The sequence below is a fragment of the Gorilla gorilla genome, chromosome 18, assembly GCF_029281585.2.
Source record: "Gorilla gorilla gorilla isolate KB3781 chromosome 18, NHGRI_mGorGor1-v2.1_pri, whole genome shotgun sequence".
NCBI lineage: Eukaryota > Metazoa > Chordata > Mammalia > Primates > Hominidae > Gorilla > Gorilla gorilla.
In genome coordinates this window covers 117,319,712-117,463,890 of record NC_073242.2, presented here as the reverse complement: position 1 = coordinate 117,463,890, position 144,179 = coordinate 117,319,712, and the positions used below count along the sequence as shown (strand labels likewise).

The 144,179-nt window shown below is 47.5% G+C and overlaps 1 long non-coding RNA gene across 2 annotated transcripts; it reads right to left on the bottom strand.

Moving 5' to 3' along the window:
• Positions 1-70,227: 70,227 nt before the first annotated feature.
• Positions 70,228-125,188, bottom strand: LOC129527404 (uncharacterized). Of its 2 annotated transcripts, XR_010131615.1 has the most exons (4): positions 124,971-125,188; positions 124,101-124,270; positions 101,757-101,876; positions 98,598-100,401 (listed from the first exon to the last, which is right to left on the bottom strand). It is a non-coding gene; the product is annotated as an uncharacterized lncRNA (long non-coding RNA). The 2 variants fall into 2 exon arrangements; XR_010131614.1 differs by lacking the exons at positions 98,598-100,401; positions 101,757-101,876 and adding an exon at positions 70,228-71,234.
• Between the last annotated feature and the right edge of the window lie 18,991 nt (positions 125,189-144,179).

Here is a 144,179-nt window from a genome sequence, read left to right as displayed (position 1 = left end):
GCTTCCTCTCTCTGTGCCTCCATCTGCTTCTTGGAACAAAGGGAGTAAGGATCACAGTACCCTCACTGTGCATGGGAGGCTCTGTGGGATTTTGATTTTCACAAAATAGCTTAGTTTCCAACACATGGAAAGTACGTAGTAGAAGCTAGAGATGATGGGGAGGAGGAGAATGGTATTTCCTTAATGTACACTGAGCTCTTTGCACCCATACGTGCCATACAAGTGTGAAACACACACGGGTTCAATTAATTCTCCCAGAAACATTGTTGTTCCTATCTTTTGATCGGAATAGATGAGGTCTAGGGAAGTTAGGAGACTGGAGAGGGGTTGGACCCAGGCCTGTTGGGATCGACTAAGGCCTCTCATGGCCAGTGTTGGGATAGAGATGGACAGGATGTGACCCCTGACTCTAGGGGCCCATGATCCCCCAACAGGCAGGAGGGTACAGATGATCATAAGACAACGTTCTAGTGCTGGCATCCGGGATAGCAGGCATCATCATTTGAACTCACAGACACCCTGTCCTATGGTGGGAGCAGAGACTCTCACATTCATGCAATTAAAGATGTTTTAATTGGCCTATTGGTTGGTTCCAGGCATGAGAGTCATCATAGTGCCTGTGAACTGGGTCCAGAAATGAGTCACCATCTCACCTGTTGGCTGGGCCCTGGTAGGAGAGTCACATCTCCAACTTCTGACTGCGTTCAGGCGTGAGATTCAGGACCTCACCAGTGGGATGTGTCCACGTGTGAGGGTGACCAACTCCACATGTCTGTGCCCTAACTTAAGTTTATCTACTAATGACTACTTAATTTGCCAATGAGAAGACCAGGTTTCAGTTATCATTTGCAGTCTCAGGTAAAGCTTTGCTTGTTTTTAACTCAATTTCTTCTTTTAATTGACACAATAATTGTACTCATTTATGCTTAAGTGAGGTTATTGTCCTCAATAGCTCTTAACACAATTTACATCGTAAGTCTTTAGTCATTAGCCTTACGATGCTCTTTGATTATAATGAATGTCCCTAATAACATCAAGTGGTTTTGCATCATGTATTTAACATCTATGTATCAATCTATCTATCTATCTATCTATCTATCTATCTATCTATCTATCTATCTATCATCTATCTCTATCATCTATATCATCTATGTATCCATCTCTATCATTTGTCTATCTCTATTATCTATTTCTATCTCTGTCTCTCCATCCATCCATCCATCCATTCATCCATTCATTCATCCATCCCCAGCCTCCTGCAAAAGATTAGCAGACACTTGTTAAATAAACAAACAAATAGATAGAAAACCCCAATCCACAAAGGCACCCTCAATATTTGATTGGTCTTTGACAATGGAGACTTTCAGATACACCCAGTGATTACAGAATCAATTGGTGAAATTGGTTTCATTTATTTACTGGGGAAACAAGCCATGCTTGTTATATCAATGAATCATCAGGGCTGGCTCTGTAAGACTATTTTAAAATCCAAACCTGCTTCTGAAGATAAAGGTTTGCTGTCCCTAAAGATGCTCAAAGACAGGAGTCACATATAAATGTCTTTAAAGAGGCAAAAAGCAGGCAGTGTTCAAAGACCATTTCTAGAAGCATGTTGGGCTAGATTCCCTCTAAAGGGCAAATGTTTTAGCAATAACAATAATGCTTTTTTTAAAACCTAGTATTTATTGGGATGTATTGCTCATATTTGGGCCACCATGACTCACACATATCACCTGCAGCCTTCACAACAATCCGGCCAATTCAGCATTATTATTTCCATTCTATGGATAAGAAAGTGGGTTGAGAGGGTTCAGAGTTTGCCTCGAATCTGACAGCCACTAAGTCCTAGAGTCAAGATGAGAACCCAGGTATGCAGCCTCTGAAACCTGGGCAATGTTTAATCTACTCTTGCATCTGTGGTCCTATTTGATGTTTGTTCTGATGGGCGAGTCAGACTTGGTTGGTGGAAAAGGGCTGGAGAGAGCATTGCAGTTGGAGGAGTCCTACATGTAGATAAAAGGAAACATGAGGCCCCTGGGGCATCTGCAAGAACTCAGGGTGGCTGGAGGATTGGGGCAGGAGAGGCAAAGGGTGTGAAGGGGGTGAAGATGCCAAGACAAGGAGCTGGGGAGTCAAGCAGGGACTAGAGGTGCTCCACCCTGGCTGCAGGTTACAATGTCCTTTGGGAGTCACACGAGATCCATGACTCCACACTACATGGAGTAGGACCCCCCACCCCAGGTAAAATTCTGTGTTTTTTCAAAGCCCTCCAAAGGGAGTTCTCATGAGCCGCTGGGATTGAAAGCTGCTGGGGTGGAGCGTGAAGGGCCGTGTTGGCCATGATTATAAGGAGTCCTGATTTAGTCTATTTCAATATACACTCTCTTGTACAATGTCATACCCAGGGGAGACATTTCCTTTGTCTTGTACCTGGAGGTGCAGGGCAAGTGGGTGGCACACACAGTAGAGGCTGGGTGGAGGACCAGGGGGCTGACTGACAGTTGACAATGTCTTCCTGGTCAACCGGAGAAACAGCATAAACAAACTGTAAAATTTTTCTTCTCCTTTGCCTAGGGGTCCTTGGCTGATATGGAGTTGTCAGCCTCTCAGAAAGCAGCTATCTGCTCTAGAAAGGCCATGGGAATGCAGAGGCACCCACTGCTCCAGGGGCCACGCTGCAACAGCATCAACAGCGTAGTAGCCCGACTCTCAGAGCCACCTGGTCAATCCGCAGTTCCCCAGGGAGACTTGGCTCTGACCTGAAGCCTGAGCGGGGTCTGGTTAGAGCTGCAGTCATGTTCTTCCTGGATTTCCCAGGGGGGTAATGAGCAACAGGCTGGGGAACATCCCACGTTTGCAAGGCAGGTGGTTTTGAGACTCTCTTCTTGTTAGTCTTCCCTGACCCCAAAGAGGTACATCCCACTGAAAACGCTGTCCCCAGAGGTTAATTCCCTTAGCAAAAGAAACCCTTTTCTCTGGGAAGAGGCTTTTTACAACAAGTTAAGGTGGTTGAATATCCCTTTAAAACAAAGTTCACTGTAACTTTGCTATTGGACTTTTGGGGAAGCAAACCACTCCCAAAATGTAAATCTGGTCACAAAATATTGAAGATAATGAAATTAAAGAAGCCCTCGAGTATCATTTCTGTACTTCCCATAGTAACCCCTGACATTCTAAACATTAACATTCAGTGCACATCTGATTGCAGTGAAACTAGAGCATTCGCTGACTCTTGGTAGCCTGGTAAATTTCACAGAACATGAGCGTAAAGCGTTACAAAAAATGTTGGTTCTCTTCCGGCGACTGATTCTGTTCCTAAGATTTTATACAGAGGACAGGTGGTATTAAAAGTTAAAAATCAAATGTACAAAGATAGATGTTCACTGCCATGTAATCTAATTACAAATATCTGGAAGTATCTAAATGTTCTAGAATGGGGGAGGGCTAACCTCTTCTTAAAGGCAAAGATTACAGGTGTGAGTCACCGTGCCCAGCCAAAGGCAAAGATAGTAAACACTTCTGGCTTTGCAGACCACACACAGGCAGTGTCTGTCACAGCTCCCCAGCTCTGCCATTGTAACACAAACACAGCCACAGACAGTAAGGAAGCAAGGAGAGTGCCTATGTTCCAATAAAACTTTATTTACAAAAACAGGCAGCAGGCAAGATTTGGCCCATAGACCCCTGTTCTATAATAAAGAATATGATTCACAAATTTTCAAAAAGCGAAATATGATTCAACATTTAGCAGCCAATTTAAGATCCTATAGAAACTTGAAAAAAATGTAAAGGATGCAATGTTAAAATTTAAAAGCCAGTAAAAGATGTACAATTGCAATTATGAGAAGTGTGTATACAAATAGAAAATGGCGGAATGGGAACGTACAAATGAGAATGAAATAAAGATGGCAGGATGATGGGTGTGCCGATACTTTGAAGTTTGCCATGAAAGCCGTTTATACTTCAGACTTTTGCACAATGCTTCAGGCAATAAACCAACATTTGAGGTGAACAGGACCCCATGGTGCTGGCCTGAGGCCAGATTGCCTTGCTGTAGCGTCCTCATCCACTGCACCCCAAGACCATATGTTCCTTCACTCAGTTGTTCATTACTTTATTTAAAACTGTTTTATTAACAAATGGTTGAACGTTTGTTCCATGCCAGATGCAGTGGGAAGTGATGGAGAGACGTTATATATTTCTTTTTTTGTTGTTGTTTTGAGATGGAGTCTCACTCTGTCACCTAGGCTGGAGTGTAGTGGCGCGATCTTGGCTCACCGCAACCTCCGCCCCCCAGGTTCAAGCTATTCTGCTGCCTCAGCTTCCTGAGTAGCTGGGATTACAGGTGTCTGCCACCACGCCCAGTTAATTTTTGTATTTTTAGTAAAGACGGGGTTTCACCATCTTGGCCAGGCTGGTCTTGAACTCCTGACCTCGTGATCCACCCACCTGGCCTCCCAAAGTGCTGGGATTACAGAGACGTTATATATTTCAAAACATCATGTTGTATACCATAAATACATATGCTTTTTTTTTCTTTTTTCTTTTTTTTTGAGTCTCACTCTGTTTCCCAGGCTGGAGTGCAGTGGAGTGATCTCAGCTCACTGCAATCTCCACCTCCCAGGGTCAAGTGGTTCTCCGGCCTCAGACTCCTGAGTAGTTGGGATTACAGGCATCCACCACCACACCCCGCTAACTTTTGTATTTTTAGTAGAGATGGGGTTTCGCCATGTTGGCCAGGCTGGTCTTGAACCCCTGACCTCAGGTGATCTGCCCGCCTTGGCCTCCCAAAGTGCTGGGATTACAGGCGTGAGCCACCACACCCAGCCTACGTATGCTTTTTTCCAATTAAAAATGAGCCAGGCATGAAAATAAATAAATAAACAAACTCTGCTAACACTTTCTGATTGTGATACATACTGGGAACAAGATGGACTGGAGCAAATGGGGCAGAGAGAGGAGGACCTTAATCAGGGTCGTCAGGGAAGATCTGGGGAGGCAGAGACAAAGCCAGTGTGGCTGGATCCTGGGGGAGGGTGGTGAGGCCGGCGGTGGAGTCGAGGGAGGCAGGGCCCTGGCATCAGCACCGCTGCATGCAAATATCCCACAAGAGATCCAATGTGAGCCAGTAAAAAGAATCAGGTGAAATTAATTTTAGTAATGCATTTTATGCAACCCAATGTATCAGTATATCATACCAATATGTAATCAATGTAAATATTATTCGTATGATACCTTCCATTCTTTTCTTTCTCTGCCTTTGAAATCTGGTTTCTAGCATGTATTTTATGCTCCGGTATCTTTGTTTCAAGTGGTCAGAAGCTGTGTGCGGCCTGAGGTGCTGTCCTGGACAGTGCGGCCGCCAGATCTTTGGGGCTTTGGTGTCCGGGAAGTCCCCGTGAGACAAGGAGGCTCTTTTCCTGGGAGAGGATGGCCGTTCGTTGGTCAAATATGTACTAACCTCTGCGAAGTGCACACTTGGAGTAAAGACAGTTGAGACAGGCCCTTCCCTGGCAGATCTGACAGTTCAGGGTCTGAGAAGGGCATTGAGGGTGAAGTTACTGGGTATCTGGAGGAGGGAGAACTGGGAATACTAAGTGGGGTGAGCACAAAGAAAAAGACCTGGGAGGGGCGGAGGGAGGGCGGGCACTCACATTTCCTTGTTTATTTCATCCAGACTAGGGTGTTTTCTTCCTCTTTTCTACAGAGGAAACTGAGTCACAGCAGGTCGGCTAAGTTGCTCAGTGCTGGGCAGCTAATAAGTGGCAGAGCTCCGGGAAGCTCTGGGGACTCCCAGAGGGTTGTGGAGAATCCTGGAAGTTTTGAGAAGATTTGCCCATGGGCAGCTCTCCGGGAGGCCCCCTGGGCCCTCTGGCATTCCCAGTAATGCCTCATTTGGCAACCCCACATTCCTGGGGGCAAGATTCCAAGAGAATGGGATGGAACAGTAAGGTTGCAGTGGCTCAGCTGCTCCTGGCTGTAAATAATAAAATGCCTGAGCGAGAGTGGTGTAAGCAATGATGGCCTTGAGTGGCTCCACAGAAGTCTGCAGGCAGGAGGATTCTGCAGGCAGGGGGATTCTGCAGGCAGGGGGATTCTGCAGGCAGGGGATTCTGCAGGCGGGCGGATTCTGCAGGCAGGGGGATTACAGGTGTGGCTCAGCAGCATCATCAGGAGGCAGCACCTCCTGCCTTCCAGTTCCCTGGCCTCTGTGTGGGCTGACTTTATGAAATGGGGGCTCCAACGCCAGGCCCCGCCTTCTCACACGGTAAGACCCAAAGACAGGGTTGCAGGGGGGACTCTTGTCCCAGGAATCTCTTCACTGGGGAGAAAGCACTTTCCCAGAAGAAGCTCTCTCCCAGAGACCCCCTGTGGAGCTCCCCTTGAGTTCAGAACCGGATCCATGGGGCCATTCTTAGCTGCACGGCATGATGGGAAAGTGAGTGCCTCTAGCAAATGTCGGTACCTGTTATGGGATGTGGACTGCGTCAATAAGGAAGGAAGCTGATAACTAGCAGAAGAGCTGTGCCTCACAGTACAGCATCCACAGTTTCACATCCACAGTTTCAACCAACCTCAGATTGAAAATATTCCAGAATCAAACCCAATACAAGTAACAGTGCAACAATAAAAATAATACAAACAAAAATACAGTATAACAACTATGCACCTACCATTTACATTGTATTAGGTATTACAAGTAACCTACAGATGATTTGAAGTATATGGGAAGCTGTACATTGGTTATATGCAAACACTGTGCTGTACTACACAGGGACTTGAGCATCTGCAGATTCTGGTATCTGAGGGGGACCTGGGATCAATTCTGTATTCCTAGGATAAGGAATTGACTCCTCCCATATTCATCACAAACTTACTTCCTTGGGAGTCATCTTTTAACAGTCATCTGTGTGATATACAAGTTTTCCCAGCTAGACTGAGAGGTTGCCTTGTTCATCTCCATATCTTCAGGTTGAGCATAGTGCTGGGCAGATAGTAGGTTTTGAACAAATGGATAAATGGATGAGTGATTCAGAGTATCCAAGGATTAAACTGCAGACTCAGCTCCTCCTGGCTTCAGCCCAACTCCCCAGCTGCCACGTGGGTCTGCCTGGACTCTCTGGCAGCTAGGAGCAGGGGTGGAGGATTTTGCTTAGGCATGAGTTATTTCCAGGAGCCTGCCAGGAGCCAGGTCCCACTTAGGTGCTGGGGATGGTGAGTGGGACACATGAGGATCCCTGTTAGATAGTCAATGAATCATGCAAATGAAGGAGACACTTGTAGTGTTGGGGGGCAAGTCACCCAGAGAACTTGCCTGGCAGTCAGGGGCACTTCCTCGGGGAGGTGACAGTGAGTTGGCACCGGAGGAAGAGGAAGCTGATGGGTGAGGAGGGGAGGGCAAAGGCCAGCAGAGCTTTCCAGGTGGAGGGACAGCACGTGTTGTCAACATTCTAGGGCAGGAAGGGGAACTAGAGAAAGTGCCCTGTGTCTGTGGCCCCTGGAGGTAGGGGCACCTGGTAGGCCTGGATGAGGCTCAGGTGGGCTGCAGATCTGGAGGGAAGGTGATGGTGGGAAGCCCACCTGTGTACACTTGGGACAAGGCAACCCTAAATTAGGGTGGGGAAGAGTTATGATCAACAACAGCCCCCACCTATTGGGAGGGGGTTCCCTAGAGCAGGTGAACCCCACAGCCGCCCCCCCACTGCCTCCCCACCATCTCACCACCCCTCTATTCTCCAGCCCTTTCTTTCTGCAGGGCTCTTGTCTTAGACCTGGCCTCTTCCCCAGCTGTGCCTGAGGGCAAGTGTCGGCCGGGCACCATCTAACCTTCCAGGAGGGCACTTCAGTGGCTGCACCAGTCTTGCCTGGGTCTTGGGACAGCCTGAGATTTATGTCCAAGATCTGTGAGCTTAAAACTCCTCATGTTTGCCCTGCGGATGTTTCACGTGCAATTTGGGAATTTGGGAACGCTCAAAATAGCATTTGCTCATAAAATCGCCTGAAATGCACTCCAAATGTGTCTGTAAAAAGTAACCAAATAGCTATTTATTGTTATTAGTTCACGTTCTTCGAGCTTCCACATGGGGCTGGGCGTTGATTTAATTGGGTGCCAGACGAGTTTGGGGGTGACCTCAGATGCCGACACGGACACATTGGGCTCTGCTGTGCAGAGAGAAGCTGGCAATCAGCAGATTCTCCCCGCTGGCTCTGACATCTGACCAGGACACATGTGGAAAGCCCTGTTGGCCTTTTCAAGACATTCTCCTTAAGGTAAATTCCTAAAAACCCCGGCAAGAGTCCAAGCCTGCTCATACAGATGCCAAAATCTAGAAAAAAGGAGCAGGCTGGAAGATGATAAAATTATAATTAGGCAACCCCCTTCCAAAAGAGCCTGTAGCAATCCATTACTTCTATTCTTATGTCTTATGTCGGTAAAGTACACCTCACATACAAGTCACCATTTTAACCATGCAGTGGCATTTACATTCACAATGCAGGGCAACCATCACCGCCAACTCCAGAACATTTTTACCACCTGCAGAGGAAACCCTGCACCCGTTCATAGTCCCTCCCCATGGGCCCTCACCCCAGCCCCTGTCAACCGCACGTCCACCTGCTGTCTCTATGGGTTTGCCTTTTCTGGACATTTCATGGAAGTGGAATCGTGTGCTATGCGGCCTTTTGTGTCCAACGAGCACATGAGAAGATGCTCACTGTCACAAGTTGTTGGGGAAAACGCAAATCAAAACCACAAGGAGATGCCATCTCACACCAACCAGGATGGCTGTCATCCGGGAATGGAAAATCACCAGCGCTGGTGAGGATGTGGGGGAGCTGGAGCCCAGGTTCACAGCTGGTGAGGGCCAAATGGTGCCATCACTGTGGACAGCCACCACTTCCTAACAATCACTTATGACTTAGCCGCTGGCTGGGCTCGCTCAGGGTGAAGGAACAGGAGCCAGTGGAGGTTTTGTGCCTGTTGGAGCCTCAGACCTCCCGCATAGTAGCCGTGTGACCTTCAGGAATTCACTCGACCTCTGTGAGTCTTTGTTCTTCATCTTTTACCTCCCAAGATTCTGTGAGGCCAAAATAAATCACATGTATGGCTGGCGAGGGCCTCCCCATGTGTCCCCTGCTGCCTGTCTGGCCTGGTTCCTTCCTGAGTCTCTCCCTCATGCACCACCCCCCAACCAGCCACACGGCTGGGGCTCAGTGCCTCACACAGGCAGTTCCTGCCTCAGGGCCTTTGCACTTGCTGGAGCCACCTGGAATGTGCCCTCCCTCACCTCCTTCACACTTCCATTCAAACACCGCCTTTCAGTGACACCTGCCCTGAGTGCCCTACTGAAAGTTACAACCCCTTCCCTACCCCTGGGCACTCCTGCCACTTAACTCCTGACACATACAGCATAATAATTGACTTTTACTTTTCAGCTTTATGAAGTCACTTTCTTACCAACAGAACGTGAGCACCACAAGGGCTGAGTCGTGTTGGTCTGTTCAGCATCAGCTCCTGAGCATGAGGCCGGTGCAGGGGAGCTGTTCAAAAGATGCTGTTGGATCAATGGACAGGCTGTTGGCTCCACATGATGTAGGCATCTTGAATGACACTGTGCAAGCAGGTTTCCTTGCACACACGGAGGTCAGGGTCTTCCTCGCGACATCCTTGTCTCCCTCCCTGCACGTGGCCCAGCACACCCGCGTTGTGAGGGGTGCACAAGAAGGGAGGCCGGCTGGTGGGGGATGAGTTCGGCTCTTGTTGGCAAGCAGCACAGACACCCTGGTTCTGGCTCAGGTGACAATTTGGGAATTTATAAGGATACAGGGATGGAGCTGAATCTTGGAGAGGGATGGGACAAGGCCCCAGGAAGGTGCAGGAATTCTGTCTCTTTTCCTCCCACTGTCCCTCCCTTCTTCTTTTTCCTCTCTCTTCTCTTCTTTCTCTCTTGGTCTCTCTTCTCAGTCTCCTCATGCTGTTCTTCATGGTTCCTCTCCCCTCCACCCATGTCGTCTGTGTCTGGGAAACATTTTCCCAGCAGCGTGCCTACCTAGAAACCTAACACAGCTTGCATTCTCTCTCTTGGTCCCAAGTCCAAGTTCCCTGGGTGGGGGATGCTGATCTCCGTTTGGGTCAGGCTGCTCCCTGGAGCCCATCAGCTGTGTGTGAGGGTGTCAGGCACACTGTAGAAGAAGGCTTTAGGGTGGGAGTTGAGGGACAGAAGGGTGAGCCTGGCAGTTAGGAAACTCCATCGTGAGCTGGGAAGCCTTTGCAAAAGCTGCTCACCACACGAAGGTAAAGGGGACACAGGCTACACATCCCCATTTCCTCATTAGTCCACTTGTCCATCAAATACCTCTTGGGCTCCTACTTCATGCCTAGAACAGTGAGTAGCTACTCACTGTTCTAGGGTCTTGGTCTACATCGGTGGATGAAATATATGGATACTCCTTCTTTTATTAAACTTATAACCAAGTAGAGGAAAGTCTGCATAAAGAAGTAAACACACAACTGAACAGTCCTTAGAGCTTGGAGAAGCTCAGCAAGGTGAGATGGACGTGAGGGCAGCAGGGCAGCTATGGCTTGGCCCGGGCAGGTGGGGAAGGCCTCTCTGAGGACCTGAGTGAAAGGGATGAGCCTGGCCACACTCCAGGAAGGTGACCTAGTCTGTGCAAAGGCCCTGTGGCAGGCGCACGTGTGTGACTGAAGACAGGAACTTGGCTGGCGGGCCTGGGAGGAAGGAGACACCTGAGTCCAGCAAGCCATGCACAGGCAGGAGAGCCCGTCCACTTCCAGGCCTTTCTGCAGGTGTCAGGCCATCCCCACGCTCTTTGTTGTTGCCATGAAAACATCTCAAGAGAACAATGGGGCTCCTTCGGGGACACGAGACTGGGACGGAACCTGCAATCGGGAGCTGAGTTGCTTAGATTGGAGTCTCAGGAAAGCTACTCACTGCCTCTGAGACTCTGACCTGCTGCTCGGCCTCTCGGGCCTCGGTTTCCCCATCTGTAGGGTGGCACTAAGAGCTACCCCCCATGGCCGTGAGTGTCCCATGAAGTCTCACCCAGGACCTCGCAGGTGCCCAGAGGTCACGTCCCGCTTCAGGGCAGCGTGTGTGCATCTCTGGGTGCCACTCAGGAAGGTAAACAGCTGCAGGAAACATAAGGCTGCAGTTGTGCACCCGCTGACGGCAACGATTACAGAGCTCGTTTTTCAGGGATCTGTGATGACAGTTGCGGCCCAGCGTCGGGGGAGCCTCGGCCCGCTTCCTACCTGCTGCTCCAGCCTGCTTGCCGACCTTGCGGGAGCTCAGGGTGAAGAATGAGGGCCGTGCCTGGCGGCGCTCTGTGTGCCTGTCGGACAGATGGAGGCTGGCTCAGAACGAGTGACTTTCAGGCGGCTGCAAGGGGGACAGGGTGTCTCGCTTGTCAACCCCCTTCGCTGTGTCCCAAGCAGGAGGCAGGAATTCTTGACAGGAAAAGCTGAAAGATAGGTCCCCACTGGACCATACAGATAATCTGCTGGGGGCCTCTAAACCCCAGGAAAGGCCAGGGCCTGCCAGAGGCCTCACCCTGAGGGTCCCAGGGGCCCTGTCAATCACAGCGGACGCAGGAGCGGTGGGGACGGGTCAGGCCGGCGTTTAAGAAAGCCCGGTATTGTTTTTAAAGGTTAACCCGTTTGCATCTTGGGTTTCATCGGGAAGTCTGTGTGGTCACACCGGCCAGTTTAGCATTTGTTGGGAGCTGGGTGAGACGGGCCATGAGGAACAGCCCCCTGGGGGCCCTTAGGTAGTTCTGTGGTCATGACTTATGGGGAACGCAGGCGGGGAAAGGGCACATTTTTATCCCATATTTGGTGATGTGGTGGGCTTCAAGTTCTTCTTTCTCTCTCATTTGTCAGGATCTTAATGAGAAACCCCAAAAGGATTTAGAGATTTCCCTTTCCCAAGGACAGGAAATAAATGGGAACGTTCTATGAAATCAGGGGAAAACCCATTGCAAGTTAAGACAGTAGAGTCTTTGTTGTCTACGTTTGTGTGAGTGTGAGAGACAGAGTGTGTTAGAGTGTGAGAGTGTGTGAGTGTGAGAGAGTGAGTGTGTGAGAGTGTGAGAGAGTGAGTGTGTGAGAGTGTGAGAGTGTGTGAGAGTGAGAGTGTGTGTGGAATGAGAGAGTGTGAGAGACAGACGGAGACAGGGAGAGACCAGAGACAGACAGAGAAACTGGGAGAAAACAGAGACAGAAAAACAGAGAGACAGAGAGAGAGACAGAGACAGGGACAGGGAGGGATGGACACAGAGAGAGAAAGACAGAGAGAGAGAGACAGAGACACATAGAGAGACAGAGAGACAGAGAAACAGAGAGAAAGAGACAAAAAGAGACCAGAGAGACAGAGTGAGAGACCAGAGAGAGAGAGGGACAGAGACAGATCAGAGAGAAACAGAGACAGAAAGAGACCAGTGAGACAGAGAGAGGGACCAGAGAGGGGCAGAGAGATACTAGAGAGAGACAGAGACAGATCAGAGAGAGTGAGAGACAGAGACCAGAGAGATACCAGAGAGACAGAGAGACAGGCCAGAAAGAGAGAGACAGAGATACGAGAGTCACAGAGAGAGAGACCACAGAGAGAAACAGAGACAAGAGAGAGAGATAGCAAACAGAGAGGCAGAGAAACAGAGAGAGAGATAGAGACCAGAGAGAGCCAGAGCCACAGCCAGAGCGAGCGAGCGCCCCCGTCTTTGGGATGTGCTCTCTGGCATTGAGGCCAGGACTGTTTTGCGAAGGTTCATCTTTTGTGTATTCTGGACCCCACTCGTGACAATGATTCATTCTTTGACATTCTCAGCTTCGAATTGACAGTTTGTCCCTCTCTTGTCAGGCATTTGGACACCAGCGGAAGCAAACTTTCGCAAGCAGGTGTAAATGTATATTAAACCGTAACTACATTGAGAAATAAACAGAGGCTCGTGTGCCATAAATACTATAATCTGTTTCTTCCATGTGACGTATCTGGGGTAAAAAGAAGAATAAGAAAAAGAAGAAATGCTGAGATGCTGAAGATAAGATGGAAATAAGTCTGACCTGAGCGAATTACTTTACTGTCCTTTGGAGTTTCTTGAAAATAAAATGTATTCATTTGAAGTGTAATGGGCTTTTCCTTAACCAAACCTTCTGGCCATTGATTTGTGTAAAGAAAAGCCCTGCACAGGCTCAAGTGAGAAATAAAAGTTGTTTCAGAGTCGTAAGTCTTCTGAGTCAAATCATGTTGTTGTGACTTTTTCCCTATCCATGTAACATTCCACATTGTCGTCAAGCGATTCCGCAGGGAATGCAGCGCTCAGCTTCCCAGACACCTGCCCTGGGTGACAGAGGTACCAGCTCCCAGGTTAGACTAGCATCTGGCAGCTCTGAGCTCCAGCCCTGGCCTGTCACTACCATGGGTCAAGGGACCTTGGCTGAGTTACTTAATGTCGCTAAGCCTCGAGGTTCCGAGCTGTGAAGTGGGCATGCAGCTCCTCTTCCGTTCCACACAAGATTGACATGCACTGAATATTGACACTGTGGCTACCTCTATACATACCGTACGACTCCCCCATTTAATGTGTACAATTCAGTGGTTTCTACTATAATCTCAGGTAGGCAGCCATCACCACAGTCAGCTTTAGAACATTTTCCTTTTTTTTTAAATTTTATTTTAGAGATGAGGGCTCACTATGTCACCCAGGCCAGTATCCAACTCCTAGGCTCAAGCAATCCTTCTGCCTCGGCCTTGCAGAGTGCCAGGATTACAGGCATGAGCCTCTGTGCCCAGCTCGCCTGAGAACATTTTCATCACCCTAAGCAGAAACCCTGTACCCATCAGTAGTTGGCTCCATTCCTCTTTCCTCCAGCCCCTGTCAACCATGAGTCTACCTTCTGTCTCTACGGATTTGTCTTTTCTGAACATTTCATAGAAATGGAAGCATATGAACTAATCTTTTCTATATATGACCGTAGAATATTGGCTCCTTTGTGACTGGCCTCTGTTGCTCAGCATCACGTCCTCCGGGCTCATCCCTGTTGCAGCATATGCCAGTGTTTCCCTCCTTTTTATGGCCAAATAATAATCCATTATATGGACAGATCACATCATGTGTATCCATTTATCTTGAGGGACATTTGGGTTGTTTTCACCTTTTAGCTATTATGAATAATGCTACTGTGGACATTTGTGTTTAAGTGTTTGTGTGGACATATGTTTTCATTTCTCTTGGGGATATCCCTTGCAGTGGAATTGCTGGGTCATAGGGTAACTAGGTTGAAGTGTTTAAGGAACCGTTAGACTGTTATTCACAGCAGCTGCACCATCTGGCATCCCCATGAGATTCCTTCTTAACCTTGACCAAAGAAGCCCTCATGAGGTGGGGAGAGAGTCATCGTTCTCTGACGTGGTCTTAATAGCGCCTATAGACCTGGCCTCTAGGGATGAAGAAAACATCAAACATGACCACGATCCCTCTGTTTGGCTATTTCATTTTTTCCTAAGAGGGAATGTTATTTCACTTCGGAGTCATTCAGTTTCAGATGATAGAAAACAAGCCCTGAATTGGTTTCTGAAGTAAAATAAATTATTACCTTATCTAACTGGACAGTTTGGAGGTGCTGACTTTAGGCAAGGCTTGATCCAGGGGTTCTAAGAAGCCACAAAACATCATTGCTGAGTCTCCTCACTCTGCCTTCCAGGGCATGGGCTTCTTCCTCAGCCTCTGCTGGGTGTCCCATAGTTCCAGACTCTTGTCTTAGGGTTCCAGCAATTCTACTCCTCAAATCCTCATGGTATACAATTGGGGTGGGGTGGGAGTGGGAATGGGTGGTAGGGAGAAAGAGAAACAGAAAGGGAGAGATAGGGATGGGGTAAGGTAGAAAGGAGAGTGGGGTGGAGATTATTTCTGTGTATCTCTTCAAGTCCTGCCACTGTCTAAGCACCAAAGCTAGGAAGATGCTGATCCGATTAAGTCAAAAGGGCCCCATATTAAATAGAGCCACTCTGCTGATCTCATTTTAACCTGATCACCTCTGCAAAGACTGTTGTCAAATTAGGTCACATTCTGAGGATCCAGAGTCAGGATACCATCATAACTTTTTGAGGGGACATAATTTACCCCAAAAGAGAGAGGAGGAATCTTCTATGGGTCTGAATATTGTTGGCACCTTTACTTTTCAACATGCATAGGACTCTGCCGCCTCCTGCTCCTAAGCCTGGCTGCTGACCAAGCAGCACCTGCAGGGCTCAGGGTTCCAATAATGTGGGGACCCCCCCTTTCTACGTCCAGTTCTCCAGAGAACAGGCTTACTTGGGGCCGCTGGGCCCTGGAAGTCCTTCTATTTCATTTATTTTATGTAAGAGACTCATCTGTGTCTCATACACTTCTCTTTGCACTTAACCATAATCCTGTTGTTAGAAACTATCCAGAAAAGAGACAATCTGCCTGGCAGCACAGGAGGTCGGAACTGGAAAAGGCCTTAGAGGAAATCAATTTCCAGCCCAGTGTTCTTCAGGCTGGGCTTTGTGCTATTGCAGAATTCCTGGGAGTTTGGTGGCCTCTGTTGGGTCTTATTTTGGGCTCCTCAGAAGCATACCCAGAGACAAGGAGTCATGGGCAAGCTGTTTATTTGGGAGGTGACCCAAGGAAACCCCCAAGGGAGTGGGGAGGCAGGACAGGGAAGGGGAACAGCAGCAGAGCTTTAGTTCATAGGCAGCCACTGCCCTGGGCACCTGGGGTTCAGTACCACTGTGGACCTCTGGGGGTCAGTGTAGAGCTGGCCTCAGTTATCTCAGTGAATGAGTGAGGGAGCTGGGATATTTATACACCAAATCCCCTGTCCACTATTGGCAGTGGGTTGATTCTGTTAGAGCCACAGGGATTCACAGTAAATGGTCTTTCGTGAGGCACATCAGGGGATGAAGAGGGGGCACCAACAATTGTAAGGGGGCACCAAGGTATCAGATTCAGATGTTGATTTAAAGGCTGAGCATCTGCATGAGGATTTTAAAAAACAATCTACAGGTGTGTTAAACATAACAGCAGTGTCAATGGAGCAGAAGGGCAATGAATGGAAAGTAATTCTTACCTGGAGTCCAGTTCCCAGTCCCTCCCCAGAGCACTGAGTGAGTGTCTCAGGGGTCCTTCTGATGTTTTCTTTCTGTATCTGAGCAGATGCAAAGAAAAGACCCACTTTCCTTACTCAGTGGTAGCCTGCTATTGATGCCTCCAATGCTTTGCCCTTTTCCTCAGCAATTCACTTGGAATTCATTCCTGTCCATATGCATGGTGATGCCTCATCCTTTTTATTTACCATGGCAGCATAGGACATAGTACTCCAGTGTGTGGACATGGTACCCCAGTGTGGCGACATGGTATTCCAGTATGTGGACATACCATGACTTATTTAATCTGTCTTCTAATACTGGGCATTTTGGTTGTTTCCAATCTTTTGTTACTACAAACAAGGGTGTAACAAAATGTTTATCTCTTTGTACAGAGGCATGAATTGATCCATTGGATAAATCCCTAGAAGTGGAATTTATTTGGTAGAATCTTCTGTTTTTAAGTTTTTGGCAAATACTGTCCAAACACTTTTGAAAGAAGTTGACCGATTTGACATTCTTGTGGCAAGAGCCCATGGGGTGCGTGGCTCAGATGTCGCTCATGTCAGGAGAAACCCTGCTGTGGGGTGAGGGTGGCTGGTGCCTCCAGCTTCCAGTGCCCTCTGGCTCTGCCTCTGCTCTCCAGCCAAGGCCCCATGTCTCCAGGGCAGCTAATGGCCAAGCATGGCAGAAGCACAGGGCCCCTCCATTTCTGCCTAGCAGGGGCGTCCTCTAGGGGGCACCTTCAGTCTGGGGCTCTCGGTCAGCATGGCTGAGACATCCTCTGAGATGCACTGCAGGCTGAGGCTCTTGCTACTGCATGCTCCTTCCTTCCCCTCTCCTCTCACGGGTGTCGGACCAGCATCGCAATCTGAAGGCTTGCCCGTGCCCTCTAGCTCCCCCTCCATTTTCTGCAGTGCACTAGTACCACCTCCCTAATACATAGCTCACATTCCTGACTCCATCGTGGCATTCCTTCCTGAAGACCCATGCTGACACCCACTGACAATGTGTGAGAATGGGCTTCTGATGGTACTCGGTGAGCAGGGGTCTATGGCTAAGTGGTTTCTGAGCTCCCAAGCTTATCCAAATCTCTCACTTTATAACAGGAAATCTAAGGCCCAGAGAGGGCAAGCCACTTGCCTGAGGCCACACACTCAGGGGTAGCAGAACCAGGCCACACCGAAGTGCTCCCTCAATCTCAGACGCCAGCTGACATTGATTGTCCCCACTCCCGGCCAAAACCAAGCCCGGAGCAGATATGTGTGGCCTGGACTACCTCTCCTGCTCTCCAGATCTTCTCAGGGACAGGGTTCAAAGTTCCCTAAAATGTGTTGGGGGAAATTGCATCCCAGTTTTTGGAAAGCCTGGCCAATTTCTTCCCATGCAGCCATTTCTGCGTCAATACGGGCTATGCACAGATGCCAGTGCCAGCTCCCACTCCTCCGTGGTCAGCCGGCCAGGGACCAGAACTCAGAGAGAAGCACTTTCCAGAGGAGCAGAGTGGGTGAGGGAGACGAGGAGGGAGACAGTGGGCCACAGATTCTCATCACGTTTTCCCCTCCCGTGCTTTCAGGGGCTTAAACAGCAATAAAAGAATGTGTGATTGTCAGCATAAATCAAGAAAATCAGAATTCTGCTGAGCAAGCGAGAACATTGGACTTGAAAGAGCCATTTGCTAAACGTGAAAGGAGCCCTTGAAAGTGTTCCTGGAGGCCTCTTTCCAGCCCAGCTAGTTTGGGACTGAGCTAGATCACCTGGAATCAGGGTCTACACATGGGCTCGTGCTGAGGGCGTGGCCTCACGGCTCAGGGCAGCCACATTTGGGCTTGGCTGTGCCCCAGCTGGTACGGCTCTGCAGGCAGCTGGGCGCTTGGGTCCTGGCACCAAGATGAGTGAGGGAGGGAGGGACGAGGAGATGGCGTGGAGATAGGGTCCTCGCCAAACATACTTGTGTAAGCCCCCAGAGGGCAGAGCCAGAGCTCATCTTTTATTCATCTCTAAGTTTCTCTCAGCCCTTAGCATAAGGGAACTCCTGCTCACTGGAGTTTACTTTGCTGACTGAATGAATAAAAGAAATAGAAAGGCAGGGAGGGAAGAAAGGGGGAAGGGGGAGGGAGGGGAGGAGAGAAGGGAAGGAGGGAGGAAGAAGCAAACCCCTGTATTAGTCCATTTTCACACTGCTATAAAGATACTACCCAAGACTGGGTAATTTATAAAGGAAAGAGGTTTAATTGACTCACAGTTCCCATGGCTGGGGAGGCCTCAGGAAACTGACAATCGTGGCAGAAGGCAAAGAAGAAGCAAGGACTTTCTTCACAAGGTGGCAGGAAAGAGAAAAGCCCAGGGGAAATTGCCAAGCACTTTTAAACTATCGGATCTCATGAGAACTCACTCACTATCAGAGATTTTAAACCATCGGATCTGAGGAGAACTCACTCACTATCACCAGAACAGCCTGGGGGAAACCGCCCCTGTGATCCAATCATGTCCCACCAGGTCCTTCCCTCCACACGTGGGGATTATGGGGATTACAATTTGAGATGAAATTTGGGTGAGGACACGACCAAACCATATCACCCCCAAGTGCTTTTTCCTGTTCACCGTGAGTCATTTCAATTAGGCGCTGGCCTAACCTTTCGGCTCAGCAGCTGGGACCCGGCCACCTGCCCCAGCACCCCCTGGGTGGGCACAGCCATGGCCTGCAGCAGACAGTCCTGAGGTCAGCGCCCAGCTGTGGACCCACAGATGCCCTCAATGGAGAGCAGAGACCATACCTCGGTTTCCACACTGGCCCCAGGCTTTGCAGAGGAGCGGCATGTTGTCCAGTAGCTTCGTGGCGATCATCAACATCCAGGCCATCTTCGACTGGACTAGTGCCATTCACGGTTCTGACCTGTACCATGTCCACATGCTGCGGTACCCCTGAGCTGAAACCTGTGCAACAGCCTGAGGAAGAACCTTGGTCTAGCTTTCCCAGGTCTGCACAGGCTCTGCTTCTCTTTCTGGGCTGCAGTGTGAGAAGGTGGGTGTATGATGCTGGCCACAGCCGCATCCTATGTCTTCATACAGTCAGCCGCAAAATGCACCAACAGGCAGAGAAATGCCACCAGGTGTGCATGATCAGTGAGGTGGCCGTGTGGCTCCAAGACTGAATCATCTCTCCATGTTGCTCCTTCCTGCCTGCTTCAGCTGACAGCATTGCCCCTGAGCAATCCAGTCTTTAAATCCCGCCGGGACTTAGAAAGCTTCTATTTCAAAACACAGGACCATAAGTTATCTATTTAAACAATGTCGCTGTTGAGCTGCGCTGTCTGTGATCTATTGGAATTATAGCTTTCAGTGTAGTCCAGCGAATGAATGTCCCTCGCTAACCAGGGCACTGAAATGGAGAAGGCAGCAGCTTAGTGAGTCCTGAGAAGGGGATCGAAGGCTTGCCAGAGGGATGTGCAGAGGGTAGGACAGGGGTCCGGGGACCTTGACGATGGAACAATAAATACAAGTGTCTCTGCTCAGACTGGCTTGTCTCAGATGTCACACAGGTGAGACCTTAACCCACCGCAGGTGGTTGGGAGGATCTAAGATGAAAGTATCCCCCCACCCATCTCTGAGCTTTCGATGGGAGTGGGTCTGGGAAATCAGGTGAGTCTAGGTCCCCAAACCAGGCCCCCCCACAATTGGAGCCTCCTCCCTGGTGCTGGGAAGTTAGGTGGTGCACACGTGTGTGTGTATCTGTGAAGATATGCGGTGTTTGTGTGGATGGGGTGCATGTGTATTGTTGCTGCTGCCTTTTAAAAATTCAGATGAAATTCGCATAGCAGAAAATTAGCCATTTTAGAAGCGAACAACTCAGCGGTGCTGAATGCATCACATGTGCGGCCATCCCCTCTACGCAGTTCCAAACTGCGCCTGCGCGGCCATCACCTCTACGCAGTTCCAAACTGCGCCTGTGCCCCGTGTGTTCGGGGAGTGGAGGACACGTGGGTGTGCATGTCTGTGGACATGCGGGTGCGTCTGGGGCACGCCTGTGCCAGCCCGAGGGGCTGGGAGCACTTGCAGGACTTTGGGGTTTGCCGAACAGCCACACGGGCCCTTAAGGTAAAGCTGTCAGCCCCGCTCTTATTCCTACCTCCCCCTGGATGTTTATTTGTTCTTGTCAGGGGACAGTGAGTGACATTTTGTTTGCTGGACCCATTTGGCTGTGAGTGACAGCCGTGGGGGGCCTGCTGCTCCCCTGCCCACTGTGGGAGAAGGCCTGGTCCCCCCAGGTGCAGTGGGAGGCTGACCTCACCCCCTGCGGTGCCATGGCTTTCCTCCTCCCCGCGGGCAGCTGGCCTGGCCTCCTGGGGACTTGGGTGGGGACAGGCTGGCTGGGCTGGCGCTGCTCTCCTTGGGATGTTGGTCCCCTCAGCTCCTCTCAGCCTGGGTCCTGGAACCTGTGAGGAAGGAGCTGCGTGGCCCCTGCTCATGCCACTCTTGGGAGAGGTGGGCACACTGCAGGTTTCAGCCAGTGCTACCTGGAGGAGACAGCCCCCCTGGGGTCAGGACTGGGGGCTGGATGCAGCTCAGCTAAAAAGACATTTGATATCATGTAACCGAGTTGTCACTTCAATGGGAATTAAGTTCTAATGTCAGCACGTAAGCCCCCAATTAAGAACTGCATAGAAAAAATAATCCTCGAAAGAATAGTTAAATCATCTGTAAATCACGCTGCTTCCGCTGTTGAACCAGCAAAAGCAGCGGCTTCCACAGAGCCTCACAGTGCACAGTAAGGATCCATCTGCAGACCCACCGGGAACTCACATTTGCCTTCAGGGCTGCAGGCTGCGCTTTCTGGGTGGCCGCGGGACATGGGAAAGGACGGATCTCCAGTTTCATCTCCAGGCGTTAAGTCCACTGGGTGAAGCAGAGGGCAAAGCCCCCAGGCTTTTAGAATCATTTTCCCCTCTACCTCTCCGCCTTACCTTCTCTCTGCCTCACCCCCTCTCTTCCTTTCCCTCTCCGTGTCTCTCTCTGTCTCTCTGTCTTAGCCTTCTTTGTCTTCCTCTTTCTTTCCCGTCTCTCTTCTCAATACCTAGAAGCGAATTCACATGCACACAGGTCATGATGCCAGCATAAAATAATTTCTTGTTTGGAATTTACCCCCGCTTCAGTAGAGAGCCCAATAGTCAGCTACAGCCCATTGTGGCCACAGCCGAATGCTGGCCTGGGTTGGCCATATCTTCCTGCATTTCAAGAGAAGCCAGAAGTTTGAAATGGTTGGCGACACCTCCCATTTTTAGAAAAATGTGGCTCAAATTAAAAATAAAACATAAAACTAAACAAAGGAGAGCAGCAGAAGCTGCTCCGAGGTCTGGAGCGTGACCTCCGTGTGATGGGTTCTCCCTGGGAGGGCTTCTGGGAAGCCCCGCCTTCCAGGGAGGGGCCGCGGGTGCCCCGAAGCTGGGCCAGCCCTGGTCCCTTCCTCACCCCCTCTGCCCACCTCACCCCTCACACAAAGGTCAGAGGGTGTCGGCCGCCCTGTCTCCACATGCCATTACCATTGCCAGCTGTGGGCAGCGGCCACTACGAGTGGCTGGACCTGGGGGGCAGTGGCCTGGGAAAAGTGCCCTCAAGGGCGCAGTCCACTTTCCACCATCCAAAGGGGATCACCCTGAGTTTGGATTGAGAAGTCTTGGCATGGGGATTTTAAAATCGCCCCTTAGATTGGCTGCGTTATTATTTTTGGCAATCCATGTCATTTGAAAGAATGGCCATTTCTTCTAGCTAACAAAAATGGCAACTGGGCGAGCAGGACCTGCCCGGGTGGAGGAGAGGTTGAGACCACACCCACATTGCGGTAAACCTGTGTCCAAGCCGCCAGTTTGAAGGATATCCATTCCTGCAATTGAGGATTGGGGTGCACGTAGCAGCACTACCCGTAGGAACCCCAGCTGAAAGCAACTGAAACGCACACCACAGTGGAATGGGTGATTAAATGTGTCTATTCACAGCAGGGGACAAAACTGCACAGACTCCTGCCCTCAGGAGCTTATGTTCTGGAGGGAGGACTCAGACAATAAAATCAGTAAGTAAAGTGCACAGACATGAACACATGGGGAGAAAATAGGTGTAGGGGGGATGGGTGTGGGGTCTGCATTGTAAATAGAGAAGTCACTGAAGGCTGCAGAGAGGGCGGCATTGTAAAAGTAAAAGCCTATGGAAGGGAAGATGGGAGCCATAGAGATATCAGGGGAAGAGCATGCCAGGAGAGGGAGCAGAAAGAGCAAGAGTCTTGAGGCAGGTTGCTTATGGAGGAATAGGAGATGAGCCTGGCTGTGATGTGGTGAGTGGGAGCAGTGGAAATGAGGGAGTTCAAAGGGAAAGGGGGAGAGGGGAGAGCAGAGAGCCCTGGGAGCCTGTAAAGACTTTAGCGTTGACTCTGAGGGACAAGGGGCTATGGCGGGGTTCTCAGCAGAGGGAGGGCCTCTTCTACTCAGGATTTACAAGGGCCACTGTGATTACTGGGCTAAGGGTAGTGTGCAGGCGGACAAGGCAGGGGAACAGGAAGACAGGAAGGAGGCCAACACAATGCTCCAGGGAGATCCAGGCCGGAGGTGCTAGCAGCCTGGGCTGGGTGGCTGTGGACTTGCAGGTGGAAGAAGTGGACCCACCTGGGCAAGGCTGCAGCGTTGGGTGCACAGAACCAGGCAGTGGATGAGTGGGTGGGATGGATGCCAGTGGAGATGCCTGCTAGGAGGTTAGGCCAGAGACCTGGGCTCTGGACCTGGAAATGATCAGCTCAGACACTAGGTGAATGTCTGGGAGCTGTGGGGTAGGCCTGAAATAGTACAAGGAGGAAGAAGAGGACCAGGGACCAAGCCCCAGGAAACCTTCATATTTAAGGATTGGAAACGTGATCCCATGGGGGGAGTTACAGAGGTAGGAAGAAGCCAGGAGCTGAGTGACGGAACAAGGCCATTCTCACTCTGAGACCTTCAGTGGCTCACATCTTCTTCTCTTTTCCCTAGTCTGGAAGCTCCATGAGGACAGGGGTGAGTCCATCAAGTTCTCTGTTAGGTCCCCAGAACTGAGCATAGTACCTGCCCCGAAGGGGTGTAGCAGACCTTGTCGGATGAATATACGCCAATGTGGCTGATCAAAGTAACAAGGCAATGACTGTCCATCAAGGTCTGGGGCTGGTGAGGAAGTAGCACGTGCATTCAGTAGGCTGCAAGTCTCAGCTCCTGCACACCGGGAGGCTCAGCGGCCTGTCACGCACGTTGGTGGGAAGGAAGGACAGCTAGTCCAGGCTCTGCCGGTGGTGCCGATGTCCCCCCATCTCATGCAGACACGGGCTCAGCCAGCCCACTGCCAGAGCCTCCCCTGCGGGAGCCACATCTGCTCTGCCTGTGTTCTTTCCCTGTTTTTTGCAAACTGTTTTTATTTTGCCATCCAAGAGACACAATTGGGACTTCTGTGTCAATGCAGATACGCGCCCTCCCCTCAGATCCTGGTTCAACATTGGACTCATAAGCCAGGCTAAGTTAAAAAAAGCAAAATGTGTCTGGCTTGATAGCTGGCTCTAAGTGCAATGGAAAAAGCCAAAAATAAACACTGTAAGTTGATGACATCCGTACCATCCGTGGGCACGGGGCCCAGGCTGGGGCCAAAGCGAGGGAACAGTGTACAGCCCAGCGTCACGCACAGCCCATCGGGGCTTCCTAAGGCAGTCTCAGGGCCCGGGTGACCATGAGGGTGCAGTGCTCTGTTATGGCCAACACCCTCCCTCGGGCACCAGGTACTGTGATGCCAGTTACTCAAGCCTCCTGCCTTTGTCTGCTTGCCAGAGAACCACTGCCCGGGGCAGCCTGAATCCTCAGATTTTGTTTTTCCTCCCTGGTATTTTTCTTGCCATCTGAGAGGTGCCAGTGCCCCTGTGGGGTGAGTTTTGAAAATGGCTTTGTCTGGACAACAGAAAGTCACAGACATGCTGATGGCATACGGTTACCTTGGTGACTAGAGAAGAGTTTGCTCTCCTAATTCCACAGATGAGGAAAGGGTACTGGGAAGTCCTGCCTTTTCCCTGCATGGCTGTTGCCGGCTTCCCCTCCCTGGGCACTCTCCCCCACAGTCTGGGTGTCCTGCGACTGCCTTTGGTTACCATTTTGATGAATATTTTCTTGGAATCAACTTTGAATTGACATGACACCCTCTTCTTTGTCTTTTTACTCAACTTTATTCTAAACAGTACAATTATTTGCGTTGATTATGGGATCTTTTTCTTAAAACACAGTATTATAAATACAAGACAATTGAAAATGTGAGAACATTTCTTGCATACCCCATGGGAAGCCACCCCTGTGTCTGTGTGATCCTTGTCTGGGGGCTGCTGCCCACGCGCCTCTGTCCCCCAAGCTTGGAGCCCTCTGTGCCCTCCCAGCCCCTGCAGGGGGTTGGGTGGGAAGGCGGTGCTTGGGTTTTGAGGAGGAGTTATCGATCGCATCCACCTCCTCAGGGAAATAGCCTGGGGTGCAGACTTTTACTTGGAACATGAATTTCTTGAAATGTTTTAGACATTGTGTTGACATAAAATGCACACATGGAAAAGGCACAAACTACAGCCTGGCCCCGTAACCCCACGCCCAGTCTCATTCCTCTCCATGTGTGTTACACACGTGACTTGTACGTTTTTCTCACTGCTGCCTCCTCAGGGCCAGAACAGTGCCCGGCGTGCTGCAGGTTTTCAATACACGTTGGTTGAATACGTGTGTCAATGAGTGGAGACTCAGTGGGGTCTCTGTCTCCAGCCTTGTTCCTTTCTAATCTCCAGGCCACTCAGGAGCCAACGTAACCCTTTATCATGCAATGTGATCGTATCATCTCCCTGCTGAAGATGCTCGAGTGAATTCACGATAGCAAAGACGTGGAATTAACCGGAATGCCCACCAGTAGATTGGATAAAGAAAATGTGGTACATGTATACCATGGAATACTACACAGCCAGAAAAAAGAATGAGATCATGTCCTTTGCAGCAACATGGATGGAGCTGGAAGGCCATTATCCTAAGCAAATACTGTGTATCCTGTGTTTACAGGAACAGAAAACCAAATACTACATGTTCTCACAAGTGGGAGATAAACATTGAGTACGCATGGACACAGAGAGGGGACAACTGACACCAGGGCCTCCTGGAGGGTGGAGGGAGGGAGGAGGGTCAGGATCAAAAACCTGGGACAGGGTGTGATGGCTCACACCTGTCATCCCAGCACTCTGGGAGGGCGATGGGGGTGGATCACCTGAGGTCAGGAGTTCGAGACCAGCCTGGCCAACATGGCGAAACCCCATCTCTATTAAAAATACAAAAAATTAGTTGGGTATACTGGGGCGCCTTTAATCCCGGCTACTTGGGAGGCTGAGGCAGGAGAATTGCTTGAACCTGGGATGGAGAGATTGCAGTGAGCCGAGATCACACCATTGCACTCCAGACTGGACTACAGAGTGAGACTGTCTCAAAAAACAAAACAAAACAAAACAACCTATCTGGCACTATGCTTATCACCTGGGTGACTAAATAAAATAATCTGTACAACCAACCCCCCATGACACACAACTTAACTATGTAACACACCTGAACCTGTACCCCTGAACCTAAAAGTTAAGAAAGAAAAAAAAAGGCAATGTGAGGCAAATGTAAATGAAAATATCATTCTATAAGCCTGACAAAGACACTAGGCATCTGTATAAAGCTAACTGCCCAACGACTATTAAAGAATTGCTGAATTGGTTTAAAATATATATACATATGCCTGAGCGACTCTCCTTGGTCACTGTGATAAAGAGCACCCCTGTAGGGTGCAACCCAGGGCTCCAACTCCCTCCCCTGTAGGCTGCACCTGCGTGCTCCGCTCCGTCTGCTCTGGGTGCTCCCGCCCAGTCCTGGACATGCAGAGTCCTCCCCCAACACCTGCATGTGCTGTTCCCTCTGTCTGGAATGCTCTTCCTCTGCTGGTCACCTGGCCAGCTCCGTCAGGGCTCAGTTTACCTCTCCTGTCCGTGGGAAGCCTTTGCTGAGCCCCATCTACCCTGCCATCTGCCTCTTGCCCAGAGCACTGTGCAACTGCTCCCTTGTACCAGCCAGGACCAGCGAGGTTGGGCTGCAGTCACAAATAAACCCTGAAACCTTAGGGACTTCATGCAACCCACATCTGCTTCTCACTCACATGGCATGTTCCAGAAAGCCCAGGTCCCTGTTCCACACCATTGTTAGGGACTCAGGCTGAAGGAGGCACCACTCCTGGGCACAGCAGGGAGCAAAGAGTAGAGAGAACTCCTTCCTGCCTCAACTGTCCAGGATCCGAAGTGGCCCGTGTCACTGTTGCTCACAGTCTGTTGTCCAGAACTAATCACCCAGCTGCCTGCAAGAGAGGCAGGGAAGCATGAACTCCTTGTGTATCCTCAATAAAGTGGATATAAAGTGGAACGGTCTCAGCTGTACCCCACCACGGACTGTCCCATGTGACATTGTAGTTGCCTATTTACTTCTCTGCCCACCGCACACCCTAGACTGAAGTTCCTTACGTTCACAAATTTCAGGCTTCTCCTCCATTTGACTCTTAGCAGCTAGCACAGTGCCCTTCTTGAAGGCCCATGAAGTTTCAGGGAGAGCCTATCACACGACCCGCCTGGCTGTAGAGCACCTCCAGGCTTCCACAGAGCCGACTCCCCTGGTGCGGCACGGCTGTGACGGATCTTTCTTCATCCGTCTCCTCCCTCTGCCAAGTCATCAGAAAATGCTGAGCACCTATGGAAAATCCTGAACATACTCCGCCTGTTCTGCCTGGTTTTCATTTTATGTTGTGCTGGGTTTTTTTTGGTACAATAAACAAGGTGAAAGCAAGGAAGTAAACAATGTGGGGTTCAAGGGGGTTTCAACAAATGAGCGCCACCTCGCTGTGTTCTGTTTTGAGCACGTGCATCCCTGGTTTACACTGAGAGCTGGAAAATGGCGCTTGGATGGCAGCCAGGTTTCCAGGGTGAATAAACACCTCCAAAGGGACAAATGTTTTTCGCAGACTGTGAGTGAAATGGAGACTCAAATATTTAAAAATAAATATATAAAAAAGAAGAAAGAAAAGAAAAGGCAAGGAGACCCTGCTGACCTTAGTTCCCAAATGAGCTAAAAACAAGTTTTTATAGTAATATTTTCTGCTTCCAAAGAAACAAAACTTCTTATTTTCACTACTCCCAGAACGAGTGTTTCTAAAATGTCATTTTCAAGATTGAACAAAGGGCTTCACTCTTTAAGCCTCAAGTTAGCCATCTGTAAAAGAGAAATACTGATAATTCCTCACTCCCTGGGTAATTATGAGAATGAAATGACTTGTTATACAAAGGATATAGATCAGGGCCAGCATGTGGTGAGTTTCATATAACTGTTAGTCATCGCTGTCTTCATCATCACCATCATCATAATCACTGTAATCACCACCATCACCATCATGATCATCATCACCATCACCACCGTCATCACCATCACCACTGTCATTATCATCACCTTCATCTCCACCATGATCACCACCATCACCGCCACCACCATCATCATCATCACGACCATTGTCATCATCACCACCACCATCATCATTACCACCATTGTCATCATCACCATCACCATCATCATCATCACCATTGCCACCACCATTATCATCACCATCACCACCATCACCACCACCATCATTACCACCATTGTCATCATCACCATCACCATCATCACCACCACCATCATTACCACCATTGTCATCATCACCATCACCATCATCACCATTGCCACCACCATTATCATCACCATCCTTATCATCACCATCATCACCACCACCATCATTACCATCACCACCATCACCACCATCCTTATCATCATCATTACCACCATCATTATCACCACCACCATCATCACCATCACCACCATCATCACCATCATCACCATCACCCTTATCATCATCATCATCACCATCACCACCACCATCATCATCACCATCATCCTTATCATCATCACCATCATCACCATATTCAGAAACCTGGGAATCTGGTGTGATTAGAAATCAGGTGAGCGGCCCAGCAAAGGGAAACTGGAAACCCAAAGTTGACTACAGGCTGAGTACGGAATTTCCTCTAGGCCTTAGTTTCCCCAGCTGTAGAAATGGAGACAGCAAAACCTCGTGTCACTAGCTTAAGGGTGTTTGAGATATGGCCATGCAGTTACTATTTCCACGGCTGCAGACAGGAAGGTGTTAGAGCCATTATTGTTCATAGTAATGTTTATTTTGGAAAAGAGGGTCAAAGTGGGATTAGTTAATATATTTATAATCTGTATTTGTTCTCAGTCTATTTATGGGCCCAGAAATGAAGGTGGTCTAGTTTTCTAAAATGCGAAACATTGATGATAAACAGAACCTCCAAACTGGGCAGTTTTCCATTACCCCTGGTCTTGGGTGAGTCTTTCCACCTAGTTGGAATACCCCACCTCCCCGCTTCTTCTGACAGTTCCCACTCACCCTCCATGCTCAACACGGCCGCTTTTCACTTACCAAATAGTCCAAGAATCTAAAACACGATCATCCCATCATTGTCCCTTTACACCCCGCAGTCAGGGTGGGGGGATTAATTTTCACAAGGGATGGTTGGGTAAAGCAGGGCTGAAGTATTAAAAAAGAGCCCATACCTTTCTGCCTAGCAATTTAATCTTAAAATTTACATTTTAAAAACTAAGCATTTGTCCTGGAGAAATAATCACGGATTTGCATCAGGCACTGGCTCACAGGATGATCACCCCAGCACTGTTTTCACAGCAGAATGATGGGAGACCATCAACATGTTCAGCTGAGGAGATGGCACGCTTGCATGCTGGAATACTAGGCAGCTATCGGAAATGTTTTTATGGGAAAAGAAAACACTTAGTAAAATAGAAAGATGCTATGATGTTTCAAGTGGAAAAAAGACAGGATTCAAAATAGCGACGGTGGCCTTACATCCTGTTGTCCCAGCAGGAGTATCCGACTCTTCCCCTCTCAGTCTTCACACTCCCACTTAGGACCATGAAGTCCATGGTCACCTTCAAATTAGAATGCAGAGCAAGATCCCGTCTTCATGGAAAAGATTGTCTGTACTTCTTCATAGAAAAATGAGCAGAAGAATGTGCTCCAGACGTTGGTGGTGGTTGCCGCTGGGAGCGGAGTTAGGAGCAGAGCACCCAGATGGCCCATTTGGCTCCAAATAGCACTGCTTCCTGCCCGGTTTTTCCTGGTGTAATTAATCAATTAATCACAGTGTCTTCTCTCACTTCCAAAGCGTCCCAATTTGGCGAATAAATTACATGGTCACCATAATTTTGAGAGATTCTTATGGTGCTTTTGCTCATCTCTATTTTGTGAGCGTTTGCCATCAAGAGAATAAAACCAGAAAAGTGTGGAATGCATCAGCCAAAGCACCACCTTCCTCAGAAAGAGTTCCCCGATCCTCCTGCATGAGACAGTCAAGGCTGAGTCCCCAGTGTCACTTCTTACCTGACACATGGCAGGTGAATGTTAAATGATGGTATTCACCAGAAAGTTGCAAAGCCCACCTCTAGGGCCAGGTGTGGTGGCTTATGCCTGTAATCCTAGCAATTTGGGAGGCCTAGGCGAGTGGGTCACTTGAGCCCAGGAGTTTGAGATCAGTCTGGGCAACATAGCAGACTGCCTCTCTGTCTCTACTAAAAACAAAAAATTAGCCGGCTGTGGTGGCATGCTCCTGTAGTCCCAGCTACTCGAGAGGCTGAGCTGGGAGAATCACCTGAGGCTGGGAGTTTGAGGCTACAGTGAGGTGAGATGGTACCACTGCACTCCAGCCTGGGCAACTGGAGTGAGACCCTGTATCGGAAAAGAAAAGAAAAGAAAAGAAAAGCCCAAAGCCCACCCCTAGCCACATGGATGATGCTGTCCTGCTAGCAATGGGAAGAAATTAAAACACTCCTCACGCAGACATAGAAAACATGCCTCCTCCAAGGAAGCCATTCCACCTGATGATGGGCAAGGCCGCCCACTCCCTCTGTAGGCGATATTTTCCTGGCTCTGTTTAGCTGGTGTTTGCACCCAGTGAGGACCCTCCATGTGGGAGAGGAAGAAATTGACCCAGGAACCAAGCCTGAGGCAGAAGCACCGAGTGTCCACCTTTGTACTGTGCAGAGCTGAAATGCACGCCTGTCTGTTTTTCCAGGGATTTTTTTCCACCCACCTTTGAACTACCTTGAAACAATAAAGTGTTCTCTTTTGACAGGCTGGCCTAATGGGAAGGTTGACCTGATTTCCACTCTCCTACCGAAAAGTGACAATGCAGCCGCTGGGCCAAGGAGGGACGTTGTGTGACCAGTTCAGAGGCAGGAGTTCACGCGGATGCAGTGAGGAGGGACGTTGTGTGATGAGTTCAGAGGCAGGAGTTCACGCGGCTGCAGTGACCCTCTGCAAAAGGAAGCAACTGGACATTTCCTCTACACATTGTCTCTTTTGAAAAGTTCCAAGTGAGGACTATTTGTACTTGATTGTTTTTCTTTCCTTGCAAGCCAGCAAAAACTTACTCAGTTTAAGAGAAATGGAGAAAAAGCCTGGGTTATTAAATTTTAGCGGACAGTCACGTTCAAGCCAAGAAAAGTGCCTGCTGACTTCCCCAGGCAGGGCTACCTCTGCCCAGCGCCCATAACCACCCCAGATCAAGAGCCTGAGCACAGTTTTGGGACACAGATTTCAGGTCAAGTTGGCTCTCATGCCTACAACCCTTAGAATACTCCCTGTTACTTAGACAGGGGATCTCTGTCTGGTTTTACCTGGAAATCAGTTGGAATACTCATAAAAATACTGAGCCTGGGCCTCGCAAACCAACCTGAACCTCCAGGTGTATGTGTATGTGTGTGCGTATGTGTGTGGTGTGTTGTGTGTGTATGTGGTGTTTATGTGTGTGTGGTTTGTGTGTGGTGTGTGTATGTGTGTGGTGTGTATGGTGTATGTGTGTGGTGTGTATGGTGTATGTGTGTGATATGTGTGGTGTGTGTGTGTATGTGTGTTTATGTGTGTGTGATTTGTGTGTAGTGTGTGATGTGTGTATGTGATGTGTGTGTGTGATGTGTGTGTATCTGTGTTTATGTGTGTGTGATGTGTGTGGTGTGTGTGTGTGTGATGTGTGTATGTGTGTGTGTGATGTGTGTATGTGTGTTTATGTGTGTGATTTGTGTGTAGTGTGTGATGTGTGTATGTGATGTGTGTGGTGTGTGTGATGTGTGTGGTATGTGTCCATGTGTGTTTATGTGTGTGTGTGATTTGTGCATATGTGATGTATGAACGTGATATGTGTTGTGTGTGGTGTGTGTATGTGTGTGGTATGTGATGTGTGGGTGGTGTGTGTTTATGTGTGTGTGATGTGTGTATGGTGTATGTGTGATATGTGTGCTGTGTGTGTGTATGTGGTGCTTATGTGTGTGTGGTTTGTGTGTGGTGTGTGTATGTGTGTGGTATGTGATGTGTGGGTGGTGTGTGTTTATGTGTGTGTGATGTGTGTATGGTGTATGTGTGTGATATGTGTGGTGTGTGTGATGTGTGTATGTGTGTTTATATGTGTGTGTGATTTGTGTGTAGTGTGTGATGTGTGTATGTGATGTGTGTGGTGTGTGTGATGTGTGTGGTATGTGTCCATGTGTGTTTGTGTGTGTGTGATTTGTGCGTATGTGATGTATGAACGTGATATGTGTTGTGTGTGGTATGTGTGTGTGTGCATGTGTGCTTTGATTCTTCAAAAAATTCATCAAGTGACTCTAATATGCTTTTGTTGTTATTTTTTTAAGGTCACCAAGTGACTCTAACATGCAGCCAGGCTAGTATCACAGCTGCGGGCCTCAGTCCATTTGCAGGTGGCTTCTTGCTGCCAGCACCAGTGGCCCCATCCCATGGTTGTCTCTGGCTGAGGGAGCACGCTCAACCCACGCAGGGGCAGAAAGAGTTGCTGTAGGGTGGATGGCCCAGGAATAGCCTCCGCCAGCTTGGGTTGAAGGATCAATGCCCCAGCTCCCTCACCGCTCATGCAGACCACCTGAGGGGTGCTCCCCACTGTCTCCAGGAAGCCTCTGATGGGTCCGAGTCCAGGTGTCCCTGGGAAGCCTGACTGTCAGCACTCCCCACCGTGGCTTCCTTCCCTTCCCTGTCACACGTCCTCACGCTCCTACTAAGCTTCTTGGGATCCACCCAAATAAACTCCTGGCACTCAGTGCTCGTCTTGGGTTTGCGGACAGTCCCTAGAAAAAAACTCGACAGTTTCCAGTGAGCCTGCAGCACTGCACAATCTGGCCGCAGGGTGTCCCCTCCTGGGTCCCCTCCCCTTGGCCACCTGAGCTTCCTGTGTCTGCCTTGAGTGTCCAGTTTCATCTGTGCCTCTGGATGCAGTGCTCATCCCGACCGTTCCTGTCCTTCCCCTCCCCTTAACTGTCTAAATCCTACACATCCTCAGACCCCAAGTAATACCCCTCTGTAGGGCAGCCTTCCTCAGTCCCCCGCCCATCCCTTTGGTTTCTCAGCATTGGAGCATCTGCCCAGACCTTCTTCCCTTGATGCCACCATTTCTGTCTGTCTCCACAGACACCATCTGTGTCCAATCCAGCTCACCGTTCTCCTGTTCTAACATACTTCACCTGCTCCCAGCCTGGCACTGGGGTGCTCAACCCTGGCAGCCCATGGGCATCCCCGGCAGCCCTTGAAAAAACATTGACCCCCCTCAGTCCTGCCTCCAGATTCTGCTTTCTGGGGGTGCAGCCTGGATTTCTGGATTTCTAGATTTCTAGTGCACAGCCCAGGCTGAGAAGCCAGTGCTAGAGTCTCACCTCACTGATCTCCAACCACTCAAGCTCCTCTCTGATCTGTGGGCATGGCCAGTAGAGCCCACCTTGGGCCTCCGCACACACTGCTGCCTCTCCCCAGAATGCTGGTCTTGTCTCTTCCATGGGGATGGCGTTCCTTCATTTTTCCCTTCAGTTTTAAGTCCATCGTGAATTTTTGAGAAGAGCCTTCTCTGATCACCCCAGCAGTGCTCTGTTTCATCAAGCACCGGCCACAATCTCACAGTCTTGTCTGTTTGTTGATTTTCTGTCTTTCCCACCTGAAAGGTGAGTTCCAGGAGGGCAGGGATGGATGTCACTCACCATTGTGGACTCATTTCCTGAATGAATGAATGAATGAATGGTAAATTATGGTTTATAGTGCTCCTGCTCTTAAAGTCACCCTGCCAGTTGCTTTGCAGGAGGCCAGGCTGGTGGTCTCCACTCTTCTGTTTTTGTGATTCCGATATTCAATTCCAAGTCTCATCTAAAACCATCTTTTCTCTCCTGAATGGAATCCACGCCACCAGGCTCAAACCTGCTTCCTTCAGCAAGCCTCCCCAGGACCGTCCTCACACGTTCCCTGATGGCACATTCAGGCACACACATTTATTGCGCACCAGCTGAATGCCAGCCACAGCGCTTAGGTGGGGATTCAGCTGTGAACAGCATCATCGGGGAGCAAGCCAGACCTGTGGTGCAGAACCACAGAGGCAAGGAGCCACAGCACCAGAGATTGGCAGGGACCATCCCTCCCATCACCCGTCTCCTGATCTAGATGGAGTTGGGCTGCTGAGTGGTACCTGAAGCATCCTAGTGCTCCTGTTCTCAAATCATTTTCTTCTCTGTGTGTTTTATTTGCTTTGTTTTGTTTTTTGTTTTTGTCTTTTTTTTTTTTTTTTTTGAGACAGTCTCACTCTGTCACCCAGGTTAGAGTGCAGTGGCGCGATCTCAGCTCACTGCAACCTCTGCCTCCCAGGTTCAAGCAATTCTCCTGCCTCAGCCTTCCGAGTAGCTGGGATTACAGGGGCCTGCCACTGTGCCTGGCTAAGTTTTGTATTTTCAGAGAGACAGGGTTTCGCCATCTGGCCAGGTTAGTCTCGAACTCCTGACTTTGTGATCCGCCCGCCTCAGCCTCCCAAAGTGCTGGGATTACAGGCCTGAGCCACGGTGTCTGGCCATTTTCTTGTTTAAGATGAACTTTTGCTGCCTCTGTCTGCCTGGTGTTTGCACCCAATGCAAGCTCTCCATGTGGGAGAGGAAGAAATTAACTGAGGAACCAAGCCGGAGACAGAAGCACCAAGTCTGCACCTTTGTACCCTGAAGGGTTGTGATAAACTCCTGCCTGTTTTCCAAGGATTTTTTTCTACTCACCTTTGAACTACCTTAAAAAAATAAAGTGCCCTCTTTTGACAGGCTGGCCTAATAGGAAGGTTGTCTTCCTTCTTTTTGGAACTCCTACAGAATTTCTCCCAGGCCACAAAGCTACATTGTGGGACTTTCCTTACTTAAAACGTGACTGCTGTTTCCATAGTCAACAATTCCATCCAGCACAAAGGCAAGAGAAACTGATGAGTCATGGCCATCTTTAAAGGGAAACAAAAAAACAGGTGGAAAGTAAGTATTTAGAAAGGAAAGGAATAGTTCTCATTCTCATAAAAATGAGGGAGGAAAATGCCATATTGTATATTTCTTCTTATGTTCATAATCCTTTTAACCAAGGGTGCTGACAAGGAGCATTTGTATAGAAATCTTAGATGCTCTGAAGTCAATGCTTACTGCCTGTCAGAGAGACGCTTCGTCTGACCTAATACATCACACACTCTCACACTCATACACTTTTACAAATACTCACATATTCACACACATGCACATACGCTCACATATTCGCACACACACATTCTCACACCCCCACAAAGCTCACACTCTTATGCACTCACCAAGCCTATGTCATCCCCCCTGTTTTTTCAGTCTCTAAAAAGCTGCATATACCAAAATGAGCAAAATATGTGAGCTATGAAATCCACCTTGTTGAAAGGCTGGGTTTTATTGGTCAGCTGGTAAATGAAAGCACATGGTGGAGAAGTGCTACATTCAGGAACACGCTGCGACTGTATTACTCCCGGCTTTATTGGTTCATCTCTAATCGGAACCAGCTGGTCATAAAGAATAGAGTTCATGGGAATCCACCCTCTGTTGAAAGCCAGGCCAGGGTGGATGCTGGAAGCTGATGAGCACAATGAAAACAGCTGTAATTGACTTGTGAGGTCAGGCTCTGGGTAAAACTGGGGGACAGAGGTGACGCTACAGCTGGTGCATAAAATGCTGGGCTCCTGGTTACCCATAATTGTGTAAAGAGGAGCTGAAGAGAAAAGCGTCCAAGTCTTAGGAAGCTCCTCCCAGAAGAGTCTGCTGCTGCCGGCCTGCACCCGGCAGCTTCAGAACCACAGAATCACTCTGGGCCGCTTGTTGACATGAGTTACAGTAATTATAAGGGTGACACCCGTGGTCCTGATGATGATGGTGATGATTACAGTGATGATGAAGATGATAATGATGGTGATGGAGATGATGATGGTGGTGGTGGTGATTAGCATAATGGCAGCAGTCAGAAACTCCAAACAGGCTCCATGAAGCACCAGGAAAATGTCTGTAGCAAAGCCTTGCAACTTTTTTCTTCTTCTTCTTCTGTTTTTGTTTGTTTGTTTGTTTGTTTGTTTGTTTGTTTTGAGGCAGGGCCTTGCTCTCTCTTCCAGGCTAGAGTGCAGAGGTGCCATCATAGCTTACTGCTGCCTTGAGCTCTTTGGCTCAAGCAATCCTCCTGCCTCAGGCTCTGGTGTATATCACCATGTCTAGCTAATTAAAAAAATTTTTTTTGAGCAGATAGGGTCTCACTATGTTGCCCAGGCTGGTCTCAAACTCCTGGGCTCAAGTGATTCTCTCGCCTCAGCCTCCCAACATTTATGTTGGGATTACAGGCGTGAGCCACTGAGCCTGGCCAAAGCCTTGCAGCTTTAATGCTGCAGGAGTTGTAACCTTGACAACAAAATTGAACAATTTTCATTTTTCCTTTGTGATTTATCTATTTTAAACACTTTTGCCCCCCTAAACAAGGAAACTGGCCTCTGAATTCTAGAAATGGAACATATACATTTGCCACCCCCATGCCTCTTCCTGTCTCTAATCAGTCCAGTGGGTCCACCCTTTGGAAAATTGTGATGTGTTAGGAGGGCCTACAGGACATTTTTAGTGCCTGACAACATCCTACCTCTTCCTCTCCCTATGGGGTTGTGTGATATGCACCTTGTTCAATACTTAACATTTCAGTTAATTTTTTAAATTTATTTTTTATTTTTTGAGATGGAGTCTTGCTCTGTCACCAGGCTGGAATGCAGTGGCGTGATCTTGGCTCACTGCAACCTCTGCCTCCTGGGTTCAAGCGATTCTCCTGCCTCAACCTCCCAAGTAGCTGGGACTACAGGTGCGTGCCACCATGCCCAGGTAATTTTTGTATTTTTAATAGAGACGGGGTTTCACCATGTTGGCCAGGATGGTCTCGATCTCTTGACCTCATGATCTGCCCGCCTCGGCCTCCCAAAGTGCTGGGATTATAGGTGTGAGCTTTTACAGATAGATTTTTGAAATAATTTTGCAAATATTTTGAGCTCTGGGGGTGGGTTAGAGTTGGGACCTCCATCTACACTCTGGCTATGCTTCTTTTCTCCAGGCCCAGGTCAGGCAAGTCTCAAGCACACAGTCTGAAGGCAGCTTCACATTTCTTCTGAACACAGGCTGTCATCCCAGTGCTGGAAGTCAGTGAGATCAAGCTCATCTGCGATTCCTGGAGATGCTGAAGCCAAAACAATGCAGGCTTCTCTCTTCCAACTTCATCCCTTCACTTCCACTGGCCCCACAGTGAAAGTAACAAGCTAATGCGCGTGGATCAAGTTCCTTCCTCCCCTGGAAACATTAGCTGCCTGAGGGCAGGGGGTTTCACTGTCTCATTCTGTGACACATCACTAGCCTGACTCAACCCATGTTGGTGTTAGCAGTCTGTATCCTGCTCACTAAATCTATTTGGGGAAATTACTGTCCACAACCATCCAATGGCCTTGCTTCTCCTTGGCAGTGATGATGATGTTGGTGATGGTGGTAATGATCGTGATGATGGTGATGATGATAGTGATGGTGATGGTGTTGATGGTAATGGTGATGATGGTTATGATGATGATGGTGATGACGGTAATGATGATGGTGATGATGTTGATGGTGGTGATGATGGTGATGGTGGTGATGATGGTGATGTGATAGTGATGGTGACAGTGATGATGGTGATGGTGGTGATGGTGGTGATGATGATGGTGATGATCGTGATGGTGGTGATGATGGCGATGTGATAGTGATGGTGACAGTGATGATGGTGATGGTGGTGATGATGGTGATGATGGTGATGGTGGTGATGATGGTGATGGTGGTGATGATGGTGATGGTGATGGTGGTGATGATGGTGATGTGATAGTGATGGTGACAGTGATGATGGTGAAGGTGATGATGATGGTGATAATGGTGATGGTGGTGATGATGGTGATGGTGATAGTGATGGTGACAGTGATGATGTTGATGGTGGTGATCATGGTGGTGATGATGGTGATGGTGATAGTGATGGTGACAGTGATGGTGGTGATGATGGTGATGGTGATAGTGATGGTGGTGATGATGGTGATGGTGATAGTGATGGTGACAGTGATGGTGGTGATGGTGATGATGGTGATGATGGTGATGATGGTGATGATGATGGTGATGGTGATAGTGATGGTGACAGTGATGATGGTTATGGTGGTGATGATGGTGGTGATGATGATGATGGCAGTAATGATGATGATAATGGTGATAAGTTTTTTCTTTTTTATTACCATGACCATTACTAGAACTAATGAAGTAAGTTAATCTGTAGTCACAAGGGTTTCCGAATATTTCCAGCAGCAAGCCCACTTCTTTTCTCTATGTCCTCACCCTAAATTGTGGAAGATGTTATAAAGAAGCTCATTGTCTGTCTCTGATCAGTTTGGGTCCAGGAAGGAAATGCCCTGAGGCAGACGGAAAGAGAAGTCTGTGTGTCCTGGAACAGAGGCTTAGCTGAGGGGAGCAGTGAGAGAGGCCAGCACTTGGAAGCTAAGGAGCACCCCCTGACCAGCCACCTGGGGTCGGCTCCTCCTTCCCCACACATGGCACACACACCTGCCAGCTGGCCTTTGCTTTGCCAGCCTTTGTCCTGAAATGCCCTTTGTCCTTTCTGCCAAATCATCCTGCAGGTTGAAACTAGGTCCAAGTGCATCGAGCTGTCACCATGTGCCTAGAACAGTGTCCCATTTCATCCTCTCAATAACTCTATGACATAGGGAAGGTAGGCACATGACCTCCATTTCACAGATGAGGAAAGTGAGGTTTCCAGAAGGGAATTCATTTGTCCAAAGTCACCCTGCTAATATTCAGTAGACCCCACAGTCCCCTCTCCCCATGGGCTTTTTGAGGCACCTTTAGGTTTCTTGGAACCGAGTTCAAAAACCACTGACCTTGTCTCTCTCTTATGGGCTTTTCCAGCCTGTGATGTGGTTATTTTTACAACTTTGGTCCTGTCTTTTGGTCCTGAGATGGTAAGAAGTGGATGAAATTCAACACACCCTGTACCCAATAGGGCTCACCAGTGGCTCTGAAGGCAAAATGTTTTCTTTTGTAAATCTAGAATTTAGAAAATAAATTCTTCTTCCCCACAGGCAGATGCTGACCCACCCACTAAGGCTGAGGCCGAAGGCAGATGCTGACCCACCCACTAAGGCTGAGGCTGAAGAAAATTCTCCGATGACAAGGCTCTGCAGGTGCCATATGGAGCGAGTGCTTTTCAGGCAGCTGGCGGAGCCCAGAGCAAGCTTCCCCCAGAGCATCCGAAGGGGCCACTTGGCTGTGGTCGCCATCGCGAGAACAACAGGAAACTGAGCAGGGGCTGCTGTCGTCCTGGGCAGGACAGCTCTCCATTTCCCTTCAGGCCTGGCATTATTTTGCTGATGGAAGAAAAGTGGAATGGGGCGTGATCACACTGCCGGCTCAGCAGCTGGAAAGCTCATGTGTTTGCTTACATGTGCACAAGGTGAGGTCCCTCTGTGCCGCTGATCCCCGTCCCCTCTCACCACAGGGTGTTTTCTGATCACTAAATGTATGTTGGTTAGAAGACTTGGCAGTTCTCTGGCCCCAGAGGTAGAGCTAGAAGTTGACGCAGAGTCCCAAGTGGCAACTCTGTTGTCTATGCTGTCTGTTGGTGAGGATGGGCCGGGCATCCCAGGAGGAAGATGACTTTCCAAGGTCCCTTTCTGAGGCGGGATGGTGCAGGGGAGACACTGGCAAGGAGAATGAGGGTTGGGGGAGCTCCGGGGCTCCTCTGCTCCTGAGTGTCAGTGGAGGGTGGACACTGACCAGACCAAAGAGTCTTTGAAACAGGGTCATGGGCAACCATAACTGCGTTCCAAGAGGCCCAAAAGACGGAAGGCCCAGGAGACCCCCAAGAATGAGTGTGTGATGAGCAGCCAGGCCCTAATCACCCAAGTCCTGGCTTTGAGAGGGGAGGGGTGGGGCACATAGTATTTATCAGCATTGTCATTAGATTAGAGCACTAGTTATCCAATCTCCATAAGGTTAACAATCTCTGGGGAGCTTTCTATAAAATGCTACTTCCCCCTCCCAACTCCAAGGTTCCACGCCAGTCCATCTGGAAAGGGGTTTGGGAATCTGCATTTTAACAACATCCTGTGTGTTTCTGGTGTGGCGGTGAGTGGGTCACACTCTGAGAGACAAGGTCTTAGAGCAGCGGTTCTCAAACTCCAGCACCCTGAGGCCCCCTGCAGAGCACGTTCACCCCCAGATGGCTAGACCCTTGTTAGTGTCTCTGATTCAGCAGGTCTAGGGTGGGGCTCCAGAACCTGCATCTCCAACAGGGTGTCAGGGGAGGCTTTGCTGCTCTTCCCAGCACCTCCTTTAAGAACGACTCTTCTTTCTTGGAAAAAAAATATCAGTTTGGTCATGTCAACGTCTCAAAGTCGGGGGAACCAGGCCTTCGCCATTTTCTATCCCCCAGCCCAGCAGACTCATCTCTGGCTGATTATGTTTGCCTTGAGAGTTTTTAAAAAGTTCTGTTGATGTTTTCATCTGGGTGAGGTGCCAGCTACATTTCTAAAAGCCACCCTCCCCCAGGGGATGCTAAGGTGCAGCTGGAGCAGAGAATCCCTGTCCCACTGTGCCTGACACAGTGCAGGCAGCCAAGTTTAGTTTTTATATCAGTATTTTTTGAGTGCCCACTGCAGGCTTTCATTGATATTTATTGAATGCCTACTGTCTTCCCAGTACCTGCAAGAGGCAGTGGAGGTGGGAGAAAAAGGGACCTGCCCAGTCCTCAAGCAGTTCACAGCCCACTGGGATGACAGGTGGGAGAAAAAGGGACCTGCCCAGTCCTCAAGCAGTTCACAGCCCACTGGGATGACAGGTGTGCAAGGCACCCAGGTAGGAGCTCCAGGTGAAAAATGGCAGGTGCCCTAGGACCACAAAGCAGAGAGAAATGATTCAGCTGAAGGTGAGGCAGGGTGTGAAAGGTTCCAGGAGAAGGGAAAATCTGAGCCTGTTTCAAAGGACGGCTCAGGAAAAGGCAGGCTGGGATGGCTCAATTTCAGGCTGCTGGGATGGCCACACAGCGACAGCATCCTGAAACATCACAGAGCATTCCACGAACTCTGGGCAGGCTGGGGTCACTGGAGCATGAAGCATGAGGCAGGAGTGATGGAGGATGAGGAAGGAGATGGGAGCTCATCAGGAGCATGCATGTTTAGATGTAAACTGCCTTCGGAGCATCAGTTATGATTTATTTGCCCTGATGGAGAGATGGAGGTTCAGTGACGCATAGCAAGCCACCAGCCTTGGTGCAGCCGCATGGGGACCCGACCGTCGCCTCTCCCAGGCAGGGAAGCACAGCCCATTGAGGCTGTTTCTATAAAAAGCACGACTCTAACTCCTTGCTAGGAGCTTTTGGCGCTAGGATTCCTCTCGGAATCCCAGTGTCCTTCTCCTAGGAATGAATGGGAAGAGTTGGGGAGCAGGCTGCTTGCCAGGAGAGCTGGTCTCTGGTCCTGTTCTCTGATCTCTGGTCCTGTTCCAGCTGTTCATTCACTGGGTCATCTTAGATGAGTCTCTTCTCATTGCTGCCTATAAAGTGAAATTGGGCAGAAAATCTGAAGACCACTGTAGATTGTTCCATTTTAGCAAGGTATCTCCTGGTGCATCAATGCATGAATGGAAGCAGTGCTGGGAAAGGGAAGCTGCAGACGCCCAGGCTTCCTGTATGTGCCAGGCCTCCCTTTACATGCTCTTGCCAGCTTGGCAAAATTCCCTTCCTGCCGTGTCCTTGGACAAGCCCTAAACACCAGGTAGCAAAGTGCAGGCAACGTCCCTCAGCGTGAGCCCCGTCCTCAGCTCCACAGCTTCCAGCCAGGATAGATCCCCAGGTCACAGGCCCTTGAACAGAAATCAGTCTATTCAACAACATTTTGGGAATGAAGACCAGGCCCTGGATCCTCAGGGAGGAGCGAGAAGCCCGTGGGGTCTGCGGCCTCTTTCCCATGAGCTGCCTCCATTCACAAACTAATGTGCCAAGAGACAACTTGCTAAAGCGGAACGGCCTAGAGTTCCACTAGGGATCCCACAGTGGTCTTCAGATTTTCTGCCTAGTTTTGCTGGAACTCCAGATTCAGAGGCAGGAAGGCCTGGACATGGAATCCTGGACTCCCAGCTGCACTCTGGTGAGAAGATGCTGGGGCTTCATCCCTGACCTTCCCCTCCCTCGTGTGCAGATCCTATGCCCACGCAGCTACCCCATGCCTCACACCCATTGATGGCTTCACACTGTTCTTAGGACGAAAGCCAGGTATTGATTCAGCACTCCATACATAGTGGTGGCTGCCATTGGGATTCTTTGGAGAGTGGCCCCAGGCATCTCCCTCAACCTCACTGGCCCTCAGTCTTCTGTGCTAGGAGGCAAGGAAGGCCTGGTTCCTGCATATTCCTCCAGGTAACTGGGAAAACACATGGGAAACTGATGGGAAAGGCTTGGGACACCATGATGACCCAGACCTTGTGGATAGGGCAGGCCTCTGGGGCTTCCTTTATATGTCGAGCCTCCCATCACGTGCTCTTACCAGCTTGGCAAAATTCCCTTCCCGGCACATCCTCAGACAAGCCCGGAACATCACGAAGCAAAGCTCAGGCAACATCCCTCAGAAGGAGCCCCATTCTCAGCTCCACAGCGTCCAGCCAGGAGAGCTCCAGGGCTCCTAGAGAGAAGCAGGATGAAGTTCCAGTAGGATGCGTAGGCCCTTCAGGGTTAAATTCTGTCTTCCTTGGAAGACTCGGAAAGGCAGATGATGTAGCCAGTGGAATAAATACGGCCAAGTTGCCCGGTTCTTTTGGTTGGGTACCAGTGCCGAGAAAAAGCAAAGATTCTTTTGTCCCCTGGAGGTCCATTACTTTCTCTATGGGTGTTACCTCCTCCATTCCTCCCTTAGCCTACAGTTTCAGTGGGGTTATCCCCCATGTCCTGCATCCAGCCCTGGCCAATCGGAGCCTTTCACCACTCAGATCACAGTCGCCAGTTCCCATATCAGCAACTGGTCCATGTGGGCCGAGAAGACTCAGTTCCAGGGTTTCGGTTGGAGCAAATGGGAAGCAGGGGCTGCCTCTTTCACTGAGGTTATTGGGAGAATGAGACTCAGGCCTGGGGCTGCCACCTGGCCCACCCTGATCATGGAACCCCAACAGAGGAAAGCAAAACTGAGGGCTGAAGTGGCCCAAATGGAACCCTGCTGACTTGTCTGAGTCCCCAGATCCAGCCCTACCTGAATCCAACAACAGGAGTTTTCAGTTCCACAAACCAATCCATTCATTGCTTTTCTTAGGTACGTTTCTGTCACTTTCAATCAATAGAGTTTGAGAAATACATGCAAATGATGATGAGAAGAGAAGAGATGCAGAAGGATGGATTCCCATCTGAGTGGGCAGCCTGACTCCAGGGCTGGCATGCAGCTGTGTGTCCATCCACTGGCAGGTGCACTCTGCCTCCTCCCACTCTGCTGCGTGTTGCAGGGTGGCTCAGGGCTGCTCTCCAGTCCCCCCATTTCTGCTGGCTTCCAGCTGGTTCAGCCAATAAGGGACCCTGGGGACAAGCAGAGGTAGGAGGAAGGGAGGAGCCAGGGTGTTCTCTCTCCTCCTCCTCCTCGGCCACAGGCACTGTCTCCCCTGCAACACCAGTGCCCCAGCAACCGGGGCCCTGATAAGCACATCCGCAGGGTGACCCTGCACTGCCTCCTCCCTCTGCCCCAGCTCTGGCTGGTGTGACGGGGGAGGCCTTCGCTCCCGCTCACCTGCGGGTTTCTCCCTGTCCCCCCGTCCGTCTCTTAGCAAAGCCATCAAATATGTAGCCAATCCCCTGCATTAAATTCTCTCTGTTTTCAGTATTCAGAATGTTTTCTCGTTTTCCTGTTTGGACTCATACCAATACAAACAGCAAGTAGGTTTCCACTTATGTCATAGGAATAGGAAGCACAGAAACAGCGAGGGAACAAAAATAAATTCAGAGCTACGGGAGCCAATGTGAGGCTAGACCAGGCAGGACCTTACTCACCACAGGGGTGAGTGCGAGGCTAGACCAGGCAGGGCCTAACTCACCACAGGGGTGAGTGTGAGGCTAGACCAGGCAGGGCCTTACTCACCACAGGGGTGAGTGCGAGGCTAGACCAGGCAGGGTCTTACTCACCACAGGGGTGAGTGTGAGGCTAGACCAGGCAGGGCCTTACTCACCGCAAGGGTGAGTGCGAGGCTAGACCAGGCAGGGTCTTACTCACCACAGGGGTGAGTGTGAGGCTAGACCAGGCAGGGCCTAACTCACCACAGGGGTGAGTGTGAGGCTAGACCAGGCAGGGTCTTATGTGCCACAGGGGTCAGTATGAGGCTAGACCAGGCAGGGTCTTACTCACCATAGGGGTGAGTGTGAGGCTAGACCAGGCAGGCTCTTATGTGCCACAGGGGTGAGTGTGAGGCTAGACCAGGCAGGCTCTTATGTGCCACAGGGGTGAGTGTGAGGCTAGACCAGGCAGGGTCTTACTCACCACAGGGGAGAGTGTGAGGCTAGACCAGGCAGGGCCTTCCTCACCGCAGGGGTGAGTGTGAGGCTAGACCAGGCAGGGCCTTACTCACCACAAGGGTGAGTGTGAGGCTAGACCAGGCAGGGCCTTACTCACCACAAGGGTGAGTGTGAGGCTAGACCAGGCAGGGTCTCACAGACCACAGGGGTGAGTGTGAGGCTAGACCAGGCAGGGCCTTACTCACCACAAGGGTAAGTGTGAGGCTAGACCGGGCAGGGCCTTACTCACCACGAGGGTGAGTGTGAGGCTAGACCAGGCAGGGTCTTATGTTTCACAGGGGTGAGTGTGAGGCTAGACCAGGCAGGGTCTCACGCGCCACAGGAGGAGTTTGGGTACCAACTTGACGCAGTGGGGGCCCCTGGTCAGAGGGCTGGGTAGCACCACCAGACAGTCCTCGGGAAGGGTCACGTGTGACAGGATCTGGGACACATCCTGAAGTGAGGACCTGACTTCTACAGGCCAGCATGTGCTGTGGGCTTGGAGAAATGTGATCCAAAACTTCCGGGGGTTCTTTCTCACTAACTTGCGGATTTCAAAGGCCAATCTTGGAGGAACTCTTCGGGGGCTCTTTCAGCTCCTCTAGTGAAACGGAACACTATATTAGGATTTGGGTGACTCCAGGAGCCAGCGAGGCGGAGGGGCCGGGGACTTCGGCGGAGGCAGCAACAAAGAGCCCAGTGACCCAGCAAAGCCTGAAGCAGCCCAGACATGAAAGGCATATGCTGGAAAAATTAGCTCAGTGTTTGCTTTGGGAACCAGTCTGATGGCTCTTAATCCAGTGGGCGTTATATATTCCAACTCACGGGATGTCCCAGATCTCTCGGCGGGACGACAAGCGCCATTTGTGAGGTTTCATCCATGCCCTGGAGGGCACCAGCCACCTGGCCACTCACTCCCAGCAGCAGAGCGGAGCGAGAGCAGCCATGGGCCTGCTGTCCATGGACGGTCCGGCTTCTCCTCGAGGCCTGTGCCACGGCTGGTTTTGTGTTGACCTTTCCCTCTTACCCACTTTAGAAAGACGAAAGGACTATAGAAGTCACCAGCTGGGCGCGGTGGCTCAAGCCTGTAATCCCAGCACTTTGGGAGGCCGAGGCAGGTGGATCACGAGGTCAGGAGTTCAAGACCAGCCTGGCCAAGATGGTGAAACCTCATCTCTACTAAAAATACAAAAAAAATTAGCCGGGAGTGGTGGCATGTGCCTGTAATCCCAGCTACTCCGGAGGCTGAGGCAGAGAATTGCTTAAACCTGGAGGGGCAAAGGTTTCAGTGAGCCAAGATTGCGCCACTGCACTCCAGCCTGGGCCACAGAGCGAGACTCCATCTAAAAAAGAAAAAAAGTCGCCAAGCCCCGGAGTGGAAAATGCATGGAGGGTCTGTTTCTTACAAATGCATCTACTAGGTTGAGTAGGTGAGAGGAAGGATGACTTTGGCTCTGGAAGGAGAGCCTGGGTCAGGGAGAGCAGGCATAGCTTCAATGAATAAGACACAGAGGCAGGAACCGCTCTTCTCCATGAAATATATCAGTGGAATCAGAGCACACACAGACACACATGCACACACATGAGCACATGCAAAGTACACACAAACACACGAGCACACATGCATACACAGGCACACATGCACACCTGGGTACACATGCACACACACACAAAGCACACATGAACACCCACACACGAACACACAAGAGCACATGCAACACACACGAACACACATGAGCACACACGTGCACACACAGGTACACACACGAGCACACACGAACACACACAGGCACGTGCACATTTCACTTATCAGAATTTGATTATTGTATGTGCTTAAAAAAAAATTATGTTCTAAATTCCTTTGCCTTCCCTCCTGTTTTAAGAAAACAGCCCCAGGAAAAGGGACCCTATGGCTAACATTCAGAAACAAAAAAGGTTTTTTGTTTTTGTTTTTTTTTTGAGAGGGAGTCTCACTCTGTCGCCCAGGCTGGAGTGCAGTGATGCGTTCTCACCTCACTGCAATCTCCACCTCCCAGGTTCAAGCGATTCTCCTGCCTCAGCCTCCTGAGTAGCTGGGATTACAGGTGTGTGCCACCACATCCGGCTGATTTTTGTATTTTTAGTAGAGATGGTTTCACCATGTTGTCCAGGCTGGTCTCAAACTCCTGACCTCAGATGATCCACCTGCCTCAGCCTCCCAAAGGGCTGGGATTACAGATGTGAGCCATCACGCCCGGCCAAAAAAGGTGACTTTTTAGATGTCTGAGCTTTTTAGAGCTGGAGTCCTGCCATTCGAGGGTGAGTTACATGATTTTCAAGAGTACCACTGACCACATGGTTCTTGTTGGATTTGGAAGTGACCCTGTTGTATGTGGTGATCCACCTATGTACTGTCCGGGAAGTCCTTACCCCTGGGGTCCAGTCTCAGGGCAATGCAGTCATCAAAGAAGCCAAATCCAGCAACCAGAGGACATCTTAAAAAAAAAAAAATGCCAAGTTGCTCACTCACATCTCTCAACCAATGCGAAGGGCATGCCTGGGCCACAGAGAGCACTGCGTTTTCACACTTTCCTATTTCTGCGCTATTCATCCCCCCACCCTGCCCCATCTCTGCCTTTCCTAACACACAAACAAGGCCCACCTCTCTTCACCTTGTGTGACATATAAAAGCCCAAAATGTCGGTGTGGGAAGTCAGGGTCCTTCTTTGGTGGTGAATGGAATCTTCTTTATTGGGTGGTGGGGGGATGACTGTCACACATGAGAAATTCTCATCTTACGCGTTGTGTCTGTCACTGTTCCCAAAAAGAGGGTGTGGGTGTATGAAAGTCACCTGCCGGATTTTCCTCTTCTAACCCTCAGTGTGGTGAGGACACACCTCTACTCAGCCACCATGCATGCCTGAGTCTCAGACCAACTCTTCCATCAAACATTCTGCCTCCGGCTTTAGTCTCATCACACTGGCCAGCAGGGTGTCTCTCTCTGGGGTTCTTTCTTGCTAACCCCTGGACAGTTCCTGCCTTCTCTCAATGGTCCCCACACCTCACCCCTGCCTTCTTTCATGGGTCCTCACACCTCCCCCCTGCCTTCTCTCAGCGGTCCTCACACCTCCCCCCTGCCTTCTCTCAGGGGTCCTCACACCTCACCCCTGCCTTCTCTCAGGGGTCCTCACATCTCACCCCTGCCTTCTCTCAGGGGTCCTGACACCTCACCCCTGCCTTCTCTCAGGAGTCCTCACACCTCACCCCTGTCTTCTCTCAGAGTCCTCACACCTCACCCCTGCCTTCCTTCAAGCGTCCTCACACCTCCAGAATTTTCCTCCCATCCCTTCTAAGCATGTGCACAGAGCCAAACTCTTCTGTCCTGTAGGGCTCCACCCCAAAGGCCTCCTGGGTGCCACCCCTCACCCTGCTTCTGGCCCTGTGGGCCTTTCTCTAGATGTTGGGATCAGCTCTTATCCCCCCAACTACAACATCAAGACTTCCTTGAGGGCTTCCTTGTTGGCCCTTGGCCAAGAGTCCAGCATAGACAGGTTGGGGTAACTTTGAGGTTCTGGGAACAGAGCACCTGCCCCAGACTAAAGGCTCAATCCATCTCTGCTCAGCAAAGCCAGGCATGATGTGCTTGCCAAGGCCCTCGGCAAGAGAGGCAGTGGAGCCTTCAGGACTCTTGGAGGGGCTTGGTGAGGTCCATCCTGAGAGACCTGGGAGGGGCCCGCAGCTCAGCTTCAAGTGGGGAGAGTGGAGAGGAGACTTGGGGGCCACACAGGTGCCCAGGGAGGAGAATGGAGGCAGGGAGGGAGGCCTGGAGGCCCGGACGCGGCCGTTAGACGGCTTCAGAGTGTGGCTCCCTGACCCTTGCAGCTCACGATACGATCGCCCAATGGAGCAAAGAAGAACACCCCAGGGAAAGAAAGAGGATGGAGAGGGGGCCCTCTTTGGTCTCCTGCTTACAGAAACATTGATTTTCTAGTGCAGCTACTTCCTGCTAATTTATTCTAAGGACACAAGATGGGCTCAGCCATCCCCTGGAAGCTACTCCCATTCCCCTCAAACGGCTGCCACCCAAAGTGGACCGCAGGCTTCACAGCTGGGGCTCTAGGGCCAGGCAGGCCCAAAGAAGCACCTCAGATTTCTGTCCTTGCTGGAGTTTGACCTTGGGCAAGACACACAGCTGTCCTGAAGCTAATGAGTCTTGTTTCTAAACTGGGGTAATAATGGCACCCACCTGGCGGTTGGTGGTAAAGGCTGAATAGGATGTGTGCTCCCAGTGCTTGGGCCAGAGCCTGCCACTTAGCATTTGCTCAATAAATAAGAGAAAGACTGGTGGGAGGAGGAGAGTTAGAGCACCACCCTCCCTGAAACAGAGGTGCAGAACGGCCAGGAGTGACAGGCACCACTTGCGCAGCTCAGGACACACACCGAGAGCCACCTCTGATGGTTAATATTAAGTGTCAACCAGATTGGATTGAAGGATGCAAAGTATTGTCCCTGGGCGTGTCTGTAAAGGTGTTGTCAAAGGAGATTAACATTTGAGTCAGTGGACTGGGTGAAGCAGACCCACCCTCAGTGTGGGTGGGGACTATCTAATCCATTGACAGTGCAGCTAGAATAAAGCAGACTTGCTGAGTCTTGTGGCCTCCATCTTTCTCTCGTGCTGGATGCTTACTGCCCTCGAACATCAGACTCCAAGTTATCCAGCTTTTGGACTCTTGTGCTTACACCAGTGATTTGCCAGGGGCTCTCGGGCCTTTGGTCACAGACCGAAGGCTGCACGGTTGGCTTCCCTACTTTGGAGGTTTTGGGACTAAGAGTGATACACCACTGGCTTCTCAGCTCCTCAGTTTGTAGACAGGCTTTCGTGGGCCTTTACCCTGTGATCATAAGAGTCAATTCTCCTTAATAAACTCCCTTTCATATATACATGTATTCTATTAGTTGTACCCCTCTAGAAAACTCTGACTAATACACCACCCTCAGTGCTCCTGTTCTTGACTAATCGGCCAGAGGCCAATCACAGAGGTCGGGGCTCATGGGAAGAACAAGGGAGGGGCCCCACCCTGGAGGAGGCCCAGGTCCGTTGAGATGAGATCTGCATATAAATGCCATGGAATGCATCCCTGTCCCTGCACGTGGATCCAAAATGGGCCCTCTGCGGATGTGGACTGGTAGCACTATTGCACTTGGCATTCTGAGATCTTGCTTGGATTGTTCTTCATAAGAAATACCACTGCTATTGTAATTAAATAGAACAAAAATTAAGTCATGGATAAAAAGAAGGCCCCCAGGTTGGACAAAATCATTCCTTTGCCTACATTCCTGAGACCCTTGTGCCCAGTCCAGCTGGGAGGACCAGAGCAGCAGGGATGGGGTTTGCGTGCATGCTCAGCCCCACCATCAGCTCTGACCTTTTCCTGAGGCAGCTCCAAGGGAAATATATCAGGATGCTGTGGCTTGGAAGGGTTACTTATTTATGGAGGGATAACTCTAAGAGGTTTAAGTTAACTTCCCCTCTTTTAAAATTTCATTTTGGTAAATGTCTCTATGTTTCTCACCCGTCTCTGCCTCGTCTCTCTCGGAAATCACCAAAGCTGCAGGTGCCTGGTGGTCATCCCACACGGGGTCTTCCTTCCTCTGTACCCTCCCTTCCTACCTGGTTGTCTCAATCGGAACCCCCAGGTGCAGTCTTAGTCTTATTTTCTATTTTATTTATTTATTTATTTTGAGACAGAGTCTCACTCTATCACCCAGACTGGAGTGCAGTAGCACGATCTCAGCTCACTGCAGCCTCCACCTCCCAGGTTCAAGAGATTCTCCTGCCTCAGCCTCCCGAGCAGGTGGGATTACAGGCACCCACAACCATGCCCGGCTAATTTTTTATTTTTAGTAGAGACAGGGTATCACCATGTTGGCCAGGCTGGTCTCGAACTCTTGACCTCAAGTGACCCGCCTGCCTCAGTCTCCCAAAGTGCTGGGATTACAGGCATGAGCCACTGTGCCCGGTCAGTCTTATTTTCTAATCAAAGTTATTTGAGCTGTTGCAATGGCCCCTTCCTATATGGATACCGCAGTATAAAACATGATCATTTTCTTAAATGTGGGAACTGTCTCCTTGGTCTGAGGAAATGCAGGTTCAAATCCCAGCTCAGCCACTGCTTAAGTGGATAACCTTGGTCAGGTTATTTAGCTTGCCTACGTAGGGTTTCTCAGTGTTTCACACTGTGCTAATAGTGCATATAGGGGAAAGCATATGGTTACCAGGAGTTCCCAGACAAAAGCAGACTATCATAAACCTAAATTCATTCCCAAGTCATAGGGTTTATCTTGGAAATGCACACCATTTTTTGTGCTGATAATCTATTGCTGTCGTAGACACGTTATTTGCCTACTCAATGTCCATTTTTCTCCCTCATTTACAGAATCTCTTAATTATTGGGTGCTTTGATGGTTAATCACTGAACAACAAAGAATCACTTAATAATTGGATGCCTATCTAAAAACACTTCCCAAACTCCTTTGCATATAGACATGACCAACATGCTGAAGTCAATATGTAGGGGTTTCCAGGAAGGCTCTTTAAGAAGAACCAATTTGCCTGGAAGATACCTCTCACCCCTTCCTCCTTCCTCCTGCCCGGATATGATGACAAGCACTTCAGCAGCCATTTTGTGCTAATGAGGCAATCTCTAAGTGAAGCGACATGTTTTGGATGGTGGAGCAGAAAGGAAAATAAGCTCGGGTATTGATGACACCAAGGGGTCACCATTCCTTCACATAAAGAAGGAACTCCCAATTCATGTGAGCCACTTGTATTTTAGGTCTCTATTATCAGCAGCTAAGTATAATTCTGAGATCAGTTATGATGATTGTTTCAGTGTAAAAATATTTGCAACAACTCACCATGGAGCAAACTAATGCTCTGGAAATAAGTGTCCTCACTCTTCTAGGTGTTCTGTCCCCCAGTTCACTGTGTCCCTCCCCGGCATGCATGCCCCAGGGAAAGAAGCCTGGTATGGTGGGGGCCACGGCCTGCACTTCCACTCAGAACCACCCCTGCTCTGCCCCCTGCCCTTCTGATGGAGCGAGCACCCCTGGAGCACCACCTACAATTCCAGACCCAAATGTGCTCTTTCCTTGCCTGGCTGAGAGTGGCTCCCTGGCCAACATGATGGGGGCCAGCTAGGAGAGGGGATGGAGCCCCGGCAGTGAGCTGTGTCCCCAACGTCAACTTGACTGCTGATGGGCTGGGTGATGTTGAGTGTGATCTTTGACCTCTTTGGTATCCTTGACTTCCTTCATACATTGAGGGGGTTGAAGCAGATGTCCCCTCCTGAGACACAACTCACAAGGACCTTGGAGTGATGTGGTGATGAACTGGAGCTTTATGGTCACAGAGAGGTGAGTTCAAATCTTGACGGTGTTATTCACCTGCTATTTGAACCTCTGGTTTCTGTAACATTTCTCTCTAGCACTGTGTTCATGACATGGGGATAATGAGACACCCACCTCACACAGTGCGGGTATAAGAGTTTGCTGGGGCGGCCACAACAAAGGGCCATAAACCAGGTGGCTTAGAACCACAGAAATTTATTCTCCCATGTTCTGGAGGCCACGAGTCTGAGACGGAGGTGTCGGCAGGGCTGGTTCCTTCTGGGGCTCGAGGGACACTTTGCTGCAGGCCTCGCTCCAGTTCCTGGTAGCCTCAGGGGTTCCGTGGTTCCTAGAGCACCGTCTCCTCCCAGTCTTCACATCGCCTCCCCTCTGTGCGTGTTCATCTCTGCATCCAGATTCCCCCTTCTATAAGGACCCGGTCATACCTAGGAGGCCCACCGCGTTGTGACACCGTCTCAAGCTGATCATCTGCATAAGGCCCTATTTCCACATAGGGCCACATGCACAGGTATCGGGGGGTTAGGACTTCAATGATTTTTTGGGGGGACAGAATTCAATCCATAAGAGGAGTTGGCTTATTCATGTCAAGTCCTGCCCTGCAGCCTCCGAAGGTGCTAATCCCCCAGTCATATTCTCTGTTGCCATTATTCTCTACCCTGTTGTCAACGGAGTAGGTTTTCGTTGACAAGAGCAAAGAGGGCTGCACCCACGCCACTCATTCCGCTGTGGAGGTTTGGAGCTGACAGTTGCAAACCTCGCTGACTTGGTGAAATCATTCCCTGACCTAAATGGTTGACTGGGAGCTGGAGCTGACCTCCTCCTTCACACTTGTTGGACGGTCAGACCTAGCCAAGGGGTCAAAAGTTCCAAATCTCTCCAAATTCCTCAGGCCTTGAGATTGTATTTCACCACAGAATGAAATTTATTCGAAGGTTTCTTCATTTTGCACAGACCTTGCCAGAACATGCCATGCAGAAAGAGTGGCTGGAAATTCTAGTCAGGCTCCAGCTTTGCCTGTTTTGAAATTGGTTCCTCTTCTTCTGATTCCCCTCTTCCTATCTGTAGGGAAGAAATTCAAAATATTCACCATTTTCCACCTGTTTTCACCACTTTGAGGTTTCTGAACATGGCGGCTCTTTGGAAACGACTAGAGAAATAGGCAGTTGCCATTCTGTTTGTGAGCAGAGAGGGGCCTGCTTGTGGCATTTTTGGATTCAACACTCACTGGGCTTCTCCCAATGTCCTTGATAAATAAATCATCTTTAAATGAGACAGTCTTTGAATAGCTGAGCAGTGACCTAAAAAATTAAGGCTATTAGGAAATGGGAAACACGTCAGCCTCTGAGTCACTGGTTCTTTTTATTTTTCATGTATGTGTTGAATCTGTGTGAAATTCCTTCTCCCCCACCCCCAATTATAAATAGAAACCAATGTGTTTTTCAGTTGGGCTTTTTTTTTTATGAGGTTTTTCCCACAGACAAAAGGGATTTTCACTTTCAGGAAGAAGGGTTGCCAAAGAACAGAGGTCTGTAAGATGGAAGTGGATTGGGGCCACGTGTCTCCTCTCCAGATTCAGCCTTGGCGTGCTGTCCTCTGCCGGATACCCGGGCTTTTTTTTTTTTTTCTTGAGCCTCTTGCAGCTTAGAGAAAAACACCCCAAAGTAGGAGTCAGAAGATGTAAGTCTAGCCCCCATCACCGTGGCTCACTGGTGATCCAGCGTGGAACCCGCCTTTGCTCATCGGATGCAAGTCTAGCCCCCATCACCGTGGCTCACTGGTGATCCAGCGTGGAACCCGCCTTTGCTCATCGAATATCAGTTGGCTCATCTGGTGCTGTTCCGCTCAGTTGGCAGCTAAATTGGCCTTGGCGCTCAGAGTCTGAACACTGCAAGATATGCAGAGAGGAAAAAATCTCCACAGCTCTCGGAAGCCTGGATGGGACGGCCACTGATGAGGGAAGAAGAACAGAGGAGGTGGCGTGGCACTGGAGGACAAGGGAGCCTCTTCCCCAGGCCACGGGGAAACGGACACAGAGACACTACAGGCAGCTGGTGCATCAGGATCTGCCTGAGAGACTAAGAACCTGGCCTCACAGATCCACAATCTCTTTTCAGCAATTCCAATATCCCAAAGGTGAAAATCTAATAAAAAATAATAAAAGCTCAACTGGCAGCAAAACCTGCCACCCTGAACATGCGTGAGACTGTCTTCAATCTCAGTTTCTCCCTCTTAGCTTGAATGCTGAAACACTCCCTGCAGAACTGTTCGTGAAAGGCTGCCCCTAACCCTGTGGGGAGTTATATTATATGGGGTCTGTGCACCATGTTACCTTCCACAACCCTTGACAGTTCTGAATTATGCATGCATCTGGCCCCAGGGGTTTCAAATAAGGGTTTGGGGACCTGAAATAATCTCATTTGGAATTGTCACCAGTAATCAAGTGTCCCCATGCAATGTATCAGAGTTGCAAAGTGCTAGCCTGTAGGATGACCTGGAGATAGATTTTATTGAGTGACCACTGTGTTTTCAATTTTTTGGTGTCCTTGGTTGGGAGCAAGGTCATACCTAACCCCTGCTGCCTCCTTCCTTTGGGCATCTGCCTGCTCTTGAAGGCATTTGAGGTGACAACCCTGCCGTGTGAAACAATGTCCCTGCAGGGAGAGAACTGATGACTGAGATGGCCTCCCCAAATCGCCAGCCTTGCACTCATTCATTGTGCAAGCAACGGCAGAGTGATGTTTGCTTACAATATTTGTGATCTGACAGCAACGTGTAAGTGTTAGTTATTAGTAAAATACTAGGGGGAGCCTTCCAGAGCTGAGTTACTTGCACTGCCCAATTTGTTCTCTGGCTGGGTGTTGACTGGGCACTTCCTTGGGGTGTCCTGAGTGGGTATTTCAGTACCCTACTTCCGGGGCTATCTTCAGGGCTACGCAGCCCTGTGGCACTGCTCTCAGACCCATTTTACAGATGAGGAGGCCAAGCCTCAAAGATGGTTCATCACTTGGCCCCAGGTTCTACAGTAAAAATGGAAGGACTTGGGTTGCAACCTGGCCTTCTGTCCCGGCTCTTTTGTACCACAGTGCAGTGCTGCAGAATAGAAGGATGCTCGAGGACATCGCTTTGGGATTAATGTCCCCATTGAAAACTTGCAGCCCAGGGCCACCTGCACTTACAACACGGCCTGATGGCGGCAGACAAGGCTTCCTTCTGCTTCCGGCCTGCATCTCAGCCACACACGATTATTGAGAACACACTGAGTGCCAGCGGTGGCTGCTGAGGACAGACTGGTGAGCAGAGGAATAAGGCCCTTGTCCTCCTGCAGCTTAGAACCCACCGCAGTGAGTCAGATGTCGAGGAAGCAGTGGAAGATACAGGGGAGCTAATTCCAGATGGTGGAGAGGGCTGCAGGGGGAGTCAGTGAGATGAGTCAGCTGGGCTCCTGAGGAGGCAACACCTGAGCAGAAAGGCCAGAGACGCGTCCCGGGCAGAATGAACGGCACCTGCGAAAGCTTACAGCAAAGGGCCGGGGCCCACAGCACGTTCCTGTCCACCCGACCCAGACATTGAGTCGTGTCCTGGCAGCACCTGTTGGAGGCAGTTGGGAGACAGCATCACTGGGACCCACAGCACTCACACCTGTTCCATCATTCCGTGATGTTATGGCAGGAAAATGGAATGGGCTTTTCCAAGAAGTTCCCAAGGCACCTGAAAATATTGGAGTTAAGACTGTGGGGCTTGCGCTCAAGTCCTGGCTCTGCCCATATTAACTGACTTGGCTTTGAATAAAGCCCTTTTTCCTCTCTCTCTTTTTTTTTTTTCAATCTGTTTTCTATCCTGTAAAATGGACATCCGACACCTACCTCATAGTGTTCTTGTGAGAATTTCATGAAACGATGCGGAAGAAAGACCTAGGTAAGCCTCAAAGCACAGGAGGAAACGCATTCCTAATGCTGCTCCTGCTGCTGCTGCTGTTGTGGATAATGATAAAGGCCCTTAAAGTGGTGCCTTAAAATCTGAAATGTTGACAGGGGAACCTCAAACAGCCTTTTAGGAACTGTGGCCATGAGCTCAGATGCGAAAATCTGAATGCCAACTACTTGTCAATCTGAATAAGGCTCCTGTTAAAAGGCGGATTTCCAGTCAATGCTTGTCGCCCCTGGCCCCACACACATTTCACAGGGACTTCGGGCAAGAGGCATAAACCCTCCGGCCTTCATTTCTTTTCCCTTTGGCATATGAGACGCACTTGGAATAAGTCATTCCTTCAGGCCCATCCAGCGGTGATAGCTGCAGGTATGCAATGCAGGGTTCCCCCGACTGTACCCCATATCTGTCTCCCCTGACCCCTCACAGAGCCCTCCCTCCACCCCTGAAACGCCCAAGTTTACCTCTTTCCCCTGATCAAACTTCAGAAGCCAAGCCTTCGTCACCACTGTGGACAAGAACACTGACCAGCCACCTTGGCCCCAGCCTGGGGGCAGTGCACAGAGTGGAAAGTACATGTTGTAAGTGGGGCATCTTCCTTGGGAAAGATTTGCCAAGTCTCTGTAAATGGAACTCTTTCTTTCCTGACCCTTTGCCCTTCTTCAAGTGAGCTTTTAAACCTTTAAAAACTACGCGGTTTCACTTTCAACTATACCCGAGCTTACAGTGTGTTATTTTGGCTGGAAGACTGAGCTTCGTGTGGGAAGCGTGGGCTTCACAGATCTGAGCCCAGTGATATTAATGAGTGAACCGCCTGTGAAGTCTCCGGGGACACAGCATCCGCCCAGAGTGGCATTGGTTCAGCTGGGATCCAATGCGAGTTTCCAAGCCTGGAGCTGGGCAGCCCTCACTACTGGCACCTCAGTCTTACCCCATATGACCTCCGACTGGTCTGAAATTGCAAACGTATATTCCTGGCCCCCACCACCAGATCCAGGTTTTGTGGGCTCAAGCCTTAATACAATATGAGGATCTTTCTTTAAGGAAAGAATACAAAATTATACATATAAAAGTAGTTACAAAAGTGAATATTTAGAAAAGAAACCATAACAAATTGCATATTTTGAAAAGCTAACAAATACTGCAAATATCACTACATCTGCAAATTACCATATTTTCACTAATTCATTGCCCGACAGACACACACCCACAATCCCTTCTTTTTGCTGCATGTTCTTGGATCTTCTTTCTTTTTTTTTTTAATATAATCGCAAGTGTATGTTGATTGAAAACTATTTTCGGGGTGATTTTTGTACAGGTGTAGTTCCAGATGGCACCTGTGAAGTATGTTCAAGAAGTTTGCAGGAGCAGCAGCGGCTAGTAGGTTCACATTCAGCATTATTTTGCTACATGTGTTAAATAGAATTCTGCCTTTATTTTAGTGGCAAAAGAATCTTTTGGGTAAGCTACTTCTGGCAAATCAGACAGAGTCAAGACCCATTGGTGCGCTGTATTCAGGAGACCCAGCTCACATGCAAAGACACACATAGGCTCAAAATAAAGGGATGGAGGAAAATTTACTAAGCAAATGGAAAGCAAAAAAAGAGCAGGGGTTGCAATCCTAGTCTCTGACAAAACAGACTTAAACCAACAAAGATAAAAAACGACAAAGAAGGACATTACATAATGGAAAAGGGATTAATTCAATAAGAAGAGCTAACTATCCTAAATATATATGCACCCCATACAGGAGCACCCAGATTCCTAAAACAAGTTCTTAGAGATAAACCCAAAGGAACTCATTTTCATATGATGACAATTTTGTCGACATTGTTTTCTACAGTGAGAATAGGAAGATAGATCAGCATCTGCTGTGGCGTATTTGGCTACAGTGTGATTTTGTGTGTCTTTGGTGGAAGTTAGCTTAGAAAAAATGTCTTTTAGTTTCACAATGATATAATTATGCTTCTACCTGACCCATTGATCCCAACTGAGACTGTTGTAAAAAAATCCGAGACTATAATCAAATTTGGGAAAACTTCTATTGAATTTCCTCCATGTATGAGTTGTAAGATTTCAGGTCATTTCAGGTTTTCTTGTACAATTAATAACATCACATGCTCTTTGAATTGACAGTACTGAATTTGTCATCAGTGATTTTATTTGTGGATTTTATCCTATCTACCTGAATGTCAGTTATTTTCCATCCAGCCAGCAAGAAATTTAAATATTGGTGTAATATATTACTCACTTCTCTTCAGTAACTAGGTCAGCAGTCCCCAAACTTTTTGGCACCAGGGACTGGTTTTGTGGAAGACAGTTTTTCCATGGACGGGAGTGGGTGGTGGGGATGGTTTTAGGATGAAACTGTTCCACCTCAGATCATCAGGGATTAGATTCTCATAAGGGGCCCACAAGCTAGATCCCTCACACGTGCAGTTCACAACAGGGTTCGAGGTCCTGTGAGAATCTAATGCTTCCCCTCATCTGAGAGGAGGCAGAGCTCAGGTGGTAATGCTCCCTTGCCCAGCGCTCCCCCTGCTATGTGGCCTGGTTCCTAACAGCGCACAGACCAGTACCCATCAGCAGCTGTGGAGCTGGGGACCCCTGAACTAGGTTATCATGTCACCTAAGTGCTAATTTATCACTTCCATTTGAAATTGACGTCTTCTTTTTTTTTGAAACGGAGTTTCACTTTGTTGCCCAGGCTGGAGTGCAGTGGTGCAGTCTCAGCTCACTGCAACCTCCACCTCCCAGGTTCAAGCGATTCTTCTGTCTCAGCCTCCTGAGTATCTGGGATTACAGGCACACACCACCATGCCTGGCTAATTTTTTTTTTGTATTTTTAGTAGAGACGGGGTTTCACCATATTGGCCAGGCTGGTCTCAAACGCCTGACCTCTTGATCTGTCTGCCTTGGCCTCCCAAAGTGCTGGGATTACAGGCGTGAGCCACCGCACCCAGCCGACCTCCTTTTTTTTTTTTTTTTTTTTGAGATGGAGTCTCGCTCTGTCGCCCAGGCTGGAGTGCAGTGGCACGATCTCGGCTCACTGCAAGCTCTGCCTCCCAAGTTCACACCATTCGCCTGCCTCAGCCTCCCGAGTAGCTAGGACTACAGGCACCCGCCACCACGCCCGGCTAATTTTTTTTGTATTTTTAGTAGAGACCGGGTTTCACCTTGTTAGCTGACCTCTTCTTAATGAACTTCTGCTTCTGTTATGATGTGGACATTTTCAGTTATAATTCGCTTCTCAGTGTCGGAAGATCTGTGCCATGCTTCATGTTCATCTCTTTTGTTTCATATTCTATTTCTCAAGTCATCCATTGTTTTTTAACAAACAAATTTAAGATAAAAGAAGGTACCCTTCAAATACATCTAAATTAGGAGTCTGTGATTTCTCACTTTCTTTATTCGAATATTCCATAATCCCTTTCTAAGTTCCAACTATAGTGGGATACTCAAGCTTCATCAAACATACCATTCCCACCAAAGTGATTTTTACAAGCCGTGGCACACTTATCATCCTACACGCTGCATTGCTGAGGGTACTCCTGATGGGAATGAATTGCCATTTTCACTGAGTCCAAGAGAATCGAGTCCTACGTTTACAGCCATGTGTATCTGTTTGGAGGAATTTTCCACAGACCAGGCTCTGCAGATTCCAACCTTTTCCATGCTCGCCTGCTCATGTTCTTGCCAGCATCACTGGGCGTGGTGGCTTCACTGTTCCACCCTTGTCTCTGCACCTCCATGTCATGATACAGGGAAGTTGACAGAGGGGCAGGAGGAACATGCTGGAAGCCACCACACCTGGTGTCTGTATCCTGATGGCACCAGCAATGCTGCTGATGCCAGTCTACTGCTCACAGCCCAGGATCCAGGTATCAGCCTTCCCTTAGCCAAATCATGGCCCCTCCCATGCCACCAGCAGAGGTGATGGAGGGCAAGTCAGAGCAGGAGGAGACAGCTGTCTTAGCCAACTGTGATGAAAATATCTTGCAAATTTCACAAAAACATATGACCTTGGTGACATATTGGAAGAGGACTATGCAAATTCATGTCCTGAAGCTTCAGTTGCATTGGCTTCATGATAAATCCACCTCTAGGTGGTCCATAGATGCCACCCTTAGGTACCCAGCTCGCAAACAGGTTGCACCCCAGGCCTCATTCAAAGCTGCAGGATCAGAGCCCTTGTTGATGCATCTGTGAGTCTCTCTGAACCAACATGTCCCTTTCTCTGTGTCCATAGCACTCCGCTTGTTGCCATGCCCAGCATCAGTTGCTAACTTGCCATGACAACTGTCCAGTGAGAGTCTCTGCCATCAGATGATGTCAGCCACTCTCAGGTACCCAGGCCACCAGAGAGGGGAAAATCTTACCCCTAAAGTTGTGCAGTGCCCAACCTATACAACCAAACATGACAGCCAGCCACCTCTCTTCCTAATCTATCCTCCCCTCTGTGGTCAGAGTGACCTTTCTGAAATGGAAACCCAACCACACACCACTCCCTCCTTGTAAGAAAACAACCTGTAGGCATCCCTGCTCCTCTCACCGTGAAGCCTAAAGCTTATAACAGGGGCTCCAGACCATTATCTACCTATCCAAGGCCATCTCTCACCATCCTCTAACTCATGCTCACAGAGGCAGAGTTCCTCGCCTCACCGAACCCTCAACCCTGCCTCAATTTCTTTTCTCTACCACATTGACTGGCTCCAGCCCAACCTTTAGCTTGCCCACCGCCTCCTCCAGGAAGCCTTCCCTGACCTGCCCATCCCACACACTTGGTTGGTAACTCTTTATGCACTTCTCCCAGATCCTGTACCCACATAAGAGATATCTTACCAAGCTGTTCTTTTTTTTTTTTTTTTTTTTCATTTTTTGGCCTCTCCCATGCTCTTTTCCAATGAGGCACCAGAGAAACAGATGAACAGGATACTGGCCCTGCTCTCACGGAGCTCTGGAAGTAACCGAGAGGACAGATTCATGCGCAGCCAATCACAGACCTGGGAACGCCGCTACAGTGGCAAAGAATAAGCTATCGATGTTACAGCGACCCTCCAAGGAGCCCAAGAATTTCCTGAGTTGGAGAAGAGGGGTCAGGGCAGGGGGATTCTAGAGGGGTGCGTGGGAGAGTAAACCTCACGTCCAGCAGAGACGGATGGGGGCTCCTCGCAGGGAGGGATGGGGGGTGAGAGGCTGCAGAGGTTGCCTGGGGCCTGCTGGGACTTGACCTAGCTGACAGTGGGCACCATTGAAAAATGTGCAGTGGGAAGTGGCGGGGCCACGTTTGCATTCTAGGAGGATGCCCTGGCAGCCGGGGAGGGTGGTCTGCAGGGGCCAGAGTGGAGGCCGGAAGGCCAGTGAGGGGGTTGTCAAATGTGGCGTCCAAAGCAATGCCTCCAACTGCCAGCGGAAAGAAGTCTCATTAGCAAAAAGAAGGAGGAATTGCTCCTGCCACTTAGACTGCAAAAAACCCAAGTTCAACATAAAATAAAATAGACTTTTTATTTTCTGATTTTGCATTTTCTAATATCTGTCCTTCTTTTGCTGTTCCGTGTCATCTCCTTGTTTCCTCTCTGGTTTTCCATGAGTTCTTCGCATACTTTGTTTTCAATTTTAAAATGCATATCTTTCCGTATAAAGTTAATGGCCCTGCCTCCCTGCAGCTGGGGAGACCTGAGTTCAAATCCCAGCTCTGCTGTTTGCCGCCTGCTGTTCCTTCTTTGTGAAAGGGGAGGTTTCAGTCCCTCTCCGAAAGGGGCATGTGAAGAGGAGGTCATGCCCAGCAGATATTTACGAGGATGTCTAAGACATGGGAACTAGGACGATTGTTTTCAATATTATGCTTGTTTAAAAGGCTGTTTTAGCTGTTTAAGCAATCCAGGCAAAGATAAGGTGCTGAGTTCTATCAAGAGAACAGAGAGAGATTAATTCCAGAGATACGTCAGGGGTGAGGACGACCTCACCTAACAGGTGACTGTCATGCCTGTGAGAAAATACCTTTTCCAAATGGTGCTGTCCACTTCTATCTCTCCACTGAAGGATGATGAAGTCTTCCACCTGGAGCTCCTGAGAGAACAGTGGGCTTAGTGGAAACACCATACACCTGGCTGGGTCTTTTCAGGTGGAGACGCTGAGGACTGTTTCTTTCCAGTCCTGGAAGACGCGGAATTTCTTCTCGGCAGCTTTGCTTGGCCTGCGTCTGAGCGGTAAGTCCAGCCCTCCCTGCCACATCTTTGCAGGCTGATTCTTATTCATCCTTCACTTCTCAGCTCCAATCTCACCTTTGCAGTGAGGCCACAGCCATCTGCCAAAGGGACCCGGGTCGCTCCTTCCCACATCCTGTTTTATTCATTGTCTGAGTAGCGGCGTTCATTTTCCTGTCTACTTGTGAACTGACTCGTTTCGTCTTCCCTCCCTGGCATGTGCACTATGCACTACCACATCTTCAGCACCTAAAACAATGCCTGCAACGCGGTGGACACTGAGGAAATGTTGTTGGCTGGGTGAGCAAATGCCCTGCGAGCTGGTCTTTTTCCTTAACAATAGGAGGTGGTCATTTTTCTCAGCAGTGCATTTGGATAGGCTTAACTTTGTAATGATTGTGTGGTTTTCCATAGTAAATACTTAGTACAGTGTGTTGAACCACTGGTTGCATTGTCTGGCATTTCTGAGGATAATCTTTAGATATATTCACATAGTAATTAATCGGAGATTAGGTATTGAGTTTGTATGGTTTTCTGGAAGTGTGTGATAATTGATACAAAGTTAGAATGAAGACCCAGATTATAACAAAGCTTCTTCAGGTATGGCCTTCATTCTGCTGCTGCGGTGACAGTGTGAATAAATGCTTGCTGCCCTACAGGCAATGTGAGCCTTTTGTTAGCTGCGACAGGCAATGTGAGCCTTTTGTTAGCCACGTTCCTTGAGACTGGCTCCCGGCACCCGCATTTCACTCCTCCCAAGTTCTCCGACTTCCACATTCCTGATGGGTGCACCTCTCCAAGGATGGGGCTGGGCTTGGGGAGACCAGGAGATGGCCAAGAGTCAGTGAGAAAAGATGAGTGTTGCAAATTCCTACTCAACCCACAGTAACCCTCATCCAGTCTGCACACGGCGGCGGCCTTTGGGTGCTGGTGACCCAGGGGTCTTAGAAGCCAAACATCAGTGCCATCATCTGAACATCCCTGTTTCAGCCACCCACCCCCAGCTTTGCTGTCTTGGACGTCCACAGAGCTGAGAGCAACCTGTGGTCTCAGAGTGTCTCCAATCAGGGCAGATGGTCAGAGTCGAAAAGACTCCTGTCCCCTATGGGAGTTTCTCGTTGATACCCGCCCCCCCCAACTCACCCAGGTATGTGTTTATTGCTTTGGTGGGAAATAAAACTCATGCAATAGGGGAGAATTGAAAATGTAAATGAACATATTGATGACCGATTAGATCCTTGCAATGTATGCTATGTCTTATTTGGCCTCCCTCAATCTGTTTGAAAGAAAACTGTTCTCCAAACTTCCACATCACAGTTTCTGCTGGCACTGCGTGTTCCATTTACACTATTATCCTCCCCCTAATATTTCTTCTTTAAATCAACTCATTTTCTGACTTTACCTTATTTTAAAAGAACAATTTTACAGCACAGACCTTCGTGAAAATAGTCATTTCTCATTGCCATCAGAAGCTGCTATAAAAATAAAGGCAAGAAACCACACCGCTATTATTAAACTCTTCCTAGACACCGTGGCTTGCCCGAGGCTTGCAGCCCAAGCCTGCTCTAGCTTGCTAATGGAGGCAGCTAGGATGCTTGAGAGAGGCGTGGGGAGGTGCTCGGGGCTCTCGTAATTACAGAACTTCCCTTGCGATTTTCAGTACTGCCGAGTGTTCCACCTGAAGTCATTGCTCAGGTGAAATGAGTCCCACACCAGGTGCTCTGTCTGGAGCTTCCCAGAGCCCAGTCTGGGTGCTGTGGGCTTGTGGGCCCTCCGTGGCTCCCTGTGGTTGCAGAGGGATGAGAGGACCCTCTCACCTCCACATCAGCACACCCTCCACTGTGTGTTCACAGCCAAGTTCTCAGCCACCCCTCTCTCCTCCATCTGCTTGGGAGCTGCCTGTCCACTCGCTCCTCCTGCACCAATGATCTGCTGATTAAAAAAAAAAAAAAAGCCAGGCACAGTGGCTCCCCTGAGCTCTCAGTGTGTGTGGCTGGCTCTACAAATGGCCTCATGTACGCCTCCAAATCTCACGAGGCACAGGGCTAGGCTTATCTCCATTTTACAAACGAAGACATGGAAGTTCAGAGACGTTGAGACACTTGCTCAAGGTCACACAGCTCAAAAATGGCAAGGCTGGGACTCAAACTCAGGCCTGGCTCCAGCATCCACGTTCCTGACCATTTGGGCAAAGTTACATATAGATTTTCTGGGTTTGGCAATAACAACATGTCCCCAACTAAGGTGTCATTCACTCCATTCCCCAGGTTATGGCATTACTCATTAACATAACTATTCTACCAGGGGGCTCATTTGCAAATGCCTGTAGCAAAATTGAAACGGATTCATTCAGAGGGGATATCCTAAAACAGCTAATTTGCAGAAAGCCCCTCCCAGCTTGGAAATAGCTGTCATGTTCCCATCCCGTTTAATGATAACAATCAGAACTTTGCTAAACATGGATTACTTTATCCCCTTTCACAGAAGGGGACATTGAGACTCAGTGAGGTGAAGAATTTGCCCAAGATCCTCACTTATTAGTGTCATGGGAGTGAGGCCAGAAATCCAGGCAGTCCAGGCACAGAGCTGAGAGCAAGACCCTCCCACCCTAGCACCTCCCTCCTGTCCACGGCAGCAGCTCAGTTCTCCTGAGAGTGAGGGAGGGGCGGGTGGAGCCCGGGAGACTGGCCAGGGAGCTGGGGAACGTGGGACCTGAGGGTGGAAGACTGAGAAGAGCCGAGGAGGAAGGTGTCATCTTCGAGCCAGGCTCTCTGCTCTCTGCTCCTTGTACTTGTTGATTGGAGAACCCATGATGTCGCAATGACAGTGGAGGAAATGGTCGTCTAGACACACATCTAATTACCTGCTGTGAAAATCCCCACCGGGATGTGTGCCACAGGCAGGATGACCTGACGTCACGTTCATCTGAACCCTTGTGCCACTTGGCATCAGCTGGGAATGGGACAGGGCTGGACTGCGCCTGCTGCGCCCCTTCTAGCTGGGGAACCCGGTGGGTGGGGGTGGTCGGTGGTTTTGTTGGTTTGTTTTAAAGCTCCCTGAGGCTCAGTTGTGTTGTCCACAGAGCAGACTTCCTGTCTTGAGCACCTGCCTTGTTTAGGCTTCCCAGCAGCAGGTAAACAGCGTGTCCCTTTGCCTCCTGCTTCCAAGGTAAGTTTCCCAATGCCCCTTGCAGGAAGGCAGGAGCATGTCATGCCCCAGTTCAGGAGGAGGCAGCGTGGGTGCAGGCTTAGGCGAGGGTGGTGCTGGAGGGATCTGGTTCTGTGGGTTCTGTCACGACTGCCACGGCTGATCATAGCGCTGTGATGCCACCTGCCAGAGGCCTCAGCCGTGACGTCTTTGCTGGAGCACACTCCAGTGGGATCTAGGCATTGCTCCTGGTTTCCACACGTCCCGCAGACTATGTGAGACGAACTCCTGAATAAAGTCCCTTTTCTGCGTCAGCTTCCTCAAGTGGATTCTGTTATTGCAACTGCAAATCCTGACTCACACACCGTCTCACAGGGTGGTTCCAAAGAAGAATCGTGGTTGTGAGTTGCTCAGCATAACGCTCCACACACAGTAGGCACCCCGTATACAATTGTTGAATGAATGAATTAAAGAATGAACTCATGGAAAGAAAGCATGGGGCAAGGTGTCCTGCACCTGGGAACTACTCACTAAATATGTGTTATTAGGACTGATCACGACGATTATAAAATAATTATAATGCAGCCTTGAAAATAGCCACCAGCCTGTGTGCATCTGGGCAGCCAAAGAAAATATGAGTCACCGCCGTAACCATCAGGGTTATTGCCAATGTCCGGGCCCAGGTAGAATTTCTCTGTGGCTTTGAGGTTAAGACAACTAAATGTGTAGTGAAGTGATATCTCTCAGGCTGGAGGCTTTATGTCCGGGGTGCAATTTACCACGACTTCTTTTGTCTCTGCCATGGCGCCTGGCAATGTTTGAATGCTGGTGGAGTTACAGCTCTCTGCAGAAGCGTGGTAGAAAAGCAAGATCAAGGTCACACAAAAGAGGGTTGTATGTTCTTGTCCACCCTGGCTGGTAGAATAACCTAAAGGCAACTGTCAAATCAGGTGGAGTGAGGCACTTCAAGCTCTGTCCAGCAATCTGCTGTGTTTTTCTCTTCTCTCTGTGGGTTTTGAGCCAGAATCTATTTCCAGTTCATGTCTAGTTAAATGTCTCTATTCTCTTTGGTTTAATCACCAAGAGCAGAAAGGCATGATAAGGGCGTCTCTGATCACAAATGAATCTGTCTGTGAAAATGCTCTTGGCTGGACTCTGCTGATCTTCATCGTAAAGCCGGTGGGAAGCTCTCAGGATCAATATTTGGCCTTGTTCATGAAATCACCTAAGAAGGGTCCTGGTTTGGCCCTCTGTGATGGCTTGCGTGAAACGCTGTGCAGCACCAAGTAGGGCCTGCATTCCTCTAAACCGTTCGTGTTATTTTTGGTGTGGGTGAACGAGGTTTGTTCGTGAGAATCTGACTGTTGAAAACAGGCGGTGCAGATAAATGAACGGCTATCTCTGGTGCATGCTTTGGGTATATTCCAGGTGTGTCAACTTGTAAACAAAGGAGTTGTCCGCTCCATGCTGGGGACCGTGTGGGCAGCTGGGTGGCTGTTGTTGGGTGGAGGTTTACACAGCAATGTCCCACAAGCCCCGGGTGCTGCCTGTGACCACCACTCCTCCCTGACAGGGTTCCAATGGGGATGGGAGAATTTGAATTCTGTATCACTGGCTGGTCTGTTCACTTCATGCCTTTGGAGGCCTGGTGATATAATTGTCTATGAATAGATGATTAGTACTTTGACCTTATGCATTAATTGACTGCCCCTAAAGATCTGGAAAAATGGATTTCAGTCTCATTCAGGGAAATGTTCAGGAATTTTCTGAAAAGACAAACCGTACGGTAAAATGTGGTGATTGCCTTCCTGGGGCCTGTGCATGTGGGTGGATGTTTGATGCCAAGAACTGGGTCAAAAGTAAAGATCTTGGCTATGGAAGGTGAAGAATGTGCACTGCCCCGTGGCGACCGCATCAGCATCCCTGGGGCCCCAGTCTCTGCAGATTCCGATTGTACCTGGTAACCTGGTCCACCCCTGACCTTTCCCACCTCAGAAAATGGCATCTCCACGGAACCAAACGCTCAAAGTTGCCCCAAGTCTCCTGTTTTGGTCACTTCCCTTCCCCATCCATCAGAAAACACTGCCGGTTCCACCATGAGAATCTATCTTGGATCCACCCCTTCCCATCAACTCCCGCTACCTCGTGGACAGGCCCCCTCGCCTTCCCTGTGCTAGTTCAGTCCCCTCCTCATTGGTGCCTGACCCTTCTGAACCTCCTCTGCCCAGTCCATTCTCACACGAAAGCAAGAGATCATCTTAAAATATAGTCAGGTCTGGTTCCTCCTCTGCTCAAAATCCCACAACGAGTCAAAGCCAAATTCCCACAATGTCTATAATGATGGTTCTCAAATGCTTTCCCCAGGGGACATTTGGCAGTGTCTAGAGGCAGTTTTGGTTGTCACAAACGGGGAGCGGGGGATGCTACTGGAATCTGGTGGGTAGAGGCCAGGGGTGCTGCTAAACATCCTACAACACACAAGACAGCACCACCACAGAGAAGCAGCCAGCCTAATATGCCAACAGTGACAAAGCTGGGGAGGCTTGACACATTCCAGGCAGACAGCTGTCATTTGCTGTCTGCCTGCAATAGTGAATGGGGTGGGGCATTCTTGTGTAATCTGACAGAAAGTGGCCAAACTTATTTGTTCTTATCTTTGCCATCTCTACTGCATGTAGGAGGGGCCAGGAAAGATGATTGCTTTCAGTTAGGAATGCATTGAGCTGCAACTAAAAACTCAACTGTGACTTGAACAAATCTATGCATCAGTGCTTTTTTTAAATATATATATATATATATACTTTTTCCCCATATAAATGCTTGGAGATACTTCAGGCCCATTATGCTCACCTGAAAGTGTCATCATGGATCCATGTCCTTGGGACTTCCTGCCCTGCCATCCTTGACACTTGACCATCATGGTCCTTGTCACTGGATGGATTCAACAATCCAGGCATGAGGAAGGGAAAGGGGGAGGAGCACAAGACCAGCCACGTCTTTCTCTTTTTAAAATGTGTTTCCAAAATCTCCACCCAGTTGCTTCCACTAATGAGACTCTCTGGAAAATATAGATTTCAGTTTTGCTATCCTAAACAAAACCCCTTAGTGAAAATATCAGGAGGGAACCATCAGCATTTGAGATGCTTCACAAACACTGCCTACAGCCAAAAGAGCACTTTATGGGCTTCTGGTTAAGATGAACTTGTTCTTTCTTGAGGTCCTCTCACTCTGTCTGTGGAACCATTCTCCTCCTGGTCAGCTTGCCTCTAAAACTCAGCATCACATGGTCAGTGCTTAGTAAGAATACATCTTTTTCCTGAAGGAAAAACTTCATCATAGAAATGCAAGGTTACAACAGATCCTCACGGTCACCCACTTTTCCTAGGTAACATCTCGGATCAGCATTTACCTAAAATACTTCCAGTAATGGGGACTCACCAACTTAAAAGACATCTCCAACCTCAGGGGAATCTCTGTTTCTTCATATCCAGCTAGAATTTTCCAACCTTGATCTCCACTTATTGCCTCCAGTTCCATCCTTGAGGAGATATAATCTTCACTGGTCCCAGGTTACAGAAGCCCAGGATGGTTAATGGCCCTGGAGGGATGCCGTCCGTAGTTTACATTTGAGGACACTGAGGTGCTGGCTGTGAGCTTCAGATGTAGACTTCTTGGTAATTGAGTGTTCTTTCTACTAAAATCATAGAGGACAAGGGCAGACCACACCCTACCCATCTCCAGACGTTCACACTATAGCAGAGCAGGGTCTTGGCGCAAGTTCGCAGCCCACACATGTACTGCACCCTACTGTGGCCTGGAATGAGGCTTGGTCTTGGGCTACATTTATGAAAAACACAGGTCCTGACTTGGTGGGATCCCCAGCCTGGTTGGCAAGGATGATGAGTATGGCAGGTGAGCTGGGTGCTTTGAGAACATGGTGTAAGTGGATGTAGTCTGGCCTGGGGGCATCACAGAGGGCTTCCTGGAGTCAGTGACGCAGTTTGTGTCCACAACCTCCCCTTACTAAGGATATGATGACACCCTGTGCTTCCAACCAGGGGCTCAACTCTTACGATTCCTACTGGGGTATTCCTGCATGCAATCTTCCCAGAGGTGATCGGAAGAAGGTGGCCTGAGATGGCACCCTTATAGGTGAGAAATGTTCTAAATCTAGACAGTTGTGATGGTTGCCCAACTCTCAGAATATGCTAAGAACCATGGCATTGTGCTCTTTAAATGGGAGTATGTTATAGTGTGTGAATCATATCCCAATAAAGATGTGTTTAAAAATTTTTTTTTTTTTTTAGATAGGGTCTTGCTTGCTCTGTTGCCCTGGCTGGAGTGCAGTGGCAGCCTTGATCTCCTGGACTCAATAGATCCTCCCATCTCAGCCTCCCGAGCAGCTGGGACTACAGGGGGATGCTACCACACCCAGCTAATTTTTGTATTCTTTATAGAGATGGGGTCTCACTATGTTACCCAGGCTGGTCTTGAACTCCTGGGTTAAAGCAATGCTTTTGTCTCAGCCTCCCAAAGTGCCGGGATTATAGGCATGAGCCAGCATGCCTGGCCAAGATTTTATTCTCTAATCCACACCTGTTTAACTCACAAAACCCAGCCGTGTTCATTCTGCCCAGTGGTGGTCTCTCTGGGAGTGGACAACTCAAGCCCCTGCAGTGGAGCCCCTCACTCCGAGCTCTGCTCATCTCTTTCCCATCAATTAGCAACTTGGCCATCACCTCCTCCACCCACGAGAACCCCTGTACTCCTCTGATAGCCTCACAGATTATTTGGAGGCGATGCTGGGGACATTTGGACAGCAGTCAATTCTCTTTTCTGCTCCAAGTGTGGTCCTGGACCAGCAGCGCCAGCATCCCCGGCTGGGGGTGGGGGTGGGGGCGGGGGTTAAAAATGCAGAACCCCAGGCCCCACGCTTGATATGCTGAATCAGAATCTTCATTTTAAGCAGCTCCCCAAGCGGTTGGAATGTACATGAAAGCTGGGGAAGCCTCACTCCAGGGAGCCTCTTCTCAAACCAGGCTGCACACTGGGACCTTTAAGGAATAGACGTGGGACTCCTACCTCCAGAGACTGGGGTTTCATTGCTTTGGGGACATCCCCTGTATGGCAAAGTGGAAACAGTCCCCAGGTGATTCTACCATGCAGCCTAGGTTGAGAAGCCCTGATGTGGTGCACACAGAAGTTTTGCTTTACATGGTTATTTTGTCTAAAGCCAAAGTGGTTCATTAATCCTCATGTTGTCTCCACCCGTCAAAACCCAGCCTGACAAATCCCTGGCGCAGGTCTCCCCCTCACAACACCGGCTCACTCATGTCATTTCATCTTCACCGAGCAATCTCTGCCCGCCATTGTTAAACTTGGCCCTGGCCACACTTGGGTTCACGGCGATTGTCCAAATACTGAACTTCAAACAAACAGAAAGAAAATAACACTTGCTAATCGTTTGTGATAAGCTGCCTTTATCAGCCCCCTTTGCTCCCGGTTCGCACGGCTGGTCAGATGGCTCTCGGTGACATGCCGTGCGTAAACACCACCTGTTTGTGCAGGATGACACTGGGCTGCTCCTGCTACTGGTGTTATCGCGAGGAAGCACTAGGTTGGGTGTGTGAGCATTTGGATGAAGCTCGGAGAGTATGATAACAGTGCATTGGACCTGCCCCAGGGGTAGCTGAATCACAGCCTCGGGACTTTGTTGAGACCCACTGGGTTGTTGCTTCCTGGAAGGTAGATCGCTGAGAAAGGGACTTTCACTTCTTCCTGCCTCGGTGGCTCCCTTTCCAGTGTCTAGACTTTGCGTTCACAATGGCAAGGGCCTTCCGGATTCCATTCTCTATTTGCTGCCAGTTTCCAAAGCTGCATATCTAAATTGGGATTTCCTGGATTCCCAGAGTCTTGGGTTGGAAGGGGCCGTTTTTGGGCGAGTGGTCAGAATGCACTGTCTGAAACCAAGCTGTCCACTCTCCCTGCCGCGTCTGAGCCTTATGTGCTGGGACGTATGTCTGAGAAGAGAAAGGTTGCTTCTCATTTCCAGGGTGCCTTTAGGAGTGATGTTGTGCAATGGTGGCGGCAGCCTTTGCCATCATTCTCTGGGTTTCGCTCTGTAGAGCTGGTCTGCAAGTTCTCTGAGATGGTGGAGAGTCTAGAGCTCTTTCTCCTCGTGCCTTAAGGTGCATTTGAGTCCCCCGGGATCTCATTAAACTGCAAATTCCGGTTCTCTGTGTCTGGGGTGGGCCTGGGATTCTGATTTCTGACAAATTCCGGGTGATGCTGCTGCTGTTGCTGCTGCTGTGGGGATGACACCTTAGTCGGGAGAGAGATCCCAGACTTCATTTTCTTGAGGCTGAAATCAAAGAGAGAGGAGTCAATGTGTCCCTTTCCCACCTGTCATTCTTTGAAGACTCCAGGTTCTTGTTTGGGCTCCAGCTAAGGGTGGATGGGCTGTGAAAAGGGTTACAGTGATGGTTCCCTAGGTTGGTGACTGTCAACGAGCCATACCTGCAGGGATTCCCAGCCCTGCCACAGTCCCCTCTCCTTGAATCCAGCTGGGATTATGACCCACTTTGACTAATAAAAGGGCTGGCAGGGGGCTGTGCCCATTCCAAGTCTCTATTTTAAGAGGTCCTAGAAGCTTCTGCTTTTGCACTGTGGGACCCAGTTACTTGCAGAGGCTAAGGCAGGAGGATCATTTGAACCTAGGAGTTCAAAGCTGCTGTGAGCTATGGATTGCACCACTGCACTCTAGCCTGGGCAACAGAGCAAGACCCTATCTCCAAAAACTAAAATAAAAGAAGAAAAGAAAAAGATAAAAAAATCAGTAACATAAGCTTCCACTTTAAGAAACTAGAGAAAGAAGAGAAATTCAAGCCTAAAGCCAGCAGAAGAAAAAAATAATAAAAAATTGAGCAGAAATCAAGGCAATTGAAAACAGGAGAACAACAGGGACAATCCGTAAAACCTGCAGGGATCCTTTGGAAAGATTCAGTGCAACTGATCAACTCCTAGCCAGGCAAACAAAAAGAAAAAGAGAGAAGGCACAAATTACCAATATCAGAAAGGAAAATGAGGTCATTACTCTTGATCCAGTGGCCACTGCTGGGATAAAAGGAATAATGCAAGCAACTCATTACCCACAGATTTGACAACTTAGGTGAAATGGACCAAGTACCTTGAAAGATAGGAACTGCCAGGAGAGGCAGCAGAGCCCGATTAAGGCCCCAGAATGGAAACAGTGTCATTTCCATCATTCTATTGGTCAAAGCAGTCACAGGACCTGCCCACGCCAGGTTCAAAAGGGAAGACAGGCAAGGTCTTCCTGCAGAGGGGCTTATGGGGTGGGTCATATTGCTGTGTTCCTCTCTGGGAAATCCAACCCACCACACTTAGGTTTCTCTTCTTCCAGGAAGCCCTCCTGATCACTCCTCCAGGACCCTCCCCTATCTTGGTCATAGAAACGTTTAGTAATATCTATGAAATCAGCATTTCTTAGCCTTGGCTGCATGATAATATTGTCTGGGGAACTTTTGACAAATACCCACACCTGGACCCTGCTTCCTGCGATCCTAACCTCATTGGTCTGTGGTGAGGCTAACGTGACTTTCGGAAGCTTCCTAGGCAATTCTGTGTGCAGCCAGGGCTAAGAAGAAATGAATGAATGAATTTACAAGTGATTCGCTGAAATGGAGTATCCTGGCTAAACATTACAAGCACAGCAATTTAGAAAATCAATATTTACAAACTAAATACTGATAAAGCAGCCTAGTGGGAAAACAACAGGAAGACATGAATAGCATAAGAAAATAAAAATACAGAAGGAGGAGGAGAGAGGGGAGGTAAATGACGGAAAGACCATCACAATGGGAGATTTTGTTGTCAAGTGAGAAGGACGATGAAAAATGAAAAACTATGGTGGAGCCTCAGCCTCTGAACCGAGTTAAAAGTAAAAAGGGCAAATGTTCCCCCCAAAACAGGGCCCTTGGAGGGTTGCGCTTCTTCCTTAATAGTATTATTTAAAGTTCATAATAGACACAGAAAAATCTGTGTTCAGCAAGTATATTTTTTCCTGCCTACTAAAGTAGCAAACAATTTAAAAATATGTCAAGATGCTTCATAACATTTTCTTTAGAACTGGCCAACTAAAACATTTCTGTATGAGAGATGCAGTGTGTACGGACGCAAACACATGCACACAGAGTCTGTTAGGATATGAGAGTTCATCTGGAGAGAAGTCCCTCATAGCTTGCCCCAGGGCTCTGCACTTCGCCTTTGCTACTCACTCTTTTTATAAAAACTTGGCTGAGGCCAGGTGTGCTGGCTCACATCTATCATCCCAACACTTTGGGAGGCTGAGGCGGGCAGATCACGAGGTCAGGAGCTTGAGATCAGCCTGACCAACACAGTGAAACCCCGTCTCTACTAAAAATACAAAAAAAAATCAGCCAGGCATGGTGGCATGCATCTGTAGTACCAGCTACTCAGGAGGCTGAGGCAGGATAATTGCTTGAACCCAGGAGGTGGAAGTTGCAGTGAGCTGACATCGTGCCACCGCACTCCAGCCTGGGGGACAGAGCAAGACTTCATCTTGGAAAACAAAACAACAACAACAAAAACAAACAAATAAACAAAAAACTTGGCTGAAGACAGACTATTGCATCAAACTGTAAGATTCACAAAACTCAGAAGAAAATCCGTGAAATGGGTGAGAAAGGTAATGATTCAAGAGATGGTAGCCAGTTGTGCCCAGTGCATTTATAAAAGTCCACAACTTAGGACCTGGCATTTAAGAGGTGCTTCATAAATGTTTATCAAATAAGGAATTTCAGTAAGTTGAAATGAAGGGCTCAGACTTCCACAGAGACAAATGTACAGACCTTCATCTACATCTAAAATCTGATTGCACTAGCACAGAATGCAGATGACCTATGTTTAAATCAAATATTTTTTAAAAAGCAACTGTGAGTGTTTAACTAGCAACAAATTTATTCTGAGCAAAGACTGGGCTGTGGCTGCTATGAGAACGACTCCTATCCTAGCACAGCTTCCTAGACCTCTAGTGTCCCCAGTGGGCCCTGGGCAGCTACAGAACATACCCAGGTGTTGTACTGTTTTCCAGGCAGTGTCTTTAAAAGAATGGTCTCCTGGATGTCCACAGAGAAAGGTGATGTGGAGAGAGACCTCACCTGTGCACTGAGGCGTTAATACTTTTCATAAGAAAAAGATAATAAAAAGTTGGGCAGAAATCAAGGTAATTGAAAACAGGAGAACAACAGAGACAGTCCATAAAACCTGCAGAGATCTTTTGGAAAGCTCAATGCAATTGATCAACTTCTAGCTGGGCTAACAGAGAGAAAAAGAGAGAAGACACAAATTACCAATATCAGAAAGGAGGTCATTACTCTTGATCCTATGGCCACTAATGGGATAAAAGGAATATCCATTCATTCCTTTTATTCCACTGAATAAAACATTCAGTGAATGTTTTTCCCTGGCATGGGAACATCTCAGCTTGGGAAGCCCGTGGTGAAGGGAACAGAGAACGTCTTCACATACGTGAAGTGTTTCATGCAAAGGGAGTGGACTTACCTTTTGTACATCTGGAGAAGAGAATAGCAACTTAGAATACAAAGCTTCAGGGAAGAGTGGACTCAATAAGAAAGAAGTGCTGTCTCCCTTAAAATTTTGAAATTCTGGCCGGGCACGGTGGTTCACGCATGTAATCCCAGGATTTTGGGAGGCGGAGGTGGGTGGATCACCTGAGGTCAGGAGTTTGAGTCCAGCCTGGCCAACATGGTGAAACCCTGTTTCTACTAAAAATACAAAAATTAGCTGGGCTTGCTGGCAGGCACCTGTAATCCCAGCTACTTGAGAGGCTGAGGCTGGAGAATCGCTTGAACCTGCGAGGTGGAGGCTGCAGTGAGCCGAGATGGCACCTCTGCACACTCCAGCCTGGGCAACAAGAGCAAAACTCCAACTCAAAAAAAAAAAAAAAAAAAAAAAAAAAAGAAAAGAAATACTGCAAGCATACAGATGAGTACAGAGAATAAAGTGACCAATAATCATGTATTTATCAAACAGCTTGAGCCAATATTACTGTTTTGCCATTGTTTATTCCCTTACGATTTAAGACATAAGAAACATTGCAGATGTATTTGAAATCATTTCTGTTCTTCTCCCTGGCCCTGTGGTCCTCTCTTCCTTTCTGATCATTAACCACAAACCTGATTTCAATGTTCACCGTGCCCATGCATGTCTTTACATCTAGGCCACAAGTGTATTCATCCATAAACAATGTGGAATGGTGTTTGTTTTGCATGCTTTTATACTCTTTATAAATACTTTCTAATTGCACATTTCATTCTGCAAATTTCCTTGCTTGCATATCGCGATGCTTCCAGATTTATTCTTGGTGATATTGTAGCTCTATTGTTTCCATTGGCCACTGTAGAATGTGCCACTGGGCAAATAAACCCTGATTTAATTATCCACACTCCTGTCGATGGACCTTTGTATTGTTTCAGACTTTTTGCTGCTGCAAACACATGAGCAGTGGGCACTCCTGGGCATGGATGAAAGTTGCTCTGGGGCAAGTCCTGTAAGTGCCGTCCCAGGTGGAGGGTCGGTGCATGACGGACTTTAGGCAAGACTGACATTGGTTTTCCAGAGTGGTTGTGCCAACTTCCAAATCTCACAGAGAGTGTGATCCACAACCCTCTTCTCAGCTTCATTTCTGCCAAATTATTGAATGAGTGGAAAATTGTACCTCATTTTGGTTATGATTGGCATTTCCCTGCCTGCTGGTGTTATGGTATGGTTTTCTCTTTTGTAAATAGTGTGTTCATATCTTCTATCCTTTTTTTCTGATGTGTTGTTTTTCATTTCTTATTGATCTGTTGGAGTTCTTTATATATAGTTTGAATCCTAATTCTTTGCCACGTGTATACATTGCAAATATTTTCCAGCACATGAATTACCTCTTCACTTTATTTAGTATGTAGTAATGCTAAATTTTCAACAGCATCATCCCTGACAATATCGTCCTTTGGGGCTTATGAGTTTTGAATCTTGTTTCTAACATTCTTCTTTGCCCCAATATCATAAAGAGAGTCTCCTACATTTTCCTCTAGAGGATTTAAAACATTGCTTTAGGCATTTGTAGATTTTTAATTATCTGGAAATTATTTTTGTAGATGATCTAAACTAAGAATCTAATTTGTTGATCCTGTTAGAGAACCAATTTCCCCAGGACTATTTATTTAAAAGCCCAGCATTTAGCCCATTGGTTTATAAAGCTACCTCTTCCACAGGCCAAGTTTCCCACTCTCTCCCAACCCGATTCTGTCATAATTCTTAGGGATTCACCCCAGACTCTGAGATCCTAGACATCTCTTCCAACGCTCTCCTCCTGACACTGCCTCATTTATTCCTTCCATGGTCAAATCAAGACCACGAGGTTACCATTAACTGTAACCCCTTCAGTTCCAAACAGCTCATAGCCAACTACAGTCTCCGACAGGTCCACCTCATTCCCTTCCTTCAAGTGTTCATAGATTCCAGAGTCTTTCAATCCACTCTCCCTCCCACTCCTCCAGTGTCCCTTAGATGGGTATATACAACAGCCTGCTCAATATCTACTTAGAGAACTACTAGGCAACTCTGATGGTCCAGAGTTTTTCATTTCAGTCCTCCCAGGCCTGTTTATTCGAGTGCCCCGTATCACAGCTAAAGCCAACTCCAGTCCTCAGGATAAAAACCCAGAGTCAACCTTGACTTCTGCTTTCACTTCCCAGGTACAATAAAACAGCAAATCCCACTCACCCTGTCTGTGAAACATAACCCAGTCTAACTGCTTCTGCCTCTCACCACTACCACACTGGCCAAGCCATCACCTTCTTGAGCTTGAGCTTGAGCTTGAGGTGCAGTAGCCTCATGGCAGGCCTCACTAGCACCCTTCCCTCTACACATTCTCAGCAAGCAAAGTGATGAAAGCCAGAGCGGGCTGTGCCTTTGCTCTCTGACAGCCTTCCCATGCTCTTCCCATGGCCTGTGTGGGGCTCCAGCTTGACCCCCCACTTCATCTCTGCCCTCTGCCCTGCTGTTCTTCCTCTTTATCCTGTTCCAGCCACTCTGGCCACCATGTCCCTAGAACACACTGAGCTCCAGATGGCCCCAGGGCCTTTGCACTTGCGTTCTCACCTCATTCCAGGGCACATTGCATGGCTTCCTCCTTCACTTTATTCAGGACTCTTCTCAAATGCCATCTTACCAGACACCCTCCATCCAAACAAACATACTCCTCCCTCTCCACCATCCTGATTTAGTTTTCTCAGCAATACTGAGGCCTAACTGGCATATCCATTCATTCATTATCAGTACCCACCTCCCACTTTGAGAATGGAAGCTCCCTGTGGGCAAAGACTGTGGCCAGCCCCCCGTCGTATACCCAGCACTCAGAGGAGTATTTCCCACATAGTAGCTGCTCAACAAATAGCTCTTGAAGAATAAATATGTGGACATGTTTTACTGTTTTTTTTTAAATTATTTATCTGCCTTCATTACTATAATGTGTATACTAAGTTGTAATACTTGGTAGCAAGTCCTCTCATCTTACTGTTTAATTTTATTGAAATATATTTTTTCTGGTTTTAAATCTTTGCTTTTTTTTGGAATGGATTTGTCAAGTGCCATTAAAAAAATCTTGCTGGAATTTTTATTGGCAATGCATATAATTTAGAAATCGATTTAGAGAGAAAGGACATCTCAGTGAAATTGAGTTTTCCCATCTATAAGTCTTCCCATCTATCTCTATCTAGTCTGGTCTTCCACATCCTTCAATGCAGTTTTACAATTGTCTCAAAAATTGTCTTTCATAGTTTTGTGAAAATTACTCATAACTAAGCTTTAGTTTTGTTACTATTGTGAATGGGATCTTACATCTTCTTAAGTGGTTATGACTGGTGGATGGAAATGAATTTATCTTTAATGTTTACTTTTGATTCAGAAGCTTTGCAGAATTTACTTATTTGTTTTATTAGTTTGTAGATTCTCTTGGATTTTCATTGCAGACAATTATGCTGTCTACTGATAATGACAGCTTTTTCTCTCTCTAGTTCTTCCCCCTTTCTTCCTTGTTCTCACAGTAGTGTATTGACGGAGATTGCTAGTCAAACATCAAAAGCGGGCAACGGCAGATGTTTGGCATCCTGAGTTTGTTTATGAATGTAACAGAAATGCTGCTAAATTTTCACTATTAAATATGATGTTTATGGAAGATACTCTTTATCAGTTTTACAATTTTCCCTTTCATTTCTAGTTTTAAAAATATTATGTTTGCTCATTTGTTTGTTTTTATCATGGATGGTTATTTAATTTCATCATTAATTTGTCTACATCTATTGAGATAATGATATTATAGTGTAAGTGTCTAAATCTTGGGCTTCCCTGATAAAAGACCCTTGCTCTTGGAAGTGAATTAACTCTACAAATATTGATTGAGGACTAACTTTTTACCAGGCTTAAGCCAGGAGCTGTAGAGATGCAATGGTAAGAACAGACATGGCCCCTTCTGTTATGGGGATTTCAGTCTAATAAACTATTGGATGAGCCACAATTTTAAAAGGGCCAATAATCTCTAATGGTCCTCAAAAGACCTGCGAATGGAAAGAGCCCTGGAGTGCTGGAGCCTACTCACACCAGCTTGTGAGAGCAGACCGTGTGCATCTCTCCCCATCTCTGAGTTCAGTGATGTGACACTGGCCATTTGAAATCAACCATGGTGGGGGTATTCACACATTTGGTCACTCCAGTAATTCTATTAAGTAGGATCATAGAGCTGATTATGATAATAGTTATTAGAACCATTTCATGGTCATAGAATAATGAAACATTCTATGATCATGAAATGGCAAGTGGACAACGGCAAACTCAACTAATCAGAGCTTTCTTCAGGGCGCCAGGCTATCAAACACTTCCCAGTGCACCACTATTTCTTCCCATCTCTGCTGGAGTCAGCACAAACAGAACTTGAAAACCAGTCAATAGCAGCATGCAGCCTTGGAGGGAAGTCTTCTGCTTCCAGGAGTAAAGCCTCTTCTTTCATTCCCAGCTTCCTGATGCCAGTGGACCAGTGTTTGGGTCATACCACTGTGAGAGGCAGTGATGTGCTGGGTGAGGAGCATCAGCTGGAGTTGGGCTGGGTGGGAATCCCAGCTCTGCCACTATTTGCTATGTGACCCTGTGCAAATTACTTAACATCTTTGAGCCTCAGATTTTTCTACAGAAAATGATCATAGAATCATGAAATGGTTATAAGAACTATTACCATAATCAATGCTATGATCCTACTTAATAGAATTGCTGGAGTGATCAAATGAGAGAATACATGTCAAGTTCTTAGCAGAATGCTTAGCAAGAAGGAGACACAGTAAATTCTAGCAAGTTCTTCGCAGAATGCTTAGAAAGAAGACACAGTACATTCTAGCTCTAATTATTGTTGTGTTCCCATAATTTTTCCAACTTGAAGATGATGACCAGGTCCTAGCAATCTATATATACTTGTGACTTTGCACAGTTCCTGATATGCAAGAAACAATTGAGGGCATGACTGAATGAATGAATGATGTTCATCCCATCAGGATGATCAGAGAAATGGTCCACATCCTGAGAGTTAGCATAGACCAGGGACAAAGCCTGCCCTGTCTTTAGCCAGCAACAGCTTCCCCAGGTAAAGCTGCACGTGTACAAGAACTGGCTGAGCTGTCATCATGACTTATTCCACCAGGATCTTTTCCATGGAGGGGAGAAGGCAAGCAGAGGTTTTGTCTGCCCTCTGTGGCTCAATCTCCATGTGGCATCAGATAAACTTCTTTAAAATTTTGTTTGTCAAATGACTAATTTTGTTGATTCATTTCTCACCGACTTTAACCAGCAAGTTGTGGCTGACCTGAACGATGGATAAGATGCTTGTTCCCAAACCCAGCTGCACATCCGAATTCCCTGGGGAGCTTCCAGCAAATCCCAGTGCCCAGACCCCCATGCCAGAGATTCCAACCCAGCCTCTCTGGGATGAGGCCTGGGAAACTCCCCAGGGGATTCTAGAGCAAAGCCAGGACTGAGAACCAATGCATTTGACCACAGGACACAGATCAGCCCTGTACCTCCTTCCGCAGGCCGTTGCCAGGTGAGGGTTGTAGCTGTGGAGCTTTGGGGTGTGTGCTGGGAAGGGGCTTTTTGGCCCCAGCCGGCCGGCCATTTGGTGGCCATTTGGCCATGTTACAGAGAAAAACGATCAGCCCACGAAGTGGTTTGGCCTTTTAGGAAAAGCTGCTGGTGGATTGGATTCCTCTGCCTTAGAGCCAGGTGCTCTGGCCCAGCTCCCATGAAGATACTGACGAGAGCAGCAAAGTGCAAGTGGGTGGCAGGAGCGCCAGGACTCGCTGTAGCTCCAAGATCCCCGAGGATGGGGGTCCTGCACAGAGGTCACTGCAAAGGCAGAACTCCTGTGTGCCCAGGAAAACATGCACAGTACTTAACAGCTTGCAAAAGCTTTCTACATCAGGGGTCCCAGGCCCCTGGACTGCAGACTGGTGTCAGTCCATGGCCTGTTAGTAACCGGAGCAGCAGGAGGTGAGCGGAGGGTGAGCAAGCATGGCCGCCTGAGCTCTCCCTCCTGCCAGGTCAGTGGCGGCATTAGATTCTCACAGGAGCAGGAAGAGTACCGTGAACTGTGCGTGTGAGAGATCTAGGCTGCACGCTCCTTACAAGAATCTAACAAATGCCTGATGATCTGAGGTGGAATAGTGTCATCCCAAAGCCATCCCTCCCAACAGGCCTGTGGAAAATTGTCTTCCACGAAACTGGGTACCTGAAATGTTGGGGACTGCTGTTCTAAATGGTCTTAACTGGGTCTTTAAGGAGAGTAGGAGAGTAGGTAGTGAGGTTGGGATTCTTATACCCATTTTGCAGGTGGCAACTCTGAGGTTCAGAGGGGTTAACTGATTCCAGCAATGGCCTGTGGCTGGCAAATAGCAGATTAGGATGAAAGCTGAGTTATCTGGGGCCCAAACTGTCCCAGGGACTCAACCTCTAAGCCTATCCTTCCAGACAAGTCAGAAACTAAAGCCATTTCCAAGCTGCACTCACCCCAACCATGCTCTGTGGGCTAGCCACCTCTAGCCACCTCTTGTCTGATGCCAGTTGATCCTGGGAACACCTGGATGAGATGGTAGCAACAGAAACCAGGCAAAGCAGAAGAATCCTCAGCCTCCCCAGTATGTTCTCTTTGCAATTTCTATCAAGAATCGGCTGGGGGAGAAATCGGGTTGTGGCTGAAATGAAGTTTTAAATCAGTTTTCCAACCTTTCCAAGTATGACATCAGAAAAAGATGTCATGGACTCTTCAGGATAGCAATCCTGAAGATTTAAGGTCTGATGATCTGATTTAATATGTGTGTATTGAGAAAATGCACTGACAAAAACGCCTTCTGTGAATTCCGTAACACTCTTCAATTAAATTTAGTAAACCAGCAACGGGAACAGCATATACTGTTAAAAATAATAGTCCAATTCATATGTACAAGACCGTATTTTCTCTAGGGATGCTTTTGTTATTAGGTAAGAAAATGTCTGTTTTTTAAAAATGATGATTATTTGTTTAGGAAGGAAATGATGTGAAATCAGGGAAGCATGGCAGAGTATTGAAAACTTGAATGTAGTTAGTAGGTTTATGAAAGCTCATTAGACTATTTGCCTACTTTTAAGTGTTTGGAAATTTTTATAATAAAAATTTTAAATAAATATAATACCTGGCCCACAAAATCAGACTTCCTTAAAATAATGTTGTCCTCTTCCCCTAGTGACATCTGTAGACACAGATTGGAACCAGTGGTTTTAGATTACTGGCAAATGCCTGTCATTTAAGTTTTTAAAAAATCTCGTAGCTCAAGATGGAAGACAGCGATGATTCGCATTTGTGTTTACCCTTTTGCTCATCAACCCAGATTTTTCCACTCCATTCTGCGCAGACAATGTCAATAGCCAATCCATGAGTATGGATTGATCCCCTGTCACATGTTAGGCTCTGAAATGGGTCTAACAAGACCAAAGAGATGTGGACCTTCCTCCCCAGGCGGCTCACAGTCACGGGGGAGAGATGGGTGCTACACAAATCGTAATGGATGATTAATAAAATGATTGCAAGGATGCGGTGTTAGGAAGCCAGGGTGAGGGGCAGGTGCTATGGAGGCCCCATAACAGGGAAGCTGTGTCCCGGAGCATGGAGATGGAAGAAATGAGACCTGAGTTTATCAAGCCCAGAGATCAGCCTCAGGGGCTTTCCTGACATTCCACAGAGCCCGGCCCCCAGCTCCTGCTGTGTGCGCCTCCAGGGTCTGGGGTGGGGGGCTCCCTGCTTAGCGACCTAATGAGGTCAGAAGGAGCAGCGGGAACGTCCTCCCGCTGCCTTCCAGCCTCCTTGTCAACAGCTGGCCTTTGAGGGGACTAATCTTCGGTATGTTTGATATGAAGTGGGAAAGCAAAAATAATCACCTGCCAGTGAGTCCCTCTTCCTAACAGACAGGGAGCGATCGGGTTTCCAGGGGCGTGGGCAGAGGAGTTGCCGCTCCCGCCAGCATAAGCCTGGAGGGGCCCCTCTCCACACAGAGCATCCATCTCCCCTGACTCCCGGGATGGCCCGCACTCACCCGCAGCTCATATTTCCTGGGCTTTCATGTGGGAGATGAACGCGAGGAGCCGCAGGCACGGAAAGACTGCAGCGAGCAGGGTCACGTGGCCCGGGGCCCTGCCCACCCTGGGGTAGTAGGGAGTCGGCCCAGGAGTCAGCGTTTCTGAGGATTTTGCAGGTGCCAGGCACCAGGCAAAATACTTTGTCATGTTGGACTCACTCCTTCAGGATCTTGAATTTGGAGATTGCTCATGTTCAGACCTAAACTCTTGACATCCCCCCAGCTCACCCGCCACCAACCATCCATGCCTGTTCTTCCTGCTTTCTTGCCAAGCTGCTCAGGTCAACCCCAGGGGCGCGTCAGTGGCTCACTCTGCCCTATCGCCCATACCCAATCCATTAGCAAATCCTGCTGGCTTCGCCTTAAGCCTGCACCCCTCCCACCTCTGCTGCTGTGGCGCTAGACCACCCTAGCCCACCTATCACCTGGGCAACTGCCGTCAGCTCCCACCCTGGCCCCCTGCAGACTGCTTCCAGCCCAGCAGCTGGAGGGCCACGAGCCTTCGGTCAGATGGCAGCTCTGTGCTCATGCCCCTCTGCACCACCCGCACCACAGGGGCCGGCTTACAGCGACCCTGCAGCCACCCGGGTCCCCGCCTCGCCTGTCAGCTCCTCTCCATAGTCATACGGCTATGTTACTTATGCATTTATTTATTATTCGTTTTCTTCTTTGGTTCATATTTTTATCCATTTTGCTCACTGCTCGGTCCCCAGGGCAAAATACAGCTGGGCCCATTACAAGGGTCTGTGAATGAGTTAAGTGGATTGTGGCTCTGGGTTGAACCACCTGGGCTTGGATTCCAGCTCTGCCCCTTCCTGGCTGTGTAATCTTCACGGAGACTTTCATCATTTTTGATGCCAAAGAGTGGCTAGTTCACCAGCATCCCGTATCGTGGTTCCCTCTGGCCCTAGCAACGCTAGACCATAAGCCAACCCTGCAGCCTCTAAGTGGAGCTGGGCAAGCGGGTGTTGACTGATGGGATATGGGCAGAAATGATGGGCACCACCTCTTGCGGAGCCTAAGGGTGGATTGAGAGATGTTACCAGCATGTTGCAGGAGAAACTGTCCCGGAGCTAGTGATCCAAGTGACCCCTGAAATACTGCCTGCCAACCCTGGCCTCTGCAGCAGCCAGATTCAGAGACAGGGAAATGAAGAGTCGAGATGGTGAGACTTGCAGGAAAGCAAATCGTCTCCCCTAGAGCATAAATGTCCAGGACTTGTAACTGCCCATGTGTAGCAAGAAACTGAAGTTTTTCATCCTCCAGTCTGATAATTCTGCTTCTAGGCTATGATCCCTGGGACATAACCTGAGATGCACACAGACGTTTATGTGCTAGAAAGTTTGCTGTTTATCACCACATTTTTAAGAAGGGGATAAATTTGGGAGTGATGTCAATGTCCAAGAATAGGGGCTTGATAAATAAATTACAAAGTCGTCCCATGGGAGAATGCCAAGCAGCCCGGATCCAGCTGCGCTTTCCCCGTAAGGAGCCTGCGGACATGCTTCCCTCTGCAGTGGAAGGGGCAGAGTGGGGTCCCGCACAGAACTTAACGTACTGCTCCATGAACTATGTTCTGTGTGTGCAGGCAGACGATGAGACTTGAAAGTAATCAAACACATATCAACATATTCACCTTGGTTACCCCTTGGCAGTGATGTTATATGTGATTCCCCTTTTCTACATATATCTTCTGTATTTTCCAAATTTCCTAAAATACAAAAGCACATTCCTTTTATAATTAAATACCAGATAGCAAGTGTTAAAAACTTAATTCATATCTCCTGCAACTAACTTGTCACATGGTTAAAATGACAACTCATTAAATCAATCCTCTGAGCTGGTGTGGCTAGCGGGCCTTGGAAAATAGAGTTTTGTGATCTTTAAAAGAAGCCCATTGATGGGTGAAAACCCATTAGCATGTTGAATGAGGTTATTTTAGCAAATGACCAATTTCCAAGATCCCGAGAGGAAAACGATAATAAACCAATGAATGAACATACGTCGCAGCTGGGACAGAGCACAGAACAGGAACATTTGGATCAGTTGGGGAGCGAGTATTCCAGGCCCATGGGTAGCATGGTGAAGGGTCTTCTACAGCTGCAGGGGGAGAGGTTGCCTGGGCAGCTTTTCAGAAAACAAGGCTGTTAGTTCTCCCCCAGCAGGAGTGCTGAGCCCTGGCCACTGTCTCCATCACACCCACGTGGGGCCCAAGCCCACAAGCAACAAGCAGACAGCATCCCCCAGGATCTGCAAAGCACTGGGCAGAGTTCATGCTCACTGACCTCCTTGGAGGTGGCTGCTCATCCTCCAGCTCAGGCTTGCCCTCTTCCTCTGAAGCCCACCTTGCCTCTGCCTTGCCAGTCACAGTTAAAAGCCTCTCCTCTCTGTGTTGCCACCCCTCGCTTCCATGGCCTCTGTCTATATTGTGGTCCTTTGCATCCTGCCCCAAACGTGTGCTTCTAGGAGGATGGCAGCAGGTCATGGTCATTCCAGCACTCCTGTGCTTGGCTTATTCTCACTGATGTCTCTTGAGTGTCTATATTTGGACCTAGCATTCATCCTCCCTTCTTCTTTTTTTTTTTTTTTTTAAATGGAGTCTCGCTCTGTCAGTCAGGCTGGAGTGCAGTGGTGCGATCTTGGCTCACTGTAACCTCCGCCTCCTGGGATCAAGCAGTTCTCCTGCCTCAGCCTCCTGAGTAGCTGGGACTAGAGGCACATGCCACCATGCCCAGCTAATTTTTGTATTTTTAGTAGAGACAGGGTTTCACCGTATTGGTCAGGCTGGTCTCGAACTCCTGACCTCAGGTGATCCACCTGCCTTGGCCTCCCAAAGTGCTGGGATTACAGGTTCATCCTCCCTTCTTTGGATCTCCACGCCTTAAGTGATTTATCAATCAAAGTGCCAGTTCCCCTGTTATGAACCGAATTGTACCACCCTTGCATTTAAATTCAAATAGTGATACTCTAAACTTAATGGGCTGTATTTGGAGGTAATGTCTCTAAGGATGCAATTAAGGTTAAATGAGGTCACAGTGGTGGGACCCCAATCCAATAGGACTGGTGTCCTTAAAAGAAGTGGAGATTAGGACATAGACACACACTAAGGAAAGACTGTGAGGACACAGCAAGCAGATGGCCTTAGAAGAAACCCTCCCTGCCGGCACCTTGATCTTGGATTGCCAGCCTCCAAAACTGTGAGAAATAAATATCTGTTCTCTAAGCCCCTCAGACCTTGGTACATTGTTAAAGCAGCACAGACGAACTGAGGCATCCCCCACGGCCGAGGACTGGGCATGTCACCCAAGTGGGGCCAGCCTGACAAACTCTGCTCTCCCTGGAATTTGAATCTGGTGTTAATTGACCCCAAAGCTAGAAAGAGTTGGTGTTCACTCATTCTGACAGTGGTCTCTGGAGGCCCCCAAGCTGTCCCAGTTTCCATCCTTTCTGAGATCTGGTTCTGGAATTCTGCTTCCAAGCCCATGAGCTATCCCAGAACAATTCATGAATTCCTTTTTTCTTAAGTTAGAAATGTTTTCATTGCAACCCAAAATCCTCAAATAATAAAACTTTTTTTTTATCCTTTCTGGTAGTGTAATATTAATTAACTACATACTTTGTATGGTCCTTAATTTAGCCAAATGCTTTCACTCTTACTGTGTATGGAGGGACATAAGCAGCAAGATTTGGGACTCCCTTAGTGCTTTTCATCTCCTTTTATCTCCTCCCCATCACTCACCACAGCGAGGGAGGAATGGGTGAGAATGATTAATTCTCTGGCTTAGCTTGGCCCCTGCCTCAATGGTGAATACATAGGGATTTTTGTCCCAAACTAGATGAACTTGATGGCTTCATATTTGGGATGAAGCCAGAAGCATCCTAGGAGTGGAGACATTCCGCCACTGTTGTGGGGACATAGGGAAATGACCATCATTTTCTTGCTAATGGATGACCACAAAATTATAAAGGGGCCGAGGGCCTGAGGAAAATTCATTCCTCTTTGCTGTTTTGCTTTGCAGTACTAAATTAGTAATGGAACAAGCTGGTCCAAGAGTTTTCCTTCCTGAATTTAATAAAAGGCACAGGTGTGGTTGAAAGGCACTCAGCCATGTGCAGCTCGGGGCAGTTAGAAAAGCTGGTTCCAAGAGCTCCTATCTACACAGAATCTGTCTTGTTCTGATTTAATACAAACTTATTGCCAAGTAGTAAAACACAAAGAACCCCTTTTCTTTCCTAGCTTGAATGCTATTTTAGGCTGTGTGTGTATGTTGCTTTTTAATAAATGTCTAGTTGAACACTTACTCCAAAACCTTTGGCCGAATCTAAGGCAAGGAGTTCAACTTGAAAAAAGAAAAAGTGGGCATAGCTTTGATATTCCTTCACTCCAATCAATTATTGAAGAGTTGTTTCCAAGAATGAAAATAAAGAAAAGAGATCTGGTATAGCCAGAAAGTTTTAGGAATAACCATTATCATCACTGACCTCCCTATCATCATTGTCATCTTCATCATCATTATCATCACCAATATCACCACCATCATCATCATCATCATCACTACCATCATCATCATCACCACCAGCATCATCATTATCACCATCATCACCATTACCACCATCACCATCATCACGTTCCATCGTTATCTCTATTATCACCATCATCACCATTGCCACCATCACCATCATCACTATCATCATCATCATCACCACCATCACCATCATCATCATCATTACCCCTATCGCCATCAATCATCACCTTCACCACCATCTCTATCACCATCATCACTAATTTTATTTGACCACTTATTATCTGCTAGGCACTGTGCTAACTTCTCAACATACATTTGCTCACTTAGTATCTCAGTACCTCCTTCTTATTTTTCTCCCTACACACTACTCATTTTTCTTCATTATATCATGTTTATTTCTTTATTGGTCTGTTGTTTCTCCCTCTCTCTCCTGTCCAGAATTTAAGCTCCACAAAAGATTTTCTTTGTTTTATTGACAATAGGACTCCCAAAGCTTAACCCGGTGCCTGTCATATACCAGGTGCCCAATAAATAGTAGTTCTATAAAATAATATTCTTTACAACTCCATGAGTAGCTACTATCACTATCTTTATCACAGAACTGAGGGGAAATGAAGCTTAGAGAAGCTAAATAAATTGTCCAGAGTTATCAGAGTCAGAATTCCGAGTTCAGTGGTGAGCAGAAATCTCAGGCTCTTTAACCTCTGCTTCCTAGCAGGCTTCAGTTGTGGCTTCATCTTTGCCCCAGAATGAGCAAGGTGTAGATGCTTCGAGACTTTTAAGCTTTCATATCTGCAGTTATTTTTGCTAAAGCAAATGAAACGCATCTCCACTTTCCACCCTTTAGGGGTGGAAAACCACCGCACATCTGCCCCTCTGTTTGACATGAATACTGGAGCTTATAATCTCCGAAACACTTAAGAAACGACCTGCCAAAGCAAGAGCCATTTGCCCAAACTGAAGCAGGGATAAAAGCTGATGGACAAGACTCTAATTAAACCCTAATTTATAATTTAACAGCCTAGATCTTTTAGGTCATAAAGGACTTTGATCCTAGAAATCATGCTAATAATAGTTCCCCCACCCCCACCTCCTCCATCTCTGTCCAGCTTCCCTAACTTCAGGATGGGTGCTGTGGCAGTGTTGAAAAGAAATTAGTTCCCTGCAGTGGCTGAATGAGCTGCCTTTAAAAATAACAACCACCCTACATGGGGGCTTGAGATAGCAATCTCCCTTTGGGCTCCCTCCGGTGAGGACGTCGTTTGCATAGTGATGCATGCCAGATGGTTCTGAGACAAATTCCAGTATCTGTGATGATGGAGGAGCTGCCATTGCTTGGGGTGGGGGATGTCTGGGGATGGGCTGATGGAAGAGAGGAGGCTGCCTTTTCATGTTTTCATGGGGAGGAAGATCAAGGTTAAAAAATAGTAATAAAAATATTTGAGAAAAAATAATCTAGCACAGTTGGAAGAATAAGTGGTTCTGAGAATGGACATGAATGTGGGGCAGCAGACAGGCTGAGACTCAGTAGGGATGTCCTCACTCATGGAGCAAATGATCCTTTCCCAGTGAGCTGGAAAGGTCCAGATAAGTAGTCCCAGATTTGAGGATTACAGAGACCAGGAAACTAAAAATGAATATGGGTGGATTGACATAGGTTCATCAGATTTTATGTGCCAATTAAGTAATTAAAAAATAACAAGCAAACAGATTAACAAAAATGATGAAACCCTATCATCTACCCCCATGACCAATTAATTTATTTTAAAAAGAACACTTTAACACAAAAAAGTGGAAAGAACACAATGATAGATAAAGAATAGATTGCCCCAGGAAAGGGCAGTTAACAGTCTTACAACACATTTGTACGTATTTACATTGTCATTTTTCTCATTTATTGTTTGGTGCAAATTTGTTCTAGATCTGCTGAACTGAAGGTCTGTATTTGTAGGGTGACTATACATCCTAGTTGCGCTAGGACAGTTTAATGGAGTCTAGTTGTGAATTAATTAACGTGTACTAATTGGTTCTAGTGCGTCCTTTCATTTTCAGATGGGTCCCTATTTAGACAATAAATTAATGCTCATCATAAGAATTTGGGGAACTTTAATGTAGATAGTGCTCAAGACTTTGATTTTACTGCATGACAGTATGGAGATATTTTTAGTGTTCCTTTAAAATGCTTTTATTCTAGACTTCAGTGGGAGGAAGTGAGAACCTGGTGCCCTGAGAAAGTTTGCTCTCTCTCTGTTTGCTCCCTTTTCTGCTGGTGTGCATGAAATTCACTGGATACTCAGCACCTGATTTCAACAAACAGGGACACATCACGAACGGGCAACAAGACGTGGTCAAAACAAGGAGTCTATTTGTCTGTTTCCTTCACTGTATTTTACCACCCACGTTGCATCTTCCTTACAGAATCACTCCATTAAATGATAAAAGCAATACCTCCTCTCTATAATCATTTTCTAAACTGTCTGCAAATAGTCAAAAGAGCAGTGTTGGGGAATTTGATGCAAAGGGGTGTTGTCAAGATGAAAGCCAAAATAGGCAGTATATAATACAATTTCTATGTTCACTGAGTGAGAGACAGTGTATCACCTTCAGAACAACCACTAGTCACCTTGAATCTTAGCTCCATCTAAACATCCCAAAATGCTAATGACCTTGATGATGATGATGAGGAGGAGGAGGATGAGGGTAGGAATGGTGATAATGGTGGTGGTGATGGTGGTAATGATGATGGTGATGAAGATGGTGATGGTGGTAATGATGATGAGGGTGATGGTGGTAATGATGGTGAAGATGATGGTGATGATGATGGTGGTGGTGGTGATGGTGGTAATGATGGTGAGGATGATGGTGATGAGGATGGTGATGACAGTGATCAGGATGGTGATGCTCATGGTGATCGTTTTATCATGGTGATCACGTTATCATGCTGATGGTAATGATGAGAATGATGATGGCATCAATGACAATTGAGACAGTCACCTTAGGGTCTGCTGGGCTTCCTGGCATGATCAATGCCAATTGTGTGCAAAGGTGCTTCATTGACTGTCTTGGAAAGGAAGGGTGAGTAGACATAGTTTGTGCCCCTTCCCCCAAATAACCCACTTGGACCCAGTAAGTCGATGAATATTAGAGTTAAAGGGCACTTTCAAAACCTTGTGGTCCAATTCACTGATTTTACAGATGAAAAAATACTGAATGTCTGGACAAAGGAAGCTCTGGACAAGGTCTTTCTAATCTTGCTCAAGTCTACAGGTATCCATATGTTATGGGTAGCAATTTTTTAATCTGTGGGGAGGGTGGCTGTTGAGATCACCAATGCTGTGTGCTTCATCCTCCTTAGACTTGCTCTGCCAGGCAGGCACAAGGGCTCAGTTCACCTACAATGAGCTGAGCTAGGCTTTCCTTTGCCAGAGGATTACATCATCCAGACACTTTTCTTCCTAGGCTGTCCAGGACCCACTCCCAGTGGCAACCCCCATAGAAGCCAGAGGAGGTTCTCGGGGTGGGGGGCGGGGTGAGGTCAGGTGGAGTCACCACTTCCTTAAGAGGAAAATCTTGGCCCACAGGCAAGAGTTCTCATTTCTGAGTGAACAAATCACTGAAGAAAACAAACACTTGCTTTGTGTGTGTGCTTTTTCCTGATGGAGGGTTAAGGAAGAATTGACATTGGAGACACTGGTGTAGGCACATGCTGCCAAGTCAGAGCCCTCAGGAGACGAAAGCCCATTGCTAGTGTCCAGAGCAGCAGCCAAAATGGAGGAAGCTTCAGTCCCTGGCCCGTTCAGATTCAGAAGCTCTCAGGTTAACATTGAACATGTGACTTGCCTGGTGGGCAGATTTCTTGTAGCATCTGCGGAAGGCTCAGTGGGACTGGAATTGTGATGACCTCATTGGGTGTGTGGTGCTCTTTGGATCTGGCTACCGTTATTAAGCCCAGAGCAGCTTAAATGACTCCAAAGCCAGCCCCACACTCTCTATGGGACTTGGAAAACCCAGTGTTTATCCTTAGGGTGGAGGAGGGTTTTTTTGTTGTTTTTTTGGTGGGGGAATTCAGGCTTACCTGGAGACATCTGTGATGACCACAGAGCAGTCATGGGGCTTACTGGGAAAAGGACATGTGGCAGAACTAAGCCAAGGAGAAGGTAGATCGAGGACTACGGGGAGAATTTTCTGAGGAATTACGTTCCATAGAGTAACACAGTTTTGTCATAATGAGAGCTGTCCAAAGTACAATACTCGGATTAGAGAGCTGATCTGTCCACGACTGCACTTGTTCAAAAACAGTGTAGATGACAACACAGCTGGGGACATTGTTGAATTGTTTCAAATTCTGGAGATAGAGAGAGTGGACTAAATTAAATCTAAGATCTAAGAGTCAACTAATTCACTTGAAAAGCCTACAGTCACTTGCTTCTATGTAAGTCTTTGGTACATAGTAATACCTCACTTAACAGGGCTTAAAATATCACGCACACTTAACCAGCTGAACAAGAGCCAAGAATTGGCAAGAAAATACAAAATGACTCTGAAAATCTTTCATGTATTTAATGAGGGCACCTAAGGATCTCATTCATGACCTAGTGAGTCCCACTTCAGACACAATCCTAGCCGACTTGACTGTCTGATTCTCCAGCTGTAGCCAATCGAGAAAAGCACATTTAGAAAATCAAGGAAGAATATTACCATTTTTAACCCATTAATAACAGGGAATACATGTGAATAGCACATCACTAAGGTAGAAGGACCAAGATAACAAAATAGATAAAGTATTCAGAAGTATGGCAATCAGAGGCCATTTAATGAAAGGGCAAATAGTTGTACAAATTTTAGCAGCACATGAAGAAGGGAACAGGTTATGGGTCATCGATAAGAAATTCAATTATCCTCAGGGATCTAGGTTAAATAAGACAGAATAATACACAAAATATCTTATAAAGATTTGTAATAAAACATTAAAAGATAATAACTTAGAAATTTGCAACACATACGGCAAACGTATGATGAATATTCATATTATAAAATAAAACCGGCCAGGCACGGTGGCTCACGCCTGTAATCCCAGCACTTTGGGAGGCCAAGGTGGGTGGATCACCTGAGGTCAGGAGTTCGAGAACAGCCTGGCCAACATGGGAAACCCTGTCTTTATTAAAACACAAAACATTAGCCAGGCATGGTGGTGGGCACCTGTAATCCCAGCTTCTCTGGAGGGTGAGGCAGGAGAATTGCTTGAACCCAGGAGGTGGAGGTTGCCGTGAGCCAAGATCGTTCCGCTGCACTCCAGCCTGGGTGACAGAGCGAGACACTGTCTCAAACAAAACAAAACAAAACAAAACACCTACATATCAGTACAGAAATATAAACAACTGGAAGAGGAAAACAGACAAAGGCAGGATGTGATCAGGCATCTCATGAAAACATGGCAGCAATGGCCAACGTTCACATGAAGTGTGCTTCAGCACTGTTAGTCATCAAATACAGGCACATGTTCAAAACAGGAGATCTTACTTTTGTCTGCCAGGTTGTCCAAAATTAAAAAGAACCAGAGTGTTCCGTGTTGGTTGGAATTTTGGGAAGTAAACCCCCCTCAAACATGGCTGGTCTACATTTTGGAGAAGCCAAGTTGGAACTTTTTATCAAAATGCAATTTCTCCATTTACCAAATTTACCTAGCAATTTCATTCCTAGAAATTAACCCACTAAAAAATAAGCTAGGGGGCTGGGCACGGTGGCTCATGCCTGTAATCCTAGCACTTTGGAAGGCCGAGGCAGGCAAATCATGAGGTCAGGAGATTGAGACCATCCTGGCTAACACAGTGAAACGCTGTCTCTACTAAAAGTACAACAAATTAGCCGGGCGTGGTGGCAGGTGTCTGTAGTCCCAGCTACTCTGGAGGCTGAGGCAGAAGAATGGCACTAACCCAGGAGGTGGAGCTTGCAGTGAGCTGAGATAGCACCACTGCACTCCAGGCTGGGCAACAGAGCAAGACTCTGTCTCAGAAAAAAAAAAAAAAAAAAAAAAAAAAAAAGCATAGAAACAGCCCCAAGTCCATTCAGAGGGGACTGGGCAAAAACATCAAGAAATATTCATGCAGTGAAATGATATGAAACACATTTTAAATGAGATATCTTTGTAAATCAATGTAGACAGTGTATTATGAATGAAATACACAGTTAATGAAAAAAGGAAGTGGAAGAATTGTATATGTACTATAATTCTTTTGGCATAATAATGATATTATTATTCTTATTCAAACTTTGTTGATACCAAACTGTCTGAAACGATTCTCGCTTCTTGGAAGACAATGTACTCTCTAGGAGCAAGGCCTTTAAAATTTTTTGCAAAAAAATCAGGGGGAGGTCTTTAAACCAAACTCATCCAATCCGTGGCCCAGAATGGCTTTGAATGTGGTCCAACACAAATTCGTAAACTTTCTTAAAACATTATGAGATGTTTTTTGCAATTTTTTTTTTTTTTTTTTTTTTTAGCTCATCAGATATGGTTAGTGTATTTTATATGTGGCCCAAGACAATTCTTCCAATGTGGCCCAGGGAAGCCAAAAGATTGGACACCTCTGCAAACTTTTTATGTTAAAAAAGTGTTGTGTTTAACGCCACAGTTGAACAAACAATGCCTTTGGGGGTCTCAACCTCCATTTGATTCTACAGCATTAAATGCTTGTTGTTTTCAGCTTCTATAATTAGATGCTTTCTTTATGCTGTGTACTCTGGTAAGTCTTTACAAATATTACCTAATTTCACCTTCATTGCAACTCTCTAAGGTTGTACTTCCTTATCTGGGGCTGAATTATTAAGAAAACTGCCTTAGGTGTTCCATTCAATAAGTGACATAACCAGGATTCAAACCAGGTCTATCAGCCTCCCAAATCTGGGTTCTTGGCAATTCACTCATTCATTCGTTTATTCACTCACCTAATATTTGCTGAGGACCCTTTTTGAGCAAAAATATACTGCACCTTTTTGTTTGCAAATATGATTAAGAATATAAACTTCGTGGACTCACTTCTAGAGTGCATGGGAGTCGGTCCCTACTTGAAGAATTCAGAGATAAAGGATGCGTATTCTGTTTCTCATATATCAGACATAGAATCTCCACAGTAGATTTGTTTTGCTCCCCTGCCTCCCTTTTTTTTTTTCCTGGAGAAGGAGTCTCACTGTATCCCCAAGGCTGGAGTGCAATGGTGCGATCTCAGCTCACTGCAACCTCCTCCCCTGGGTTCAAGCAATTCTCCTGCCTCGGCCTCCCAAGTAGCTGGGATTACAGGCTACTGCCACCACGCCTGGCTAATTTTTGTATTTTTAGTAGAGACAGGGTTTTGCCATGTTGGCCAGGCTGGTCTCGAACTCCTGACCTCAGGTGATCTGCCCACCTCGGCCTCCCAAAGTGCTGGGATTACAGGCGTAAGCCACTGCGCCTGGCCTGTTTTGTCTTTGTAACATCCATTTCATGACATAGAATAAGTCCTGAACTTAAAAACATTAGGAAATGGAAACCCTAACTCAGAGGAACTAAGAGGCCTTTCGGTAGAGTAAGAGGTAATTAGACAAGTGGAGACAGAAGAATGAGACCGATTTGAGAAGAATAGCAAAAGTCATTCTGACTCAGGTTTAAAGGCTTAGGTAGGGGGCACGGAAAGTCAGTGTGCTAGGACTGAAATAGTCAAGAATGAAAAGGCAGCCCAGACCGAAAAGACTGCAGTGCCCTTGTGGTCAGCGATGAGAGACAGATCGGGATTCCACCCATGACGAGAGCATGAAGGGTGTGCCATGCAGACAACATGGAAGCCGTTCACCATGTCATGGTGCTACAGGTCACGGAGAAGCCAGGAGCCAAATACGAGGAGACCGCCCATCTGGACCTGCACCTTCACCTCTAGGTCATGCTCTGGGTACCCAGGCCAGAGTTCCCGGCCCAAACGGCCCCAAGCTCACTCCCAAGGCCTGTGCTAGTCTTGTTCACAGCACTTCTTTTACAGATGAGCCTGAAGAGGTGGTCGAGGGATGGCTGTTTGCAAGGGATATGAGCAGAGCTTCATGAATGGCTATGGGATCTGCACCCATGAGTCTGAGACCCCTCGCCCTGCAGAAAGGAACCAGGATGAGACAAGAAGGGGGACAGGCCATGGTCTGGGGTCGAAGACTGGCTTTCCCCATGTGCATCTGTCAGCATGGAACTCCTAGGAGTATGACAGTTCTGCATTCAAACCCCACCTTCCAGGTAGTCATGAAACTCCATTTGACAAGTCAGGAGAAAAGAGTCTATTTAGCTCTTTGATTTATAATGTTAAAATATCTGAATATAAGACATGTGGGTTTTCATATTGACCCTTGTCCTGGGTCCTGCACATGTTATGGACGTGTCTGGCTTTGGCCCCAAATCCGCTAAGACTGATGTAGCCAGTCAACAAGTCAATAGGTTTTCAGGGGCCATTGTCCTCCATGTTCTAAGAGAACCAGCCTATTTCCCCCTGCGCTATGAGCTCCAACAGGGGGAACATCTCCACTGCCAGGGAAGCCTGGGCTGTGTGACCCACAGGTAACGGGCAGAATAGTATTTAAAAGTGTCCTGCATGTAGAATGGCCATCATGCATCATCCAAACCAAGGCACCTTTGAGAGTTGAAGAGTATGCTAACTGAGATGCCAGGTCAGCAGGCAGAAACTGAGACCATCCTACGCAAACTTGGACATGTGGTCATCTATGTAGATAACCCTCCCAAAACCTAGACTCAGCCTTTCCAATTCTGCCAGGCCACTGCTGCAGCCACATTTGCAAGAGGGAAGCAGGAAAGCCAAGTGGTCTTTTTGGTTTTCTTGGGGGAAGGAAAACAGTTTTAGGGAAGGCAAGTGGAAGTCAGTATGTCATGTCTGTAGCCTGGGACCTCTGCTGGAGGGAGTTTGTTTTTCCTGTTGACAAGAAGGAAAACATGGTGAAACATGTCTTTCATAAGAAACATGATTTTTTTTTTTAAGTCTTCAAAAAAAAGCAGGAGGGGGGGCCCAAGCACAGAACTGAGCTTGCTGTGTAATCCTAGACAAGTCACTTCAGTCCGTGGGCCCCCTCTCCTTCTCAAGAGGGAATATGAGATGGAGAACTTTGTCAAAACCACTTATCCCTGTCACCTAGCCTATTGCCTGGACCATTATCCATAGATATTTGTGGGATAAACAACAAAGAAATGAATGAATGAACCAATTCAAGGGTTAGTTCAGATGACTTCACTCAATCCTGGAATGGCAATATTTCTACCTGCTTTCATTCTGTATAAGAATTTTAAACTCAGACTTCTTAGAAACCCTATAACCAAACCCCTCATAGTTCACAAGTTCGTAGAGTTGGAAAATGAAGGCAAGAGGATGCAAAAGTGCTGCTGCTCTTTCAAAACTTTATTTTCAAAACTTTATTTTTACTTGTAAAAAACCTTAAAATGTACAACCCTAAAAACCACTCTTTGCGATGTTGGCTTGGAACATCACCAACCTGTGTATTTCAGCTCCTAGTTAACTTGGGCTAAAGGGCAGTGACTAAACAGCAGGCATCCCAGAAATGTCAGTCTTCTTAGACCAGCCACGCCTTTTGCTTGTCGCAGCTTTGCAAGAAGGGACCTGGGGCTTGATCAAGTCACAAATCGTCTGATTTGGGCTTTTCCCCAGTCATTAAATTCAAACCACTTTACTCTTTGAATCTGGCACCGTGGAAATTTTACTTTTCTGGGAGAGCACTTGCTTTCCACTTTTGAAGTTAACAGAGAAAAGATAACATGGAGGAGGCAAGCAAGATGTACCTTATGCAAAGCACCTCTGACTGTGAGAGGCTCCATCCAGCATGGATACGCTGTCCCTGCAGCCAAAAGCATGGGACCTTATTGTTCTATTTTCATCTGCTTGCTTCACCAACACAATTTTTATGTTACATGCCCCAGGATGAGTGTAATTTGTCTTTTAAAAGCCTGTTTCACTGTGGCAGACATCCCTGTCTCTTTTACCCTAGTTGGTTTATGAGCAGTTACTGCATGCAGAAAGAAAAAAAAAAAAAAAAAAAAAAAGAACAGAAACGCCCCGGAGAGATTTTTAGTAGCTATTTGTTACTCACTTAAAGATGAAGCTCTGCAAGGTAAACTGGAAATGACAACTGTAAAATCAACACCAACCACTAGCAGTGTGTCCGCTATTTTGCTGAAATGTGATCCCGGTCTAAGGGGACAAGAAAAGGTGGAGGTTAAATTGTGTTTCCATGATTTTTGTCCCACCGAAAGGAAAAAAAAAGTAATCAGGGACAAAAGTCAACCTCTGGGATTTGAACCCAGGGACTAGGGAGCGTTCAGGGCACAACCTACGGCTTGGCATTGTTGTCTAATGATCTATGGTGTCTGGTTTCCAAAACGTCATGGTTATCAGCGCTTGGGCTTATGCGGATTAACATCTGAATGCCGAGCCTCGTCCTGTTACTTGGGTTGGCTGTTTGTTCATGTGAATTGTATCACACATGCTTACACATCAAGGAGTCACTAGAGCTGTACGCAGTGGGAAATGTTTCCATCTCAGCCAGAAGGTGAGCGCTCGCATGAGCTCTGCCTCTTATTCTAGGGCAACCAGACCCATCCTCATTATGCATCTTTTAAACGCACGTGGCCTTCAGCTTACCAGCCTCCCTAGAAGAAGATTGCGTTCGCTTATTAAAACAGGCGATTGATTATATTCTCCTAACAAGAGCTGTACGCTGATAAACCTGGGCGTTCTGAAAGGGCAGGAAGTATCGCGAACACTGGGTGAATGGCACTGGGTCTGGGGGCTCAGACTTCCCATCAGGAAGTGTGGTCCCTAACTTTAGGGATCATCTCTAATTTTCTCATTTGTTTTCAGTCCTAAGTATCAAATGAGCAGAAATCAGTTTGAGACATTTTGAGGGAGAGATGCTGGTTGGGTAAGAGGGTTTTACAGAAGTGCTTAGGCTGAAAGGACCAACGAGCTGTGTCAGGCAGCCCAGGATGTGTCAAGTTTCTCTTGAAGCTCCCCCTTCAAGGGAAGCACCAAACATCATACCTGCACCAGCTCCCCGGAGCCAGTGCTAAGAACGACATTTTTTATTGAAGTCATCAACCTCATCAAGCGATATCCACAGTGTCTAGGCCCTGAAGGGCATTCAATAAATACCAGAGAGTAAGTGAATAAACCTACGATGGGGAAGAGACCAGGCAAAGGAACTCCAAGGTCTGTACTGAATGGTTCAACCTGCAGTCAAGCTGGAGCCCCGTTCATAGGGCGACTACAAAGTCGTCAGCCTCCGCCTCTCAGATCGTAATGGGAATGCCACTTTGTGAGGTTAATGCTCAACTCAAATTGCATTTGGAGGAGAGCAAAAAAGGCCTCCTGGCCAGAGGCAAGAACTAGACAGTAGTGTAGGCTGGGGAGCTCTCTGGCCCAGCCAGAAGCCTGCGGGTAGACTGCAGTACCACCAGCTGTCCCTTTATGGGAGGCAAGAGGGTTTGGTCAATGCGTAGAGAAAAGCCGCCGTCATTTTCTGTGACTTTAGTCTAGGAGTCTTCAATTGCCTCAGGCATCTTGTGTTGGCCTAAAATGTTTTCAAAGTGGAGACATCTTACCTATAAATCCAGTTGTCCTGCTGCTGTTGATAAACCCAGAAGGTCTGGCCACAGGTGTCCCCCTCTGTGTGCCTGGGGCTCAGCCACAGGCCCCACCACTCCCTATTGCCTGGCACCCTCTTGCCTCGCCAGTCCACATTACTGTCCTCATTCTGGAAGGCAATTCGGTTTGCAGTGTTTCAGACAGTTGGAAAAAATGTGTCCCCTGCAACATATTTACAAATAACGTTGAGTGGAGTCAGCCACCGTTGAAATATCTTGCAGAGAGACTGTGGATTGGGTCACCGATGGGGGAAGCCGATAGCCTAGGTTAACTAGGCTTTGGCTCTAGAGAGGATATATAAATATACTCCAGAGGGGATCTGAACTTTCCCCACCTATCTGATCCGTCTCTAATTGGTACCAATTGGTATTCCCTTACCCTGGGCTTTCTTTGTAATAGAGACGTTCTCATTTTTCCATTTACAGTGACCCTTCATTCCAAGTGCTCATCCGTAGGGGTCACTGATTTCCTGGGGCAAGAATTTTCAGTTTTCTGGTGTTTAAAACATCCTGTATTCTTTCCTCCCTAAACCAGCTCCTTTATTTTAAATTGTCCGGAGTGTTAAAACCCTTGAGAGCTACTGTCAGTGTATCCACATCAGCAAGCAGAGTCGTGAGAACTCACCAGCGGTGGGGCGTGCTTTTTGCTTTATTTGTTTGTGCATTTCCAAGAAACGACACATTAGCAGAGGAATGTGTGGTGACTGGGTTCTGTCCTGGCTGGCCTTTTAACTCAAATCCGAGATAATTGTCTGTAGAATTGTGAGCTGGTGATTGGCTTAAATCCCATGCCATGCCCTCTGACCTCTGACATGGTGGAGGGTATCATGGGGGAGGGTGAGTTCACCTCCCCCAGGACTGCCCTGAGATCTGAGCTGGATCAGGCATCTGAAGCGTGACCCCTTCCCGAGGACAAGGCCACGTCGGGGGCAGGTGCCGGGCAGCTGACTCCAGGCAGGGGCTGAGGGACCCTCTGCCTCCTTGCTGTGTAACTGCTCCTGCTCGACTCAGATGAAGACTGGCCACTTCAGCAATAAGCAATGGCAGAAAACAGGAAGGAACAGTGATTTACCTTTTCCTGTAGGTGTTCCTCTTCCCCAGGCACCTCGCTTGAAAAACAAATGAAGCCCCTTGAAGTAGCTTGGGTAGGTTGTGGCACCTAAAAATCCTACTCATTTCTGTGGCAGGAACACACAGGTGACCACTGACTTGTTTTCCAAGCAATTAAAGCATTGGCGGTAACACCGCAGAGCACAGGAGGATAATCGCAGTGAAACTGAGAGAGTGAAGTGGAGTGGGGAGGGGGCCGTCTTTGTCCTCCAGTCCACCCCGTGTCCCCAGGGCTCCTGGGCTCATCCAGCTGGTGGTGCTGTGGGAGGCATCAAGGTCGGAGCAGACAGTCCTTATTCTCGGAGGCACGCTCTGCCTCTCTGCATTAGGAGTGGGTGCCGGTGGGCATGGGGAGAGGGGTGGTGTCTCCAGAGCTGAGGCTGTTGTTGGGGGTAGCAGGGGGCTCCTTCCTGAAGCATCGCTAGATGACACTGAAGGGACTTTGTTTAAGGCACAAACCTGGGAATGCAACAAGAGAGGTGGAAACTGCAGAGAAATTTGGAAGCTACAGGCCCCTGGAGGAGTGTTAACTGACCTCGCCTCCCGCCCGCCCCCGGGAAGTTGCATCCTAACGCAGCCTTGGTAGAGAAGGGGAAAACTCCATCCCTCGATGTGGGGCAGAGAACCCCTAAAGGCTCAGGAATGGGTAGCACCAGGTGCTTCTAGGAGTGGGGAGAAGCAGGGCCTCAGCTTTTTTCTCTGCTGCAGACAGCCAGGCACCCCAACTTTGGCAGCAGATGGAGGCTCGTTGATTCTCTGAAAGGCTGGCACAGGGGTCTCTGGAGCCCAGCTAGGGTGGGAGTCTGTGCAGGAAGCAGGAGATTGAAGGAGTATGACTTGTTCAGTGTGGAGGCTGATCCCTCCCCCCACCCAGGCCCTCACCACCCGCTGACTCTCAGAAGGTTAGCCCTGGGCCTCTAGATCTCCAGGCAGGGAGGAGAAGAGCCCACCATGGGGAACTAGACTCCAAGGAGAAATGCCCAAACGTGCTGACATTGGGGGTCCCTAATGACATGGCCTCGACAGACCCCACAGGGACCCCACACTCATCACATTCTTCCCAAGATCCTTGGGGGCACCCCTTGGCCTTCAGTGTCCTGCTCTTAAATAGGAGATGGCAACCTGGGACCCCCATCTCGCAGACACAAGAGGTCTGATTCTGTTCACGTAAAACATTCAGAACAGACAAATCCACAGAGACAGGAAGTGCTTGAATGGTTATCAGGGGCTGCAGGGAGAGGGGAGGGAATGGCTGCTAATGGGCACAAGTTTCCTTGTGGGGTGATGGGAGTGTTGTGGGGCTAGAGAGAAGCGGTGATGGCACCACATTGTGAGTGTTCTAAATGCCACTAGATTGAAACGTTTAAATGGTGAAAAGGGCAAACTTTATACGTATTTTACCTCAGTAACAACAACAACAACAAAAAGGAACAGGAAGGAAGAAGACTATTCAGTAAGCAAAAATTTAAAATAAGAAAGGCTACTATGAATAACCTCAGAGAAAGAAAAGAAAATATTGTATTCATGAAACAAAAACAGTATTCCTCAAAAAGCTCTTAGCAGAGAAAAATATGATAGTATAAGTGAAAAAGTTCAAGGCAAAAGTTGGAAGAGAAAGATAAGAAAATCTTCCCAGAAGTGAACAAAACTCCAGACTTCTCAGCAGCAACACTGGGGGGCTGGAAAATGCAGAGAAAAGCCGGAGGTTGTGAACAAAAGGCATCTCCACCTGAGAATTCTCAACTCGACAGGCCATCCATCAAACAGGAGGGTTGAAGGAGTTCAAGGGGTCAAGAAATATACTTCCCATGCACCTTTTCTCAGAAAGCTGCTGCAGGATGTCCTCCACCAAACCAAGGAGTTAGCCAAGGAAGCAGAAACATGGCATCTTCCACTGGGCAGAGGTGGAGACTCCAATCAGCTCAACTGGGTGCCTGCATCAAGTAAGGAAATGTATGTATGTATGTGAATCACATATATATATATGTGTGTGTGATTATATATACATATATAATTTTAAAATTTGTATTTATAAGATTATAAAATCTAAATGTTTAAAATTATGTTCTAAAATATTCAAATATATAAATTATATACATAAATTTAAATATTAAAATTACAATTATGTTTAAAAATATTCAAATATAAAATAAATTATATTGTACATTATATAAATGTAAATATTATATTTATCTGTATATAATTTTTATAAAGACAAATTATCTTAGATCAGAGTTTCTTGCCCTTGGCGTTGCTGACCTTTGGGTGGTATAACTCTTCGTCGTAGGGCACTATTTAGTCCATGGTAGCATCTTCCCAGTAGAGACCAGGATCACTCTCCCCTCCAAGTAATGGCAAAGGAAAACCTCTGCAGACATTGCCAGTTGTCCCTGGGCAGCAAAATCACCCTTGATTGGGAACCCCTGCCCTAGGTTAACTGCTGTACTAATGCAGTGGGTTTCTGCTGCCACATTACTCACAACCAGGGCAACAAGCAGTGCCTCATCCCCCAAAATATCAGTAAAATATCCAAAGTGAAGTAAGAACTTAGATGCAGTTTCCTATTAACCCAAATAGTTGCATGATCATACATCAACATAATCTACTGAAGTGCAGAATAATTGTTTTTCTGACTTTCATGATTGACAACATGTTAATCTATCTCTGGAGGAAGACCGACTCTACATCCAGTAAAACCACATGCTGATGGTGCATGTAAATAGATTCTTTAAAAAAATGCTCACATAAAATTCAAAGTTGACCACATGTTTTTTAAAAACATTCCTTGAAGAGGTTTGAATATTGGGGAAAGTTTGGTTTCTGTTGCTTAGAAATATGTACAGCACCATAAGCTCTGGGCAAAAACATTCAAAGATGGGCCTTTTCATGTTGATTTTGAGGTAGGATTCAAAGTGATTTACGAAAAGTAACTAGTTAGGCTGAATTGCCAGATAAAACCTTCCCAGGTGCCCCCTCCAGCAGAAGGTGCCAGGAGAATAGCTCCTTTGCAATGCACCTGGGCACGTGCAATCAGACATCCACAAAGAGTGCGGTGTCTATGCAGAATGCACAAATTCCAACTTCCAGGTCCCTGGAGATGCTTCAGATATGGGAAGGGAAGTGATTGGATCTCAGTCTCCCATACACTGTTGGTGGGTATACAGTGTGCCTGTGAGTTGCAGCACCTCGGCTTTTGCTGCCTGCGTTGCCTCATCAAATGTGTATGACAATCAGAGCCACCTGATAGGAACACTGTGGGGATTAGGTGTTGAGAATGGTTCAGTGCCTAGGAGGTGCTCAGCACAGTGTTTGGCATTTGGTAGTTTGTGGTCGTCATCGTTGTGAAAGTTATTTTATGATGTAACTATTGTGTTCATGGTACAGTGCACAAGCGCCAAGCTCTTTAAAAACCAAGAACATAAGCCTGGTGGAATGACCAGTTAAGCAGTACCCTGGTGATCAACACCCCTTCCGACCCATCCCCAACCATGGTGCCCCAATGGCTGAGAAGTGCTTTTTCTTAACGTTTCCACTCTTGAGTCTTTGTCAACGATCACAAGTGGCAAATAAGATTTAAAGACATGCACCAACAATTATAATTATGAAGAGTTATTAATGATATTAATAGTTAACACTCCTATAATATCATGTCTAATGATATAAGTATTACAAGATGTAGGAAAATGGAATTCAAAATTGCACACACATACACAGACATGTAAAGAAGCTGGAAATAAATATACCCACATCCTGGTATAAACTTGATTGATAAGATTATGGTCACTTCGAAATTTTCTTTTATACATTTGTTTTGTGTTTTCTAATTTTTCGACGATGTTGTTTTTTAATTAGGGAAAAAACAATTCTTTATTATTATTATTATTATTCTTTTGAGACGGAGTCTCGTTCTGTTGCCAGGCTGGAATACAGTGACGCAATCTCGGCTCACTGCAACCTCCACCTCCCAGGTTCAAGTGATTCTCCTGCCTCAGCCTCCCAAGTAGCTGGAACTACAGGCATGTGCCACCATGCCCAGCTAATTTTTGTATTTTTAGTAGAGACAGGGTTTCACCGTGTTGGCCAGGATGGTCTCGATCTCTTGACCTCGTGATCTGCCTGCCTTGGCCTCCCAAAGTGCTGGGATTACAGGCGTAATCCCACTGTGCCCAGCCACTGTGCCCAGCCAACAATTTGTTATTTTTAAAAACCAGGGTGTTACTAAGACTGATTTTGTTGGTGGCTTAACTTGAGATTTCTGGGGAGACTCCTTGGAAAGAGATGATGTTTACTCAAATGAATCTATTAGAAGGCATCTACTTGTAAAGGTGTCAACTGTCTTTTTTTTGCCATTGCTTAAATTACACTATGTATGTTGATCATATTATAATGAATAAGTCAATAAAAACAGACCTCACTGAAATTTTTTTCAGGAGTGACTTTTAACTACATAGGTTTTTACTCTTCTCATGAGAGATAAAGCCTCTCTCTCTCTCACACACACACACATAGACACACGCATATCTCTTCCACATCCACACACTAGTGCCCAGCGAGCCCACATCCAGTCACCACAACCAGCTGGCCATGAGGCTCCGACACTGCCTGTGATCTGGGCCCACAGCTGCCTCTACCAACCTTGGTTTCCTTACCTGGAAATGAGGACCAAGAATTCCCTGAGGATGCAACAAACATGTTCTCCCAGAATCAATGATCTCACTGACAGGTTCTCACACTTTGTGCTACATGAAAGAACAGGTATCTGTTGTGTTGGAAGGACATCCAGTTTTTCAGAGCCCTTTTTTGGAACCCAAGACAAACTCAAACCCTAGAAACTATCAGAGCCTCCCTAGTGGCCTTTCTATAATTAATTATGTGGGTGCATTTATTTCCCCCCAAATGCCGAATGTTCGGATTATAACTACGGTCAAAGCTGGGGGCCGCTGCAGAGCAAATCCTGTCCCCACCAAAATGCCTCTGATGTCCAGGCCAGGAAGATGTGATTGTGGTTCCGATGGGAAACACAGGATTTGCCTGCATGTGGCGTATTTCAAGGCTGGGTGATTAAACTCAGGAAGACGCAATCAAACCCTGTGTGTGAGTGTCCCGGGGCTTCCATAACAAAACACCACAACTGGGTGTCTTAAAGCAATGGAAACATGTTGTCTCACAGTGCTGGAGGCCGAAAGTCCAAAATCAAGGTGTCCATAGGGCTGCTTCCTTCGGAGGCTGTAAGGGAGGGTTTTCCCCAGGCTCCTCCCAGCTTCCAGCGGTCGCTGGAGACCTGTGGTGTCCCTCGGTTTGCAGAAGAATCACCCTGAGTTATTTCTTCATCTTCACGTGGTGTTCACCCCGTGCGTCTCTGTGAGTTTCCATGACCATCTTTTTATAAGGACACCAGTCATATTCAATTAGGGGCCCGCCCTACTCCAGTATGACCTCATCGTAACTAATTACATCTGCAACGACCCTCGGATAAGGTCACTTTCAGAGGCACTGAGGGGTTAGGACTTCAATGCACCTTTTTCTGGAGGACACAGTTCAACCCCTAACAACCTGGAATCCCCCCATACCCCAGTACCTCTGAGAACCTCTTGCTTTTTTTCTGGAAACCCACAATGACTGCCCTGGAGCAAGCAGGGTCCTTGTCCGTCCCAGCAGCAAACTCTCCTAAAGGACTTCCCCAAAACCCTGGTTTTCACGGTTTAAAGGGGGCCTAACATTGTAGCCGTGGTTTTAATTAAGGGTTGATGGGCCGTGTCATGACATCATCAATAAAATGAGCATAATAAAAAGAAATAACTTAATATGGGGTGTGGGAAGGCGGCCCAGAATTTGTCATGAAATTAAATTGTGTAGGCAATAAAATGCCATTTTAGAAAACACTGGTACCGTGCAGGCTGCCAAGGGCCGTCCTTTGTTTACTAAGAAGTTCCACTCATGTTTGCCCGCTTTCCACAGCACATTCAGCCCAGTCAGTGCCCTCGAATGTGGAATCTTGTTTGTTCCCCAGTTGGTTGAATTGAGCAGGTTAATTCCAAACCGCAGTGTCTGAGTCAAGTCCCTTTCTGGAAGTCGAGCCCTGGAATTATTGGCACCCTCTTGCCATGGGGGCCGTGGTGTGACAATGCCATCTGGGAGCCCTGTGTCCTTGCATCCTGCCTGGGAAACCAGACTGAGACTCCAGAACAGAAGCTGGAAGAGCAGTCCCCGGGTTGAGATTTAGACTCAAACTTAAATATGGGACTGGGGGCTTCCTTGGCTAGATTGACCCGTGGCTCTCATTTCCTGAAAGCTCCTGGACCAACAGGAATCTTGTGATGCTTTTTGGATTCACTTCTCTGTGTGCATTGTTTAGAAAAACTGCTTTCTTGGGAACTAGAAAGGCTTGGTAACCATGTTGCGTTCTGAATGCTGCTGTTCAGGGGTCCCAAATCCCCAGGCCATGGACTGGAACCAATCTGTGGCCTGTTAGGAACCACGCCGTACAGCAGTAGATGAGCAGCAGGCAAGCGAGCGAGACTTTGTCTGTATTTACAGCCACTCCCCATCGCTCAAATTACCGCCTGAGCTCCGTCTCCCGTCAGATCAGCAGTGACATTAGATTCTCACAGGAGTGTGAGCCCTATTGTGAACTGCAGGCGTGAGGGATCTAGGTTGCGTGCTCCTTATGAGACTCTAATGCCTGGTGATCTGTCACTGCCTCCCACCATCCCCAAACAGGACCACCTAGCTGCAGGAAAACAAGCTCAGGGCTCCCACCAATTCTGCATTATCATGAGTTGTATAATGATTTCATTATATATTACAATGTAATAATAATAGAAATGAAATACACGATAAATATAATGCCCTTGAATCATCTCGAAACCATCCTCCCCACCCCTGGTTCTGGAACACTTGACTTCCATGAAGCCAGTCCCTGGTGCCAAAAAGTCTGGGGACCATTGCTGCCTTTGAAGAACTTTGATCCACAGAAGTGTGGTCAGAGCCCACAGGTGAGACCCGGGAATGAGGGCCTCTGCTTAGGATTGCCCCTGGGTGTGTCTTTCACCAACGCAATCGGGGGCTGAAATGCAGTTTGGGTCCCACCATTCATGCCATAAGCCACTGTAACCGCTTCTCTGCAGAGCGGAAGAATTTTTGCAATTTGCCCACCCAAAGGGGTCTCTTTATCTCTAATTGGCATAAAGACGCCTTATAGGCTGGCATAGGTCATCAGTGGAAAGAACTTGAACAGCATAGACCAGGAGGGTAGACACGCTGTTTTCAAAGTTAACTCCCCTGTTCATTCAGTCAACAGATATTTCATTCAGCACCTACTATGCCCTGGCGCTGTGGTATTCATAGGCAAGGAGGACTGGACCTGGAAGCGGCCTCTGGGTCTCAGAGAACAGGACGTGGACCGGTGAGCAGAGGTTATCTGGAGGCTGACTGCAGCTTCTCAGATGGAAAATGCTGCACCGGCCAGGACACCTCTTGAAGAAATAGTTTGGAATTGTCTAGAAGGTCGAACTTGAGGATATCCTTTAATTTGTAATTCCATTCCTAAGCATATCCCCTGGCAAAGCTTGTGTCTCGGTGCACCAAGATATCTGTGTGGGCTCATGGCAGCACTGTCTTTAGCTGCCTCAAGCTGGAAATAACACACATGTCACAATAAGAGAGGGAGGGAAGGAGAGCTCCCACCCGTGGATGGTGCAGCTTGGCTGGGCCCATGCAGCTCCAGCTCAGGACGTTTCCTTCCTGTCCTCCTGCCCTACGAATGGCAGACTTGCTCAGGCAGCCCCCACAATCGTTCAGACTAACTCCCAATATGAACCCATATGTGTGCGTGTGTGTGTGTGTGTGTAAAATGTATCGGTCAAGGTTCACTCTGAGAGATTTGCTAAGAAGCCTGGCTCCCCACTTGTTAATTAGATTGTCGAGATCTTGGATCCGTCATTCAGCCACCTGAAATGAGAATCATTAGCCCTTCAGAGAGATTAAATGAGAAGAAATACAGAAAGTTCTTAGCACTTGACCATTTCCATAAAAATCTCTTCACAAATATTAGGTATTGCGATTGTTATTATTATGAATTATAGTAATTTTGTGGTAAAATTCGATGGAGCCCCTACAGAGGACTGTGCGGACGGCGCCCCCCACAACACACATACAGGGAAATGAAAGCAGTGCTGGGAGACCCCGGACGGGCAGCAGGATACCAAGTATTATTTTCTGGGAAACTCATTTGCACCGTGTCAAGGAAAGATCAAATTTAAATGCAAAGTCCCTTGAGAAAGGAAACACACTGACTTATTTCACCTTCATTCTCTGACAGATTTTACTGTACAAAAGTGGCCACGACAGTACCTCCCTCCTCGTTCATGGTCCTCTTACAAAGTGCCATTCCCATGTTGCCATCAAGAGCTGTGCTGTAATCCTGTTACCGGGCCCTGGGCTGGCTTTAGTGACTTGCTCGATCAATAGCTGGCTGTAAAAGTGGCCTTCTGGGACTCATGAGAATGGATCACAGGAAGGCTGATAGCTTCCTCCTGGATCTCCTGGGATGCTCAGTCTAGTGGACCCAAATGCCAGGCAGAGGAAAGACCAAGCCACATGGAGGGATCACGTGAAGGCTCTAATCTGCCACCTGCCGAGATTCCAGGTGACGTCCAGCCCCAACCACCAACATATGTATGCACCGTCCTGGATACCTATCTGACATGTCAGTCAACATCAGACGACAACCAGATGAGAGACCTCTAGCAACAGCTGCCCAGCTGAACCCTTCCGGAATTCCCAACCCGTAAAATCATGTCGCTTTCAATCCTTAAGTGGTTTTGTTATACACCAAGAGATAACCAGAACACCTATTAGAGTAGGAATAACTGATGACCAGAAATGCAGAGAGCTAATCTTGAAAGGGAGTTGTTTGTATTTATTTATTTGTTTAGAGACGGAGTCTCACTGTGATGCCTAGGCTGGAGTGCAATGGAGCAATCTCAGTTCACTGCAACCTCTGCTTCCCGGGTTCAAGAAATTCTCTTGCCTCAGCCTCCAGAGTAACTGGAATTACAGGCGCACGTCACCACATACAGCTAATTTTTGTATTTTTAGTAGAGATGGGGTGTCCCCATATTGGCTAGGCTGGTCTTGAACTCCTGACCTCAAGGGATCCACCCTCCTTGGCCTCTGAAAGTGCTGGGATTACAGACATGAGCCCAGCCTTTGAAAGGGAGTTTGAGTGAGATGAATGTTGGGGGTTTGAAGGTGGAGCAGGAATTACTGGGGGTGGAGGTGGGGAAGAAGGGAAGGCGGATGCAATCCGTAGAAGTTGGGGCTTTAGAGAAATGATGGGCTTTGTCCAAAGTCACAGCTGATTTGCAGTGGGGTTTGCAATGCAAACCTAAACATTTGCATTTTCACGCAGATGGTTCCAAAGCTGTGTCCTTCCTGGTGCATGCACTGTCCCTGGAGGTGATGCTGACGCTGGCCAGAGTGCAGAGAGGGTGGACTGTGCAGTGCTGAAGAGTGCCAGCTCAGGGCTGGAATCTCAGCTCTGCTGCTTCCTACTTGAAGACCCTGAGCAAGTTATTTACCTCCCTGGGCCTTAGTTTTCTCATCTGTGAAATGGGATAGTAACGGTAGCCACCTCTCATGGGGCTGTCCCGAGGAATGAATGAGAAATGCAGCTTCCTGACTTGGCTTAACAGGTCAGGGCCACACTGTCCAATATGGTAGCAATTAGCTAAATAATTTTAAAGAATAATTTGGCAGTGAGCCGAGATCATGCCACTGCACTTCAGCCTGGGCAATAGGCTCCGTCTCAAAAAAAGAAAAGAACAATTGAAGTAAAACTTTAAAATAATAATTTGAAGTAAATTAAAATTAAACTAAAATTCAGCTTCTTAATTGTGCAGCCACCTCTGCCTAGTGGCACAGATACAGAACTTTCCATCCACGGCCATGTGTGGGGACTGGCCAGGGTGTGCACCCTGGCGCCAAGGACAGGTGACTGTGGGTATGTGGACAGGCCCGCCTGGAAATGGGCAGACGTTGGCCAACCATACCGTCTTCCCAGGGCTGCCCCGGTGGGAACTGATGCCCTCATTTGAGTACCGAGGTTCTACTTCCTGACTTCCCTCTCCGGCTTTATTTCTAAGCAAGGACTGACAAAGGGACACCATGCCACTGGCAAAACAGAGCTCGATTCTACCACATTTTTAGCGAATCTTTGGGAAAATGGGGAAAGTATATACTTTGAAATTTTCTATTATTCATTGAACAATTCAGTTAAGGTACTGAGCACCTGACACATGCTTTTCTTGGCACTGGGGAGAGAGTAGGGAACAAGGTGAACCAAAGCCCTCACTTTCATAGACGTCGTACCCCAGTGGTGACAGAAAAAATACATAAGTAAACATGATAAATGTGGTAAAATATAATGTAATAATTTCAGACTGTGTTAAATGTTATGGAAAAATGTAGAACCTGATGATGAATCTCTGGGGAGGGGTGAGTGCAAACCTGGGGGCCAAGGAGGCTTCTCTAAGGTCATAGCCAAGCAGGAGGATGAGCCACTTTTGTGCGTCACCTTGATAGGAGGGAGTCAATGGCCCATCCAGGACATTTGGAAGCCTTCCATGCTGGACAGGAGCTGGGGTTGGAGGAACAGACAAAGAGGCTGTGCAGCCAGGGTGAGGTGGGGTCTGAGGCTCAGGCTGTGGAGGTGGACAGGGCCAGACCCCACAGGACATGGGCCACGGTGGGGAAGTTCAAATGTAGCTCAAGTGCAAAGGGATGTGACACAAATCTGCCAGCAGTGGCTGCGTGGGGACACCTGCTGTGCTAACTCTTCCTCCAGTCTTCCCAGTCCAAATGGGGTCACGGGGAAGTGCTTTAGACAAACGTGTAAAAAAAAATGTTCCTGAAAAGATGTTCCCTGCTCTTCCTGGATGGAATTCTTTCTCTTCCCTTTCTAGATATCATTCGAACTTAGTGCCCAAAGGAGGAGAGACATGCCCCTCCTTCCATTTAGCCAGCTCCACCCCCTCCCCGAATTTGGCCTCCTCTACCAGCTTCTTCTCTGGGATACAGGGAGGTCCTTTGGGGTCTGAATTTCTCATCTTTTTTTTGCTATTTATTCTTTTTTTTATTATTATACTTTTAGTTTTAGGGTACACGTGCACATTGTGCAGGTTAGTTACATATGTATACATGTGCCATGCTGGCACGCTGCACCCACTAACTCGTCATCTAGCATTAGGTATATCTCCCAATGCTATCCCTCCCCACTCCCCGCACCCCACAACAGTCCCCAGAGTGTGATATCCCCCTTCCTGTGTCCATGTGATCTCATTGTTCAATTCCCACCTATGAGTGAGAATATGCAGTGTTTGGTTTTTTTGTTCTTGCGATAGTTTACTGAGAATGATGATTTCCAATTTCATCCATGTCCCTACAAAGGACATGAACTCATCATTTTTTATGGCTGCATAGTATTCCATGGTGTATATGTGCCACATTTTCTTAATCCAGTCTATCATTGTTGGACATTTGGGTTGGTTCCAAGTCTTTGCTATTGTGAATAATGCTGCAATAAACATACGTGTGCATGTGTCTTTATAGCAGCATGATTTATAGTCATTTGGGTATATACCCAGTAATGGTATGGCTGGGTCAAATGGTATTTCTAGTTCTAGATCCCTGAGGAATCGCCACACTGACTTCCACAATGGTTGAACTAGTTTACAGTCCCACCAACAGTGTAAAAGTGTTCCTATTTCTCCACATCCTCTCCAGCACCTGTTGTTTCCTGACTTTTTAATGATTGCCATTCTAACTGGTGTGAGATGGTATCTCACAGTGGTTTTGATTTGCATTTCTCTGATGGCCAGTGATGATGAGCATTTTTTCATGTGCTTTTTGGCTGCATAAATGTCTTCTTTTGAGAAGTGTCTGTTCATGTCCTTCACCCACTTTTTGATGGGGTTGTTTGTTTTTTTCTTGTAAATTTGTTTGAGTTCATTGTAGATTCTGGATATTAGCCCTTTGTCAGATGAGTAGGTTGTGAAAATTTTCTCCCATTTTGTAGGTTGCCTGTTCACTCTGATGGTAGTTTCTTTTGCTGTGCAAAAGCTCTTTAGTTTAATTAGATCCCATTTGTCAGTTTTTTCTTTTGTTGCCATTGCTTTTGGTGTTTTGGACATGAAGTCCTTGCCCATGCCTATGTCCTGAATGGTAATGCCTAGGTTTTCTTCTAGGGTTTTTATGGTTTTAGGTCTAACGTTTAAATCTTTAATCCATCTTGAATTGATTTTTGTATAAGGTGTAAGGAAGGGATCCAGTTTCAGCTTTCTGCATATGGCTAGCCAGTTTTCCCAGCACCATTTATTAAATAGGGAATCCTTTCCCCATTGCTTGTTTTTCTCAGGTTTGTCAAAGATCAGATAGTTGTAGGTATGTGGCGTTATTTCTGAGGGCTCTGTTCTGTTCCATTGATCTATATCTCTGTTTTGGTACCAGTACCATGCTGTTTTGGTTACTGTAGCCTTGTAGTATACTTTGAAGTCAGGTAGTGTGATGCCTCCAGCTTTGTTCTTTTGGCTTAGGATTGACTTGGTGATGCGGGCTCTTTTTTGGTTCCATATGAACTTTAAAGTAGTTTTTTCCAGTTCTGTGAAGAAAGTCATTGGTAGCTTGATGGGGATGGCATTGAATCTGTAAATTACCTTGGGCAGTATGGCCATTTTCACGATATTGATTCTTCCTACCCATGAGCATGGAATGTTCTTCCATTTGTTTGTATCCTCTTTTATTTCCTTGAGCAGTGGTTTGTAGTTCTCCTTGAAGAGGTCCTTCACATCCCTTGTAAGTTGGATTCCTAGGTATTTTATTCTCTTTGAAGCAATTGTGAATGGGAGTTCACTCACGATTTGGCTCTCTGTTCGTCTGTTGTTGGTGTATAAGAATGCTTGTGATTTTTGTACATTGATTTTGTATCCTGAGAGTTTGCTGAAGTTGCTTATCAGCTTAAGGAGATTTTGGGCTGAGACAATAGGGTTTTCTAGATATACAATCATGTCATCTGCAAACAGGGACAATTTGACTTCCTCTTTTCCTAATTGAATACCCTTTATTTCCTTCTCCTGCCTAATTGCCCTGGCCAGAACTTCCAACAGTATGTTGAATAGGAGTGGTGAGAGAGGGCATCCCTGTCTTGTGCCAGTTTTGAAAGGGAATGCTTCCAGTTTTTGCCCATTCAGTATGATATTGGCTGTGGGTTTGTCATAGATAGCTCTTATTATTTTGAAATACGTCCCATCAATACCTAATTTATTGAGAGTTTTTAGCATGAAGGGTTGTTGAATTTTGTCAAAGGCCTTTTCTGCATCTACTGAGATAATCATGTGGTTTTTGTCTTTGGCTCTGTTTATATGCTGGATTACATTTATTGATTTGCATATATTGAACTAGCCTTGCATCCCAGGGATGAAGCCCACTTGATCATGGTGGATAAGCTTTTTGATGTGCTGCTGGATTCGGTTCGCCAGTATTTTATTGAGGATTTTTGCATCAATGTTCATCAAGGATATTGGTCTAAAATTCTCTTTTTTGGTTGTGTCTCTGCCCGGCTTTAGTATCAGAATGATGCTGGCCTTATAAAATGAGTTAGGGAGGATTCCCTCTTTTTCTATTGATTGGAATAGTTTCAGAAGGAATGGTACCAGTTCCTCCTTGTACCTCTGGTAGAATTCGGCTGTGAATCCATCTGGTCCTGGACTCTTTTTGGTTGGTAAACTATTGATTATTGCCACAATTTCAGCTCCTGTTGTTGGTCTATTCAGAGATTCAACTTCTTCCTGGTTTAGTCTTGGGAGAGTGTATGTGTCGAGGAATGTATCCATTTCTTCTAGATTTTCTAGTTCATTTGCGTAGAGGTGTTTGTAGTATTCTCTGATGGTAGTTTGTATTTCTGTGGGATCGGTGGTGATATCCCCTTTATCATTTTTTATTGTGTCTATTTGATTCTTCTCTCTTTTCTTCTTTATTAGTCTTGCTAGCGGTCTATCAATTTTGTTGATCCTTTCAAAAAACCAGCTCCTGGATTCACTGATTTTTTGAAGGGTTTTTTGTGTCTCTATTTCCTTCAGTTCTGCTCTGATTTTAGTTATTTCTTGCCTTCTGCTAGCTTTTGAATGTGTTTGCTCTTGCTTTTCTAGTTCTTTTAATTGTGATGTTAGGGTGTCAATTTTGGATCTTTTCTGCTTTCTCTTGTGGGCATTTAGTGCTATAAATTTCCCTCTACACACTGCTTTGAATGTGTCCCAGAGATTCTGGTATGTTGTGTCTTTGTTCTCATTGGTTTCAAAGAACATCTTTATTTCTGCCTTCATTTCGTTATGTACCCAGTAGTCATTCAGGAGCAGGTTGTTCAGTTTCCATGTAGTTGAGTGGCTTTGAGTGAGATTCTTAATCCTGTGTTCTAGTTTGATTGCACTGTGATCTGAGAGATAGTTTGTTATAATCTCTGTTCTTTTACATTTGCTGAGGAGAGCTTTACTTCCAAGTATGTGGTCAATTTTGGAAAAGGTGTGGTGTGGTGCTGAAAAAAATGTATATTCTGTTGATTTGGGGTGGAGAGTTCTGTAGATGTCTATTAGGTCCACTTGGTGCAGAGCTGAGTTCAATTCCTGGGTATCCTTGTTGACTTTCTGTCTCGTTGATCTGTCTAATGTTGACAGTGGGGTGTTAAAGTCTCCCACTATTAATGTGTGGGAGTCTAAGTCTCTTTGTAGGTCACTCAGGACTTGCTTTATGAATCTGGGTGCTCCTGTATTGGGCGCATATATATTTAGGATAGTTAGCTCTTCTTGTTGAATTGATCCCTTTACCTTTATGTAATGGCCTTCTTTGTCTCTTTTGATCTTTGTTGGTTTAAAGTCTGTTTTATCAGAGACTAGGATTGCAACCCCTGCCTTTTTTTGTTTTCCATTTGCTTGGTAGATCTTCCTCCATCCTTTTCTTTTGAGCCTATGTGTGTCTCTGCACGTGAGATGGGTTTCCTGAATACAGCACACTGATGGGTCTTGACTCTTTATCCAATTTGCCAGTCTTTGTCTTTTAACTGGAGAATTTAGTCCATTTACATTTAAAGTTAATATTGTTATGTGTGAATTTGATCCTGTCATTATGATGTTAGCTGGTGGTTTTGCTCGTTAGTTGATGCAGTTTCTTCCTAGTCTCAATGGTCTTTACATTTTGGCATGATTTTGCAGCAGCTGGTACCGATTGTTCCTTTCCATGTTTAGTGCTTCCTTCAGGAGCTCTTTTAGGGCAGGCCTGGTGGTGACAAAATCTCTCAGCATTTGCTTGTCTGTAAAGTATTTTATTTCTCCTTCACTTATGAAGCTTAGTTTGGCTGGATATGAAATTCTGGGTTGAAAATTCTTTTCTTTAAGAATGTTGAATATTGGCCCCCACTCTCTTCTGGCTTGTAGGGTTTCTGCCGAGAGATCTGCTGTTAGTCTGATGGGCTTCCCTTTGAGGGTAACCCGACCTTTCTCTCTGGCTGCCCTTAACATTTTTTCCTTCATTTCAACTTTGGTGAATCTGACAATTATGTGTCTTGGAGTTGCTCTTCTCGAGGAGTATCTTTGTGGCGTTCTCTGTATTTCCTGAATCTGAACGTTGGCCTGCCTTGCTAGATTGGGGAAGTTCTCCTGGATAATATCCTGCAGAGTGTTTTCCAACTTGGTTCCATTCTCCCCATCACTTTCAGGTACACCAATCAGACTTAGATTTGGTCTTTTCACATAGTCCCATATTTCTTGGAGGCTTTGCTCATTTCTTTTTATTCTTTTTTCTCTAAAGTTCCCTTCTCACTTCATTTCATTCATTTCATCTTCCATTGCTGATACCCTTTCTTCCAGTTGACTGCATCAGCTCCTGAGGCTTCTGCATTCTTCACGTAGTTCTCGAGCCTTGGTTTTCAGTTCCATCAGCTCCTTTAAGCACTTCTCTGTATTGGTTATTCTAGTTATACATTCTTCTAAGTTTTTTTTCAAAGTTTTCAACTTCTTTGCCTTTGGTTTGAATGTCCTCCTGTAGCTCAGAGTAATTTGATCGTCTGAAGCCTTCTTCTCTCAGCTCGTCAAAGTCATTCTCCATCCAGCTTTGTTCCGTAAAAAAAACGGAATTTCTCATGATCTGAGTCCTAAAGTCTGGACATCAGGTTCCAAAATAAAGAGCACAAAAGGGGCCAGAGGAGAAAGGACAGTTTGAGGACAGCTGGAGAACCCAGAGGAAGGGGGTCAGCCCCAAACAGGTTAGGGGTGAGGGAGGTGTGTGGCCAGTGTCCATTGGGCTGCAGGTGCACCCGCATGTGATTGCTTTCACACATATGGACTGGCTCCAGAAGGACAGGAAGAAAGTGATGCTGCTGCCTCCCAGGAGGCGGCTGGGGTAGCTGAGGGAAGTGTGAGCAGGGTGAAGCTATTTTTCACTGTAAACCCTTTTGTACCTTGTACATGTTTGTCCTGAGTGCATGAACGACCTATCCAAACCATACAAAGAGAAAAGAAAGAGGTGACGTGGAAGCCGACGGCCCTCTCCCATGAGGTCATGCTCTACGAGCATGTGACATTTCAGGAGGACGTATCGTTTCATGGTGAAATCACATGATCTGACGTACGGAATATTGAATCTGAAAGCAAACGTTAAAGATCAGGCCCAATCCTCTCCTACCACTGTGCCACTGACTTGCTATGTGACCCTGGGCAAGGGACCTAACTATAATGTGCCTCAGTTTTCCTTCCTTTAAAATGGGGGTAATAATACTGACCTGCCTCAACAGGCAGTTTTGAGGCGTGACTAATGCTTTTCATAAAGCATTTTGGGATCTTTCAGCAGAGGAACTCTCAAGACCTGAGTATTTTCATAATAGCAATGTCCACCAGGAACTTGGCATGTCCATGTGTCCCGGATGCTCTCATTGGTCAATATGATTTTCCAAGAAATTGAATGAACCCATTGGAGAAGTGGTGGGTAACTAGCCAGAAAGAATTAGAGAATGCATAAACTCATTGCCATGGAAACATATGTAGGATACCCTTCCTTTGATTGAGTGGGATTTTCCCCTTCTTGATGTGGGATAGTAGTTATTTGTAACCTAAGAATAATTTTGCAATAATTTCTATTAATATCACCTCTGAAGCTAGTTGTACTTATCTGAGACTGTGTTTGTTTATAATAAAAGTGAAGTGAGTCACACACACACACACACAGAAGATCAGGTTCAATCCCCACACCACAGGCAATTGCAGATCCAGAGATGTTATGAGACGTGCCCGAGGCCACACACTGGATTCGGGTATATAATGGGATTAACCCCCAGGTCTTCTGCCACCTGCCTCTTGCTCTCAGGAGAGGCTCTGATGTGGGAGAGTTTGGACTAGATGTTCTGCCTGGAACTTTCCATCTCTATGTTTCTATAATACCGTGGTGAAAAAGGAGAAATGGTCCTTATGATGGCTTCCACATTTTCCAAGAGAAAAATAGAGACTTATCTGACCCGGGGTCTGTGACAAGTTCATATGCAAGAAACCTCTGGACGTGCACTTCGGAGGACGGAGCAGGGGGCGCTGGGGCTGTGTTGATGGTTTATGGAGCATGAGGAGGACTGGGAGGCTTTTATGGCCAAACACAGCAAAATATAGAGGATTTTATGTTAAGTGACTAGGATTTAACGTGTAACAATTACTGGAATGAGCACAAAATACTTTCTTAATTTATTCTTATTTAACCTTGTTTATATAGCAGTTCCCTTGTCGGGAACCATTCTGAGCAATTTACAAAAATTAATTTGTGTAATAGGAGCACTATATGACGGTAATCTCAAGTGTGAAATTTTGGAGTCAAAAAGACTCCAAATTTAGTAAATTTTTAAAAAATTCCACACTTGAGATTAGCATCATGTAGTGTTCCTATTACATAAATTAATGTTTGTATTTAAATCCTGGTTCTGCCACTCTTATGAATTGCGTGACCGAGGCCAAATTACTTAACCTCTCTGACCCTCAATTTATTCATCTGTAAAATAGGGATATTATCAATTATCACCTAGACTTTTAAGAAATGGAATGTCTTAGTTTGAACCGTATGAGATCACTCACTTTCAGCCTATTTGATTTATAAAGCTGGAAATTTTGTGGAGTTAAACTACATTTAAAGAGCTTAGCAGAATGCCTAGCACTTGGAGAGTGCTCAATAAATAATAGCTTTTTAAAAGTTTATTTTGTTTGAGAGAAGCTAACAAACAATAAGAATTTTTCTTACATATAAGACCTTGCATTTTAGCCAGGCATGGTGGCTCCCACCTGTAATCTCAGCACTTTGAGAGGCCGAGATGGGAGGGTTACTTGAAGCCAGGAGTTGGAGACCAGCCTAGGCAACGAGGCAAGACCCCATCTCTACCAATTTTTTTTTTTAAAAAGAATCAGGCAAGTGTGTTGACTCATGCCTGTAGTCCCAGCACTTTGGGAGGCAGGAGGATCGCTTGAGCCCAGGAGTTTGAGAACAGCCTGGGCAATATAGTGAGATTCCCACCTCTACAAACAAAACAAAACAAAACAAACAAAAAACAGAGAGTGGCGGCGCATGCCTGTAGTTCCAGCTACTCAGGGTGCTGAGGTGGGAGAATTGCTTGAGCCCAGGAGCTTGAGGCTACAGTGGACTATGATGGTGCTACTGCACTCCAGCCTGGGTAAGGACCCTGCTCTTCTATTATCCTGAAGTCTTTGCCCCTTGTTTAATATTATTCTTCAATAGGCCCTGCTGAAATAATTGAAAAGCTTTCACTGAGTCCCATCCTTTGAAAAGAAGGGAGGTTCCCGTGATGGTTATTAGAGTCACCCTAGTCCTCTTTTCCAAGGACTTCAGCAGCAGGGAAAAGCTGCTTCCCGAAGAAGTCATCTCTCGGCTTAGCCCACTGCAGTGATGAATCTGGGAACAGAGCATGCCCAAGACCCGACTCCTGGGACTGCGAATTCCTCAGCCATATGTCGCCCTTGCAAGGTGGGGGGTCCCCGTCACAGCCCTGACAAATGCTCAGGCCCTGAGCCGGCAAGCCGCAGGAGGTGAGGTCCACAAGGACTAATTACATCAGGAGATGCCGCCACCCGGAGGCCCCTTCTCCTCCCCTTCCTGCCTAAGCACCATGGCAGCCTGCATGGAAATGTCATTCTGTCTCCCGGGTCCTGCCCTCGGATGGCAGCGCCTGTCTCGGGGAAGGAGAACAGATGTTTGTGCAGACTGCCAACTCCTGCCCGAGTGGAGAGGTGGCCCAAGTACCCACCACTGTTCATGTCCTGGAAAAAATGTCAAGGGGAGAAGGCTTGGGGGAAACCAAAAGGATGGCCACAGAAGCCCATTAACCGCTGGTCAGGAATGGGAGGGAAGCCTTCCACTCCCGCAGAAAGCCGCCGAGCTCCTGCCGGGCCCTGAGGTCGGCACCAATGGCGTTCCCACCTGTTCCCACCTGTGTTGCAAGTCATGCATTCAAACGATCGTCATTAAATTCTGCAAGTGTCCACCCTGTGTGACAACTACGTAGAGGGTGTGATGGAGAAAGTTTCATGGATCGGATTCACAGGGGCTTATATTCAAAAGTCCGATCTGCCTCACAGTCCCGCCGGGTGATTTCATTGCTTTCTGATGTGGTAATGGCCAAACGCTGGGGTGGTGACCCAGCCACTACACATCGATCACACAGAAGGCTGAAGTATCCGAGCCCTCTCTCCCACCACCCACCCCCCGCCTGGCCTGCTGGCTTCAGTACTGCAGACCCTCCACCCCAAGGTGCGCCCCACCGTAGGGCAAATGTGGAGCTTTATAAATAACCATTGTCATCATGAAAGGAAGTTGCCAGGAAAACAGATACTTCATTACATTGTAAAGACAGCACAAAACATACTCTCAACAGGTTAAAAAACAAAATGTTCAAATTTACCCTTTGGAAATCAGAATATCATACACAGCATTTGCCACCTGACAAGAGCATTTCCTTCTTCTTCCTATGAATACGTGTGTGTAAATGTACACATTCAGCAAATGTCTTTGTTTTCTTTCCTCTCATATTTATCATGTAACATAAGATGAATTGGCTTTCTATCAATATTGCAGTATTGTTAATTTGACATCATCGTGTTAAGTTATGAGATGTCGGGAGTGAACACTCAGGGACTTAATTTCCTCTCTGGGGAAGAGGCTGGTGTGTTTCTGGTTGTATGCAGGAGAGCTGTTTGATGTTAGGTGGATTCACACCTTATTTTGTCTTTGTTTGGAGATGGAGTGTGATCTAAGGAGATGCACATGGGTGCCAGGTTGATGAAGGGTGGGCTCGTGATGGTGAATTTCGTGTGTCAATTTGACTGGGCTAAAGGATGCCCATGTAGCTGGGATTACACGATTTCTGGGTGTTTCTGGAAGAGACTGGCATCAGAATCAGTAGCCTGAGTAAAAAGAACACCCTTCCCCAAAGTAGGTGGGCCCCATCCGATCCCCTGAGGGCCCGGATAAAACAAAAAGGCAGAGAAAGGGCGAGTTCCTTCTCTCTTCAGGCCTGGGACATCTGTCTTGTCCTGCCCTCAGACATCAGTGCTCCTGGTTTGTGGGCCTTTGGATCCCCGGACTTACTCCAGTTTCCCATCCCTGGTTTCAGACCTCGGCCTTGGGCTGGGAGCTGCACCATTGGCCCTCCTGGCTCTCAGGCCTTCAGACTTGAACTGAACTGTGCCACTCACTTTCCCATTCTCCAGCTTCCTCATAGCAGATTGTGGGACTCCTTGGCCTTCACCATCGCCTGAGCCAGTTCCCATAATAAATGTCCTCTGATATACATGCCTGTGTATCCTGTTGGAGCTGTTTCTCTGGAGAACCTTGCCCAATACATCCATTATGAAAAATTAGTAGCCAGTTCCCATAATGTTGGAGCTGTTTCTCTGGAGAACCTTGCCCAATACATCCATTATGAAAACTTAGTAGCCAATTCCCATAATGAATGTCCTCCAGTATACATGCCTGTCTATCCTGTTGGAGCTGTTTCTCTGGAGAACCTTGACCAATACATTCCTTATGAAGAATCAGTATAACTTTAGAAAAGGTTTAAAGGAAGCTGGGTCAGCAGGATTTTCACACCTGATTTTCACCTATAGTCTCCGTGGCACAGATGGTTTTGCAAGCATATCCCTGATAAAAACAGGCCCTTACATTCCTTCTAGTGCCTGTGCTGGTTCTAAGCATGTGCACCAATGAGTGCATCTGATGCTTCCAGTAACCCTAGGAGCCAGGGATCCACCTTGCTCATCTCTGTTCCATGGGGAGGAAGTGGAGACACACACAGGTTACAAAGCCACTGCCCTGGTCCCTTGGCTGGTGAACGTGGCCATGGCACTCAGCCCAGCAGCCTGGCTCCATGTACACCAGCACCACAGCAGGAATGAGATCAAAGTTTCGCCTTCACCCTCAGTTCCCCTCCCTCTCACACACAGAAGCATCAGGCCTGCGAATGTCTCTTGAGGATGGGATCCCTTCAGCCACTGCAAGGGACTAGGCTGACTGCTGACCCTCCAGTCTCCTCCCTGCTGGCCACGTCAGTCCTTGGAGTTAATGAGCCAGGATGGTTCAGTCGCTGCCCTGGAGCGACTGAGACCTGTCACTAAATTGCATGTAACACATTGGCCTGGTCCCCTGGGTGAGCCAGGCCACTCCATGTTGCTGCCCACTGAGTTCAGGAAATGAACCACAGCAGCTTTTCTCTCCCCAGATGCCCACGCCCTTTGGGGGCCTCCCTGCTCCTCTCCCAAAACGCAGCTCTAAGGCACACAGGCAGGAGATCCCTCTCCGTGCCAGGGGAGTTAAACCAGCTCAGCAGCACACAGCAGTCCCTCCCGCCACCCTCTGGGGGGATCAGCACACCCTGGGGGCTGTATTTCACATAGTCATTAATTGATGACACACAGTAATGAATGGGCCACATTCCTACTTCAGTGAAGTGCATAATTCTGGGCTCATGATGCTGGGATGGGCCCAGCTCTTGTTTTCTTTTAATCTGGTTTGAAAGACGAGCATTCTCCCAGGCAGCAGGGATGGAGTCTGCTACACGGTGAGTTCATCAGTGTGGCATGTGCGGCCTCGTTGCACTTGGAGATAGGAAATGCCAACCGTCACAGCCCCTTAGTGGCCTTGGGGGCATGGGTGAGGAGCCTAATTAGCTGTGGTCACAGTTTATTAAAAATCATAAATATTCCTCTTGGAGGCAGGGTGGGAGTCGGAGAAGGAAAGAGGCAGTGTCTGGCTGGTGTGTGCATGCATCTGTGTGTGCACACGTGTACATGTGAGGGTTCATGTGGAATTGATTTTCAACAAGTATGCTTAAGCAGGCAAACCTTACTGGAAGGTAGAGGCATGGATGTGGCTCTGTCGTTTAAGAACATGTCCCAGTGCCGGAAGACACAGTCACAGACCTTTTGCCTTGTTTTCCTGGGGGCAGAAGTGTCAGAAAAACAACTGTATGTCATCATTATTCACTTTGTTCCCAGTGGAATCCCACAAATATTGGGACAAATGAACAACGATGACCCTGTGGTCAAAGCTGGAAATAATGAGATGAATCAGACACAGCCCTTTGCTTCAAGTAGTTCACAGTCTCTGGGGGAAACCCACAGGGAAACAGACATTCTAGGGCATAACAATTACGCAGTAATAATAATAATAATAAATAAGTGTGTTTAGGCCCAGGGAAAGGCATTGCATGGGTGGTCTCTCTTGAATCTTGTAACAGTCCTGGCTCTTAGCACTGGTAACAGGGGCCTCCCACTACCCTGCCCCCACCCCTACGCATTCCCCTCCTGCCGTTGAAAGCAGAGTGCTCCCACAGCACACAGCCAGGTGCTGCCCACTCGACCACTCCATGTCCTGGCCCCCGTGTCCCCCTGGTGACAGGCACTTGGAGGAGGTTTGAGTGAGGGTGGTGCATGTCACATCTCAGCCAAGGCTTGTGTTATGGAGGTGACATCTCCCCCTCCTTTCCCTCTCACTGGCAGATGTGCAGAACAAGCCCCCAGGGTATGGCGTATTAATTTTATTAGGCCCTGGACCCTTCAACATCTGGTGAAGTCTCTGGAACTTTATCAGAACAATGCTTTTATATCTGCGAACTATGTAGGGGCAGAAAGGAAATTGATGACACTGAAATATATACAAACATATGGAGCAACATATAAACATGCGTGCACTTTACCAGTGCATTCAGTAACATGATGTAGTAGCTACTGCAATTTCAAATGAAAGTAGACAAAGTTTCATGATATCCACAGCAGAAATGTGAGGAGAAAGTATCTGATTTCCACGGCCAGAAAGTTCACTGGGGCTGCTAATACTACTGCCGTCTGTTTCCGGCATTCATAATAGAACCAAAGCTATATTTCAGTTAGAAGCGAGTGAAAATAAAGGTGTCTGTCTTTCCCATCCCTGTTTATGGAAGCTCCTGAGCTCCCTGTGTCCCACAGGGACTCCAGCTGGGGTTGAGGAGAGCCACCAAGCGGGAGGCACCTGGGTCCCTGAATCACACTGTGGAGGAGATATTTGCCTTCCAACCCATGAAAATGCCTTTCCACTGGATTCTCTATCCTTGCTTATGTGAGTCCCAAGCAGCAAGTGGAATCATGGAAAAGTAATTAATAAAATCTTAACTAAACCGGTTCTCAGTTTTCAACTCAACCCAGTAGCTAGTGTTCCAGTGCCTCTCTGTACTCCAAATGGTTCGTGTGTCACATCTTCTATCAATCATATCTCCCAAGGCATGCAACTATTTGAAAAAGCCCCAAACAGTCCAGGCTAACAAGTGTATTTCTCCACGAGCAATCTAGAAATCCAACTTTTGATGGTGTAGGTGAAATTGCTTTGACTGCAAGAGGAAAGGGAAGAAGGGAGAAGCTTTCCTTTTTAAGGATCACCTGTATATTGCTGCTTTTCATGCACTCTCTTATTTATTGAGAAGCTGAAGCTGCTGAGCTCTGGTTCTATGTGACCTTGGGAAATCACATCAACAGTTAGGGTGCAAGTAGCAGATATACAAACTGGTTTAAACAATAAAGGGGATTTACCTGTCCACGTACCTGGAAAGTCAAGAGATAGGAAGGGCTTCAGGCTAGTTTGTTCCAGAAGTTGATAAAGTCACCAGGGCTGTGTCTCTCGCTCCCTGTGGCAGCTTCACCTTCGGAATGATTTCCCATGTGGTTGTCAGGTAGCTCCTGACAGCACCTGGGGTTCTATGCTTCCTGTTTACCTACAGCAGAAGAGAGGGGGTCTTCCCATCACATCTAGTGAAAGTCCTGAGATCTGCTCCGATTTCACTAATTTATGTAGCAACCTCATTCTTAAATCCATAACAGCGTCAAAGAAGACAGAGCATGTGATTGTCCCAAACTGCCCCTGAGCCCACACAAACCATGTGACTAAAATGCTCAGATTCCTATTAGGAATCTAGGGGGATAATAGATCTTGAGAAGGCAACTAACTACAGCCACAGCAAAAAAAAAAAAAAAAAAAAAAAAATATATATATATATATATATATATAAATAATGTCAAACTCTCCATGAGCCAATTGCCTGGGGTCCCGCCCCAGGCTGCATTACCATCTCATTTAATTCTCAATCACCCCAAGATGTGGAAACTGGTGTTCTCCTCACACGAGCAAACTGAGAGCCAAGAGCTTAAGTACTTGTTTAAATCTAGGTATCTCACCAGTGGCAGGTTTCATGGGGAACTGAGTCCTACTGAGGGCTCCTTACTCTTCACCACTATGCAGAACTGCTTCCCTGGGGGCCCTGCCCCACTCTCAGACTCAGTTTACCCATCTGTAAAATGAGTTGAGTTGACTTTATCACCTCTAAGGGTCTCTACTATTCCAAGCGACAAGGCCACCCGGATTTCATTCTTCCTGGGAGACAGGAGCCCTCATTTCTGCTCCTGGTGGTCACTCACCTCCATGTGACCTTTGGCATCCAGGCTTTCTGGGTCTCTGGCTCCTTGATGATGCCATGCAGAGGTCCTGAGGTTGAGATGTCCCTGCTTGTGGCTGTGGCTCCTGGGCACACGTATGGCATATTTCAGGTACACTTTATTGGAGGAAGAGGGAACATCTGTACACGCTCCTGAGTGTGGGGGTGGGAAAAGACCCCTAGGACAGAAGGCCTGCAGTCCGAAGGCCTAGACATGAGGAGGGAAGACCTCATCAGCAGCCTGTTCACACATGGGTACGGGCTGTATTTTAACTGCTCTTTTTTCAAGTGGGCATCTGAGATCAAGAAAGACAGTCACCCTGCTAGTCAGTGGGAGATGTAGGAATAAGCAACTCCAGGCTCTTCTTTCCCCCAGAGTGCTGGGAGCCTCTGCTATGGCCAAGACATTGTGTTTCCCACTATCTGGGTCAATTCAAGGATACCAACTGGTGAAACAGAAAAACACACTCAAAACCAGTGGGTCTTGCTTTCGTTCTCATTGTAACCACTGAGCACCAGGACCGACACTGGGGTGAGTGGAATTTTCATGGTTCAGTCATTGGAAAAACCAAAATACTTATTGTGCCAACTGGATCGTCACCAAAGTATTTCTTTTTAGTGGACTTTGTTGTCAAATGTTTGCTCATTGACAACCTGGCAGCTGGCCCAGACATGTATGCAAAGCAGTCAATCATTAGAGCCAGAGTGGGCGCGGTGCTGATGGATGCTGAGCAATAGCTCTACAGGGGAAGTTCTGATCTGTGGGGCCTGCTGTTGGCTGTGGTGTAAACACTCTCACCATGGCCAGTTTCGAGTGCGGAACCCAGGCACAATCAACCCTGAAAAGCAGGTCTGAGTAGACTCCACGCACCACTGGCTGGAGGGGGGCATGACTTTTCATGCAAATGGGGACACTTTGCACTGGCTGGAGGGGGGCATGACTTTTCATGCAAATGGGGACACTTTGCACTGGCTGGAGGGGGGCATGACTTTTCATGCAAATGGGGACACTTTGCACTGGCTGGAGGGGGGCATGACTTTTCATGCAAATGGGGACACTTTGGAGGGTAATGGGGGACATTGTTGAGGTCCCTACTGAGCAACGGGCATAAATCAGGAGCTCCCCAGGCAAACCGGTCACTCTCATTAGAGATCAGGCATCTGGTCACCCTCATTACAGATCAGAGAGACCTTAGGGATCATCTGTTCAATTCTCTCTTGCAGATGAGGAAACTGAGACACAACAATGGGGGATGACTTGCCCAGGAAGCTGGACCACATCACACAACGTTACTATTGTAATACCTTTATCAAGAGTACCTCACATGGCAACAATGGGAGAAAACTCATACAGCTGGCTGCGTCAGGGAGAAAAGGAAGGGTGCCCCTGGAGGCCACGGGAGACCAAGACAATCCCTCTGTGGCTCAGAGTCTGGTAATGGCTTAATTATCTAGCGGGAAAAAATGTGAACTGGCTACACCTCCTGATCCATGAAATTGCAATTACCCTGAAGAGTCGTTCATCAACTGCCCTTTTGAAGGTGGGAGGGACGGCATCTGAGGCTGCACATTTTGACGCACACACAGCTTCCCACAGTGACACAGTGGGAGGGAAGGTGGCTGGGGTGAGGAATCCCGAACGCGGCTTCCCCTCTGCCTTGGCTACACAGGCGTTCTTTGGTTCATTGCTTCTCCTCTCTGCACTGCACATTCTTTACTTAAAATATGGCTGTGGTTCAGAAGATGGGTTTTTGCCCACTTAGGGCATGTGCTCACTGATTTAAAAACTTCTCCACTCCCTACCACTCTCTGTTGTCTAATGATGCATTTCATTTCATTGATTGATTGATTGATTGATTGAGATGGAGTCTCCCTCTGTCACCCAGGCTGGAGTACAGTGGCACAATCGTGGCTCACTGCAACTTCCACCTCCTGGGTTCAAGCGGTTCTCCTGCCTCAGCCTCCCACGTAGTGGGATTGCAGGCGCCTGCTACCACATCCAGCTAATTTTTTAATTTTTAATAGAGACGGGGTTTCGCCATATTGGCCATGGTTGGCCAGGCTGGTCTTGAACTCCTAACCTCAGGTGATCTGCCCGCCTTGGCCTCCCAAAGTGTTGGAATTACAGGCGTGAGCCCCTGTGCCTGGCCGTGCATTTCATTCTTTTAAGTTCTATGATTGGCACATGCCCTAAAGCTGGGCTGCCAGATTTAGTAAATTTAGTATGTGTTGTGTAGTATTTGGAACATGCTTATATTTTAAAAGTATCCATTTTTAATCTGAAATTAAAATGTAACTGGGCATCCTGTGTTTAATTGGGCATTTCACAGAAGCATTTGAGTTTGAGACTCCTAGACTAGAGGGTTTGTGAAGTATATTTCAGCTCTAAAAGTTTATAGCCATCAACTCATTCAGTAATCTTACTGGGTGCCTGTGGCATATACATTTTTGCTTTCTGGGAAATACAGTTGGAACCCTGATAAGCCCAGAGTCTATGTGTTTCAATTTCCAAAAACTGTTGCAATTCAGAGATACACAGGGTAAAGAACAAATAACCCAATTAAAAATGGGCAAAAGATATAAACAGACACTTCTGAAAAGAAGACATACAAGCAGCCAACAAATATATGAAAAAATACTCCACATCACTAATCATTAGAGAAATGCAAATCAAAACCACAATGAGATACCATCTCACACCAGTCAGAATGGCTATTACTAAAAAGCCAAGAAATAACAGATGCTGGTGAGGGTGTAAAGAAAAGGGAACACTTACACATTGTTGGTGGGAATGCAAATTAGTCCAGCCACTCTGGAAAGCAGTTTGGAGATTTCTCAAAGAACTTAAAACTGAACCACCATTTGACCCAGCAATCCTATCATTGGGTATATACCCAAAGGCAAAAAAATCATTCTACCAAAAAGACGCATGCATTCACATGTTCTCTGCAGTTCTATTCACAGTAACAAAGATGTGGCATCAACATAGGTGCCCATCAATGGTGGATTGGATTGAAAAAATGTGGTACCTATACACCATGGAATACTATGCAGCCATAAAAAAGAACGTAATCATGTCCTTTGCAGCAATATGGATGCAGCTGGAGGCCATTATCCTAAGTGAATTAATGAGGGAACAGAAAATCAAATACAGCATATTCTCACTTATTCAAATACAGCATATTCTCACTTATAAGTGGGAGCTAAATATTGAATATGCATGAACATAAAGATGGCAACAATAGGATCCAGGACTGCTAGAGGAGGGAGGGGTCATGAGCTGAAAAACTAACTACTGGGTGCTACGCTCACTTATCTGGGTGACAGGACCATCTGTACTCTAAACCTCATCATCACACAATATACTCATGCAATAAACCTGTCCATGTGCTCCCTGAATAAAAAAACAAATCAAAAGCAATTTTAGAATTTCTCATATCCTTTCCTTACATTTCTCCAAAACCACAAAAGGATCTGGGCACACCATCCCCAACAGAAGACCTTTCCGCATCCACTCTGCCTTCCCACCTGGGTACTGCATGAGGGCTACAATTGCTTCCCAAACTCCACTCTGGGTCACTTTTCTCTTTCTCCAGCCCCCTCATTCCTTTGTTATGCCATACATCTGCTTCCTTATTAGCTGAAAAGACATTCCTTGAGGAAGAGGAGGGAGGCAGAGAAGAGGTTGGCCATTCCAGAATATTCTGTAGTGGCCCTAGGAGGTAGAGGAAACACCTGAATACATCTATGTTTATAGTTTGTGCTCTGTTATCTGAGCACAGCAAAAACCATGTTTCTGCCTTCAAAGCACTTCATATGCACACAGGGCACAAGACACACCTAGTAAAACAAGTACAAAACACAAAGGCAGAATCATTACACACTGGGAATGTAAACACCAAAGAAATCAAAACGAAGGAGGAAGTCAAGACACCCTGGAAAGGCAGAACTATTTTCCTGAAAGGTCTTACAGCAAATGCAGTTGCTGTCAGGTACTGCCTTCACCCTAACCACATCCAGACCCAGCACCTGAAACCCACTGGCTTAGGGCTATCTAAAGCCCCTGGAGTGCCAGGGCATCCCTACCCTCAGGATAGTTTTGAACCAATGTCAGGTGACAGCTGGTGTATAAATACCCCAGCTCCCTCTCCTTGGGTGGGATAATTCCAAAGTCTGTGCTGTATGGTTTCCTATTGCCTAACACTGACCTAATGACGTCCCCCTCACAGAGGGTCCTCCCCTTCCCTGGGTCATGTCCTTACTTGTCCACTCCCCTGCCGGTGTTTCCTGGGATCACCTCCTAAATTAATGATTTGTGCCAGAATCCTTGTCTCAAGGTTGCTTCTGAGGGCCCCGAACAAGACAAGCACCAGCACTCCAAACGACTGGCAGAGCTCAACTCCAAAGTCATAAGAGGAAGGCAGCGATGGACTACCAGGTCTAGGAAAGGCTCCAGAGATTTGCTTAAAGAACACATTTCAGGTAGACAGAGTCCTTGGTTAATTCCTGGCCCTTTCAAAAACTCAATGACCCAGTACTTTTCGAAGCTGAGGTGGGAGGATTGTTTGAAGTCAGGAGTTCAAGACCAGCCTGGGCAACATACTGAGACCCCCCATCTCTACAAAAAATTTAAAAAATAGCTGGGCATGAAGATATGCGGCTGTAGTCCTACCTACTTAGGAAGCTGAGGTGGGAGGATCGCTTGAGCCCGGGAGTCTGGGGCTGCAGTGAGCTATAATTGCACCACTGTGCACTCCATCCTGGGTGCTGGGTGACAGAGTGAGACCTTGTCTCTAAAAATAAAGAAAGAGAAAGAGAAAAAAAATGAGAGAAAGAGATAAAAAGAGAGAAAGAAATTTTTTAAATGTCAAAAAAGAAGGAAAGAAAGAAGGAAAGAAAGAGAAAGAAAGAAAGAAAGTTTTAAAATGTTAAAGACCTAATTTAATTAGATGCCTTCAGTTTCACAGATGGAGCAAATGGGCTCAGAAAGACTAGTGACATTTTCTCAAAAATAGGGACACCCATTTCTCTTCCTGGTTTTGTCAGCTTCCTTTCAAGCTCTATTTCCCAAAGAAGAAGCTGGAATCACCCAATATAGCCCTCTGACATTGCTGACTAATGGGCACTGTCTGAAGCATTATTGTAGCAGTAATGATAATAACATGTCCCTAAAGGGCACTTATACCCTGTGCCTGGCACTGTACAAAGCACTTTACATGCACTGACCCCATCTTCAATGTCACGTGATACAGTAGCTTTAATATCCCTGCTTTACATATGATGAAACAAAACACAGAGAGGTTAGCTGACTTCCCCAGGGACACACAGCAAGGAAGCGGGAAACAGAACTCATACCCAGGCAGCCTGGCTCCAGATCTCACACTCTGCAGCCCATGCAAGCCATAACTGATCTAGAATAAAACACAAACAGAGGGAGTCCATTTTTAACTAGCCCTTCCTAGATGCACCCTCAGACACAGCTAGCCAAAGACCAGGTACCAACCTGCATCTTCACTGGAGGGGTGGGTTAACCTCAGAAGCTATCCGAGGTTAGTCAGTGGTTCAAGATCTCTTGGTTCCAACCTCTTTGCTCTAGAAACACATCTGGAGAGATTTCTTGCACATTTTCCACTATTTCCTGGTTTATTCCAGATAGAAAAACTTATGAATATGGAAGGTAGTAAGCTTTGCCCCTTATGTCTGCTAAAATTTACCTGCCCAGAAACGGGGGTGGGAATTAACATCACAAACCCCACCTGGCATCTTTTAGAGATGCATTCAAGCTGCTGCTCATTTCATCCACATCTTTCCACCCACAGCTGGTGAAGAACATGAAGAACACGACGTGGTACATTTTTAAACCGTCCGATCCTGTAATCAACCGATAATATGTGTTCACTTGAAGCCCGCCCAACACACTGGCCAGGCTTTCATCATCATTCCCAATCACCAAGCAGACCGCCCAGGCGGCCACTACCTCTCAGGAAGGCTTCTGGGGCAATCTCAAGGCGATGTGTGAACTCGGGAATCTTGTAAGCATTTTGGTCACGCAACTTGGCTTTCTTTGGAACTTGAAGCTTGCTTCTGTTCAACTGAAATCAAAATTGCCTGTCATGGAGATGTGCTTGCAGGCTGTGACTGCGGCTCCACACTGGAACTTTTAGCTACAACCCCCACAAACACTGACTGAGAATACTGAATGGGGTGCTGGGGTGAATAGGGGAAAACTTTGGATGCTGAGAAAATGATGCAAGCTCAGTGACTTCCCATTCAACTGGAGGGGGTCTGTGGGGATCAGAAGAAGCAAGGCTTGAGTGATTTCCATTTTCCTGAGCTAAAGGCCACAAGCTTATTCCAATGGACCCTTGTGATTTGAGATCGTTTGTGCTAGCCGCATTTGGAGCTCCAGCATCCGTGGGAGTTGGAGCGGAAAGAACACTGAAATGTCTTCTTGCTGGGAGCCGTGAACACCTCTTCTGGAGAAGGGTGTGTAGGGAGCCCAGATGTGAAAGCAAAGTATTCCAATCCCTCCTGTCAGCCTGGAAGGAGTCCTGCCCCCTGGGGATGCCCCATGATGAAGAGGAGATGGGCCGGGCGTGGTGGCTCATACCTGTAATCCCAGCACTTTGGGAGGCTGAGGCGGGTGGATCACGAGGTCAGGAGATCGAGACCATCCTGGCTAACACAGTGAAACCCCGTCTGTACTAAAAATACAATAATAATAATAATTAGCCGGGCGTGGTGGCGGGTGCCTGTAGTCCCAGCTACTCAGGAGGCTGAGGCAGGAGAATGGCATGAACCTGGGAGGTGGAGCTTGTAGTGAGCCGAGATCACGCCACTGCACTCCAACCTGGGGGACAAGAGTGAGACTCCATCTCAAAAAAAAAAAAAAAAAAAAAAAAAAAAAAAAGAGATGGCAGAGAACAAGGTGGGGGGAGCCTGAGAAAAGCCCCAAAGTGGGGGCCACCATGGGACACTCTGGACACTCTGTGACCTGGACCAATTGTCTTTCCTCCCTGGCTTAGGTTTGCTTGTCAATAGTAATAACAATGACAGCAGCAATCATAATTGCTGAATATGAATAGTCCTTCCTCCCTGTCTGCACAAAACCCCTCCTTTGGCTATGTCATTATACAGAACTGTGCCCATCATAACTTCGTGGAGTAGACATGAGCATTAATCCATTTTGACAGGTGAAGAAACTGAGGCACAGGGATGTGAAGTAACTGGCCCAAGTGGGTGACAAAGCTGGGATCGGAACCAGGTAATTCAACTCCAGACCCGTGTTATTCACCACAAAGCTATCCTGCCTCCCTTGTGAAATAGGGGTTTGAGGAGCTGGAGCTGGGGTTCTCAACCTGGAATAACTAGGCAGTGGGTTTCAGGGATCCACTGAGCCTCTGAAATGGACTGGAATGTGGATATACACAGGCATTTCTGCATGCTCGTAGATTGTGCTAGATTCTCAGAGGGGTTCCTAACCGTCCCAAAAAGACCATGAATCTGGAACCACCACATTGAGGACCTGAGAGCCCCTCACCTCCCAGCATAGAAAACTTTCATCTCCAAGACAGAAACGCTATGATCCATGGGCACATGGTGAATACAGGCGGCTGTCCCTTTCCCGCCATATCCTCTGGGCGTCCACTCTCAGCACCCCCTCCCCACACACACCTCAGGGCCCCCTCCGGGTCATGAGTACGGCCAGCAACACCCTCCTCTGGTTCCATCTAGATGAGCCTTGTGCAGGCGTCTCCCCTCCTCCCTCACACCTCTCATCTTGTGCTTCTCCCAGTTCTCCTGCTTCTTCATGACCTACTTTTTGTTCTGTTCCCCACAGAAGAGCAGAAGAAGGAAAAAAAAAAAAAAAGCCTCCGGGCAGCCCCGTGAGCACCTTGTCCTGGTTGCGTTCCTCATTCTGATTTTCCATGTTAGTGCAGCAGATGCTGTGTTGGCTCAAAGCAAGGACACTCAGGCTTCCACGGGGATAAGAAGAATCTGCAAAATTTGCCTTAAAAAATGCAAGTCTCTTTTCGTTCAGATGTAATTAGCAGGTATTCACGATTGTGATGCAACCAGCCTCGGAGACAACCTGAGAAACGCCGCCTAATGGAATCCATCCCTCGGGACAGAAGCCGCCGGTGTTCCCTGACCGCACCCACTCGCCCCGCAGAGCACCCCCTCCTTGTCAAAGCCGGCGACTCTCCAGGCTTCTGGTGCAGACAATGTGGTCACCACATGCACGGCACCCAGCGTGCGGGGATGCCGGGCAAATGTTATTACAGCGATAACAGTGATTCTGCTTAGGATAACAATGATGGAAATCTGTATTAAATGACTTGAAACTGCTGATGCCTTTCCTTTTCCCCAAAGAGAAGAAAGGGATGCGAATGTGTCACTTGAACTGGCAGCTGCGGTTCATCTGGACTCCATCGTTCCTGCCATCATCTTTATTAGTAGCATTGTTTTAAAAAAATGAGTAAGTTTGAAACCACCAGGTGTTTTGAATTTTTATCTTGTTCACTTGCTTACATGAGGAAATTCAAATGGAGACCAATGCATTAATAAAAGCCCAGTGGAAGGAAAGTGCCCCTTCTCTCCCGGGTGGGGGGCTCCCTGCCCTCCCTGACAGGTTCCCCCTAGTTCTGGGTTCTGGCTGCAGTTCCAGCCCCGGCCACCAGGAGTTGATCTCGGGAGCGTTATCCGCGCAGCTCCTTCCCAGTCCTCCTCTGAGTCCTCTGTGACTTCAAGCAGCCGCACGCTTCTTTCTCCCTCCCTGTTAATCCCCACGGAAAGCAGGCTTGGTGTGGCCGCCCCCCAGACTCACAGGCCCTTCCTGGTTATTTCTGCAGAATCCACTCTCCCTGTCAGTCTGGGAAAGAAAGGAGAGAGAGAAAAAGAGCTGCAGCGTCAAGGGGACTGCCAGATCCCGCAGCAATCCTCCGTGCTCCAGGGTCTCCTGCGGGCGCCTTGCAATCTCAGCGCCAGCTACTGAACACCTAGAGTATTGTTCACTGGAGGATGCCAAGGGAGGCTTCGAGCCTGAATTAGCCCCGTGAAAGGGGTCTTGCTCCCCGCCTCATACGCTGAGGTCCAGGGAGCATAGGCAGCTTCCCCAGGGCGACCACAAGGGCCCACACGCAATTTGGTGACCCCCCTTTCCCTCTGTCGTTTGGCCACCTCAGCTATTAGAACAGGATGCCATTGGCTGGGCGCGGTGGCTCACGCCTGTAATCCCAGCGCTTTGGGAGGCCTAGGCAGGCAGATCACGAGGTCAGGAAATCAAGACCACCCTGGCTAACACGGTGAAACCCCATCTCTACTGAGAAAAAAAAAAAAAAAAAAATTGGCCGGGCGTGGTGGCGGGTGCCTGTAGTCCCAGCTTCTCGGGAGGCTGAGGCAGGAGAATGGCGTGAATCTGGGAGGCGGAGCTTGCAGGGAGCCGAGAGCACGCCACTGCACTGTAGCCTGGGTGACAGAGCGAGACTCCGTCTCAAAAAAAAAAAAAAAAAAAAAAAATGCCGTTGGCATTTATTGCCAATACACAATGCATGTGTCAAAGGCACCGTGATGGGGATAGAATGATATTTCCATGTAGCCTGGAAGAAAAAGTGAGAAAATATCCATTTTACTAGGAAAGCTCTGTCCCCTTCCCCACAACTGTGTAGACTGCAGGGTGGCCCTTTCGTGGTCTTTCTTATCTCTGCAAAAATCTGGGCAAGGGCAGGAAGATGAAGCGAAGCGCGGCCTAAGTCTCGTATTGGTAGCTTTGAGGAAACGGGTTTGTGCAGGAGGTGGAAATTAACTAAAATGAGGTGGGAGGATTACGAGGGGATTTTTCCTACTCAGGCAATCCTGAGAAGAGAGGGGTGACTTCAGCGAAGGGGCACATGCTGAGCCTCCTCTCGGGGGAGAATTAGACTTAAGAAGCCACTTGCTGATAAGGGTTAATCCATGGCTAAACGCGACAGTACCAGAAGTAATTAACATTCCTTGACTCAGTTTCCCTTTGGCTACACAGCACTTAACCTGGTGAACAAAAATCTCCATTTGTTGTAATGAGCCCATCAGCCTAAGTCTTTGAGTTCTATGCTGTTTTTCCGTAGCTCTTCTGACCCGTGGGGCTGGGTTTCAGCCACTGCGATAGCTGGGTGTGTAGCAGAGCCCCAAGGAGGTGGCCCATCTCCCGTCCTTTTGCACTAAAACAGTTAATCCTGAGCCACAAAAAAGTACTGCAAGCAGCAGAATGCACTGTTAAGGGATTTTCTCAGACAGTGTCCAAAACAAGAAAGGAATGAGGAGGCCATTTACATGGATTAGGACCCTGGGGATGTGGAAACACAGGGTTTTTATTCTGTTTTTCTGTTTTTTCTTTTTAATTGACATCATCCCTTGATATTCCCCAAACAGACTCTAACTTTCTTATCTTATTGGAAAACTCTAAAATGGAAGGGTAAAAGAAAATTCCAGAAACACAAAATTTCTGGAACACTTGAAAATGATTCATGAAAAATAAAAAATTAATTGAAGACTAAAGTGGGCCCATGTGCAAGACTTAAACGGAGGCATGATTTAGCACACTTTGCGTTTTGCACCTACATGAAGCACTTAATTTGTCTGGGAAAAGAGAGTTGGGGGTGGGGAGGGCCATATGCTGGAAAATGAAACCTTAGCTGATGTAAAAATAAAGAAGATCTTGTGCCTTTCAGGTTATTTTTAAGCTTCTCTTTTAAATGAATGAATTTTTTTTTACAGTGCCCGATTCCAGATTATCTTCTATAATTGCATTATCCTGAGATTTACCAGGATAAAGTGACCCAGCTTAGTTGCAATAATCAATAGCAGTTGTAACAACAAGCACATGTGCAGGCTGCCTTCCTTCACGCCTACTTCCCGGCTCCCTTCTCTGTCGGGATAGGAGCATGATGCCTCCCGCTGCCCGGCACTCCCCTGTGAAATTACAAATTGCCAGTATTTTTTCCAGCCTAGTTTCATCTGATTCAACACATGGACCTGTCCCCAAATCCCCTAATAGCTGTTACCGGGGCAAAACTTCTTGATATCCGGCTTGATTTTTCCTTTGCTCCATCCATTCATTCATTCTATTAATCCAAATTATACTGCCTGGTACTGCAGAGTAAGTTCCTACTTCTTGGAAGGAAAAGATTTTTCTCTGTTGGTCCACACAGATCACTTATTACATCTTAATTCCAGATGAGAAATGTCAATAAACGGAGGGCATTTCAGTTTGCCGGCGGCCACTGTGAGTAAGAGTTAAGGAGAGACGTGGAAGAGATCTAGATCTGTGAATATGGGAACAGAAAACTGAGGACAATAGTCCTAATAGCTGCCTCCACACCCAAGTAAGGGGCATGGAAGCATGTACAACCTCAGCCTTCCTTTATTCTCACAACATATCTCCAGAGATATGTATTAGTGTGGGAGGCCGAGGCAGGCACATCACGAGGTCAGGAGATCGAGACCATCCTGGCTAACATGGTGAAACCCCGTCTGTACTAAAAATACAAAAAATATTAGCCGGGCATGGTGGAGGGCGCCTGTAGTCCCATCTACTCGGGAGGCTGAGGCAGGAGAATGGTGTGAACCCAGGAGGCGAAGCTTGCAGCGAGCCGAGCGCCACTGCACTCCAGCCTGGGCGGCAGAGCAAGATTCCATCTCCAAAAAAAAAAAAAAAAAAATAAGTATTAGTGTTACCCTTACATTAGGTTGACAATACCATAGGTTGGTGGTGCAAAAGTAATTATGGTTTTGCCATTACTTTTTTTTTTTTTTTTTTTGAGAAAGAGTTTCTCTCTTGTTGCCCAGGCTGGAGTGTAGTGGCACGATCTCAGCTTACTGCAATCTCTGTCTCCTGGGTTCAAATGATTCGCCTGTCTCAGCCTCCCAAGTAGCTGGGATTACAGGTGCATGCCACCACACCTGGTTAATTTTTGTGTTTTTAGTAGAGATGGGGTTTCCCATGTTGGCCAGGCTGGTATTGAACTCCAGTCCTCAGGTGATCCACCTGCCTCGGCCTGTCAAAGTGTTGGGATTACAGGCGTGAGCCACTGTGTCCAGCTGACATCACTTTTAATGGCGAAAACCACAATTACTTTTGCCCAACCTAATATTACAGATATGGGAACTGAGGCCCAGAGAGGGTAAGTAACTTGCCCAGGGTCACACAGCTTGAGCAAGTTGCTACCTAACAGTGGATCCTATCCTGCTACTTTTTGGAGATATTAAGACAAGGGTTAACCAGAGTTGCTTTCCTGGGGCAATAATAACAGAAGTCTGTGTGTGAGGTCAGTGCAGGAGAGCAGACACAGCACAGCGGGGTCAGGAGGGTGCCGTGGCGGCAGGTTCCTTCCAAGCTCTGCCCACAGTCCTGGAACCTGCTTCAAATCCATAGCCAGGCCCTTACCCCAGACTCACCCTCAATTTCCTTTGAAACCTGGAATGCTGCTTCACAAAGTCAAGCCTGTTTCCTTCCTGGTTCTCATTTTTCTTCCACACTCTGACCACAAAAAACCCTTTCAGAAACACCCGCAGACGCAAACCCACCAGCCAAATTCAAGAGAATCTGAGATAAGGTTGAAAACCCCCATTCACCAAGGCAAGGCCTTTTTGCCGGTTTCCACACCCCTGGCCCATGGAGCCTGTGTGGGGACTTCATGCTGCTGGCCAGACCGTCCTCAGGGTGAGAGGGAAGGACAATGAGTGGCGGGGGTTCCACAGAGACAGGAAAGACAGAGAAGGGGGAGCATTGTGCATCCTAAAGCAGGTGTTAATGAGAGCTCATTTTCCTGTGTTAGGTGCTTTGCAGGCACTTTCTCAGCTCTCATTATCTCAACAACTCACGCACTCTCTAGTAAGCTGATGCTGAAATGGGAAGTTGTTCCAAGCATTCCGGGCAGAGGCTGGCCCTTCGCTGCCTCCAGGTGACCTCCTAGACCAGAACAAGAAATCCTTTAGCTGGAGCTGGAGTGCCTGGCTCCAAATCCAGGCTTTGTCTCAGCTCCTTGAGTCTGTTTCCTCATATATAAAATGGGAGTGAAAACTGTACCTCCACTATAGGGTTACCATGAGGGTGAACAGAGTGCAAGTTTATGAGAAGCTCAGAGGAGTGCCCAGCCACAGAAAGTACACCACAATTGCTGAAAGCTCATGGAATCAAATAAAAATGAGGCTGGGTGTGGCGGTTCACACCTGTAATCCCAGCACCTTGGGAGGCTGAGGTGGAAGGATTGCTTGAGCCCAGGAGTTTGAGACCAGCATGGGCAACATAGTAAGGACCCTGTCTCTACAAAAACATTTTGAAATTAGCTGGGCATGGTGGCATGTGCCTGTGGTCCCAGCTACCCTGGAGGCTGAGGCGGGAGGATTGCTTGAGCCCAGGAGGTTGAGGTTGCAGTGAGCTGTGATTACACCACCACACTCTAGCCTGGGTGACCGAATGAGACTCAAAAAATAATAATAATAGAGGCCGAGGAGGGTAGATCAGTTGAGGTCAGGAGTTCAAGACCAGCCTGGCCAATACGGTGAAACTTCATCTCTGCCAAAAAACACACAAAAAATTAGCTGGGCGTGGTGGCATGTACCTGTAATCCCAGCTACTCAAGAGACTGAGGCATGAAAATCGCTTGAACCCAGGAGGTGGAGGTTGCCATAAACCGAGATTGTGCCACTGCACTCCAGCCTGGGCAACAGAGTGAGACTCTATCTCAAAATAATAATAACAATAGTAGATTTAATATAATAAAAAACAAACAAAAGAATTGGTAACTAAAACTTGACAGTGAGACAGAGCACATACATGGTTCAGCCCAGACAATAGGCATGGGATGGATATTCTGGGGTCTTCGAGCAGCTTCAAAGTAGCATTCAGGTGGAGATTTTTTTTTTTCGCTCTTGTTGCCCAGGCTGGAGTGCAGTGGTGCGATCTTGGCTCACCGCAACCTCCGCCTCCCAGATTCAAGGAATTCTCCTGTCTCAGCCTCTGGAGTAGCTGGGATTACAGGCACGCACTGGTGGGATTACATCACATCCGGCTAAGTTTTTGTATTTTTGGTAGAGACGGGGTTTCACCATGTTGGCCAGGCTGGCCTCAAGCTCCTGACCTCAGGCGATCCACCAGCCTCGGCCTCCGAAGTGCTGAGATTACAGGCGTGAGCCATGGCACCCAGCCAGGTGGAGATTTTTTAAAAAGAGCCTGCAATCCGATTCCTTACTGCTGCCTCCATCCACCTGGGGGAGGACCCTGCGCAGTGGTGAAGAACACTGGGTTTGGAGTCAGATGGAGCTGGATCCAGGCCCGGCCTTGGCTGCTCACAGCTGCGTGACTTCAGGCGTGGGTTTCCACCCTCTGGGCCTCGGTTTCTTCCTCTGTTGGTGAGCGGCAGTGAGTTCCGGGAAACTGGCTGTGATAAAGAGCGGTGGAGGGCAAGGACCCAGCCACACTCTGCTAAGCCAGATACCAAATAAAGACAGAGGCAGAAATGTGGACCAGGGCCACTCTCCTCACATTTTTTGGTTTTGTAAGACAGTTATTTCTTATAAAAATATATTTTTCGTGTTAATGTGAAATGGGCTTATTATTACTTTAAAATGAATCAAGACGTGGAATATGTTAAAAATTACTTTGTTTCATTTTCTAATAGGATGCATATTGATGGCTATGACCCGCAGAAGGGACAGTTGGAGGATCCTCAGTATTTTTTATAAGTATCAAGTGTTCTTGGAACAGAAGCGTTTTCGCACCATGAAGTTAGAAAAGCACCAGTTTCCATGATCTCTGAGTCCCTCACATGTCAAAAAAACAAAACCAACCCCACACTCAGTTCCATGTCCTCTAAGTTCTCCATTTTCAACGATCACTGTTGTTGCTGAGTTTTCCTTTTTGTGGCCATCACACGGGTTGTTTGAGAGAATACGAGGTTAGACCTTTCCAAATAAATAGAATTGATTTTGTAGTTACAGAGTGTACACATTACCGACCACTAGTAAATGTCTCTCTCTCTACTTTCTTTTAATCTAAACACAGTCAAAATATATTTGTTTTGAAGCTGAGCATGAAAGGAGAGGGAGAAAGGGTTCAGTTATTTTCAGGGTCCTCTCTCAAGGAGAGTGAATTCCACCTCTTGCCTGCTCAAGAAAATGGTTCTTCCAACTAAGGCTGAAAACCTATCATCCCAACAGTGATATTTCCCCAAGAACCTTTAATCTGTCAAAGGAGGCAGCTGCGGTTCCACAGAAAGAGCTGTCCTGGATGAAAAACAATTCCAAATTCTAGCTCAGCCTCTTGTGAGCTATGCACCCCTGGGCAAGTCACGGCACCTCTCTGAGCCCATGTCCCCATCTGTAAGATGGCACTAACTCCAAGTGCCTCACAGGGGAGTGCTGGAAATGCAATGAGATAATGCATGTAAAAGTTCCTAAAAAGAGTTGAAGATGTAGGCCGGGTGTGGTGGCTCACGCCTGTAATCCGAGCACTTTGGGAGGCCAAGGCAAGCGAATCGTGAGGTCAGGAGATCGGTACCATCCTGGCTAACACAGTGAAACCCCATCTCTACTAGAAAAACAATACAAAAAATTAATCGGGCATGGTGGCGTGGCGGGCGCCTCTAGTCCCAGCTACTTGGGAGGCTGAGGCAGGAGAATGGCGTGAACCCAGGAGGCAGAGGTTGCAGTGAGCAGAGATCGCACCACTGCACCCCAGCCTGGGCAACAGAGAGAGACTCCGTCTCAAAAAAAGAAAACAGAGTTGAAGAAGCGTTATTGTTTTAACCATAAAATGTGATTACAAAGGTAATGTGTGTCCCATATACAGAATTTAGAAAAAGTTTAGAAAAACTTTTAGAAAAAAGAAAACTTTTTAGAAAAAAGTTTAGAAAAAATTTAGAAAAAACTAAAACAGCACATTGCAAAGGAGGGAACAAAAATGGCCAGGAATCCCATTCCACTTTTAAAATGGCTTGCGAACTCCATGAGGCGGGTAGAGAGGTGTTGGCCGTGCCACCTAATCAAGCTGACTTCACTCTGCACAGTGCGTGTTCTGATACATGTGTGCCCGTGGGTGTGCACTAAAGCTCCAGGGAACAGGGTGTGGTGCCAAGTCCCCGCTGTACAGCGAATGATTTCATCATTACAAAACAAAATTTGGAAAACTAATTTTTAAATGAAAATGTTGTAAATGGCCATAAACAAGAGTAGAGCATCCTCAATGTTTCTTCTTCTCAACATCTCTGAGCATGTTCAACAGAAGGGCTCTGTGCACATGGCAGACATCTCGTGGGCCGGGAAGCTTGCTAGATGGAGCTGCTGCACCTTTAAGACTTGTCAGCCTCTTTGCAGGGACATGGATGGTGCTGGAAGGTGTTATCCTCAGCAAACTAACGCAGGAACAGAAAAACCAAACATCGCATGTTGTCACTGATAAGTGGGAGCTGAACGACGAGAACACGTGGACACATGATGGGAAACAACACACACCGGGGCCTGTTTCAGGAGTGTGAGGGGAGCGAGAGCATCAGGGCTTAATACCTAGGTGATGGGTTGACAGGAGCAGCAAACCACCATGGCACACGTTTACCTAAGTAACAAACCTTCACATCCTGCACATGTACCCTAGAACTTAAAAGTTGAAGGGGGGAAGAAAAAAACTTGTCAGGCTTCTAAAAGCCTCCTCCTATGTCCAAAGTAAGTCCTCATGTTGGCTTATGGCCAGGCGTGGCAGGGATAAAATTTGTGTGTGGGGTGCATTAGATTTTCGAGCTGCCGCTTTCCTGTTGGAGATACGGGAACACCAGCTAGCGTGTGATGGGTTTTCAGAAGGCATCAGGCCCCAGGCTCAGGCCCTCAGCAAGCTGGGTCTCCATCCCTCCTCCACAAGGTGATGAGGAGTGGATTATGCTGCCTGTTTTACAGATGGTTTTTCAAGGTGTCCAGTGTTTTTCGTTTTTTTTAAAGTGCACACAGTTGAAGTGGGAAAGCCCAGCTGCGGAGGCCGGCCGCCAGACCCCAAAGGGACGAACCGTCATTGGACGCCGGTTCTCTTCCAAAGCTTCGCTGCGGGAAGCCAGCCTTCTCCCTGGGGCCCTCGAGGCTGACAGATTCCTCTCCAAGCCTCACTCAGGTGGCTCCTCTCTGCTGCCCACTCTGCCATCCCCGGTCTGTAAGGCCCTCGAGGGAAGGAGCGCCTCTGTCTGTGCACGCTGTTGGTGCTGAGTGATGCTCGGGTCCTGCGGGAGAGGAGCCTCTGGGTGAGTCGGATTGCATCAGCCGGCAGCCCACGCAGCGCTGCTTCCCTCTCCTTAGACATCACTTAGTGCCAGAAGAGGCTTCGTGGTTCCTGCTGGTCTAGAGGACAGGTTTAGGAATAAAGACACAGGCTCGGACAGCCCTGGACACCCCAGGGTTAGGAGCCTTAAGGAAAAATGGGAGGAGAAATGGCTTTTCAAAATGGAAAGTGTTATGCAGACAGAGCTGGACACAGAGCTGCTATTTGCTAAGATCCGTGGGTGACTTGAGGCCCCTGAACACGCTGCGTTCTCCACATCCCTGCCCTGGAAGTTGTGGGCTCCGGCTTCCGACAGTGGCTTTGGTGCCTCTCGATGTTTGAAAAACTTGATCCTAAAGGATCAATTCACAGATCTGAGAGCTGACTCCGTGGGAGTCCCTTCAATGAACTCTCCGGTTGGGTGTGAGGATGTGATGAACTCCGAGGGATGCTTGGAGTCAGGCAGAATGGTCCAGTGACCAGACCCAGACCTGAAACGCTGCAGAGCATGGGGCTGTAGGGGATGGATCATCGAGGAGAGGCTGTGCCTCGCCCAGGTCACAAACAGCCTTGATCTCCAGGTTTATGTTTAAACAGAGAAAAGGCCATTCCCTGTTCACGCTGCAGGCCCGTCACAGGAAGGCAGGGGCTGCTGTTCACAGAAGCCCCCAAGGACATGGCCCATGCAGTGGTGGCCATCTTGGCCACTTCAGTTGCTCCCCCCACCCCCAAAACGGGGTTTGGAGGCCGCCATTTAGCAATTAAACGCCCTAGCCCATTCTTCACTGGCTCATCCTTCATTGGCTGAATTAGTCAGGTGCCCACCCAGCCCCAATGGGGACTGATGGATGGGCGTGGCAGGAAATGGTTGGCAAACAGCACCAGTGACCACCACACAGAATAGAGAGGTTTCTGCTGAATCCTTAATCGCTCACAGAGAGCTGGGTTGAGGAAGATGCTGAGGTCAGTGGGGGAATGCGTGGCTGCCAACAGAGGGTGCCTGGGGAGGGCCCTGCTGGGGGTGCCGGCTCTGCAGGGGGTGTGTGCCCTGGAACTGCCTCCCCTGACCCACACCAACTCTCCCACTTGCTGATAAGAAAATGAGGGTGCAAGGCAGCAGTGGAGGGTGAGGCGAGAGCCAGGGTTTCTGACTCCCAGGCCAGTCTCCTCCCAGCCTTGGCCATGTTGTTACTTCGAGGACTCAGCTGGAAAATCAGATAATTGAGGGTTTTAGATTTCCTGTCCCCATTACATAGCAAGACTCTCTCCCCTCCTTAAGAAATAACACAGAGGTGCCAGTGTGTGGCCTCTTCCCTCCAATCTGGAGCTGCTGACACAAGGGGGTCCCACAGAACGCCTAATGTGGAACTGCTGAAATTCCTGACATTGAAAAAAAAAAAGATGGAGAGAAAATGTAACTGAATCTCTGTTGTTTGTTCACACAGAACTCAAATGATCCTGTCTTTTATTCCTCAGTGCAGGGTCATGTGGTTGGCCACATGTTGGCATCTGGCTTTGTAAATCTCACCAAATGAGTCAGCAGAGAGGAACATGGAGTTTTTCTTAACAGGCGTCTTTGAGTCAGTGCCCACTACCATTTAAAAAAAATGCTGGAGTCCCCGCTTCCTTTCTTGTTACGGAGAGACATGGCTGGCTTGTTCCAATGTGTGAATGCACACTTGTTTCCTTTCTGGAGGGCAACCCGGGCAGTGTTTCGGGCACACATGCGCGGACCCAATGCACATGCACACGTGTGCACAAACACCTTTGATGAGTTTGCAACTGGAAAAGTGTCTACATCTACCCCAGGCAGGAGCCACCACAGCTATAGACGGGCTCAGCTACAGCTCACCTGCTGGGTCAAGCCCTGAAACAACTGGTACCAAAAGGCCAAGCTCAGCCCAGAAATGGAAT